This window comes from Amblyomma mixtum, chromosome 6 (assembly GCF_055824585.1).
Source record: "Amblyomma mixtum isolate Tamu chromosome 6, ASM5582458v1, whole genome shotgun sequence".
Classification (NCBI taxonomy): Eukaryota; Metazoa; Arthropoda; class Arachnida; order Ixodida; family Ixodidae; genus Amblyomma; species Amblyomma mixtum.
The window spans coordinates 41678271-41785937 of NC_143017.1; the positions used below are offsets into that span (position 1 = coordinate 41678271).

At 48.3% G+C, this 107667-nt stretch overlaps 2 protein-coding genes across 2 annotated transcripts; one reads left to right on the plus strand and one right to left on the minus strand.

Moving 5' to 3' along the window:
• Positions 1 to 29296: 29296 nt before the first annotated feature.
• LOC149338825 (uncharacterized) lies at positions 29297 to 87972 on the minus strand. Its single transcript, XM_089550809.1, has 8 exons — positions 87799 to 87972; positions 60107 to 60127; positions 57866 to 58049; positions 57023 to 57316; positions 51996 to 52096; positions 38335 to 38587; positions 34003 to 34191; positions 29297 to 29429 (listed from the first exon to the last, which is right to left on the minus strand). Exons 1-8 carry the CDS (start codon positions 87970 to 87972, stop codon positions 29326 to 29328), a joined length of 1320 nt encoding a protein of 439 aa, XP_089406935.1. The 3' UTR covers positions 29297 to 29325.
• Positions 87973 to 95648: 7676 nt separating this feature from the next.
• Positions 95649 to 101380, plus strand: LOC149338826 (uncharacterized). The gene is made up of 2 exons (XM_089550810.1): positions 95649 to 96528; positions 101262 to 101380. The coding sequence occupies exons 1-2, from the start codon at positions 95649 to 95651 to the stop codon at positions 101378 to 101380; spliced, it is 999 nt and encodes a 332-aa protein (XP_089406936.1).
• Positions 101381 to 107667: the final 6287 nt, after the last annotated feature.

Below are 107667 nucleotides of genomic sequence, written 5' to 3' on the forward strand. Positions count from 1 at the left end.
CGGTCGACGCTGGTCGCACCCTCATCGGCTTTAAATAAACGAAGTCTTAAAGTACCGTGTGCGTCTTTCGCTGCATTCAACACAGCGACCGGACACGACAGTGGCGACGAGAAAGTGGATTCGACCCGCGCTACGCAACGCTATTGACAAGCCATGGCTACGCGAGGGTTTCCCCATCAGATACCAGAATTCAACGGCTCATCGTGGTCATCGTGGGTTGGACGTCTTCAGTTCTACTTTGAAGCTAACAACATCACAGACCCAGCCTTGAAGAGGGCCAACCTGCTGACGCTGTGCGGGGAGCAGACCTACGATACTGTCTGCGCCCTTATTCAGCCAAGCACACCAGCGGCAGTGTCTTACGACGACATCGTAAAAGCGCTGCAAAAGCACTACGACCCAAGGCCATCCGAGGTCTACAGCCGGGCTCGCTTCCAACGACGAGATCAACTGGGAGGTGGTGGTGAAAATATTTTAATGAAATGGTTTAGGAGGTTGTAGCCGTGGTTGGAGCTCTCAGTCCGGAACCCCATTGGCGTAGGCTGCTGTCCGGGCTCTTTCGATGAGTTGCTTTTGACTCTTTCCGTCCGAGCTGGACAGAGCTGCCTCCCACCCCTCCTGCGTTGGCTGGTTATTAACAGTGATCGCCTGATTTCGTTGGCAGGCCCATACCATATGGTACAGGTCCGCCTTCTCCCCGCAGAATTTGCATTGTGAGTCAAATGACTCCGGGTCTATGGCATGCAGTCTTCGTGGGTTGTTGTAAGTGTTGGTTTGTAGCTTTCGGAGGTGTTGTTCCTCCCCTTTATCTAGTGTCTTAGCCGGCGGAGGGTAGACCCGACGGGATAATCTTAAGTGCTGAAGTATGTCATTGTAAGTTAGTAGTGGGGTAGGAGGTTCCACGGCATCCGCACTGGGTGCCCGGGGGAGAAATGCTCGGGCTGAGGCATGTGCGCTCTCGTTCCCTGGGATGCCCTGGTGACCTGGTACCCATATTAAGTGTTTGTGTGTGGGTTGGTAGCCACGGATGTAGCTATCTTGCAGGATTTTAGCTGCTCGCGGTGCGACCCTGCCCCTGAGGTAATTGCGATACGCTGTCTGTGAATCTGTGAGAATGTATATTGAGCTAGTGTGTGTTGCAGCTAGAGCAATCGCCACTTCTTCCGCAGCCAGTATGTCCTGGCTAGCCAGTACTAGTCCGTCGACTGTTGTATTTTGGTGCACTACCGCGACGGCCGTCATTCCCTGCTCGGGACCCGCAGCATCGACATAGAACACGCCCTCGCGCCCGCCGTAGTGTCTTTTCATGGCTTCGGCTCGTGCTTGTCGTCTTGACTGGTGAAAATCAGGGTGCATATTCCTGGGTAGTGGAGCTGCCTTGAGTTGTCCTCTCCATGAGGCTGGGATGTCGGTTTTGGTGTCTAGCTGTCGGGGGCAATTGATGTTTAAATCACTCAGGACTTGTCGGCCAGTTCGAGTTGTGGAGAGCCGTACCACCTGCGCCGTAAGGTGTGCCTCTATCAGCTCATCGATCGTGTTGTGCACACCCAGTCGCAAGAGCCGGTCCGTCGATGTCGCAAGAGGGAGTCCCAGGGCCTTCTTGTAGGCAGTTCTGATTATGATGTCGAGGTTTTTGATGTCACGCTTCTTAAGGCGGAGGTAGGGCGCTACGTAGACGACGCGGCTTACAACGAAAGCCTGCACCAGTCGCAGAGTATCGTCTTCTCGCATCCCCGATTTACGCGTCGTTATCCTGGCGATCATCCTGGCGACTTGCTCGCTCACGAGCCGTAGTTTCTGGAGGGCAAGAAGGTTGTTGCCGTTGTTATTTATGTACAGACCCAGTATCTTCATGGTCTGAACTTCCTTGATGGGTGAGTTGTCTACGCGGATATTGATGGTGTCTTGATTCTTGCGTTGACGGAAGACTATCAGTTCGGATTTTTCGGGTGAGCACGTTAGTCCACACGCCCGGGCATAATTTTGAACTGTTGTCGCCGCGGTTTGTAGTTGTTCTTCAATCATTCCCATACTTCCCGTGGTTGTCCAGATGGTTATATCATCAGCGTACAGGGCGTGGCGTATGCCCTGTACCTGATTGAGAAGAGGTGGGAGATTTAGGAGTGCAATGTTGAAGAGAAGTGGGGATAGTACTGCCCCTTGCGGAGTGCCTCTCGTGCCCATCTTCACTTGCGTTGTGTGTTTTGAGCCGGTGCTGATGTTGACGGTTCTGTCCGTAAGGAAATCGCAGATGTACGAGTAGGCTCGCTGTCCGCAGTTCATGCTGTGGAGGTTGTTGAGGATTGTGGAGTGTTTGACATTGTCAAACGCTCCCTTGAGGTCAAGTGTTAGAAGCGCTCGGTTACTGTTTGTGCGTGCGGGATCAATGACTTCACGTTTGATTTGCAGAAGCACATCATGGGTGGACAAGTGTGCCCGAAATCCAAACATCGTGTGTGGCAGTAGCTCATTGTCCTCAAGATAATTGGAGAGACGAGTGTGGACTGCCTTTTCCATGAGTTTGCCTGCACACGACGTGAGGGATATGGGGCGCAGGTTTTCAATGCTGATTTTCTTGCCGGGTTTGGGAATAAAGTGTACATTGGCTGTTTTCCATGCTTGTGGAATGGTGCCGGTACGCCAACATTCGTTTATGTAATCCGTGAGTTGCTGCAGAGCCTCCGTGCCGAGGTTGGCCAGAAGTCCGACAGTAATTTTGTCTTGTCCCGGGGCTGTGCCTCGGCGCATATCTGCTAGTGCTGCAATGATTTCCTCTGAAGTGAAATCTCTGTCTAGGTCTTCGTTCGGTTCCCCACGGTACTCCTTATTGTAGGGTTGTGGGTCTCGCGCGGTGCAGATATAGCGACGCTTGAGTTCATCCACGAGTTCATGATCCGTGCCTTGAAAGCTGTGTAGGGCTCGATGCAAATTTCTGTGTTGTTCACTCTTCGCTTTCGGAGGGTCAATTAGGCATCGCAGAAGGTTCCATGTAGCCTTGGTGTCTAGGCGGCCTTTGAGGAATTCGCACTTCGTTAGCCAATTGGTGCGAGCGAGGTCCCATGCGTATTGGTCTGCTTGAATAGTAAGCTTGGCTATTCGAAGTCTTAGTTTCCGATTGTGTCTTTGTTTTTTCCACCGTTTTATAAGACTACGTCTTGCTTCCCAAAGGTGTAGGAGGTGGTTGTCAACAGCTGGGTGGTCCTCCGTGGTGGCAAGAGACTTTGTGAGCTTTTCTTTAAGGTCGAGAATGGAAGCCGCCCAATCTTCGTAGCTGGTTATTTGTTCGGATGTGGTTAGTTTGGTGTCCTTTCTGAATGTCTCCCAGTCTGTAATTCTGGCTTGCCCTCGTGGTTTGCTGTGCTTGTTGCTTTCGAAGATGGTCTGCAGCACGTAGTGATCGCTGCCTAGGGTCTCTCCTGTATTGAGCCACTCATAGTTGCGGGCATTGCGGACGAGCGTGAGGTCGGGAGAAGTATCCCGCGTTACGCTGGTGCCGACTCGCGTCGGGTGCTGCGGGTCCGTGAGTAGGGTCAGGGCCATGTCAGCGATGGCGGATGCTAGTTTTCTGCCTTTCGTGTCTTCCCTGGGGTATCCCCATAGGGGGCTAGAAGCATTAAAGTCGCCAACTATAGCTAGGGGAGCTTTTTGGGCTTCTCTTAGGGCTTTAAGAAAGATCACGTCGAAGGCTACGCGGTTCTGTTTGGGGCGACTATATATATTGAGTATATAGGTGCCCTTGCTGTTTCTGTGCTGTGGCAGTATTTTTATGAAGGTATATTCAATGTCGCTGTCTAGATTAAGGTCTACAGTTATTGCCGTGCATGATTTGTGGACCAAGATGCATGTCGAGGGATTTGTTTGATGTGTTGAGTATCCTCTGATCTTAGCCTCCATATTCACTTCTTGCAGGGCTATTATTTGCGGCGTATCGGGATGACAGTCTATGTATTGCTGTAATGTTTCCCTCTTCCGTTTTAGTCCCCTGCAGTTCCACTGTAGGATAGTAAGTTTATGTCTACGTTGTGGAGCCATGCTGAACACTAGAAACTTGTGCCTCATCATGTGGTGCGCCCTCAGGTTGTAGATCTGGCTGAGTGCTTGGCAGACGACGAGTTCCCATTTTACCCTGCAGCTTTGTGCCTCTGTTGTGAGAACCATCTGATAATTCCTGAAGTTTGCGGTCAATTCTGATCTCCTGCGATTGCATCCTTATTAAAACTGGTTCGAGGTTTTCCATCATGGGTTTAATAACTGATTCGAACATACTTTTGATTGTCGTCTCGATCATAATTTGTAATTTATTTTCAATGAGGTCTTGAATTGTTTTTTCCAAGCGAGTGATGCGTTCCTGGGTTTGGGGGTGCTCTGTATATTGCTGCTTTAGTGCCTGCGATGGTGGTGCCTGCGGAGTTGGTGCCTGGTGGGGTGCGTCTGGTGTAGTTGCTTGCCTCTCGGGGGTGCTAGCATCTAACTGGTGTGGAGACGGAGGGTGTAGCTCTGCCCTATCTTCTTCCATCGGACATGCCTGTTGCGTCGATGGAGGTAATGTGTTGTTTGGATTGACTGCGATGACTAACTGCTGTTTCAATGTGCTATTTTCTGATTTTAGTTGTTCAATCTCTGCTTTAAGTCGTTTGTAAGCCAACGCTTCGGGGGAGGAGGCAGCTACATCTGCCCAGCTCACCTTGCTGCCGTTGCGCTGCTCCTTGTTATGGGGTCCTGTTGTCTTCTCGGCTGGACGACTGCCGTTGTTGTGCGACACATTATCGGTAGTCCCAGGTCCATTGCTTGAAGAGCGTGAGCCGGGTGGTGCTGAGTTGTTGCTGGACTGGTCCTGGTGGGTCAGTCGGTCCCCGCTGCTCGATGGACCTCTGCTGCCGGACCGGTTTCGAAGCCTGGATCTTGACCGGTGGTTGAATTCTCCTGTCTTGGGCTTGGTTTTTTGTGATGTTCGGTACTTGTACTTGCACTGATTCGACCCCATGGGATGTGGACCTTCGCAGACCGTGCACTTGGGTTGGCAGTCGTGGGATTCTGGAACATCTTGCTGACCGCACTGCGGACATCTTGACTTCGAAGGGCAAGGGCAAACATCCGCCCGGTGTCCAAGTTTCCCGCACAGTGCGCAGGCTGGCGTTGTTTTCTTGTATAGGCGTACTGGAACCGCTTCACCGTAGTAGAAGACGTGAAACGGAACCTTTCTTCCTTCAAACGTGATGGCCGCCACGTTGGAGGAACCTAATTTTCTCACGCTCACCACTGGTGCGTCCGGGGAGCGAAGCGCGTTCGTGATGTCTTCGTTGGAAACCCTCGGGTCCACTTGTATTACTCCTTTGCAAGTGTCGTCGGAGGGGCGGAGGTAGGAGTACACTGCCTGTGCCTTGTCCCCAAGCTGAATTTCGTGAATTTCCAGGATCTTTCTGATTATTTGGGCGTCTCGCACCCCGACGACGATGATGTTCTGTTCCCATATGGGCCAAACGCTGAGCTCGGCTGAGCCCTTGTCGACGCCAGCAGCAATGTGCAAGGCGTTTCCGACCGCGTTGCTTCCCCTGAATTTGCTGAGATCCAGCGTTCCTTTAGGTTTGATTATGATCACTGCATCTTGCTTGTCCAGACGCGGCTGCGGAGGAGGCTTCCAACGCTTGACTTGCGTGCGGGGCGTCTGCTGCAGCGGCGTATCCCCTGACGCGGTGACGCGTCCATCTGGCGTTCGACCTTTTTGCCGTGCCGAGTGGTTGTCACGGGCTGATGCGCGTTCCCACTCTTCTATCTTGCGTTGGATAATCGCCTCCGTAACCTTGTCGAAAACTGGGGTTTTCGCCTGCGGCATGGTGACAATCTGCATCCCCTCCGGGTCGTATCCCATCAGGGTCGTCATGGTTTGCGGCAGAATTTGCCCGCGGAGCCGCGGCGGGCAGCTGAGTCGTGGCCTAACTGTTAGGCTTAGCAACTCGCGCGATCCGCTTGGTCTTCAAATTCTCGAAGGATTTGAGAAAACGGTCCCACCTGAACAAGGGTGGGTGGTCTCCTCGTTGTTCTGGAAGTGTAGCCAGATGGTGTCGCAGCGCTTCGGCAAATGCTTCGGGAAAGGACCATAAAATTCGGCGGAGCCGACGTGAGACACGTCCGCTCTTCCCGACTGCTGAGGCCATCAACTGGGAGGAGAAACTGTGAGCGCCTACGTAGCCGCGCTCAAGAAGCTCGCTGCCGACTGCAATTTTGGAACGCTGTCGACAACAGCTACCGGGCAGGAGGGAGACGCAGCTTCTTCTGCTAACACCACCATGCTTCCCTTGGACGTGATGTTACGCGACAGATTTGTGTGCGGACTGAGTGACGAGTCACTGCAGCAGCGCCTGTTCGCTGAGAAGGACCTCACATTCAGCAAAGCTTACGACATCGCCGTTCGAGCGGAGAGCGCCGGTCACCAGCAGAGAGGGATTCGCCGGAACACCGAGCCGGTACACCAGACAAGCAACCAGGTGCGCAAGCCTTCTGTTGTTGTAAAATCGGTCAAAAAGGCACAACGCTGCTGGCGGTGTGACGACCAACACAACCCCCAGGGATGTCGATTCCAGTCAGCCACGTGTAATTTTTGCCACAAGCGAGGGCATATCGAAAGAGCATGCATTACGAAACGGAGACTTGCCAAGATAAAGTCACCTTCCCAGCCTAATCACAGCGTCAACGCCTCAGAGAATACGCCGCTATCTGATCTCCATGGAACAACATCAGCAACACCATCTGTGTTGTACGACCTGAACACCATGAATCTCGGCACGCGACCGAAGATTTTTACAGAAGTAAGCGTACATCACCAGCTGATTAAGTTCGAGGTGGACTCCGGCGCAGCCTGTACTCTGATCAGTGAGGACACGTTCCGAACTTCATGGCCATCTGACGCACCCGCCCTGCAACAAGACGACACGCACCTGCGAACGTGGTCAGGACAGAATCTGCCACTATTGGGCTCTGCCAACGTGCAGGTTAACTACAACGGCCAGACCCATACGCTACCTCTGCTTGTTGTGAAGGGCACAGGATCAAGCCTTCTAGGGAGAAATTGGTTTTCTCCACTAGGCGTGATGATATGCGGCATACACCAGACGCCGAGCCAGAACATGGTTGAGCAACTGCAAGAGAAATACGAGAGAGTATTCTCGGAAGAGATTCCAGGAAACGAAGGGCCCCCGGTCACACTGGAGTTGTTGGACAACGCGCAACCCAAATTTCTGAAGGCCAGGCCGGTGCCGTTTGCTCTCCGAGATTCAGTTGAAAAAGAGTTGGACAAACTGGAGCAGCAAGGTGTCATCGAGCCGACGCAGCATTCAGAATGGGCCACACCACTTGTCGTAGTTCGCAAGAAGAACGGAACCATACGCCTCTGCGGAGACTACCGGAGCACCGTCAATCTTGCGACTAAAGCGTCCTCTTACCCGCTACCGACACCTGAAGAAGTATTCAGTGTACTACGTGGCGCAAGAGTCTTCAGCACATTGGACCTCACCCAGGCGTATCAGCAGCTGAAGGTGAGCGAGTCAACTGCTGAATTATTGGCAATTAACACACTGAAAGGCTTGTACAAAGTCAAGCGACTGCCTTTTGGCGTAGCTGCAGCCCCGGCCATATTTCAAAAATTCATGGAGACAGTGCTTCAGGGCATCCCAGGAGTTTGTGTCTACCTTGACGATGTCATCATCAGTGGCACTTCCACTGAAGAGCATGCAGTGCGCCTAGAGCTCGTTCTCGAAAGGCTAGCAAACGCTAATTTGTGCATAAGCAAATCGAAGTGCTGTTTTGCGGTGCCAGAGGTGCAATTTCTGGGACACCGAATTGATGCGGAAGGCATTCACCCTACCGAGGACAAAGTGCGAGCGATCACAGAAGCACGAGCTCCAACAAACAAGCAGGAGCTACAGGCTTTTCTCGGACTCTTGACGTTCTACGACCGGTTCTTGGAACAAACAGCTACCGTGGCCAACGACTTATACCAACTCCTTCGGAAAGATGTGACATGGACATGGTCGCCACGCCATCAGCAGTCATTCGATGCCCTGAAAGACCTGATTCGAAGATGTACAGTCCTCCGCCACTACGACGAAAGGAAGCCTCTGCTTTTGGCTTGCGACGCATCACCGTACGGAGTCGGCGCGCTTCTATCGCAAACTGACGAGCAAGGAAGGGAAGCTCCCATCGCCTTCGCCTCACGTACGTTGTCGCAAGCAGAACGCAACTACGCGCAACTTGACAAAGAAGGGCTAGCCATCGTCTACGCGGCGACACATTTTCACCAGTACATTGCCGGCCGGAAGGTGACCTTTATAACCGATCACCGACCACTATTGGGCATTCTGGGACCACAAAGGCCTATGCCACCAACTTTGTCTCCGCGAATGACACGTTGGTGCATCAAACTCTCAGCGTACGACTACGCTCTGGTCTACCGCAATGGGAGTAAACATCAAAACGCCGATGCGCTAAGCCGTCTGCCACTAGACGCAACTGTTGACGAACCATTTCCACCAGGAGACGTTCTGATGTTCGAAGCACTGCCAGAACCTCCGCTTACAGCAGGCACAGTTGCAGCATCTACGCAGAAGTGCGCAGCTCTCCGGCTAGTTTACACAGCTGTTCAACAAGGCAACGTGCATAAACTCAAAGGGGACAACTTCGACGCTTACCGCAGGCGAGCTACAGAGTTGAGCACCCATCGCGGCTGCATCATATTTGGGTCCCGAGTTGTGATGCCGAGAGAACTACGCGCACAAGCTATGTCTCTCATCCACGCCGGACATCGGGGCATCGTTGCAATGAAAAAGTGTGCCAGAAGCTACATGTGGTGGCCTGGCATTGACAACGACATCGAAACAGTGGTGCGAGAATGCAAGCCTTGCCAGAGCAGCCGGAGCGCCCCGCCGAAAGCTCCTGTCCCAGAATGGGAAAAGCCAGACACACCATGGCACACACTGCACATTGATTTTGCAGGACCAATTGAGGGCTGCACTTTCCTTGTGGTCGTAGATGCCTACACAAAGTGGCTTGAGATAAGACAAATGGGACAGACGACTTCGGCAGCAGTCATTGACAACCTCCGATCACTATTTGCAACGTTCGGCCTGCCGCGCAAGGTAGTGTCGGACAACGGAACACCGTTTGTGTCTGCGGAGATCCTCAAGTTTTATCGCGACAACGGGATCTCATCAGTTACATCGGCCCCCTACCACCCAGCGACAAACGGACAAGCCGAGCGCTACGTAGCCGAGCTAAAACGCGCCCTTGAAAGAGATCAGACAGGCTCGCTGCAGCGCCGCCTTGCGCGCTTTCTCTTCAAGCAGCACACGACGGTTCAGAGCACAACAGGCGAGACCCCCTCGAAAATGATGTTCGAGCGTGAAATGCGAACCCAGCTCACAGCCATCCTCCCCGAGCCAAAGGCAGAGACGTTCCGGGAAGAAAAAGCAATTCCGCGCTGCGGCACGCTTAATGAGGGGCAGCGCGTCCTCGCCCGACAGTTTCTGAAAAAGCCACGCTGGGAGGAAGCTACAATTGTCAGACGCATAGGCCTGCGCTCTTGGCTCGTCAACATACATGGCACAGTAGCACGCCGACATCTCAACCAGCTGCGTAGATTTACGACGCCGTCTGAGAGCTGTCCGCCAGCGGAGAGAACACGTGCACCATTTTCCCACATAGCCTGGCACCTCTTCCCGGAAGAAGAGACTTCGCCCAGGACAGACCTAGGAGACACAGCGAACAACAGCCAGCCTACAAGTGTTTCTCCCCCGAGCGCACAAAGCCAGCGCGCCTCCACGCGTGAGCGCCGACCCCCTGCACGATACCAGGCAACTTTCTAAGGGGGAAGGAAGTGTTGTGTCCCCTTATTGCTTTTGTGTGTGTGCGCCCCCGCGTCCTCCTCCTAACGACCACTCAATCCTCCTCCTAACGACCACTCAATCCTCCTCCTAACGACCACTCGCATCCTCCTCCTAACGACCACTCAATCCTCCTCCTAACGACCGCTTGCCCCTCGTCGCACGCTGTCGCCGGATGCCCCCCCACGGTGCGCCCCCGCACCCTCCTCCTGTTCTGGGAAGCCACTCCCTGCCGTGGACGCTTCTCCACTCCCTCCTTTCTTCGGGCGGCCAGTTCGGCTCCTGCCTCGGTCGACGCTGGTCGCACCCTCATCGGCTTTAAATAAACGAAGTCTTAAAGTACCGTGTGCGTCTTTCGCTGCATTCAACACAGCGACCGGACACGACAGTTACTAAGTGAGATGTGCAAGTAATGTAAGCAGCAGAAGAAAGATAAAACACAGGCCTACGTCCTCTATCTCAAGGGTGAAATATTTTGCAAATCGTTTTGCTAAGGTGGTGTTAGGACGGCGTTGTCGGTGGACAAGCCGCTCCCGGTCGATGCATCAGACAGCGTAGCCAGGCCGGAGAATGACGCTTTATTCTCGGATCAAGGGATATTATATAGCCAGAGGGGCGAGGGAAAGAGGGGCGAGGGAGAGAGAGAAACGAATGAAAGATCGGTGTCGGCACGGGTTCAGTTGGTGGCTTATCGCTTCTGCTATCAGCAGCAGATGGATATTAAGAGTTTATCACGCAGCCACATAACAACGTTTGTTAGATTTTTAATATGTTGTTGAGGTTCAAGAAGACATTATCAGATCAAAATATTGTAGTGTCGTCCGCACAGAGATTAAATTTATATTTCTAAGGCTTTGAGGAATCTTAATACAATATATTATAAAAATAAGGTGTTGCTAGTGAAGCTGAATATGAATATTACGTGTCTTTTCTGCACAGCGCCCTCATTCTGTCCAGATCTACGAGAAACGATGCAAGGGCAGAAAGGCATTTTAACCTAAAGACATTAACGGGCGTTGTGTGCAACACAGACGAAGAGCTACCTCCTGTATTCGAAATTTATTAAAGGGCAGAAGCCAGAAGAGGGGTTGGATGGGGCGTTAACAAATTTGGACACTTCGTTTTTATTTTGGAGAATGATGAAAAGTTTTCTGAGTTTTTGTTCTCCTAAGCAAGCGCTTTGAACTTTTGGGCTCTTTATGACGCAACCCAAAACATGTTGCGCGAACTTATTGTGTAAAGCTGGAAAACAACTAGAGAGGAAAGGCATGCTCTGAGACGCCACACTACAATAATGAAGCTTCGCTGCACACTTTCCGGAGTTTTAATAAGTCGTGATGAGTGAGAGACTGAGAGATCCTAAGCCTGATGGGATATCAGTGAGGGAGTTTGAAGCCGGTGGCCTCATTTGAGATATGCATGGAGCGCAAGCTGTCTTCTCCGCTCTGTGGATCATGAAACCGCTAATATCCTCCCTGGCCAAGCTCTGCGGGTTGTCGAAGCCTCCCTGTGAAAATGCCAGCGCGGCGGTTCTTGCACATTAATCCGGTATGAAAATCACCGTGTAAGAAGCAGGTATAGTTTGTGCGCTCATAGGGGCAGTGCTGGTAGCCAGGTGAAAAAAAAAAGTATCGCACGCCGCAGCAAAAAAAAAACCGCTTCACCTGGGTAGTTTTAGAGTTTCGGGCAAAAGCCAGCTGCCGGCTGGAAGTGCAGGCGTCAGCGCCGGCGTAATGACTATCGATGAGGGTAATTGCCTCCCTCCCTCCCATTCCCAGAAGCCGCCGGCCGATCAGTGTGCTCGTACGTGTTAGCGTCACGCACCTTCTTTAAGCCGGTATATTCTTACGCTCGAGAAGCTCTGAGCTTGTTTTCGCAGAATGGTGTCATGGAGCAGAAGTATCTGGGATGATTTTATTTTCTTCAAGAAAGGAAAGTTTCAGCTTCGCTGTGACAACCATCGCTGCGCACGCCTTCGATGCAGGCTAGCCGTCCTGATTTCCGAGCTTGAACGACTGAAATTCGGTGCACCAGGCATCAAAGTGTCAGTAAATATTTTTGCCTTCGGTGGCAATTTTTTCAGCGACAACGGTTTGGCTTTCGAAGATACCTGTATTGAGCACATAGAAATCATGTACTATTAACCCCTTGCAGTTAAAGAACTATGCAAGATAAGCATATCGTCATGAGTTTCGTTGTCGATAACATATTATGTAACGCGAGTACAACGCCATCGCTTAGAACAAGAGGGGAAAAAGGGACGCCAAAAGAGGAAAAGCGCCATTTTTTGGTACAACAAGGCAGCATACACAATCACTGGAAAATTTTTCTCAGCCTCTCCAGTATGCGACATCAAAACAAACTGGCAACAAAATTTTCCCAGACTCATCACATCCCAGTATGAGGCAAGTGTTTTCCTGCTTAACACATGTTCCCACATCATTGCGGTCCGCCACCGTGCGCGGAAGGAAGGATTCCTTCAACATGTAATCCTCGCCGCGCAGTTCCATTGCAAGGATATTTGTTTTGAGCATCCCGAAAGTAATGTCATTCATTTGCTTTTGTTTCTTTTTGAGTGCCTCTTAATTAGCATAAACATAAAAGTAAAACAAGAAATGTTAGGTCTCACCGTGTTTAATCAGAATAACATACACGAGGCATGGTTGTTTACTATACATTGCTGGCTTTATTTGAGGCAGTTTCAGTTATTGTCTATTAACGCCTTTAAACAGGTGTTAAACGGCAGTGATTCACTGAGCATCAGGCACAATGAGGGATATTTCAGGTGTGTTAGCCAAATGTATCCAAGGTTTACAATGAGGCGGAATGTCGTAGCTGAGCGGAACTTCATCAGTGCTGCGGAGGGTTTTGCGGCCTAGTCTGTAAAGTTCTTTTGTTCTCTAATGTTTGTTGATTAGTGCATGTTAATAATCTGGCTTCTTGAATACTGGCTTCGGAAAAAAGTCAAATTATAAACTAAAGTTTGCGCTAAAAGAAACAATGAAGTGTGAATTGTTTAGAACAAGAAACGATTCGCGTAGATTTTTTCCCGCTCTAAAAAGAATTTTTACCAACGGGTTAGCAGTTGCTCCCGCACATCTCAAGGCCACTGCAGATACACAGCCGTGCCAGGGATAACTCTCCGGAGTTTAGAAAATTTTGTTCTTCGAGGGCGCGTCTTTGGGACGCTGAGATAGCACTGCTGTCATCTGAAACATTTTTGTATTTTGTGAGCTTTCTGCTTTGTACGGTAAAAGGATGTGCTTAAATCGGAAGGCGTTGTAAACATTCCAGATTGCTATTTTTCAACATGCTGGGCAACTTCTGAATCGACAGTTTTTTTCCGCATGCAATATTTGTGAATTAATGAAATTAGTCTTTAACAGTTAATTAACCACGCAGAGCGAGCAATAAAAACAATGCAGACAAGATCACTAGATTCTCAACAGAACTAATTTAGTGTCCGTCTCCTAAGGCACTTCGTCTTTTTTAAGAACTTGGTTTCATTTAGCTGGGAAACACGCCATAGGCAAGGAACTATGAGCTAATATTAAAAATATAACTAATAATAATATAGTTTATTTAGTCAATGTACACAGTTATTTTCCAGGCTGCGGAAGCTAGCAAGGTTGGCTTGTGAGCGGCGGGACTGGTCAGTCAAGCGAAAGACTGTGCTCACAATTTATGCTAACCACTATAAAGTGAAAAAATAAATACAAATCGAAATGTCATTTTTTCACAAATAAACCAAGAGCATTTTGATGACTTGAATACACTCATCATGTTATTCATATTAATTATATTTATTCGCTTGCCACATTAGTCTCAATTCCTAAAACTGAACTGATCTAAAGGCCAAGGCAGAAGCTCGGTCAAGTTAGTATAAGATTCTAAAGAAAGGTTAACCAGCGCTAAACACGGGACGAAGTTCCTACTTTCGCTGCTTCATAGTGGATTTCAGCAACCAGTGCTATGTGCAGAAAGAAGGAATATGTATAGGATTTGTTTGGCACCCATCCTGAGGGATCCTTTTGCATAGCACGACAGACAACTGGTAAAAGACCTGCAGCCACACGGTGTCGTCAAAGTCTTTCGCTATGTTGACGATATCTTGATCCTTTTTAATGTCATTAAGGAGACGCGGAGAGATGATCCACGAGCATCACTGAGGTGTTTACGTCTCAGCCAGTCTGCAGCCCACCTCCCTCGCTTCATGGGCAGTAAGTTCATGGAGCATAACATCCTCAATCGCCTAATAGATTCATGGAGGAAAATAACCTCTTCCCTACAACGATGTTTTAATTCAGGGCACGGCTCTCCGCCCAGGATGTAATACTTCAACTCAAACAGGAAGTCCTAAATCGCGAATTCCAAGATATCGCCAAAGCAATATTGACACTTGACCTAAGTTTGACAATCTGCGACACACAGCCATCCTCCGAAATATCAGTCGGCTCAACTTGGGTTCAAACATTCATAAAATTGTGATTGCCGTTTTAACCAACAAAGCCATGCAGATACACCTTGGATACGTTAAATCGCTGAATTTCACGCTCTGCAGTATGGGCGCCATGCAAGGAGCCGTCTTATCCCCTGTCCTCTTCAATAACACTTTGATCCCCCTCGCGCAAAAATTATCCGCCCTACCGTCCTTGCAGGACACCCTATGTGTCGATGACATCACTCCCTGGGCCACCACAGGCAACTGTCGCACAATCGAATACGCCCTTCAAAGTGCAACAGAAACGGCCCTGGAACATGCGCGGAGCAAGGGCCTCAGCTGCTAAGCTTTTCTCCTTGCCATCAATGCTGCCATCCGAAACCTTGACGATGCCTCCATATCTCATCTAGTCACCCACTTTAACGACTGCTGGAAGTCAGGTACAATCCCTGCCACCTGGAAGCACGGAAAAATCATATTTATTACTAAACCCCACAAACCCATCAACATAGAGAATATCCGACCAATTTCTCTGACATCTTGTCTCGGCAAGGCATTCGAACACATAATTCTTGCCCGACTAACCACGTACATGGAAGACAACCACCCTTTTCCGCACAGCATGGTGGGCTTTCGTGCGCATCTATCCGCACAGGATGCCCTACTACAAATTACACATGACGTGCTTGATGACACGATCCCCCACCTCACTAAAGCTATTCTGGCGGTTGACCTCACAAAGGCATTTGACAGGATTCGACACGATGCCATTTTGCGAGAACTACAGGCACTACAGGTAGGCTCAAATACCTACAACTACGTTCGCGCCTTTCTCTCGGGCCGCACTGCCTCCCTGCACATAGCTGAGCTGAGCACACCACCTTATACACTCGGCGAGCTTGGAACACCCCAAGGCGCGGTCCTCTCCCCCTTCTATTTAATATTGCTCTCATCCCCCTAGCTCATAAACTCGCTCTCATCCCACACCTAAGGCATACCTTGTACGCAGATGATATTACGGCATGGACCACTCACGGATCTGATGGAGAAATTGAGGAAACTCTTCAATTAGCAGCTGACACCATCTCCGCTCATGCGTCATCTATTGGGCTCGAATGCTCCCCCTCTAAATCCGCGCTTCGCCTCATAAGACCGAAATCTGCAGCTAATTCGCCCATTCAAATCACTTTACAAGGAACCCCTATCCCCGTCACCCCCACCCTCCGTATCCTTGGCCTTTACTTGCAGGATTCCGGACGCAACGATCATACCCTTAAAACACTCAAGGCCTCCACGCAATCCGTGTTGCAACTTCTACGCCGCGTATCCTCCCTGCACAAAGGTTTAGACGAAGCGGATAGCATGAAAGTAGTGCATGCTTTTACACTTAGCCGCATTTTATACGCCACCCCATATCTTAAGCTGAACCGCATAGAAACAGAGCGAGTGAACGCCATGATTCGTCTAGCAACCAAGGCAGCCTTAAACCTACCCCGCAGCACTAGCACAGCCAAGCTCCTTGAATTAGGCATGCATAACACCATTCAGGAACTAGTAGACGCACACCTTCAGACACAGTATCTAAGACTTGCCGCGAGCGCAACTGGCAGGCATATTCTCGCGTCCCTTCGCATCAACATTCCCGCTAATCAGACATCCCTTATAGCCATTCCTCGACACATTCATACCCCCCTCGTTGTGAAAACCCTTCCCCGGAACATTCATCCCCAGTACCACATCCCTCGCCGCATGGCTCGCGCTAAGGCCCTGCACAAGTATTACGGACAAGCCCAGGACGCCATTTGGGTAGACGCCGCGTGCACAATTCATGAAGCTGTAGCAGTTGGTTACAATCCAGCCCTAGCACAGCCCCTCACACACCGCCTTCCCTCGGTCTGTACGTCTGAGGAGGCAGAGGAAACCGCCATCGCCCTAGCCCTTGTACATTCCAATGCAAACTACATCTTTTGCGACTCCAAAACGGCTCTGTTCAACTTCGCGAGAGGCAGGATTCACGCCCCTGCTTGGAAGTTGTTGAACACCCCCTCCAAAAACTTACCACGCAGGGTAGAGCTCCAGTGGGTGCCGGCTCACTCTGGGAATCTAGGAAACGAGGCTGCCGATAAATTGGTCCGAGGTTTGATTTGCCGGGCTCAGGACGGCCTCGGTCCAGGTTTCTCGAGAGAGCGGGCGCACACCTTTGCAGAGCTCACGCAAATGCCCCGCTTGGACCGTCGGACTTACCCTCCTCCACACCCCTCCCTTACCCATTCCCAACAGATCCTCTGGAGACGCCTCCAGACCCGCTCTCTCTCATCCCCTCAGCTGCTATCTCTCTACTGTGGCACCTCCCCTGCATGCACCCTGTGCGGCGACCCTCACGCCACACTCTCCCACATCCTTTTCGGCTGCCCTGCTGATCCTCCCCCGCAGGGACAGCCCGCGTTATCAAGTTGGGAGGACTGGGAGGTCGTGCTCTCGTCTCCGGACCCGCCATCGCAGCTTGCTGCGGTGCTTCGGGGTGCCGACGTCATGGACAAACACCGCATGAACGTTACGACATAGAGTGGGACCGTGCGGTGGTCCAGGGACCCAAGGGGGGTCTAAACACACTTGCCATGATAAAGTTTTTCTCTCTCTCTCTCTCCTTGCAAAATTTTACCGCGAAAAACACGGACAGAATGAGTAGACGACACGAGCGCTGACTAACAACTGCAAGTTTAGTCAGCGCTCGTGACGACTACTCTTCCTGTCCGTGTTTTTCACGCTAAAATTTTGGAAGATGTATGTCGACCAACTCGCCCAATATGCAGTACTGCTAAGCTCTTAAATCAGAACTTCTCATTCCCCATATCATCCCCTTCTCATTCCCCCGTTCTCATGATAAGCTTATTCCAGAGGTAAGCAACACAAGAATTCTCGGCCTCCACATTTCCAATAACGGTTCCAATGCCGTCGCTGTTGTTGTCATACGGAGGTCAGTGAAGAATACCTCTGGCCTCATATAGAGGATTCCTAACCGCCAAAGGGACATGTGCCAAGCAGGCACACGGCGCCTGGTTCAGGCATCCTGCCTCTGTAAAGTCACTTTCTCCTTCCCCTACTTGCACCTATCACATCTTGATAGGGACCAGGTTAATCACCTCCTTCGCACACCATATAAAATTGCCCTGCACTTTTTAAAAATACCGCTACGGGCAAACTTCTCCATAAGGGGGTCCACAACACGCTTGACGAACTGGTCGAAGCCCATCTCATTATCCAGTATAACCGTCTTTCCCGGTCACAGCCACAAAGGCAGCCCCTTCAACGCCTCAAAATTAACCTCATAGCACCGACCACCCCCCCGACGTCAACCCCAGACAGCATCAGAGACAGTTTGTACACCCCACTGTTACCAAAAAATACCCATCCCACCCACAATTACGACCGTCGAGTGGCCACAGCAAAGGCGCTTCATAAGCTCTACCTACCTTCGACCAGTGCCGCTTATGTAAATGCAGCAGAATACTCTAACCTCCCTGCCTTTGCCGTGGCAGTCTAGAATAATGCCCACAACCTCCGTTGTTGCGGCACCCTCAGCTCAGCCAAAAGAGGCGGAAGAAGTGGCCAGTGATCTGACAATTGCTCACACTCAGAGTGAATATATATTCTCAGACTCAAAAACGGCGTTTCGTAACTTCTATATGCGCCGAATCCGTCCGCCCGCTTACCGTATCCTCCACTTCATCCTGCCTCCCCAACGCATAATCACCATCCTATAGGTTCCAGCGCACTGTGGATACCCTGTGAACACCGCTGCCCATGAACACGCTCTGAGCACTCGTCAACTGGACAGTGCATGGTGTACCTCCCTTTCGCCGCGCGCGTGAATGCCTACTCGTCTACGAAGAAATCACTTTACACTACCACAAATCCCGCCTCAGCTATTCTCGCTCTCACAAATCCCTGTCGAAGGCCGGGCAAGCTGCTTGGCGTCCATTAGAAACGAGCGCTATGCACTCCCATTACTTTAATTCCCTATTGCATCCAGGTGGCGCCCCATTGTCGTCTCTTCTCGAGCCCGCGAGCAGACTTTATTCATATATATATTGAAATTGACCCAACAACTCTACTACTACCTTTGAGCGGGCTGTCACAGGAGCGACGAGAGCCTGCCCTGTGGAACTCATGGCCGGAAGATCAAATCCTGATTGTGTGCTGGGCCATGGGGGTCGTAGAAATCCAAGGACTTTCGGCCACTAGAGCGGCCTGGGAGCCCACCATCTTCCTCTTCCCCAACCCGACCGCCCCCTTCCTTAACCATGTTCTTGGAGTTAGTAAAGTTGTTTCCTCCTCCTCCTCCTGCCAATACTGGAATTTTTTTGCTATATTCCTTGGCGCTGTCCTTACCTGGTTAATCAGAAGTCAACTGAGCAACATTAGATACATTTCCGTAACCTGAGTTAATCTTTGACACGAGACCTGGTACAACCCTCAAGTTAGGATATTGTCACTAGCTGTGACGCCACTCCGGCAGTCAGGATGACAACCACAGGGCTTCCAAAAGAAACTGTTTGTTGGGGCTGGATTTGCCCACAAAGAACTGAATGACTTGGCGACGGTGATATCAACAAGCGTGCTGGCGGTCGTCGAACAGAATGTCTGCGGCTCTCGGCCGCAGACAAGGATCCTTTGAGATAAAAAGCAAAAGCAACTACGACTATCTGGAACAAAGTGGAAGCAGCTTCGCGTGGCTACGATCATTCGAGATCAGCGTAGTCGTATCTCGGGTTCCAAGAAATTGATAAAGCCAAGTTTTAGTGCTTTGAGCGTGAACGAACAGTACAAAGGTTCGTGGCAATATATAGAGGATTCAGCAAAACAGTACAGCCACTCATCCTTTGACGAGCTGTCTTCCAGAACTAATATCGTATGAAAGCATGAAAGAACGGCCGAAGCAAAGAGACGGCAATGCGCCTAAATTTTTCTGCAAATTTTTCTGTGAGGTGCTGTTCTGCGACAGGAGAAATGAAATGAATCGGACTGCATTGAATATGAAATCTCCCTTCAGCATAATGAAGTTTATTCAGCGCCTACGTTCACAAACAAAGTCCGCTCGTCATCGAACTCCCCCGGTCCCGCACAATAGACCTGGTCTTTCGAGTCGGCCGCTACCCGAGAAAGACAAGAACGTTCGCCTCCGCACGTGGCCTGAATAGAGCGCTTGAATTTCCAGTTCGGCGTCCAAGTATATCCACCTTCTCTGTTCCCTGTTTCATCGCCCGGTCACGTTTTCCCGGACCTACACCGAGAATCGCGTTCAGCCCATGGCCTCGGGGAGAGCGGCGTGAATCGGGGTTCCTGTTTTCCTTTCTCTATAGTTTGCCTCCCTTCCTTCGCCGGAAGAAACTTTTCCTGCAAACAGAAGAAGCGTTCTCAAGAAAAACAAATATTGGTTCCTGCACTTTAACGAGAGCTGACGCTGGACAAGAAGAGAAATTACTTACTCGGAGGTATCGCATACCCGGAGGCATACTCGATTTAATGACCCGAAGCGCCACGAAGGCTCAGAAAAGTGGAACCGTGGAGCTTCCGATAACATTTCGGCGCTTAGGGTTTTGTAACGCGTACTAAAATCGCTTAGCATACAGGCGCTTTTCTCGAACCCTGATGCTTGATTTGTTACCAACAAGATGTGTAGGGGCTCGCTTGACATTGTCCCCTTGGTTTTAGTGTAAAAGCACTAATTCAAAGGTTCAGAGCCTAGAAAAATCCTCTCTCGCCAGTTGGATCTCCAAAAAGCGCGAGTGTTTCATCCCTCCGCACTGCCTGCTCACCGCCTTCTTCTATGTTGCACTAATATAGAGGCTCAATCAAAATCGTCTCTGGCCGGTTGGATGTCGATAAGCGCGAGCGCTCCGTCCCGCGGCACCGCCTTTACATCGTTCTCTGCTGCGTGGCCCTGAAGCGTGCTTTCCCACTGATTCGAATGTAGCAAACATTCTTTTTCGATTTTCTTTTTCCGCGATGTCGCTTCCTCCCTAGGTACCTTAAAACTCTTGTAGGGCAGTGGAACACATGTGTCCCATTTTCTTCAAGAGCCGGCAAGCTGAAGACGATGCACGTACGCGTGATTGTTTTGCGTACCGAATCACCATCACCATATGCCGACTTCATCCACTGCAGGGCAAAGGCGTCACCAATATCTCACTATTAGCCCCGTTCTATGAAACGAACTATCAAACAAACGATTCAGAGTGCTTAATCTTTGCCTAATGGGCCTGTTTGGTATCCTGCGTATTTTTGTAGACGTACGTGTTTCTGGTAAAAGGCAACAGAATCAGACTGAATTTGTTTAAGAATGGTTAATGCTAATCTATTTCTGATAACATTAGAAATAGTTAACACTCGATACTTGTCGAACATTAGAGCAGAGTGACACTGATAATATGCGTTGTCCATAAGGAGCAGAGATTTCTTTTGTTGGATGTGTATATTTTCTATATTTGTTTTGTGGTTCCCGAAACAAGAACGGTACAGTGAATGCTAGAATAGACCACAGTGCAGTAGAGTACTGTACTGTGGTACAGTACTCCCCTAACCCATAACGAGATATAAAGCGCTCCTGAGATGCTTAAGGGACTCGGGGTTATATTCCTGTCTATAATCTTTAAGTTTTCAGTGCGCGCCCTCTGTCCCCGTGACATGGTGGTCGCTGGACACTTAGAAAACTCATTTCTTTGCCGCTCTTTTTCTTTTTTTTCTCCTTTGTTCCCCTCCCCAAGCGTAGGGTAGCTAACTGGGCATCGCCTGGGTAACCTCCCTGCCTTTCCATTCATTTCTCTCTCTCTCTCTCTCTCTCAGCTCCGAAATTGGGCCTATCATCTGGGACCCTGACAGAACAACTCCAATCTAGTGCGTGGCAATGAACACCTACTGCTGCTTTTTTTCCATGTTCAGAGGCAGCTGTGAAAACGACTGCGTGGCTTGCACACTGGAACAGACATTCTACCAGGGGACCGTTTATCACACTGGCAGCCAAGTTCTTTCCATAGTGCGGCATCGTCTCGTTAAAGCAAGCAGCTGGTGCAGGGGCGCATTGTTAACGAATTGCACGGATGTAAGCGAAGCAGCAATTCTATTTTACAGGTACACTATAAACACAGATTGAGGCAGTTTCCATTGCGGCCAATATTTATCTTATCTATAAACTAAGCTCATGGAGCTACTCCAGGCATAGGCTCAAGTCCCTGCAAGAAAGTGCGCACTGTGAGAAGCTGGAAGTGAGAGCACAAGTCCATACGCGGGATTCCAGATTACATGCGCTGCCGAGAAGCTTGTAGGCAAAGCAACCTCTCCGGTGCACACAAGTGGTCGAAATAGACAATTTGTTGGGCCACAGCGCCGAAGGTAACCATGTTTTTAGAATTAGAAGAAATATACGAATATTAATTAATTATGGTGGGCTAGACGTTTCTCAACAATTAAGGAGCCTAACAGTAATAGTTCAAACTTAATTACTCAATATCAGTTAACCTCTCTGCTAGTTGGCACGTCTTAGCTGTTCCCTGATGCGCTGGACCACTGAGATTGCTTTGCAGGAAAAGGTGCTCTCCTAACTCACAAAGCCTATTTTTAAAAGTCTTAGGTGAAGCTTGTTGTATAGCTTTCACTGAGCACACGCAGGTGTCTCGTCATTTGTAACATGTCTAACTTCATGCTACAACCAACTAGCTCAAAGCAATGTATTGCTATAACTTCCCCTTACCCCGTCTTGCGGGGCATGCAAATGCGCAGATAATTAAGTTATTTCGCTGCCAACGCCAGGGAAGGGCTGCTAACACACACGTCGCCCACTCGGGAATTTGACAGGCTTCAATAATTTATTTGGTGTACTGATAACGTATGGACATGTTTTAAACACTGCATTTTCATGTATCGCTTATCAGCCACGCAAGCAGTCGTCGGCAGATCACATGTCCATCGGCCTATAAAAAGGCACTGTATCAATAAACGTTTGTTCAGTTCCAGCCTGGCGTCCGACTGATACACAACAGTTGGCGACGAGGCAGCGACGGCGATGGCCGTCGGCAGGATCGGCAAGTATCGTCTCGGCACGAACGCGTCATGGGACGAATACGTCGAGCGCCTGGAAATGTTCTGCGAAGCGAACCAGATGACGAAAGATGAGCAGAAAAAAGCAGTCCTGTTGAGCAGCTGCGGCGAAGAAGTGTCCGGGCTCATCGTAACTTTGGTGAAGCCAGAAAGACCGACAGCAGCAACCTACGAAGAAATCAAGACTGCCGTTCGCAAGCACCTGCATCCAAAGCCTTCGGAGCTGTATGCAAGGTTTTTGTTCTACAGGCAAAACCAGGCTGCCGAGGAATCGGTTCCGGACTACGTCACGGCGCTTCGGAAGCTAGCCGAAGACTGAGGTTTTGGCAGCGCCCAGCTCCCGTTGGACGTCATGATGCGGGATCGTTTCGTATGCGGACTCCGGAACGAAGGGGTTCAACAGCGACTTCTCGCAAAACACAGCCTTACGTTTAAGGTTGCGTATGACTTGGCCACAACTGCAGAAGCAACCGCTAAGCAACAGCGAGACATACGCAAGCACGGTCGATACGAGACGGACTGCCAGGACATGGTACAAGCAACCCGTGCGAAGCAAGACACCCCAACGGAGGGGTCCAGCTGTTACCGGTGCAACGGTAAGCACGCTCCACATTTGTGCCGTTTTAGAAAGGCGACATGCTTCAACTGCAAAAGGGTTGGACATTTAGCTAAGGGTTGTCGGTCGAAAGACGATAGTAGAACTGCTCGGAAGACAGCGTATGAGCAAAAGAAGAAAGGAGCTAAGCGCAAGGGCTTGTACGAAATGAGTGCGTTGTTTTCCCTCTGCGAAGTGAATGAGCAAGAACAGAAGTTCATGGTTCAAGTAGTAATTGAAGGGCAAGAAGTTCCGATGGAGGTTGATTCTGGCGCATCGTGCTCATTTGTGGGTGAAGGTACGTTCAGGGTTATTGAAAGCAATCACGGTAAAATACCACTGCAAGATTCTGGAACTATCGTAACCTGGTCAAAGGAGGCGTTACCCGTGCTGGGCCAAGCAAGTGTCTTGGTGGAATTCAAAGGCCGGAAGGCAAAGCTACCTTTGCTCGTAGTACAGAAGCAAGGTAACAGCCTGATTGGGCGAAACTGGTTTAACTCGTTAGGTGTTGGATTGCGGGGAATACAGTAAGTAAACGTGGAGGACGCGCCTTCGCGATTTCCCGAAGTGTTTCGCAGGGACCTTCCTAGCTTCAACGGACCGCCAGTTCACATCGAACTGAAAGATGACGCCCAACCGGTGTTCCTCAAAAGTCGACCAGTTCCACTGGCCCTCAAGGATGCCGTGGCCAACGAAGTGGACCGCTTGGAGCAACAAGGTGTATGGGAGCCCGTCGGCTACTCCAGCTGGGCAACACCACTGGTAGTGGTAAGAAAAAAAGAAAGAACTTTACGTCTTTGCGGCGAACTAACGCAGTACCGTAAACAAAGCTATCAAGAGCAGTGGATACCCCTTGCCCACTACAGCGGAAATGCTCACAGCTCTAAGCTCAAGCAAGTTTTTTACCAAGTTGGATCTAGCCCAAGCTTATTAGCAGCTTACGCTAGACGACGAGACGGCTGAGGTGCTCACAGTTAACACGATAAAGGGACTGTACAAGGTTAAGCGGCTGCCGTTTGGCATTTCGGTCGCACCTTGGGTTTTTCAAAGAGTCATCGACACGCTGTTAGCGGGCATTCCCGGAGTGAAAGCTTATCTGGATGACATATTAATTTCTGGATGTAACGCCGAAGAACACGCCGAGAGATTAGAGACTGTGCTATCGCGTCTGCAGAAGGCACAGCTACGAGTAAACAAGGACAAGTGTGAATTTAACCAGACGAGCATCGAATTCTTGGGACACATGATTGATGACTCAGGAGTACATCCCAGCCGAAGCAAGACTGACGCAATCCAGCAAGCGCCTGCGCCCGCAAGCATAAAGGAGCTGCAAGCTTTTTTGGGATTGCTGAATTTCTACAGCAGTTTCCTCATGGGCAGGACGGAAGCGGCCGCACCGCTTTATCGACTGCTCGACCGTGACCACGAATGGAAGTGGACAGGTGAGCATCAGCGGGCTTTTGAGACTGAAAAATTTACTCAGCTCATACTCCGTACTTGTGCCCTACGATTGCAAGCGTCCTTTAATTTTGTGCTTCGACGCATCGCCTGTGGGGGTGGGGGCAGTGCTAGCCCATCGTGCGGATGACGGGAAGGAGCAGCCCACAGCTTATGCTTCTCGCACTCTTGGCGTCAGTGAACGCAACTATGCTCAGATTGATAGAGAGGGTTTGGCTGTGGTCTTTGCCGTAAAAAAGTTCCACCAGCACCTAGCTGGGCGAGAATTTACAGTGATAACAGACCACAAGCCGTTACTCGGCCTGTTTAACACGGACAAGCGAGTGCCCGAAGTTGTGTTGCCCAGAATGCTTCGTTGGATTCTACTGTTGTCTGCGTATAACTACCACCTTGAGTACAGACGAGGCCAAGACAACTCCAACGCCGATGCACTCAGTCGTCTACCAGCCCCGGGAGACGAGGACGACCCAAGACCGCCTGGGTCGTGCTCTTGTTAGAAGCGGTCGACTGCGCACCGCTGCAAGCGGCGGACATTGCTGCGCTGATAAAAAAAGGACTCGGTTCTATCCCGGGTAATGGCTACTCAGTGGCTGGCCGTCAACACAATTGGACAGCAAGTTTGCGCCTTATGAGGTGAGACGGCCGGAGTTGTCATTGAATCGTGATTGCATACTGTGGGGGAATCGCGTCATAATTCCAACCGCAGCAAGAGAGAATGTGCTGCAACTCCTGCATACAATTCATCCAGGGATGAGTGCCATGAAAGCATCAGCTAGAGGGCTCATGTGGTGGCCGAAGATGGACCACGAAATTCAGGAGTTTGGTCTGCACTGTCATCCATGCCCGAGTAGCCGGCAAAGTGATCCCAAGGATCCAGTGCATTTTTGGATGAAGCCAGATCAGCCTTGGAGTCGATATCACATTGATTTCGCTGGCTCAGTTAAAGGAGAAGTTTTCTTAGTCGTGGTAGACGCGTACAGCAATTGGGCTGAAGTCAAAATCATGCCATCTATGAAAGCTACGGCTGTCGTCAACAGCTTAAGGAAGATGCTTTCAACACATGGTGTATCAGACGTTATCGTTTCAGATAACGGCAGTTTTCACTAGCACTGAGCTGCAAATGTTTTTGAAGCGTAATGGCGTGCGTGCTATTTTCACTGCACCTTATCATCCAGCCAGCAATGGTAGGGCGGAGAGGATGGTAAGAGAAGTTAAACATGCATTGAAGAAGCAGCAGGAAGTTTCGACGCAGTGCAAGATTTCCCGGTTTCTGTTTAAGCAACACACGACGCCACATTCAGTCACGGGAAAACCGTCAGCAGAGTTAATGTTCGGACGAAGACTGAGGTCAGAGTTAGACAGACTCCATCCGGACCGGCAAAACGCGCCTGAGCTACAACGACCGGAGACTAAGAAGTTTCGTGTCGATGACGCGGTCTACGCTAAAAGCTTTTGTCCAGGTCCAAGGTGGAAGGCTGCCAGGGTTGTGGCAGTCAGAGGTCCGGTGTCGTACGTGGTACAGCTAAACAACGGCGAGCGTCATCACAGGCACCGCAACCAAATGAGGAGCGCCTGGACGCGGCTCGAAGTTGACCCAGTGACAAGTGAGGACTACCACGTCAGGCTTCCTCCTACAGCTAGGCAGCCACCGCCGCTGTCTAACCCAGAAGCAAACCCTGGGGCGAGTCCAGGCCAAGTCACCCAAGTACCGGTCGAGCCGCGAAGATCAACGCGTGTTCGACGACCTGTCCTGCGTTACGACATTTATGTCTAGCTAGTCAGTTTTGGATTGTGCAAATAATCTTAGGAGAAAGGAGTGTGGTGTACTGATAACGCATGCACATGTTTTAAACACTGCATTTTCATGTATCGCTTATCAGCCACGCAAGCAGTCGTCGGCAGATCAGATGTCCGTCGGCCTATAAAAAGGCACTGTATCAATAAACGTTTGTTCAGTTCCAGCCTGGCGTGCGACTGATACACAACAATTTACTTTCCGTTTTTCGGAACCCTCACATGCATCACAGACGTGGCGTAATATAGCTGGAAACATTCCTCTCAACTTTTGCAATGCTTCACCAATCCTGCTCCTGCGGCCAGTGATGAAACATCTCTTCGGTGCTCTCTTATGCGGTCGCTCACGCACCTTCCAGTTTGTCCTATACACCTATACTTTGCCACAGGCAAGTGGTATGGTTTGCACAACTTTCCTTCTGCACGTTACAAACTTAGTCTGATGATTGTTGCTGCAGCATGACGTCTTCGTTTTCTTAGATTTTGCGGTCCAGTCGCTCTTGCCGGCCGTTGCAGTTTATAAGCGTACTGTGACCCGTTACCTTCCTTTCAACTTTGATTCGCAATCCATTATCATGTTGTCGCATCAGCTCTGTTCTGCTGGGTTTGTTACACTTTCTTCCAGCTGTTGCTACCTTTGCTGCAGCTATTTTTTCACTTACTGCATTCCTTGTTGCACCTGTTGTTGTATTTGTTGTGCCATACATTTCGACATTAGTATGGTGTGGCCTGTATAGAACGTGGGAGATACAAAGCCCACGTTGTAAGCACCACTGACAACTTGCAACGAGGCAGGTGGAAGGTACGGTATAACCGCTTTCTTGAATTCTCCACGTAGGTCAGGCTGGGCAGGAGACTTCTGACCCTGTCAAGCAGAAATTGCCCATTTCTCCTTGATAAAGCAATATGCCCCTCGATACCTGCACACTGCTCGTCTTGAACTCGAGTAAACGCTTCTTTCAGTTGCCTCCAATATGATTCTCTAATATGGTTACTACTATCCCCAAAGCACAGCATAAAATAGTAAAAAAAGCGCCAAGAATACTTGGTATGCCAGTACACGTAACGCCTTCGTATCGCAATTCTAAAGCCTCCTTAGAAAAGCTAGCCATCCTTTCATCAGTAAACGAGCTACGAGATGGCTGAGCATTAATAAATTTCTGTTTCCGAGGTGTAATTAATGAGGCCGGATTTTTTTCTATGCTAAATTGTTGTCCCTGTGCATTCGACAGCCGAGGAACATTCGTTCGACTCCCTTTTTCCAGTAAGGCCCACTACTCATCACAGATCCACCCTTCAATTTCTGCCCTGAGACTAAATTGTTTTTTGCTGATAGAGCTCGCCAGGCTTGTCAAAAACGTTATCGTATACCTTTATTATCGCTTTCGACGCCGATCCGTCAGTGCACACGACTCTGACTGCGTTAATGACTGTGAATGGTATCATGCACGTGTTTCTGCCACCACCAGCATCATATCATCCGGCCTGGCATATGTCACCTGGATTCGAATCGAAATACACAGGACTAAATGAAAGATAAGCGAGCCTGAATATTCAAAATACGGCAGCAGATGTTGTTTTCGGCTTGCTTCCTTCATAAGTTATTGCGGTGCTGCGAGCGTACAAACCCAGCTGCAGCAACGGTCTGCATGTTTGAAGCATGAGAGATTCAGTTTTACAGCGAGTGCCGTTATACACAGCCAGCAATTGGAATTTGTGTGGTCGAAGTCTGTAGAACTTGGAAGATGTCAGGAGGTGCATCGACCGGATGGGCACTCCTGGAGGAGGCACCTACCGGGCTGAGTAGGTCCGGAAGCTGCCTCAGGCCGCCGCTATCTGTTGGAGGAGGGGGGGGGGGGGGTCGGTTGGAGGCGCGCACGCACACACATGCGCACACGCACACGTACACACACGCACGCACGCACGCACACACACACACACACACACACACACACATACGCGCACACAAACGCACCCACGCACTCACGCACACGCACGCACAGCTTGAAGAAAATGGTGGACTTTGAACTGCCGTCTCGGACGAGGCTCGTACTAGGCTGCAGCAGTCAGAGTGAAGGAATAGTCAGCACTATGTAGCTGTCACGTACGAGTAAAATTTGTGAAGAATTACGGCTGTCGCTGAATCTTTAACTCAGAAGAAGCCTAGCTCACCCGATAATTTTGTGTTTCGTTTGGTTTTCAGTGAAAAAAGAGCTGGTTGGAGCTGGTTGAATGAAAAAAGGAACTCTGAGCCGAAGGGAAAATGCAATGCAATATATAGCAAAGTGCTTTCATGCATGTGAGCACTCATAAACCCACACATTGCGCTATTTTATTTTGGCCCACTTAAAACAACAGAGTGCGTTCGACAACACGAACCCATGCAGATAGCCAGAATGGTTTTCTTCAAACCAGCAATTCAGTTTTGCGTAACTCTGCCGTCGTCAGGCCAGTCCAATAATTATTAACAATCTCCTATGCGCATTTCTTAGGCATCATGGAAGTCACTGACACTTTTTCGACGTAAGCTCACACAGTTCGAAGAAGACTACCAGCCCTGCACGACTGCATTGTTGTTAATACATAAGGCTGTTATTTTGAAGGGATCAGGTCGTTCTCATAATTTTTTTTATTTTTTTGTGGGGTTAACGTTCTTCCTTTCTAATACTCTCTCGAGCGCACGACGGTGCCAATAAGAAGGCTTGAATTCTGTGAACTAAGAGAAAAGCTCGATTGCGGTAAACATATATAATTGAAAAGCGGAGTACCCTGCGCAAATATCGATGACCAAAACAACGCGAGCTCTGAATATTTCAAAACATATTTTCTATATAAATAAAGAAAGAGACATTCGCTTTCTTTTCTTCATGAGCTCGTGTACCTATAAAATGAGACTTATTATGGAAGCTCTCCTGGCTCTAATAAAAATCAGAATTCCGTAACGACATGCATAGCAGAAGCAAGTTTTATTCTTCTTGTCTTGTTAGTAACACAACATACGAAAGCAAGATATAGGCGCAGTAAAGAGAGCATGGGGTCAGTGAGCTATTGTGCCACCTGAGCATTTATACTGGAGTGGCTCTCACAGGCAAGCTGTAATATGTTCTTTGCTTTCCGTCTCTGTACGCCGAGATGTAGAACTCGCAGTGTTGTGCGGATGAAGGCAGTCCTGCGAAGGGAGTAGAAAATTTGTAGGCAATGGCATCTATTAGCAGCAATTTCGTGCCAGACACAGGTAGAGGGTTTGGAGTACCGTTCCAATATAATGCAATTAGACGACTTGAAAAGGCACGGCATAAGGTAGTAATCTTGCCTTCATGCCTCATGCTCAAAACAAGGCACTTTTTTTATTGGGGCGTAAAATTGCTCAAAAACCGTTTGGTCAAAAGTTGCCTAGTTAAGAACGTCTTAGTGCGCGCTACAAAAGCGGAGATAAGGAAGGAGATTAAGTAGACGAGACCTGGTTTGCTGCCTTACCACTGGCAGGGTAATGAAGGAACAAGAAGACAAATGAAATTCAGTTCATTTTATTGTTTGCAAACTGTCCGGGTTGTACTGTGGTCGGAAACAAGAAAGTACTACCCCAGTGAGCATACAGTCTTGGCGCTCAAGCCAATGTTCCTAAAATTTTTCAGGCTCGCCTTAGTGGCTTTCGTGGAAGACAAAGGATGGTGCAAGGGGCCAGAATGTTGGCCTCCGTTAGGGGATGGGAATCTAGGCGGCATAGAGCTGCCGCCATAATAGTGCGTGTTATAGTGATCTCCAATTGTAGTCCGCATGTTTGGCTGCCTGGAGCGCCAAGGTTGCCTTAAAGGGACACTGAGGAGAGCACTATTAATATATTTTTTATAGCAAAATCCGATAGTTCGGCAAGTCATGGCTTTGTTGCCACTTGGCCGGCAGCGAAAAATGCATTTATTTCTAAGAAATTTGGATTCGAAGTTGAAAAGGTTTTTCCCGCCGCTGTGATTCAAATTTGGGATTCGGCTATGACGACAGAGGACTAAGTGACGTGAAACATGACGTGACATGACGTGATGCAGACTCCGTGATTTCTGGCGGCCAGCAGTGCGGCCAGCAGTGCGGCCTAGCAGCAGCCGAAAAGAAAGCTACCGCCGGCCGCACGTTGAAGGCATCTATCGGCTATTGCGGCCGTCGCTACAGTCGCTTCGCTTACGTTTGCACCGGCGTTTTGCGAGCGTTACGATGGATCTCGTTCTCGAAGTCGTCAACGAAGTTCTCGCAGATAGACACCTTTAGCATACCGTGTACCTTGATACCGCTAGCGGAATACCGGGAGCCCGCCTAACGCCGGCGAGCAGGCGCTGATTGGTCCCGATGCTTCAGGCGAGCGCGTAGCTGCCCGGCACGTGGCGCCATCTGGCGACGTCAAGGAGATCTGCGCATGCATTGGCTGCGCTCAGTGATTTGTGCTTCTCGTGTCCTAGCGTTGGTTCTAGCAACACTGTTTTGTTATATGACGTCATGACGCTTGTACTTGCGAGTTTGGCCTGTGGCGGCGATACCTGTATTTTGGTTCTTGCTCTTTTCTACGTTACAAGAGCTTTGTTGTCAGTATGAGTGGCGTTTTTGTAATCAGGAGCTGGTATTCTGTCGATACAAGCCAACTTCAATTTCTCCTCATTGTCCCTTTAAGGAGTATAGGAGGTGGAAAATGAAATTGAAAATATGTTTTTTTTTTTGAGGAGAGAAAATGGCGCATTAATTGTCTCGCATATCTCGGTGGACACCGGAACCGCGCGGTAAGGGAAGGTAGGAAGGTGGAAGTGAAAGAAGGAAGGAATAAAGAGTGGCACAGTGAAGGGCTCAGGAGTAAATTCGACCCCCTGGGGATCTTCAGCGTGCGCTGAAATCGCACAGCACACGGGCGCCTCTTACGTTTCACCTCCGCGTAACGCGGCCGCGTTTCGATGTAGGTGAAACGCAACCTAAGCACAATCAGGAAAACTGAATGGTGAGAATGTCTGCTTCGGACACGCTGAAGTGATTTACGAAGCGTCGGCAGCTGTGGATTACTACTGTAGTGCAGTGTCAAAACGGGGACACTGACCAAGCGAGTGCGAAAGAGTCTCCTGGCGTCGTCAGTGATCAAACTCTGCATGGTATGCCATTGAAACTAGATGGCATTGACAGCTAGATGGCAGGACAGCGGGTGCAGTGGTTACCGACGGCTATCAGTCTGTGTCGGTTCTGCTTGCGACTCAGATATCAATGCCTGATATTTTCTTCTCTCTTGAGAATATATCGCGCAAAAGGTGTCACAAGGCGGCAAAATAAATTTGTTTGGAGCCCAGCTCGGCCGTCTAACATGCGTGATCGTCACATTGATTTTCTTTCGGAGGTTCTGCGAGTTCTGGATGCCGAGCAGGTGCTTTTGCTAGAGAAAGTACAGAATTTGGATTTGCTTGTACTCATAATATTTCGTTGTTCGTCTTCTAAAGCTATCAAGTCAGTTCATTATCACTTAAGTGCTTCTTAATGGCGAATTCTATTCTTGCGAATAAATAAAAAGACAAATCCACAAAAAACACAAAGAACAATCCAGAAAAAATCCTCAAGAGGGCAACCGAGGACGCAGGTAGGCGGCCTAGAACATGTAACATTGGGCGTCATCATAACCTGCCCTTCAGATTGTCAGCTCATTGTGCACATTGGCATGTGGTAGTTAAATAAATTATTGGTCGTAAGTGGTTGCTCGGGAAGTGAAACGCTTGTCCCACAAAGCCCACAGGTGGCAGCACCGGCCATCGCAGGGCAGTGGCGCTTCATTTAACCGCTGTGCCACTGCGCCAGGAGTAGAATGAGCGGTCTATGAATGCTAATTAGGGAATGACCAATTCTGCATATATGGGCATTAAACCGTTAAAGCCATCGCTTCGTACCGTTAATGCGGAGTTTCAGTGTCCCCACCAATTTTTCAAGCATCTTTGTTTGCTTTTCCACTGAAAACATTCGAATATAGATGTGTACTGCTACCAAGCAAATTGTTTTCTGTTTTTGTGTGTGCGCGTGGTGCCGAAACCAAGCACTTATTTATAAACACAGACGGTTTCCCTCTTATCTCGGATTTTTTTAATGGAGGGTTTTTTGACTGATATCTATAAGCTTGCAGACCTGCACTTCCTCCTCGTAAACATATAACTGAACATTCAATAGAGTCTCCAAGTTTGCGTTAGGGTAATCTTTGGGTACTGCCATAAAATATCGACCTGTTGAACCTCTGATTAAATTCCGGTCTCTTAGAGGCTGCCACCCTCCATTGGTAATAGTAGCGTTGTTGAGGTGTGAGGCCAGGCTCGTAGTTTCTACCCCCTCTCTACCAATTCTCGGTCTGCTTGTCTCCAATATTTTCGAAGATGTACCGCTCCGAACCACCGAAACACTTGATCCATTGCAGTGGCTCAGTAGTTACGGCCTTCAGCTGCTGTGACATGCAGCTGAGCTTGAATCCCGACCGCGGGATTAGTGTTTCGGAGGAGACGAGATGAAAGAACGCCCGTCTGCGGTACGATGTTAGAAGAGAAACAGACGAGACAGCACAGCTGCGGCCAAGCGACCGCGAAACCCGCTCACATTGCTGTGAAGATACCAAACTTTCAGCACGTGCAGCCACGCTACCAACTCTTGGCGATTCTCATAGCGCAGAGCATGATTTATTTCTCCGCGGCGGAATTTTGTGCACCTACGGTACTCACTTACTCACTGAGCATCTGCGGGCCTTGATGTGTATGATGGCCCTCGGCATTGTTTTGGTCAAAAGAAAAAAAGCGAACGTTTGTAAAACGAGTGATTCCGAGCTCCTGGATTAGGTAGGTTTTCTGAAGCTATAGGTGTCGAATGGAGTGTACGAGGTGGAGGGGATAAGCTCAGTCTGGAACACTGACCTGGACGCTGAGGAGTTTTCTGCCGACATGCTGCAGTGAGTTGTAGTGTGTGGGCTGCAGCAATATGTGTTACTGTTATCAAGGGAAGCGCCGCAAACCTGTCACGGGGTAAGGATGAATCGTTCTAAACACTTTGTTTGTAGAGGTCATTTGCTAGCTGCCGTCGCCAATTTGGCCTGCAATAGTGGTTTTTTTTAATCCACCGGCCAATGAAAAGGACCCGGTTTTGATCATGCGCGCAACAGTTGATATGTCCCTGAAGCGTCTCTTTCTACCATTGACTAAGCTTTCTAACATCACTGAGAGCCTCTGTTCAAGTGTCTGAGGAAAATTAAAGTCTGGAAGTTTATACCACATTCATGCAAGTCTTACCCTCCCTTATCGTCTTCGTGTGCTTTAATAAAGAAATGCTTGCTCTCATTCTTTTCTACCCTTTGCAAAATGTTATTCCCGCTGGCCACGGTGGGTAGGCTCCTCATCATTAGGTGGCCAGTTTGCCACCTGCCATAGTAGGCAGGTTGTGATGACGTCACAAAGTAACGTGACCTCTCTTGACCGCTAAAACAGGTGTATCATGGCACATTATAATGAGGTTACAAGGTTGCATGACCCCTTTGGAGAAGTTAGCAGGGCACAGGCGGTGTTTGGTGTGACAGCTGTAAAGCTATCGCGAATATATATTTGAGACACCCTCGGGCAGGCGAAAATGCGCTAGCCATGGTGGTATTTGCCTAAACTAGACTAGCACCATTAAAGGAAAATTTTCACCACTTTTACCAGCGTAAACACATATACATTGATGTCATGAGAGAAAAATTATATTTCGCAGCGTCTCACCGTCTAGCAATATCTCCCTGGTGTTGCCATTGTGAAAGCTGCTCAGATGACTAGCAGTGTCGTTTCCGTTACAGTTCCACGTCACCTCTACTCCATCGTATCCGCTCTGGTCTGGATAGTTCCATCGTAGCACTGCAGTATTTCCTCTCGGAATAACAGTCACTCCCGGCAGCGAGGGTAGACCTGGAACTATGAAATGTGCAACGCGTGAATTCTCACGTATAGGCCAGCAATAAAGTTAACCACTGCATTCTGCAACACCGAACTGCAATAAGGTATACTTCAACTTGATGATGATAAGGCTTTGCAAAATTACTTACGCCTCCAGGGTATTTGGGCTACGGTTTTCAGTTAAAAAAAATGGATTTAAACTGTTGCTGCGGTTCTAAGCAGTGTGCTGACAAAAGTATGACAACAGGAAAACAGCAAATATTCTTGCGTTTCATCAACAGTACCGCAGCATGGAAGCTTTGATGAAATGGTTGCTATATCAGTGCACAACTGACCGTGTATTATCACGCATTTTCAAAGGAATAAAACCACGTCCGTGAACGCGCAGCCCCCGAGATCGCCGGCCTTGTGGTAGCCGCTACATGATTTTGAAAAGTGTACTGCTTTTGTCTGCCTTACTTGACACTGAACAACGTACGATACAAGACAAGAGAAGTTCAAAGAAGAAGCATTTAGCAACCACCTCTTTAACCCAGCTGAGACGGCATTACGACGTAATAGATATCTTATTTCATATTGAGAGTCTTCTGCTGGTTCCGCTAAGTCCACGAACACAGTCCGCGCCTTGCGTGGACTGTGTTCAGTTTCATTTTAAACTGTGCACTTATGTGCCCGTAATTCAGACGCAGGAATGGCTTGTAATGCGAAGAACCGATAACTGGCTTTCGAGAAGAGTGACATAGACTATTTCAATCGAAAGTGAATGCAGCAGAAGGCTGCAGACTCAGCTCCGTTGATTATAAAATTACCTTTCTGTGATTAGTGGGGTCGGTAGCAGGCATCAGTCTTTTATAATCGTATCAATGACAGAGGACTTTTTATGGTAGCATACTCCGATAAGTTCATTGCCATGATGATATTCAGCTCTTAAGTGGCCTTTCCACCTGTCTCATCCTCTGCGCTCTTTCCTGGGAAATATTCTAGAAAAACTGGGCCAAGTCAGCGCCCTTGTGCCATATACATATCATTCCAATTCCGTCTAGTTCTCTGGGTATAGCTGATTTTGTGGTAGCCAACTCTGAAATCTCTGTACGATAATCGGAACTGCAGTCCTCAGGCAGCAATGATTAAGCGTGGTATTAGAGTCCTAAAACCAGGTCCTCTTGTAGCGTCTGTGGCTTGAATTACGTATCTTTAAAATACCCGCACGTGCTTTGAGAGGTTCTTCTACTAGCCATATGGCAATAGGGAAATTCATGCCAGTGCTATTTGCATCGCACTCACCCTTTCTTAAGCCACCGAACGTGGTAAATCTTCACGCACACAAAAACACAGTGCTACCAGCAATATAGACAACAATTTGGTTTATCGGATTCCTATCGCGATCAAGAACACGCGAGCGTTTTTCAACTTGTTATCCCTGTTATATCTGAAAATGAGGACGAATATGAAGGCGGCTGAGAATATGCATGAGGCCCATAACTTTCCAGCACACTTTTAAAGTCACTCCGATCGAAGATGTAACGAGCAGAGACCTGCAACTAAATTCTGCCCACACGCACCGCTAGTAACAGGCCAATATATGTACACATGCAAAAGGTCATGCTAGCAAACTTACCCTTCGGGTCGCAAAACCTTAGAAAGGCTGTAACACAGATATTCAGAACACTTTTATCCGTACTTCTGCATTTTTTTAATGAAACAGGACTCTCGTTTGGAGCCTGCGTGCAGAGGCGGTTCCTGTACTTTGCAGGTGATCGGAGATCGCACTCATACGGAACTGTTCTGCGCGCATTCTCTTCATATTATGAGTAGTTAATGATAGCCTTCTACACGTATAGCTGTTGAATAATATCCGATGAATGAGGTCGCAGCACGACACGTGGGACAAGTTCATCTTTCTTAACGCGACTGTAGAACGCACCAGATAAAAACAAGTATAGAAAATTAAGGCGACACAGAAGGGAGGCATCACGGTAAGACGGTTCGCTAGGAATGAAATGCGGGTGGCACGTTTTTCTCCCAGGAGAGCATCCCTATATACATTGTTAAATAATTCGGCTTTACAACGATCTGCTCAAATGCTTTACGATGATAGACTTCCTGCTCAGCTAGGCACAATATAACACTTTAAAGTAGTTGCTGCTAACAATTCATAAAGGAATGGCTGTGGTGAGAACACGTGCTAGAGTGTGCAGAATTAAAACTACTTTGTTTATCCAGGAGGAAAGAGCAATACTATGTGACGCTATATCCTACTGGGCGACCCAATAGACTATAAGATATAAGGAGAATACATGCCAAGATCTGACGGTTTAGTATAGGCTCCTTTTGTAGAGGACTCCGGATTGATTTAGACCCGCCGTGCTTCTCTGCTGCGGTCTGACCTGGCACAGCACACTAATGTGGTGGCATTTCATCTCCCCTAAATGCTCGTGCCGCAGCCGGGATTCAATTAGGCGAGCTTTCGCTACACAGAATAGTGGTGTACAAACAGCGCGACTCCACCGGTTAGTTCTGAACATAGTTTGCTCGAGATGGCATGTTAGAACGGCTACTTGGCCTAGTTGGTTTAGACTCATTGCTGCGAGGCAGCGCACAGAGACGACGAAGAAGAAAATGCACACAGCAAGGCGTTAACTATCAAGTGGATTTTATTGGAAAAAACATCCCTTAAATATCACTTTTCTGCGCGGCAAGCGGTTACACATCACGTGGAAATGGTCAATCAGCAAGCCTGTCAATGAACGTGAATTCTTTATCATGCCCAGTCAAGGCGGTACTACTAAAGCCTGACTCTCCTTTCCTTATGTGATGCGCTTCTGCCAGCTCTCGGGTCACTTTATCTCGGTGCCTGAACAGCACCACCGCCCTTTCACCCTGGAGACCCGCAAGGCAATGGCCTACGATTTCTGGACCTTCGGTCGAGTTTCCTTAAGGTCATGTGTGCTGGGCGTACAAACCGCGGACAGCAAAACCCCTGCTAGACTACCGGTCTGCTCACTCGAAACTTGTGATAAGAGGCATTGCGGTTACATGCTTAGGCTGAGCAATTTCTAAGTCATGCTACCACAGCGTTGAAAGTAGCTTTCAAACCAGGTGGCGAGATATAAGTGCACCGTGTTTCCGCTCCCTGTCTTGATATCGGTGAGCGAGAGTTTGCTGAAACGTGCTGGAAGAGATCAGGCAAGCACCCCTGAACAAGAACCAAAAGAAAAGCGAAAGTATGCACGGGTGCGCTATGTCCATGGAATGACGCATTCTCTGAAAAAAGTAGGGTCACGATACGGAGTGCAAGTAGTGTTTTCCGTTCCAAGGAAGCTTGGCCAGATCTGCGCATGGGCCCATAGAAGGGCTGAGTCACAAAACAATACAGGCTGTAGCGTCCGGCCCCAGTTTCGACATGTTACATGTGTCATTGGCGTAGTACACAGCATTCCGCGGACGTGCTGAAGAACGTGCATAGACCAAACGGGCAGGTGTCTCAATACGCGATTACGGGAGCATTTTTGTTCGCTCTCAAGTCGGCCTTTCAGAAACATAGCCGTGCATTGCAATTCATGCCTAGGAGGTTCGCCTCTCTTTGACTGTTGTGCTGCTCAGGCACCGAGAAAAAGTGACCCGAGAGCTCCCAGAAGCGTATCACATAAGGAAAGGAGGAGACTCATGCGTTAGTGGTATCAGTTTGACTCTGCATGATAAAGAATTCACGTTTATTGACAGGTTTGCTTATTGTCCATTTCCACGTGATGTGTAGCCGCTTTGCGTGCAGAACAACAATATTTAAGAGATGTTTTTTCCGAATAAAATTCAGTCGATCGCACCTTGCTGTGCCTCTTATCTTGTCCGTCGTCTCTGCGCGCTGCCTCGTAGCAATGGAGATGAGATGTAGTCAGCCTGCGAATACAAGCACAATAAGAACATGTTGTTTTCTTTTCCACATGTCACTTACTAAAATTAATATCATACACGCTATAATTGCAATGATTAAGGAGACAGCGCGTACAAAAACACCGACGAAGGAAGAGAGAACGATACCGCAGCGCTTGCGGTGTGCGTCCTTTTTCCTTGTTCTCTGATCGGAGCGCGATGCTCCGTTCATCAAGAGACAAAAAAGCCCCGCAGACCATACTGAAGAACTATAAATGTAAGGCATCAAACCTTTTTTCAGTGAGTAGGCTCTGACGAAATTTTCACGTCCGCATCCATAGCTGTTGCAGCCGCGAATAGAACCCGGTTCGGGGCGCGTGTGGAGAAATACAACCCTAGCTTGTTTTGACTCGACATGGAGTCGGCGGTGCGTCAGTCTTAGGTATCCACTTCTCAGCGTCTCATTCCGGTCATAGTTGAAGGTGAAATCGCACTCAGCCGAGTCGTTGCAGGCTCTCCACTCGTCGTACTCTTTTATCCGGTACTGCGCAAAAATAACAGAGGTTACGCAGAAGTGGTCGCATGCACTGCATGTATGAAAAACAGCACGTGCTACATAGCACCTGCAAAGACATTGGCGAAGACATATGACGAGTACATAGAGATTTCCACGAAAGCTGCGCTACAGTGTTCACACAGTCTCTACGTACATAGACTCAGAATAATGTGTTTCAGGAAATGTGACTAGGTAAGTAAAAAAACATTACTATAAACAACAAAAGATCTGATGGCGTTGATGGTGGTGGCGTTAGGGTGGAGGTTAGAATAGCCACAAAATAGAAATTTTGGTTATAACGCCGCCCACACGTCACAGTACAAACAAACCACATATGCAACAACACGCCCAGCTAGAAGTACTTCTGAGTGTACGGTGCTGGTAGAACTTGCACGCGAGCGGAGCCGCTCTCCACGTTTGTGGTCATCATACAGCGGTCATGAACCCACCAGAGATTACTCGCCCTTGGCGACAAAATGTGAAACAGCCACTAGTTTTGTCCTGGAGCCGTTTGCTTTTACCTTATAACATATACCGTAAGGCTCGGCTGGACCGCTAACAAAATTAGAAATAATATATAAAGCAAAGCATGAAATCACGAGCAAAGCAGCAGGGAGCAGGAGCAAAACCGGTCAGAAAGCGCACCGAGCCACAGCTTTTACAGCAACCTCCGGGTGACCTCCCCAACCACGTGTTCTGAGAATGCCTTTAGGGATATCTACCTTCGGTTTTATATGGACAAGCTTGAGGTGTACGCCGATTTGGATAAACGATCCGCGGTAGCCTATTCGGTCCCTTATTTGACTCAAAGGGCTGCTCTAGCTGTAGTGCTTTTACAGGTGGCTTTACTTTTGAGGATGCCATAAGCATACGCGTTCAGAATCCTTAAAAATCAACCCAAAAGGTGTTCCTAGAGCCGAACCTGTTGGATGCGTTCAGCCATCTGTCCCACTCATCTTACGACACGCGACGGGCGGATTTCAGCATTATTCCTGAGCAGGGGCACAGCGTTATTTGGCTTGGGAGAGGCGGTGAGTGGCAAGAGACCGTAGACGGAGACGCGAGGCATCACGCGTAAATCATAGATTTTCGATCCAGATCGGCGGCGGCTAAATACGTGCTGGCTGCCTCTGTGCGTCCGCAAAACATAGGGAAGCAATATGGCCAGCCGGTACGGGATCGCCTATCGTGCCGTTGTCTAAAGAGCAAAAATATACAGGGAGGTTATTATCGAACTAAACAGCACTGAGTGCCTAGCAGTTCTGGCTCTGCTGTTCGCTGCGTTTGTTGCGTGGACATTCGGTAAAGGAAGCTTTATATACAAGCTCCTCAGATTTCAGCTGCGATGGAATTTTTGATGGAACCCGCCGGCGGGAGCTCCTTAAGTGGTAATATTCGTATTAAGAACGTATTCAAAATCACTTAGTTTTTTTCATATTGCACTGATAAATAGCAAAATATTCGGAGCATATTACTTATTGCTACGGAAAACAGCGCCGACGAAGAACGAGAAAACGACAAAACACAACGCTAATAGAAAAAGAAACGACGAGGAACGCTATAACCGGTGACAGAGCATGCTAATAGCGCTGTAGTGTCATTGATCATTTAACATTGGTCCGTATTCGTTTCTCTCTACCACTATGAAGTACCGAGTGTGAAACGCTTGTATAGAGCGCGTTCAGGGCGTTTTTTGGTGCGAACACACGATATGTAGTGATAACATGTTTTCTTGCGAATGCAATAGTTCTCTTTTTCATATCCCGTGTTCCTGCTTGCAGCCTCATCTTGAGGCTAGCAGTACTGAACAAACAAAAACAAACACATAAGTAAAGTGGTCTGGATGTAAACATGCGCAGTTACAATGTTAAGATTTCATTGTCAATTTTTGCCTTCGTGGTCGCAGCTGTTTTGGGAACCGACGAACACGCAGTTCGGTCGTTCTACACTGGTGCTTTTCCTCGTGTACCTTGCCCAAGAAAAAAAAAATGCCTAACTTACCATTTTTCCAATACCTTGGGAAGAGCTGAACAACAATAAACGTAAAAAAATTAAGCATCTGGCTACACTCAATAAAGAAATTAGACTCTAATCGTTTGCTCCTTCCGGAGGTTTTCTTGTCATTGCCCTGATTCCGTTTCATGCGGGTACCTCTACAGCCAACTTCAGACATTAGGTGCCTCCATCACCTGTCTTGCCTGCCTCATGTAAAGCGGGTGCAATTGTTCTCTTCTGATGAGGAAACAACTGCTGAATTTTTTTTTTAAATTTCGAAAATTCACTTGCGATAGTTCCCTTCTTATTCTGTGCAACAAACGGTAAAGATTAAGTGGTATTTATCGGCTAGATTGTTGTTGTGACTGAGAGGAGGATGAAAATAAAAAATCAGGGTCACTTTGACTGTCTAAAGTGCGTAGAGGCGAAAGCGTTTTCCGAACCACTTTCGCTGCTTCTGTGGAACTGGTGGCGTCACATATAATTGAGTACTAATTACTAAGTGATGACAAATCACTAATTAATGGTTAATTACCGATTAATGCCTGAATACTAATTCACTGCTGATTAATGACGCTTAAGCTTCGCCTTTAGGAGTGGAACGCGACAGCGTGTTGTAGCGCTGCCAGGGAGTCCACGGAACGCCACCACACGTTCGGCGCGATGCCTTGCCCTTTGAACGCAACGCTTTTTGAGGAAAGGAAATGGCGCTGTAATTCTCAGTCATCTCGGTGGACACCTAAACCGCACCGTAGAGGAAGGGAGGAAATGGGAGTGAAAGAAGAGAAAGAAGGCCCGTAATGAAGAAATTGAAAATTGTATTTGAGGAAAGGAAATTACGCAGTAACTGTCTCACATATCTCGGTGAACACCCGTCAAAATTCAGGGGGCACTTTTTTGACCTAAAGTGTGGTCACTGATGTGTGGTTTAGATGTTAAGCTTCGCCTCTAAGAGTGGAGCGCGACAGCATCTTGCAACGCTGCCAGGGAGTCCATAGAACGCCATTGCCCATTCGGTTGTACGCCACGCTCGTCGGTAAATTGGTTTTTGAGGAAAGGAAATGTATCTGTCTCTCATATCTCTGTGGAACCTAAACCTCGCCGGAAGTGAAGGGAGGAGGATGGGAGTGAGCGGACACACCGCATTCATTAGACGTGCCTTTGTTCATTCCAAACCATCGAGCTGGCATGGCAGAGTGGATAGCATGCTCGTCTCGCACGCCGAAGACCGATGTTCGATTCCTGAGCTCGACCAATTTCTTACTCGGTTTTATTTATTTATATGGCCTGACTAGAAAAGTTAATTAGGCTAATTTGGTAATTAAGCAATTAACTAAGCTCAGTCCCACTTACTTGGAGCATAACTATACGATCCCTTCAATTCGTTGCATGGTGACTAGCCAAAGTACAATTGGCCCCGTTTGAAATTCGCGCACTGTGACGTCGCGGCCGTTTCGACCAATTGAAAAGGGTGACATTTTCTGTCGACAAATGCTGCTTACAACGATGAGACATTAAAGGCTTTCGCCTTAAAATTGCATGGACCTGCCTACTGGCTCGAGCCGAGCCACCACCGCTGCCACGTGCTGATAGAGGAGAGTTGAAAGATCAGAGGAAAGAGAAAAAGGAAAGAAAAGACGCGCGCCGCAGCAACAACTGCGTCCGCCGGAGCGGACGCTGCTGAAACCAACAGATCAGCGGCTGAAGCCACGCTCGCCGAAGCGAGGACAGATGGATATTCACTTCGATCTGAACACAGATGGGCGCTGCCCGCACTGTGGAGGAGGACAGATGGATATTCACTTCGATCTGAACACAGATGGGCGCTGCCCGCACTGTGGAGAGATCTGCGATATCTTTCACATGGTGTGGGCATGTACTCAGAATCCTCACCTTCCCCCCTCCCCCACCCCCACCCGAGAGGCATGGGAGACTGCCCTCCTCAACTGCTCCACACTGGAGTCCCAAAGGGCTCTGGTCAAGCGGGCGCGAGACGGGGCCTCGTCATGCGGTGTCCCGGACTAAGGATACCGACCATGCAGCAGGGTTTTTTTTTACCCTCAAGCTCTCTTTGATTAAAGTTTTTCACCACCACCACCACATCTCTTATGGGCTCGAGGAAAGATTATACATCTACATTTCAGTGAACATAAGTGCACTCCTCTGGTCTGCTATTTGTTCTCTGCTGTTTAGCGACTCGATACAAGTTCATATACTTTCTGTGCGCCATGCCTCAGGGACTTTGCATTTTAAGGCGGAAGCCTTTAATGCCTCATCGTTGTAAGCAGGAGTTTCCGACAGAAATGTCACGCTCGAAACGTTAGTGACGTCAGAGTGCGCGAATTTCAAACGGAGCCAATTCTACATTGACTAGTAACACCATGCAACCAATTAAAGAGATCGTATAGTGATGCTCCAAGTGAGTGAGACTGAGTTTAGTTATTTGTCTAATTACCCAATTAACCTAATTAACCTTTATAATCAGGCAAGGTAAATAAATAAAACCGAGTAGGAAATTGGTCCAGTTCGGGAATCGAAGCCCGGTCTCCAGACTGCGAGACGAGCATGCTAACCACTCCGCCATGCCAGCTTTTTTTTCTTTATTTTCGAGATTGACATGAAAATAATAAGAACACTTCAACTACACTTGAGCTGATACGGGTGAAGTTAAAATTTCTTAAGTTTCACGAGATCATCTAGTAGTGTTACCCACTGGGGTGGGTCACGCTGCGCCTGGTAACATTCCCGCAGATAAACAGCACTTTCAACAAAGTTCTCACGTGTACTACGAGTGTTTATATCCGCATGCCTTACTTGCAATCGCGTTTTACACAAGCTGTGGAGGCCAAGAAGCATTAATAAGTCATAGGGTACCTCTTTGCGATCAACTGGTAGAAATCTGATACCATAAGGGTGCAGTGGTAGTTTTTTCTTGATGGTTCTCTGCAGGACTTCTCAGAAAAATACGGCGTCCCAGCATTCTAGGAAAACATGTCTCCGGCTGCTTACATAACAGGCAATTTGTTGTCCATGGGACAAAGATTCCTTTTTCATGGAGCCAGGTTTTAACGGGTAGTGTATTAGAGTGCAATTTGAAAAAGAATGTTTTCACTGTCGGCCGGAGCGGCATCTTTTTCACCCGTTTTAAAGTATCCTGGCCTGGGCCTTCACGGTAAGGTGCACGATACAAAGGTGGTGGCATCATAATATCAACCAGATCCTTATACTCGGCTGCTGACCCGAAAGACGCGGGTTCGATCCCGGCCGCGGCGGCTAGAATTTCTTTGGAGGAGAAATTCTAGAGGCCCGTGTACTGTGCGATGTCACTGCACGTTAAAGAACCCCAGGTGGTCGAAATTTCCGGAGCCCTTCACTACGGCGTTCTTCATAGCCTCAGTTGCTTTGGGACGTTAAACCCCAATAAACCAAACTTATACAGCTTCTTTTTGGGAACGTTATACAGGTATTCTAGTGAAAAACGAACTTCCAACAACCTGAAGGACTCCGACATGCCAGCTCGATGGTTTGCGATGAGCAAAGACGCGTCTAGTGAATACGGTGTGTTCGTTCAGTCCCATCCTCCTTCCCGTTACGGCGAGGTTCAGGTGTCCACCGAGATATGAGAGACAGATACATTTCCTTTCCTCAAAATCCAATTTACCGACGAGCAAGGCGTAGAACCGAACGGGCGATGGCGTTCTGTGGACTCCCTGACAGCGCTGCAAGACGCTGTCGCGTTTCACTCTTAAAGGCGAAGCGCAACATCTTTACAACGCATCAGTGAAACAAGCAGCAACACCGCGCTTAAGGCTTTCGCCTCACCGCACTTTAGGTTAACAAAGTGCCCCCCTGAATTTTTTGTTTCAGGCACAGGGGACGCTACACGGCGGTTCAAGCAAGCGGACGCGCGTCGCATCGGTTCCGCACATTTTGACCAAATTCGACCGGACCGAATCATTCTCGCCACCGGATTTTCTTCGGAACGGAAAGATATCAAGTGCTAGATCCCCAGGATAGAAATTTCAAGCGGTAGGACCAGTTTTCGGCTTTCTACCGGACTTGAAAGTTATAAAGCAGGCGCCGGCCCGCTAACCCTAACGGGCCACACAGCTCGACATCGTGAGAGCATGGGCCGCTAACCTTGTCGACGACGCCGACGCCTAGCATCGACGCCGTTTCAACGACAGACCAAATGGCGGGGCCCAGCCAAGACAACGATGTGCCACTACAATCACCAAACGTCCTTCTCAACAAATTCCAAGAGATGGATGAAGACTACTTCGGAGACGCCGACTTGGGAAGTGAGGACGAGATCCCGTACGACTCAGCGTCGAAGCCAGCCGGGTACAACAACGATGCCAGCTGGGAGCTTTCACAATCCAAGCGCCAAAGAAAACTTCAAAGGCGAAAAGAACGCAAAGGCACTGGAACCGGCCCGGCCGCCAAACCTCACGATGGAAAATTACCGGGTGATGTGACCGGCTGCAACAACAATGGATCAAGGGAGCATACCAGGCCTAGGCGAAGAATGCCGCCACTCCCCAGAAGCGACTACAAGATCATTATGCGACCAAAGAAAGGACTCATGGTGAAGTCCCTCACCACCCACCGAGTAGCGCGCGCCATTGTCATGGCGTGCGGCCAGCAATGCAAGGACGAGGACCTACTTGTAAGGCTTCGCACCGGATCCAGTATCATTATCGTTAGCACCCCGCACGAGCAATCGGCTCAGCTAGTGCGGCACATTACCCGTCTCAAATTCGACGGAAAGACTTATGATGTAAACGCTTAAGTGGCAGCACCGGAAGACGTCCTGCGCGGCGTGATCCACAGTGTAGACCCAGGTACCCCTCCTGAAGAACTCAAAGCACACTCACGAGTCAGAACTCAAGGAGTGACCATACTTCAGGCAAGGATGCTCGGAAAATCCAAGACGGCAGTGCTCACGTTCGACGGCCCGGTCTTGCCGAAATTCGTCGTATATTACGGAGGAGAAGTACCATGCTACCAGTACCGCCCCACTAGGCAAGTGTGTTACGTCTGCTTCCAGCAAGGACACCGCTCCGACGTCTGCCCCACACCGAACATTATTGTGTGCGGACTGTGCGGAGTTTCAAACCCGCCCGACGACCACGAGTGCGCGCCCAAGTGCATAATCTGTGGCGAGGCACACCGGGCCGGATCTAAGGAGTGCCGAGAGAGTTTGAAAAAAGCGAGGCCAAAACCCACAGGAGGAAGAGGACGGAGCGACCAACGCGGGCGACCACTCAAGCGATGGCTCAGCTCAGAGGGAGAGACACCGAGGAGCCGATCGAGGTCCAACTCCTTCCCGCCTCTACCACCAGCGGGCCCACAGGAGGGGGAGCAGCAAGAGAAAAAGAAAACGAAGAAGCTTTCCCAGACAAGCGGCGGCAAGGTGAGCTGGGATTCTACCACTGCTTCGCACTCGGTAGGAAAGGGTAGTGACATAAACAACACAAACAACAAAGACAGTCGCGTCACAGAACCGAAAGACGCGAAGAGCGATGCGCACAGACGCGAGCTAGAACTCGCTCGAATCAAACAAAACGAGCTCGAACGCAAAGTTGAGGAACTCACAAAAGCACTAAAGGAACAACAGCGGGAACTCGACACGACTAGAGCCCTTCCAAAACGACAACCAGAGGCATCGAACGAAGGAGGCCTTGAAACACGAATGCAACAGATGATGCAGCAGATGGTGCAGGATATGATGCAGCAGATCTAATCGCAAATGCAACAGATGCAAGTACAATTCCAAGGGCAGATCTCAGAGATCAGAAGCGCTTTTCGAAAACAAAAACATACCGAAAACATTAGGGAAAGGACGTACAACCGTCCAGCGCTAACAGCTTTCGCAAGCGAACAAGGCAACAGCAGTAACGCGTAAACATGATCAATACGTATCCGCAAGAACAAGAATACTTAGATATTTGGCAATGGAAGTGCAGAGGCTACCGCAAAAAGCAGGCCCTCTTAAAACAATATATAAACACACAACTCACACCTCCTGATGTAATTGCGCTCCAAGAGACTGGAATCAAGCCGACCTTACAAGGGTACGAGGTTTACGAGAGTCAAAACGAAGGCAAAGCGGCCGTCCTAGTCAGCAAAACTATTACCGCCATCAGGCACGATACCATCGCCGACACCGACATTGAACACGCGCTTGTTAAACGTATTCCGAAAAAGCGAAAGGGACGCAGCACGTTCTTACTGAACGTGTACAGCCCGCCGAGACAAAGAAAAGCCAAACTCTTCGAACTCTTTTATGGAGCGCACAAGCTGGCCAAAGAAAATGCACTCATCATCGTAGGAGATTTCAACGTCATGGACAGGAGTTGGGGATACCAGAAACAAGACATCAAGGGAAGAACATTAGTGGAAGTAGCGGAATACTTTGGCTGCAGTCTAATCACAGATCCTGCGACCCCCACGTGAATCGGGAATAGTGTGAGCACGGACACATGCCCAGACCTCACCTTCGTAAGGGACAGCAGGGAGTCACAGTAGGAAAACATGATGGAAAATCTAGGCAGCGATCACTTTATCCTCCGGACACGAATAGCATCCGACACCATAAAACGCCAGATAGAACAGGCGAAAATCACTGACTGGAACGCGTTTCGCGGGGCTTGCAACAAATCTGAAGGCGGTATCCAATCACTGGAGGAATGGAGCGGCATGCTGAGAGAAACGCGACAACGATGCACAAAAAGTCTAAGGAGAACGACAGCAACGCCCGAAGTAGACGCCCACCTCTTCAGACTATGGGAAGCGAGACACAGTCTCACCAAAAGATGACGGAAGCAAAAGCACAACAGGAAACTAAAACTAAAGATAGCAGAAATTACGGCAAAGGCGGAAGAATACGCGATGCAACTCGCGAAACAAAATTGGGAACAACTTAGCTACTCACTTAGGGGAACTCTAGGCACGGCCAGAACCTGGAATCTCTTAAGAGCACTAATCGATCCGACCAAAATAAAATCAGAAAACAATAAAGCCATCCACAGGTTCATCCACTCCTTTGAGGGATCAGACATCGCCCTACTGGAGAAGGCACGAGAAAAATGTTTCGGCGATAACAACCCCTCGCGATAACAAGGAACGTATCGAGGAGCCGAAAACGAGAAACTCGACCGCCCCATAACTGTGGAAGAGGTTTACGCGGCCATAAGAAACACCACCAGAAACACGGCAGCCGGAGCGGACAGAATCGACAACGCCCTAATCCACAACCTGAGCGACGACCTCATACAAGAGCTCGTCACCTTTCTTAACAAACATTGGGAGGCGGAGACGGTTCCCGAAGATTGGAAACACGCCGAATTAATAATGATACCTAAACCTGGTAAAAAGCTACAAATTGAAAACCTCAGGCCCATATCACTCACGTCGTGCCTTGGCAAGATTTACGAACGGGTTGTAACTTTCAGACTGCAAAATTACATGGAAGACAACGACGGTGTACCACATACCATTTTCGGCTTCAGAGCGAAGCTCTCGACGCAGGACTTTCTCCTCCAAATACAAGAAGATGTCCTGCGAAACGTACCTCGGACGGGAGAAAATGTCATAATGGCCCTGGACATCAAGGGGGCATTCGATAACGTCAGCCACGAAGGGATCCTTACGGGCCTAGACAACCTGGATTGTGGACGCAGAATCCACGGCTTCGTCAAAGCCTTCCTGTCCGATAGAACTGCCACCATCGGCATAGGAGACCTTCGATCGGACAAAATTCGCACTCCAAACAAGGGAACACCCCAAGGGTCAGTTATCTCACCCCTACTCTTCAACATAGCTATGATAGGCCTAGCTCGAAAACTAGAGAACATCGAAGACATCAGGCATGCAATGTATGCTGACGATATAATAGTCTGGACAAACACGGGCTGTTTCGGAGAGAAGGAAGAAAGGCTACAGCAAGCGGCCTCTTGTGTAGAGCAATACCTCGCAGAAAGAGGACTCGCATGCTCGACCGAGAAATCGGAACTGCTGAAAGTCTGGAGAGGCAAGCAAAACCGGACCGTCCCAACCAACGAGGACCTAAAACTCAACGTCTACTAGAAGGGACGGCCATACCCGAAAAGACAACAATAAGACTTCTGGGCATGTGGGTTCAATCCAACCAGCGCAGTACTCACACTTTTACCCTACTGAAAGCAACAACGCTACAAGTCGCACGCATGATCACCCGCATCACCAACAGGCGACATGGCATGCGTGAAGAGGACACACTAAAACTAGTCAGAAGCCTAGTAGTTAGTCGAATCACGTACAGCCTACCCTACCAGTGCCTCAACAAAAATGAAATACAATAAGCGGATGCCCTGCTACGCAAAACGTATAAGACAGCGCTCCAACTACCACGCAACACGTCTACAGAAAAACTCATGGCCCTGGGATTACATAACACCTTTGAGGAGCTACGAGAGGCGCAGATTGAGTCGCAAAAACTCAGGCTGTTGCAAACAACGACAGGAAGAGCGCTCCTGCAGAGGCTCGGATACCGCGAGCAGATGCGAGAAATGTCGAGGACGGCAACGATCCCCGACGAGCTTCGCAAGACCCTCAAGGTAGCGCCAATACCAAAAAACATGGATCCCAACCTCCATCGAGGCAGAAGAGAAGCGAGGGCCGAATTCATCGAGAAAACATACGCTCCTCAAGCCACGACCGTGTATACAGACGCGTCTTGGAGAGGAGGAGATACCAAAATTGCTGTAGCGGCGGCGGTCGATTCGTCTTTACGCGAAATGACCAGTGCGTCTCTGGAGTCCGAGGAATGACCAGTGCGTCTGCAGAGTCCGAGGAAGTAGCCGTTGCTCTAGCGGTGGCGGAGGGCTACAGAACCGGGCGGTCACTAACAATACTCACGGACTCTCAAACAGCCTGCCGAAATTACATGAATGCAGGATAGGTCGTCACGCGCTCCGTATACTCCTCGCAGCGAGCGACAGAATTAAAAACCAGGAAGAACAAAACGACAAGATCCGACACAAAATTTTGTGGGTACCGGGGCACACGGGGGTGCCAGGGAACCGAGAGGCCGACAGGATAGCTCGAGGATACATTACATTCCGAGCTTCCGACGAGACCGCGGAACTTGCGCCAGCACCAAGGGAATACTCGGCCATACTACAAAACTATAGAGGCAGAAGAATGCGATATTCCCCACCGCAAAAATCTCTCAGCAGAGAGGAAGCTGTCACTTGGAGACAATTACAAACAGGCTCTTTCCCAAACCTACATATACTAAACAAAATGCACCCTACGCTATATATCAACAAATGTCTCTGGTGCGACGAAAAACCTACTCTATACCACATCACATGGGCCTTCCAAAACATAGACGTGGTCCCCAAAATACAAAACCCGAGTGCGGAGCAGTGGGCGACCCTGCTCTCCAGCGACCGCTGTGAAGACCAACAAGGTCTGGTACAGCGAGCTCAGCGGGCGGCAGTGGCCAGCGGAGCCCTGCACTGAGGGCAACCGACCACTGATTAGAGGCGGACGACTTCGACAGAGAAGGCTCCTGGGGGTAGAACCAAGACGTCTCTGAAGATTCCCCAAACCGCAGGAAAAACCATTAGTGTAAATAAAGTTTTCCCTTCCTTCCTTCCTTACTTCAGGCACAGGTTACTTCTAAGAAATAAAATTGTATTCCGGTGAGCAAACGGAGTTGTTTTCAGATACAAAATGTGCCAACTGCTTCTTTCCAAGCCAGCGCACGATCACCTCGAATGACGCTGTCTTCTAATAGCAGCAGAATTCTCACCCCTACTTTGGCTCTTTGTGGAAGCATTCGGCGATTTAAAAGCAACGTTTTGAAGCCCTCCCTGCCATACCCTGGGTAATTCCGCAATGCTGCACGAGGGCGATATCAGAGACTCCAGCACTTGCGTTCTCACCTTTAATATCCTGTGGGGTGCACATTAATCTGCATGCTGGAGTCGGAAGAGTGTAAAGTCGAGAGTAGTCTCTCCAGTTGAGAGCGAGAGAGAGAAAGATATGGAGAATTGCGAATTCTTCAAATTCGAACCGGATTCCAGTCGTCACATTCACCGTTCCAAGCGGAGCTTCTTCGTTGGTTGGAATGTGCTGCAAATCCAGGAATTTTAACCTCCCCATCTTCAGGGTGTCGTTTGAACATTGCCCACAATTTTCATAGTCTGTTCTCAACGGTTACCTTTTTCGACTTCATGACACTGGCCTCAACAAAGGCAGATTTCATTAGTAATGCCCGCCCAATGCATACTTAGATTCCGTCTAGGCTGGGCTGTAGATCGGAGCAAAGCTTGAATATTGTAGGCTATGAAACAGGATTTCAGGCGCAAGATACTTTCATGCTTTATTTGAGTGTTTAGTATGGTGAGATCATTCCCCCATAGGATGTGGGCTTATGTCCAAAATAATGTTGTTTTCATGGTTTTTATTTTTTCCTTCTCCGCTTTGGAACATATTTAATCGGTTATTTTTTACTTGAGCGTAATAACCGGAGCCTGAGCACCGCCCATTCATTTTTTTCTTTGTAAAAATCAAATTAAGGCTATTGTTGTCTGTTGATGTTTCTTCGGTAACGAAACACGCGTTAATTCTTCAGAAAATTGAACCGGAAACCTGCCTCCGCGATGGCTCAATGGTTATGGCGCTCGACTGCTGCCCGAAAGACGCGAGTTCGATCCCGGTTGCAGCAGTCGAATTTCGATGTAGGCGAAATTCTAGAGGCCGGTGTACTGTGCGATGTCAGCGGACATTACAGAACCCAGGCGGTCGAAATTTCCGGAGTCCTTCACTACGGCTTCCCATAGCCTGTGTCGCTTTGGTGCGTTAAACCCCATAAGCCAGACCAAACCATTTAAAAATCTACCATTTTTTTCTGCCGCTCAGTTCAAATAAGAGACATGACTGAAAAAAATAATAAACTGTGCTGAAGCTGAGACTCACCGATTCGCGACAATAAAAGCACCGCCGACATTGTGACTTCCTTCAGACAACGGCCACTGGCTGTTTACCACACGTGTGTACCACCTTTTATTATTTTTTATTTTCATTTTTGTGTTTTATTGAAATCAGGCTCGAAATAAGTAGTAATAATTAGGCCTGCTTTTTTATTGTGTCTATTTAAAAATCAACTTTTCGGGAACCAAACTTTAATGACGACGCATAGAAAAACACTTGAAAAAACAGATGCTAGAGCCACACATGATGCCTACTTCTAAAAGGAAGCCTTCCGCGTAAACAAATAGGCTTGCAAACAAAGAGCAAGTCGGTGTAAATACTTCACAGTGTAAGTGGGATCCAGCTCGCACTTCTTAAAACACATCTCATATACGGAAGGTGGTACCTGTTCCTCAGTCTCCCCATTTGGTCTTACCTGGAAGTAATCCACACTGCTATTAATGCATCTCCAGGACACCAGGTTGGTTCCAATGTCGTCAGGAATGTCGATTTCATACTCGATTTCAACAACCGGAACTGCATGCAATGAGAGAGTTGTTCTTACTACAACTACAGTGAGAACCCATTTTTAAAAATTTCCTCTTCTCTATTCTCTGCAGTCAAAATATCAACAGCAAGTCCAAACTTGCTAATAGGATCTTTCAGCATACCACATCAGTACAAGAGTAGGCGAGAAACCATTAAGGCGATAACGACACCAAAACATATACGGTGGCTAAGGAATGTCTGGCTTTGGCTTTGCTTAAAGTTTTGGGAGCCGAGTCCTCGCCTCTGATACAGTATGCAGGGAGCCGCAATTCTTAGCTACGCGGAGAGAGCGGAGTCCGTATCCTTATTGCGAATAAGTCTACTCTGAGAAAAAGTACAGAGTTGGTCTCCTCTATTTGCGCACTCCGACGCTCCCATCCCCACAGTTCATCCGGCGTCGCAGCTTCCAAGGGGTTAAGTGTGCGTGGTGTGCATGTTCATACGCCCGGAGTGCTGCCACCGGGGCTTCCCTAACTTACGTGCGTATGTGTTAAAGCGAGAAATGGCGGGCGCGCGCGAAAACGAGAGTCAATGATATCCCCCAAAAAGGATGTGACCGCCTCAGTAGGCCAGTGTCCAGACCTTCTAAGTTTTTATTTTTGGAAAAGTCCTTCCATTCCCCCCTCCCTACACACACACACACACATACAGTTCTCCTCCAGTCGTGACATGGTTCTACGGAGTCCACAACCGCGCCGCATATGTGATAGTATGAATATCTAACAGTGGTCGCACGTAAAGAGGTAGTGTGTCTTCGCGCGGAGACATGAAGCAAGAGAAACCAAGTTATGACGCCTATGATGCCCTCCAAAAGTTCACGGAGTGGAAAGTTCTTGAGAGCATTCGAAAGAAAAAAATTCCAGGGTCTATAGCGATTCTGTAGATATTCCAGACCTGGGCGGACAATGTTCTGAAGGCGTCTTATCCCCGTACCTCTCCGAAGATTACGAGGCACTTTACATGGCAAGCAAAGTAAGAGGAAGCGCAGGCAACGAGGGTAGCTGTCTGCGTTCAAAGCCTCTGGGCAGGAATGCTGCCGCCGCCCTCTCACTCAGTGGCGGTAGCTAGAGCTGAATGGTATTTGTCCTTTAGGTAACTAGACACCATGGCGCCGTCTTGAAATGCACTGGCGAAGAACTAACTGTAGGCGGTGATTTTTCCGCCGGGGCGCGTAAAATATCGCATACACGTTCCCTTCGTAAGCAGCCGTGTTTAAAACATGAGATTGCCATGGTGATGCGTGCGCTGCTTTTGGCCGAGTGTGTAATAGCCGAGACCTACTGCCTTTCTTTCGTGACGCCTTGGGCGCGGGGTAATTCGCAGGACAGGTAAAATGACTTATGCAGTGTCGTGGATGAGAACGGCATACATGTTATCAAATTTGCCCATTACTCTGAGGACCCTCTAGGCTATATTAAATTCCAATATTTTCAAATAGGCGGGCAGAGTGGGTGACTGAACAAACGCGCGTTCATGACATCCTAGTTGAAATCAAGAGGAAAAAATGGGCTTGGGCAGGGCATGTAGAGCGAAGGCAAGATAACTGATGTTCCTTAAGGGTAGCGGTGTGGGTTCCAAGAGAAGTCAAATGTAGCAGGGCGTTGAAGAAAGATAGGCGGGCGGATGAGGTTAAGAAGCTTGCGGGAATATGGTGGCCGCAGCTTTCAATAAACAGGGTTAATTAGAGAGGCATGAGAGGGGCCTTTGCCATACAGCCGGTGTAGTCAGGCGGAAGATGATAATTTTTAATGCTCTTCAGGGAACCTAATTTTCTACTGAAATACAGCATGGATTTGGGAATAGATGTTTTGCTTCGGGTTTACAGCACATAACACCCTCTTTTTGTGTTTAACAATTTCTTGATTCACATCCTCAGCCGCTCGTGGTACTGCTATTCCAATTTGCGAAGAACAACTGAGCGGAATTAGGATCATGTTGTGGCCGTTTTCAAATCCGGCAATATGAAATTCTTTAGAAGTTACCTCTTAATTTTAATAATTTCTATAAGCTGCATATTCCTCAAGGTATTTCATAAGGAAACTCTTCCATACAAGACCACCAACAATTTAGTTTTGCGTGAACAGCGTTTCCTCGTGGGTTTGAAAACTGGAACTTCATCGAATTCACACCTGCTGTCGCACCACCTCTAAATAAGAATGGCCAGCTTGGTGATGTGATATTTGATCAGTCTAAAGCTTTGAATGTAGTCCTTCATAAAAATCTTTGCGTCAGTTTGAGTGTGAACCATAAATCGCTACGTAAAAGAAGATGAAGCGGGCTGCGGCGCGGGACGAAGCGCTTGCGCTTGGCCCGCAGCCAATAAATAATATTTTATTACAGCTTCACACCGTCTAATCCTTTCGCTTGCCGCCGAGTAATAATATTAATTAATAGCAGGCGGCTAACTCCTCCAATCTTAGGTAATCTGTAGGAACGCACTCCGTAAGCATGGCTCTGAAGGTACGCTAACCAATGAACAGAAACAGCATGCACGACTTCTTTTATGTCCATATTCGAGTACGCCTCATTGCAGTAGGACCACCACGTTCTACACTCATGATTGAAGATTAAAAATTTAGGGTACGGCAAGTAGGGAGCCTGTTGGAAGTTGCGCATCAAACTCTTAATTTTGTTGAGGGCAAGTGTTCGGGACACGAACATAGCGCAAAGCCAGGTCCCGCGCGAGTCAGGCTGACTACTGGCATGGCAGCGGTGAAATCGCGTACTCACTTTGCCGTGTACAGAAACTGAATATTGCAGAAGACAGTCGTCGACAACCTCTGCGTGAGCCACTTTATGAGCAGCTACTATTGAGTCCCGATTAACATTCAGGACGAGGTTGAATTTCACGTGACATTAAATACCAGTCGACACATGCTCGGCTTCGAGCACTAGACTGGGACTGAGTGCCCTTTTTCCCCGCTGCCACCCTATGCAGACATTCCTAAGTCTTTTAGGAATCTCAAATCTTAACAAGAAAGAGTAACCTGATTTCCGGCAAGCTGCACTCTCGATCTATGCTGCATTTCTTCGCCGGCATTGCTTTTCTATCTGAATTTTCGCTTTTATTTTTTCGATTATAGACCTCTCGTTTATCATCATTTATGAAAGTAATTATTCAGCACTCATTGTAATAGTAAAATGTCAGGTAGCGTTTCACTCAAGGTTTTCAAAAAGAAACGAAGTTCTATCAGGAGTGGTACAACAAATTGCAACTCCTGTAAGCAGAAAGATGATCGGCAGCTGAGAGAGGGAGAAGCGTTTTTTCCATAGAGTAGTTGCGTGGGCCCTCATTCCAGGAGCCCATTGTATTTGTCGCCGCTCTTGCCCGGTTCACCAGCAAAAGCTCTTCTTTCGAATATTGGCTGGACTGCATCGCCTCCCAGTCCTCAGTAGTTGGGTTGGATTATTCTACCGAATGCGCCCCTTCCTATTCTGCTTCCAAACATCTGTATCCTATGCGATATCGAAAGGCCTTCAGTAATTTCATCTGCCGTAATGTGAAAGCCTATGTGTAGTAACGTGTCTGTTAATTCTTGCGCTGACCGAGCCCTCAAGTGCTCTTTTATGTTTGCGTATTATGACATCTAGCTGCTTCATCGCACTTTTCTTCCATTTCAGATATGATGTTGCGTAAGCGATCCTGCTCACAATAAAAGTCATTATTAACTTTATGGTTTCGTTCTGTCAAGTCCATTCTTTAAGTGGTTTGACACCCTGCTAATCAATTTCGCCACTTGCTCAGTTGTTGCCTGGAATCGCCTAATTACATCCGCGTTGTTGCCCTTGAATTTGCGCTCCCCCAACAAATACTATAACATGATCACAGTTTTCTGTAGCGGCACAACCGACATGCGGTGTGAGACCGAATAGCGCCACCTTTTGGAGCCCGGAATGGTGCTCCGCCAAGATAAAACGTGGTTTATTGTTAGTAAAATATCGGTTGCTAACGCCGGATAGAGCAAGCAAGCGCCGTTCAGGGTTCGAATAGTTTGCACTTTTTCTTATCGCACCGCGTGTCGGCTCTGCCGCTCCAGCTGCCGATTATCTTACGCTTTACACTCGCTGCACTGAAACGAACAGCATTACTAGAGATACGGCTAAACAGTAGCCTTTAATCTGCCTGATAACGTTTGCGTCCAGATTTGTATTCTGTTTTAATATCTGTCCTATGAAAGAACAGTTTGCACCTATGCCCTGCACTATAAAGGAGGATTCAGTTCTTAGTAGTACATAAGTGGGTTCAGTTGCTCTTTCCGCTAACACCGCACTAGTGGATCCGTTGCCGAACTAGGAGCCGTTGCTACTTAACCATATACCCAAGCACTACTGCGAGACAGGCTTTGTCGCAAGGTTCTGGAATATGAGGTTGTCGAACATACATTTTCATAGCAGACGAAGTTGAAACTCTTCTGCTTTGAGCCTCGGTCACAAAGAAATAAATAGAAGGACACCTGTTATTTACAAAATCAATTTGGCGTGTATCTTCTGTGTGCACACTGACGTTTCGTGAAGACAATCGCGCTTTGCTTCGAGACACTTTGGTGATTTATTAAGAGTGATCGTGCCTTTCATCAATCGATTTGAAGCGCACAAAGCACTAGACTGAGACGCAGTTCAGCAGCAGTTCAATTGGGGCAAAAGAACAGAATGTGCGCAGCGCCCCCATTTAAAACTCAACATAACGCTGCAACTCCCCAGAACACATCGTTCAATAACTCGTTGGCACTCTTTTACGGATAGTCTAATACATAGTGCTGAGCTTGCTTCTTCTGATAAACCATGAACTCGTCAAAATACGGTGACCATTAAAATCGTAGCCAAAGCCACCCCTGGGGCATGCTTGTTACGTGCCTGACCGAGTGTCGCGCTGTAAAGAGAGCGGGTTTTGAAGCAACGTGACACAGAACTCACGCTTAGTCCACGTAGTGGCGGACGCTGTTCCTTTCTGCCCCAGCACTGGTCTTCCGTCGGTGTCCTTGTACTGAGCTGCCACCTCAAATTCGAATTTGGTTTCAGGAGTGAGGCTGTGCAGCGTCAGGTTGTTTTCCTTCGTGTAAACAATGAACCATGAGGCGTTGTTTTCTGCACCGTACACTATCCGAAAGCCATCCAAGAGACGGAGGTCATGTTGAGGGAACTCCCATGCCACTTTGATTGAGTTTGGTCCTGTGCCTTTTACACTTGTGAACAAGGGAGCTGGAACAGCTTTGTAGAATAGAAGGGTTGGGTGGAAAAGGGATACCGAGATGAAGGTGATTTTAAGAGCTGGTAATAAAAAGCAAGTTTCCAAAGAACGAAGTATTGACTGTGCATAGACTTCTAAGGTACCCGGCTAAATAAAACGGCAATTCCCATTGACTTGAGCGCCTAAACATTATAATTTTATTTTGTTGATATGTGCGCCTCATGCGGATATTGCAGTTTTTATTTACAAATTCATAGTCTCCAAAAAAAAAAACAAGCCTAACAGAAATGGTGTTTCATGAGCAAGCTAAAACGGTGAAACTTTTTTGGCTCTATAGTTCAAGAAATTAGGCGCACTACATCGAAATTTCATCTATACCACGCGCCCATATTTTCAACTTGTTGGATGTGCAACAAGTGCTATTCCGCCTAGTGGCGCTTTGGCGGAGAGCCGGATTTGGTTTTAAAAATTTAAGAAACATGGAGACTGACCGCTTCCATATAAGTATGTCGCATAGAAGGACTTTCCAGGTTCTTCTAACCTGCAAAGGGTATACTGGACGTGCTTACTATCTGGCGGCGTGCTGAACGTTGTATTCCCAGCATCACAGCAGTATTCTTCTGTACAACTTGCGAGGTTTACCACGTAGTACTTCCATGGCTCTAAGTTAGGTATGAGAACGCTGTGCCTCGAGGTCACCCTGTTATTTCCTTGAAAACACAGAGTAGTATGGGCACGTTGAGGTTCGACGCCCTAAACAAAAGTAGAAGAAACCCACAACACTGTAAGAGTTTTGACGCAACCGCGCATACTGTCGCCCTCTTATGTTTGACGCGTTGAGACTACTGTTCCATACTTAGATCTCATATTTGCTTGCGTTCTCAATTCTTTGGACCAATTTTGGACAAGCTACTGAGCCACAAAACTCTGCATGCATTGCGTTTACTTCGAAAATAAAAAAAAGAATCTAAGACTTGGGTTTTTAGTATCTCTTCGCTTTGGCTGCTGCAGATCATGCCACCTACATAGAGTGTGAACGTAGGACTTTCACTTTACTATGCAAAATGACGCAGGCACCGACACCAATAGATCAAGAGAAAGTTTGAGGCACAGCGTACGGCCCAACAAACTTAACTGTAAAAGTGGTTCACGCAGCTAAAAGCATGAAAAGTTGTACGCAAATCGCGCATCGAGAACTCCTGTGTCTATGCGCTGTTTCACGTTCATTTGAGGAGAGTGATTTAGATTATTTTTTGCTCTTTGTAATTCGGTATAAGTTTTCTTTCACCAAGAACACACTCATAGAAGTATTTCACACTCTGACATTGATGTGTATCCGGTACTCCGAATTGTTATAAGGCAGGAGTATCAATGCAGCGTGCTTTTTTCGTTCCCTTGGGTGTCTGAACGACTGCTTGTCGTCATGTTCTTACGTGCGCACAGTATGCACATTTATCTTGCCCTATGTCTTGTCCTCTGAGTTATGAAATGTCTTTTCCCTGAGACCATGGCGCTGTAATTATCATGGTTTCTTAGTGTGAACCATAGCTGTAATTCAATCAGCGGGTTGCTCCTTTCCAGGCTAGACCATTCTCTAATAGAGGCTCGCCCTTGCCGTTTTCTTGCAAGGCCATGGTGTGCATTCGCAAGGACGGCACACAGTGGGCGCGCCGCCGCCGTCGCTGCGCGGGTGACTCAGAGGTGCCGCCGCCGCGCTCACCAGTTGAGCATGCACAGTAGCGGAGCATAGCTAGCTAGCCGGGGCCGCCGCCGCTCCCACGCGCTCTCCATCGCCTCTCTCTCTCGCTCCCCTCGTTGCTTTCGCTATCCTCCACGTTTAACCAGAGCTAAACCACTGCCAACTTTCATATATTCGCTCAAACAACCGATTAGCGCATTTGGCCGGGAGTTCGTGTGGCTGATGTTTCTCAAAAAGGCAAACTGGTTTTGTGCTTCCTCGAAGGCTGTTTATTGCTCTCTGCATAGTTCCTAAACCACAACAATAAAAAAACAACTCTCTTTGTGAGCTTGAGCGCGTGCTAATTATTTGCTACTTCACTTACAAAACTGTGTATTGAAACGAGGCTAGTTTGCAGGACCAACCTCCACAGGCGAACACTCGTTGGCACCGCCATTAGTTGTGCAGTTAGCGGTAAAAGTGTCTTCATTGAAGTTGCTTTTTTTTTTCACCAGTTCTGACCAGTTGTCTTTAGGGTCGAAAATTGAGTGACAGTCAAAATTAAGCGAGAGTATCATGTCTCTATCATCGCCGAGATAGCCTCTGTACTTTGATACATGAGCATATTCGGCATTTCCTCTTTTCGGATGGTCAAATGTCTGGAATTGGCAATATGGTAGTGCTTTTTCTCTCCGTGATGAGCTTTGTTTATTGATAGGGTTTTCTTTGCGTGTAATAAAATCGTCGTGTAAACAATGAAGGAAGCCATAAGTGTTCAAAAACTGTGTCAAAATATTTTAAACCTCCTGTTTATATATGGTCGTGGAAAGCTTACGTTTGATGCATATAGCTTTTGTTATGTTATCTAATTACTCTTCGAATCTATCGTATTAACACAGACTATTCAGTGCGTTCATAATGAGCTCGTACTTTTGCTGGCATGCGCGCGTTCATGCTATATCAGGTACGTTAGTGTTGCGATAATGTATGAAGCACACGAAGTAAAAAAGAAAAGAAAACTTTATGGTGCAACCAGTACTCAACGTCGAAGTTCTCTTTGTTGTAAATGGCAGTTGTAGCATCACTGCTTGCAACCTCGCCGTGTATTAGAGAATGCTCATGAAGTACTTACATCATCTACGAAGACTGTCACCTGAAAAAGAAGAGAAGGTGAATATGCATTAAACCATCTTCAAAATCCCTCGTTTTCGCCCCAGACTAAGTGCGCATAGTATAATTGTTCAGTTCTGGAAAAGAAACACCTTATTTTCAGTTCAAGTGCTAAAATTTCTGCATATAAACTGTGTAGTAGTTTGGCTGGCAATACAGACTGCCGTTGAAAGCATGCTCATGCCGTCTTAAAACCTCAAGCGGCTTTATATGATTGCAACATTCCTGCTGTACCAAGTACATTATCGCTCAGTTCATGTTGCCGCTGAGGTTGACCAGTGATACAACTAAGCATAAAGTGATGATCTAGGGAACACAAATTTCGCCTCAGTAGTACAAACAAGCTACCATTTTTTGTTAGTTTCGCAGAACTTCATTTCATATTACTTATTCCTTTCTTTCTCTTTATTTCTTTCTGCATATAAATTTGAACAGAAGCCAGAGGCTCAAGGCCTAGCTGGGGCTCCTGCCCCGGGTAGCAAACTGGACGCACAGTGTAAAGCGTACATAACAAAACTAGAGAAATATTCGGCAGAAGTCTGCCGGCGCATCGGATAATAAATCTGGGCACATGAGACGTAGAATAAGACGTCTTTCTCATTTCTCTGATTTTTCTCATTTTCAATTTCTGAGTGACTTATTTATTATATAAATGTGAAAAAATGAGTCATCCACGTATATTCTTTGCACACTTGAAGCGTACGTAGTGGTATGTATGCACGTGCAGACGTGCATACATACGCGACGACCGAATATCACAGCTTCCACAGCATATATGAATTAATGATTGTACAAAATAATACTGGATATTCACCGTTCCCGAAAGAAACTAGGCGTAACAAATACAAAATGTATTTTAGTGAATATCCAGTCTGTATACTAATATCGAAGAAGTGCGGATGCGAAAATGTAATCTATGTCGGCCGTAGTGCTTGCATTGAGCATTCTTGCGAGCTGTTTACACAGCTAGTACCTTGATGCAAGCTGCTGTATATATTATAGGTTACGTATATACTATGCAGGCGATCTACATATTTTTGTTAGTAAAAGCTTGTAATATTCTATCGGAGTGGCTGAAAATATTGGACGTCATTGAAATAAATTTATTCTACGCAGATGACATGGTTTGCCGTGGAATAACCTAGAAGTGTTTTCTCTGACACAATCAATTTTCGTAGTTATGAACAGCAGTTGTTATCCACACTAGAGCATCGTAAATTGATTCGCAGTTGATCAGTGGGTTTCCTGCTCGACTGCTGATTCCAAAGTCGTGTGTTCGCTGCCGCCGGCGGCAGTCCTATCTCATTGGAGGCCAAGTACAAAAAGTGTACGATATCAACTCTCGTGAGGGAACTCCAGGCGGTCTGTATTAATCCGAAGCTCTCGTCTACAGCGTCCTTGATAGCCGGTATCTCGCTTTCGGACGATAAACCACACAGTTCGCAGTTTAGAGAAAAAAAGTGCGTTATACAAAACTCTGTATTCATCACAAAGATGTAGCTTTACTATTTTCTGATATATTTTCTTAATTGCTTTCTAATTTTCTTGCGAATATACGGGCATCTGTAGTCAATAATATAACACTTTCGGAACGAACGCCAAGAATTATTGCGCTTTTAGCACTTGTAATCTTTGCTTAGAAAAAATAATTTGTAGTGAATTACAATTAACGCGCCTGAACTATTATGAATGCGCCTCAGGTTGCCTCGATGGCAGACGAAGAAGTTGACGACGAAGTGTGCCGGCGCGCGCGGCTCCAGCTCTCTGGCTGTGTAGACTGACTGTGATTTTGCTGCCGTCCGCTCAGCTGTTTGGTGAACTGTATAGCTGAGGTCACTAGTACGCGAACCCCCTTTCATTTGGTGGAGGTTGCGGTCGTCTGACGCCCTGGACCTTCGCAGCCGTCTTCTCCCGCCGCTCACAATGCCTAAGGACTCCGTGCTTAGTCCTGCACCACCCACCCCGACCGTTCTGTGCGCTGGAGCGCTGCGGCAGCGTGACCCCGCTTTCTTCAGTGGCACCGGCGACGATGACGTCGAGGATTGGCTGGCATCGTACGAACGGGTGAGCACCCATAACAAGTGGGACGATGCACTCAAACTCAACAACGTCATCTTCTACCTTTCGGACGTTGCGAACCTGTGGTTCAGAAACCACGAATCCGACATCCCCACGTGGTCAGCTTTCAAGTCCAATTTTTCTGATGTATTTGGCAGGCCTGCGGTGCGCAAGCTGCGCGCGGAACAACGCCTGCGAAGTCGGGCGCAGCTGCCTGGTGAAAATTTCACCAGCTACATAGAGGACGTTGTGAACCTGTGCACACGAGTTGATGCCTCTATGTCTGAGCGCGCCAAGATTGAGAACATTTTGAAAGGAATCGACGACGATGCGTTCCAGATGCTTCTGGCACGCAATCCCACCACAGTCGCCGACGTCATTACTCATTGCCAGAACTTTGACGAACTTCGGAAGCGACGCATCCTCACCCGTTCTCCGCTCTCGCAGCAGGAATCGCTTGCTTCCCTCACATCTGACACCGACCCGGCGCAACTGTCACCGCAGATAAAGCAGTTTGTTCGGGAGGAAGTCGCGCGTCAGCTCTCGTTGATGCCCTCCAGTCACGACGCTGCGACTCCTCTGGTGGCGCCATTGCAGGAGGTCATCCGCCATGAAGTTGCCGAGGCTATTCCTACTGCACATCCAGTCCCTTCGGTTGCTCCCTTAACCTACGCCGAGGCTCAGTTTTCCCAACCATCTCCTATACCCGCCCGGATGACCTACGCAGAAGCAGCGGCGCGCTCCGTGCCCCTGACTGTTCCACCTCGTCAGCCCGTCCTGCGCCCCGCCCCGTCTCTACGACCAGCCCCGGTTTCTTCGCCGTCTCCGCAGCGGCTTTACAACCCTTGGCGTACATCCGATAACCGACCCATCTGTTACTCCTGTGGGTACGCGGGACATGTCGCCCGCCACTATCGCCGTCGCATGGTGGCATCGCCAACCATCTCAACCCCTGTGCATCCATCCCAGATGTTTTATTCGGCTTCTCCATCCTCGCCGCTAGACGCGTACGCCCCCGACCGTCGTGCTTACGAGACCCGACGTTCTCCATCACCGCGCCGTCGCTCACTGTCACCAATGCGCCGTCGCCCTCCCTCCGCTGAAGAGGGAAACTAAGATCCGCAGTTCCGGAGGCAAGAACTGCGCGCTGTTCGAAAAGCTCAAGGCCTCCGTTTTCCCCACGCCACGTTCTTTAGGTCATCGTTGACGGACTGCCGGTACATGCGCTTATCGACACGGGTGCCTCAGTATCAGTGATTCACGAAAAACTCTGCCGCCGCTTGCGCAAAGTCACGACGCCATTTACGGGTCTCTCGCTCCGCACCGCTAGTGAACAGTGCATTGCCCCTCTCGCCTCGTGCACAGCGCGAGTCATCATTGACGATATATTGTATTCAGTCGAATTGTTGGTGCTGTCCTCATGCTCACATGACATAATTCTCGGGTGGGACTTTCTGTCACACAACAACGCCGTCATCGATTGCGCCCGCGCTGAAGTTGAATTTTCCCCTTTGTTTGACGAGCTTACTACTGAAACCTCTGCCCCCTTGCCTCTCAAGGTCACTATCGCTGAAGATGTTGAAGTAGCGCCGGGAGCATCTGCCCTTGTTTCCCTGTCGTGCCGTGCCGCGTCGGATGACACCGTTTTATTTACGCCGTCTGCTTCCTTTGTACGCCGGAAGAACCTGCCGCTACCTTCTGCTGTCCTCGATGTTCGGCGGGGTGTTACGAAGATGCTGCTCTACAATCCATCCTCGTGTGCCCTTACCCTGCTACCTGGTGAGTCCCCTGGCTGCATTCAACCTGTCTGCCTTCTCTTTGCCCTTAATGTCCACGAGGCAGCCAGCGGTCCCTCTCTAAACGCCATGCATTCCGAGCTCGCTACTGAACCTGAGCCTGACGAACTTTTCCGCGCCGCCATCGACGATACTCTTCCGTCCACCTACCGTCAGCAGCTTTCAGCCCTTCTCCACACTTTCCGCTTCGCTTTCGATTCAGCCCATCAGCCTTTAGGCCGTACATCAACCGTGGCTCATCGCATTGAGACCGGCTCCCAGCCGCCTTTTCGGCAGCGCCCCTATCGCGTGTCTGCGGCTGAGCGTCAAGTGATAAGTGAGCACGTTGAAGACATGCTGCACCGTGGCGTCATCCGTCCCTCTCACAGCCCTTGGTCTTCTCCGGTGGTGCTGGTCAAGAAGAAAGACGGTTCTATCAGATTTTGTGTCGATTACCGGCGACTGAACAAAATTACCCACAAAGACAATTATCCGCTTCCCCGCATCGATGACGCTCTTGACTGTCTCCAAGGCGCCGAATACTTCTCCTCTCTTGACTTGCGTTCGGGCTACTGGCAGGTCCCGATGGCTGCCGCTGACCGTGAGAAGACCGCATTCGTTACCCCCGACGGCCTTTACGAGTTCACCGTTATGCCATTCGGCCTGTGCAACGCGCCAGCTACATTCGAAAGAATGATGGATAACGTCTTACGGAAGCTGAAGTGGCATACGTGCCTCTGTTACTTGGAAGATATCGTTGTCTTTTCGGTAGATTTTTCCACTCACCTCACGCGCCTGCAGCAGGTTCTGACTTGCCTCACCGACGCCGGCCTACAGCTTAATCTGAAGAAGTGCCACTTCGGCGCCCGGCAGCTAACCATCTTGGGTCACATTGTATCTAAGGAAGGCGTTCTCCCCGACCCGGCCAAACTTCGCGCTGTTGCGGAGTTTCCCAAGCCGACAACAATGAAGCAGCTTCGGAGCTTTATCGGTCTGTGCTCCTATTTTCGGCGCTTCGCCCGCAATTTTGCGTCGATCATTGCGCCACTCACGAAACTGCTTGGAACAGACAACCACCTGTCCGCTTGGTCCCCCGAATGCGAAGACGCGTTCACCACACTGCGCCGTCTTCTTACCTCGCCGCCCATACTTCGCCACTACGATCCGAGAGCCCCTACCGAGGTGCATACTGATGCAAGTGGCGTCGGCCTCGGAGCTGTCCTGACTGAGCGGAAAGATGGTTATGAGGAATACGTCGTGGCGTATGCGAGTCGGGTGCTCAGCAAGGCTGAATGCAACTATTCCGTTACGGAGAAGGAATGTTTAGCGATCGCCTGGGCACTCATGCAATTTCGACCCTATCTGTACGGCCGCCAGTTTGATGTCGTCACGGACCATCACGCGCTTTGCTGGTTGTCGTCTCTTAAAGACCCGGCCGGCCGCCTCGCCAGGTGGGCTCTCCGCCTTCAGGAGTTCGACATCCGCGTTGTATGTCGCTCTGGCCGTAGGCACATGGACGCCGACGCTCTCTCTCGATCTCCTCTGCCCACCGCCGCTGCATGCTCATCCTTGCCTGAACCCGTCCTCTCGCCTCTTACCGCCTCTGATATGCTTGCGGAACAGCGCAAAGACCCGTGGCTTGCGTCGATCATCGACGTCGTGACCAACGCTCACACTGCTGTGCCTTCGCGCACTCTACGCCGCCAGGCACCACATTTTGCGTTCCGTGATGGCCTGCTCTACCGCCGTAACTACACGCAAGATGGTCGACGGTGGCTCCTCGCGATACTTCGCCATTTACGTTCTGAGATCTGTGCCTCGTTTCACGCTGACCCACAATGTGCCCACGCCGGTGTGTTGAAGACGTTTCAAAGAATATCTCAGCGTTATTATTGGCGGGGCATGTAAGGGTACATTCGCCAAATCGTCCGCTCCTGCATCGCCTGTCAGCGACGCAAGTCTCCCGCGCCACGTACGAGCGGCCCCTTCCAGCCATTGCCGTGCCCGGCTCGCCCATTCGATCGTGTTGGCGTCAACCTCTACGGCCCGCTGCCCTACACGTTATCTGGGAACCGCTGGATAATTGTTGGCGCCGACCACCTAACCCGATATGCAGAGACCGCCGCACTACCCGCTGCCACTGCTCGTGACGTTGCCCACTTCCTGCTGCACAATTTTGTTCTCCGCCATGGTGCGCCGCGCGAGTTGCTCAGTGATCGAGGCCGTGTCTTTCTTTCGGACGTGGTGGAAGCCCTCCTCAGAGAGTGTCGCATCATTCATCGGACCACCACTGCCTACCACCCACAAACTAACGGGCTGACTGAGCGCTTTAATCGCACTCTCGGCGATATGCTCACCATGTACGTCTCGTCAGATCAGTCTAACTGGGACTCTGTGCTGCCTTTTGTGACGTACGCATACAATACCGCCACCCAGTCAACCACCGGATTTTCCCCTTTCTACCTGTTGTATGGCCGTGAGCCGTCCTCCACAATGGACACGGTTTTGCCGTACACTCCGGACGCCTCCGAATGCACGCCCCTTTCCGAACTCGCCAAGCACGCCGAGGAATGTCGCCAACTGGCCCGTTCTTTCACCTCGGACTCCCAAGGTCGCCGAAAGCATGAACACGATGCCCATCAAACCGCGCACGCTTTCTCTCCAGGTTCATTAGTTTGGCTTTGGGTCCCCTCCACTACACCAGGACAGTCTTCGAAATTTCGCAGAGAACATCATGGCCCTTACCGCGTCGTCGAATCAACATCCCCTGTTAATTATATTGTAGAGCCGCTTACACCCTCTTCGGACTTGCGTCGTCGCGGCCGTGAGCTTGTCCATGTCAGTCGCCTCAAGACTTATTACGACCCGCTCCTCTTGCCAGCACCATAGGTCGCCAGGATGGCTCCTCTTCCATCCCGGGGCCATTGTAGTGAATTACAATTAACGCGCCTGAACTATTATGAATGCGGCTCAGGTTGCCTCGATGGCAGACGAAGAAGTTGACGACGAAGTGTGCCGGCGCGCGCGGCTCCAGCTCTCTGGCTGTGTAGACTGACTGATTTTGCAGCCGTCCGCTCAGCTGTTTGGTGAACTGTATAGCTGAGGTCACTAGTACGCGAACCCCCTTTCAAACTGAAGATTATTACAGAGTAGTTTCCTTAACGGCTAAAATATAGCATGCTTTGTTTGTCTGAGGCTTAGCTGCAACACATTTAGGTGTTAATAATTAGAGTGGCGGTTGAAGTAGTCTTTGACAATTCATTCTGGAGCCAGTATATTAAGTTGTATAGCATCGCCCAGCATATGATCTATGCAGCTAAATTATCGAGATAAGCACTCTCTCTCTGAAGATTACTCTGAAGATTTACTCTGAAGATTTTTACTTACTCTGAAGATTTCCACAGGCTTTGAGGGCTGCCAAGAAAGAAAAGCTCTAAAAGGGTTCACAGCGTAGGCCGATATGTTGTGAGGACCTGTAATATGCGCAATTGATGTCATTGCACGCAGACACATGAGTGTTGATCACCGAAACAACAACTAAACCTATAGTAGTAATGACGCACTTACCGTAACCTTTGTTTTTACACCTAACGCTGAGAAGCTGGGACATAAACAGGAAACTCTGGAGAAAACCGTTTGTTCTGGTTTTTACCACAGGCATTGAAGATTAAAAAAAAACGACATGATCTAGCAGCTCTAATAAACACCCAAACACCGAATAAACAACTGCTTAACGCGGTAAATGTCATAGACGACGGGGGTTTGTTTCAAAATACAGAAAATCATGCGCTTCATTTAGTATAAGGTCAAGTTCGATATTTTATTGTGCATTTTCTTATCATGTTTAGTTGTCAGTTTTTAAGAGAGGCGTAAACTTCGGCTGCACGAAATATTGGCTTACTGTGCTCTGGTTTTCGTCGTTTTGCTTTCCACGCTAACCAAGTTGGAGCCAAGACAGTATTACAGATGTGGTGCGATCCGGCTCCGCATGACATCGCAGACACATTTGGCAAAATTTTACAAAAAGGTTTTAAACAAATACGCCACTTTTTCCTAGCGAACTTTACTTTGTGTATAAGTATTTGCTTATGAAAAAACAGCTTGTAGCTCCTTCTGAGCTAAGGAACAATAAAACAGTACGGTAGTTCTGGTTCTCATTTCTGAAAGAATTCACGTGTGCCAAGCGTGGGATTGTCAGTGAAACAAACGGCCATTCGATTCGATCACACCTCTTGCTTCGGTGCAAAATGAACCAAAGTTCGTGTTCTTTGTCTACATATTACACATTCCTACTGTTTGGCACCTTCCGGCGTATTCTGCTTCATTACTTCAGTCAAAGGTAACTTAGGCGCTTGGTCACACCAACCTATGGTTGTTACCAAAGATAATGTTTGTTTGTGAACGATCACATTCAGCTTTCAAGTCACTTACGTTGCCTGTGCATTTGAAATTTTCGTAGGCATATATATTGCCGCGTTTGCCTGTGTTCATCTGTTACATCAGTTTCTACGCAGATGTAAAGGACTAGCCCTCAAGTAGCCATAGCAAAAGTTCATCGCGCACTCGCCGCGCACCTCGGTCCTGCACAAGGTAGTTAGTAAGCGATGTTCAAAGCAGAACGGTTTTGTCGGCTTGGCTTATCACCGTGCATATTCAACCTCTAGGAGTCGTTCGCCTACCACAAAATTTGTTCCGCTGCATGCTGCTAAGCGTAGGTTGTAGAACTTCATTGCCCTCGAAAATAGAAATTGCAGGGTTCTGCCCAGACTTAGGGCCTTCTTTACCAATCTTCGTTGGGCGGCTGCTTGTCAGGTGCTGCAGCAAAGCAGCCTTCCTGCTTTCAATAATTTATGAAGACTGTTGACTCCATCCGTCGTTCGATCGAGAACATTTTTCCGCTTAAGTAAGTTATGTTGTTATCATTTCCTGCATGAAGATCCAATCACCCGGTTCAAAGGGAAGTTATCTGTCTTTACCACCCACTATGCTCTCCGAAATAGCTCACCCCGAGCAAAATAATCACAAACAGAGATGGGGCGGGTTGGATCTATGGCCATGACGATACAGAGTCCAAAATTGCACATTAATGTATACCTTTCAAATATCACGCCTATGTTAGGAGAACAACTTATAGGACGCTGTCTCTTTTTTGTTTACTTTTCCAGCTTTTGCGCGCACTATTGGCGAGCTCCGAACCCCTCTACTGCGGCAATCATTACAGCACGTGCGTCGCAGTACGGGCGTTGAAATCCCCCATGATACTTATCCTATCAATGGTCGCTGCTACCTAAGGCAAGTCCCATTGGTAATCTAGGTCGAACGGTTCTGCGTGCCATCGCCCGCATCACGTGAGAATCATTTAGGAATCCAGAGAATCGCAGGAGTCTTTTGTTTTTGCTTGCGCACAAGGCAGTGATATTCTGTACAGATAATTATTCCTCTTTCACTGAATTCAAGCATGGAACGTTCCTGAAGTGGGAATATTCCAGAAAATCTTAGTAACCTGGATAGTGTCTTTTTTTTCCAAAGTTTCTCGGTTATTCATACCCCTGTAGATGACCAGGGCGTTAGAGAGGTTTGGGTCTATTTGAAGGAATACTTGTTCAGGGAATGGAACATCAGTGGCAGGTATCAATTTCAAGATTGTTTTCAGTGCGCAGTTTTTTGTTGTGCTGACGAAGGAAACTACGGAGCAGTGAAAAGAACGCACTTGTGTAGCAAAGCAAAGAGTATCAAGCGAAAGGCACAGCTAGAAGTGTTTCATAAGAATTCCAAATGCTTTTCAGGCTTGTTGCGTGATTATGAGCTTCTTCTTACTCAGCAGAGGGGTCTGTCAGTAAAACTGCCGGAATCGCTCTGCAGAGCTTGTACGCCCCAATAATGCTGCCAGCCTCACAGCAGGACGGCCTGAATAATACCGTGCAGGTGGTCTATACCTTCGACCAATGCAACCGGTTTGAATGCCGGCTTGCAAGAACTATATTGTTCAATTAATGCGAACTAATCAGGTAGCCTGACTAAGGGGCTGACCAGCCATGTACTTGCAATCTTCGTGCAGGACAAGTTTTCTTACGGGTTTGTCATGTTACGCAGCTAGAAAGCAATCTCTTTCGCAAAGTAAATTAATGGGGACGGGAAAATTATGTCACTACTTTCTTGCTGGTGTCCGTTACACTAAATGTCAAGCACCGCTGACCGATCTGATCACAATACTATCTGGTTTTAAAACAGGAGAAACACACAGTGCATGGAGGCAAATTCATTTTATCCCCTTCTAAGATTAAGCCGACGCGGTGGCTCAGTGGCTGTGGTGCTCGGCTGCTGTCCCGAAAGACGCGGGTTTGATCCCGGCCGCGGCGGTTGAATTTCTTTGGAGGAGAAATTCGAGGCCCGTGTACTGTGCGATGTCAGTGCACGTTAAAGAACCCCAGGTGGTCGAAATTTCCGGAGCCCTCCACTACGGCGTCTCTCATAGCCTTAGTCGCTTTGGGACGTTAAACTCCATAAACCAACCAAGCAACCTTCTAAGACTGCACGGGAATATGCAGTTATCCCAACAGCACATCTCACCACAAATCTCACGATTCGAAGCAGCAGCCCCATGACGATCCACATGATGGCAGTTGAAGTCCCTTTCCTGGTGAGTGGACCCTGTACGGCGTAAATGGAAAATTCAGTGCGTTGCTTTACTGACCGTCGAGCGTAAGCATGCGTACAAAAACAAATTTGAATCTTACCCTAAATGGAAATGCGTCGTTTCTAGAGTAATTGCGACGGCTTCGAGGTAAAAGTTTTGCTAAGAAACTCTGTATCAGTCTGTGCTTTCGTACGGCGAATTGATTATAATCTCGAGCTGATTCATGTGCAAAGCGAAAAGGACCTGCCACTGCACGTAGAAATGAAGCTCGAATATTTTTCACTAGGAGAAATTTTGGCGGAAATATGAAAATACTCAAAGAAGGCAGAAAAATTAAAGGACAAGTGTAAAACAGTGTGGTTGGAGTTCAACGGACTTTGCCTTTCAACGAGTAATTTTTCCTCGATAAACCACTGTCACCTCCTTTTAAAATCAAATATCTGAAAATCGGACCACCCTCCTCTAAAACTGCATCGCAATAACGTGCACTTAAATTGTCCGCCACCCAGCGCAAAAAAGTACAGCGCACAATAAGCCGGGCAAAACTTTGAGAGGCAAGAGCTTACCTAGCGTGTTTAGAAGGAGCAGAAGAAATGCCACGCAAGCTGCACGCATTATTTTTTCAGAGGGAAAATGTGCTCTTCTTTCCGCTCGCAGGAGTGTGCCAAGACTACGGAGGCTCCAGCAGCATGCCAGCACCAAAACTCAGACTGCGACAACACGTGCCCGAGGCAGCAGCCAAGATAAGTAAGCCGCCTATGTGCAAGGTGACACTGGTCACTGCTCTCTTTAACCGCCCTAGAAAATGGAGATATGTTAAATATATTCTATTTCGCGCATTCAGTTAGACGATAAAAGTACGCAGAGCAGTCGGCTTTTGGCCGATAAGGCCTTAGGAGAGTCAGAAGCGACGCAAATACGTTTATTGCAAGAGAACAAAACGAATTTTGAGGAAAAAATATGCCTAGCACTGCAGCAGAACGCCGAAAAAAATAAAATGCAAAAATATTGAATTCATAGCCGAATGTTCATGTGTGACATCGAATAATCAGTAATCTGTTTTAAATTGGCCAGTGATGCGCAGTAAAGAAAACCCTCTCTAAGCTAGGGGCGGACTCAGCGGATTGCGCTTGGATCCCAGTGTTCAGGGCGCTCTCGACTGAAGTTTTAACCCGAGAAAGAAATTTCTTACACGAAGAAATCGCTTCCGAGGGAAGTTTTTTAACGCTTATCGTCTTCCATACATGAACGCTCTCCGCCGCAAGTGGCCGCTGAGGACAGGAGATAAGCCATGGACTTGTAAAGGCATCCGCCGTGTTCCAGCATCCATCCTAGTAAAGTTCTGCACCCGCCGTAGCTGCTTAATAAAACCGGAAGCTGCGGAACGAACTTTATGACGGACGGCCCGACAAGGTCTGTCGGTTATTGCCTTCCTTTACTCGTTTCGGTTATTGCTTTACTTCTTTGTAGGTGCAACTTTCGCAATGAACAGCGTGTTCAGCTTTCCTAGAAGCAATGCGAAATGCGCGCGCAAAACTCCAGTCAAGATATAAGCAAGCCTCAAGCATTTGTGTTCAGACCTCGTACTGTAGTTAAGTACAAGCAAGCAGAGGGTCTTCTGATCTCTCCAGATAGTTCTTCGTTGTCCTTACCACCCTTTCCGCAACCACGCTTGTTTCAAGGTAAAAAGGGATGCCTGTTAGGTGATGTAATCCAAATAGGCATTGGTGCAACAAGCCCTGCTGCGGTGTACTCACGACCAATCTCCGTGAATGTAACTCCTGCTACTCCGTGATGCGAAAAGGTACTTTTCAAACTTACAGTTGCTATATTTTACGAGGTCGATCCGGAGAGCGGAGCCATTTAGGAGATTTGGACCGGTAGACCACGCACAGTAGAGAGCCTTCGCTCTCCACAGGAAAAGGCACAGAGACCCTCAAGTTTTTTCCAGCTCTGCACTGCTTTCCTTGGCTTATCTATGTGCATGGTACAATTCTCTCATTTCACTAAAAGTTCATCAATAACAACGTTAATACATGGCCAATATTCTAATCACATAGCTCTCGGACTGCACCATCCGTACCTCGATGCCCTCAGTGAGTCCTGCTAAATATTTATAGCTGAGCATTTCGCAATTACTAGCTTAGAGAGAGAGAGACTGATGAAATACAAAGAATTTAGCCAGCGTTTCAAAATCGCTGGCATGCTACTCTGCGTAGGGAGGGGAATTTGGGAGATAAAGACAGAGGGAGCCAGTGTGGAAGAGGTAAAGAAAAAACGAAGACAAAATGCGGCCATGAAATGGGTACTAAGGATGCAATGCCGAGTATTGATGTAACCTATGGAATGATGGAGTGATGGAATGATGGAATGATGGAGTCTGACAAATGGGCTGACGAAGTTCACTGCATGAAGAATGCATGAAGGTAACGTGCAAGGGAATTTAAAGCTTATCGAGATGTCCAATGACTTTTAAATATGTAAATAGAAAGTTCATTGCAAGTCTCTGTTGCCTAAGGCAGGCTAAAGGACCTAAAACTTTGTCCATTGTTAGGGGCACTGGGCAGAGCTTCTGCATGCAATGTTCATAGTACGCACGCTCGTTAGCATACGCAGGGCACTCAAGCAAGATATGTTCCACAGTTTCTATAGAGGCACAGTGGTCACAATGCGGACTGTCCACTTGTCCAAAACGGTATCGCAAGCCGTTTGTATATGCAGCATTCAGACGAAGTCGATGATAAAGTGTTTCCAGATGTCGAGGATTACTGGGTGAGAGTCTTGATCTAAGATGTGGGTCGATTGAGTGAAGAAATTGGTACTGATGTGTCGGCAAACTCCAAAGCCGATACGTTTCTTTGGAAGCAAAACTTTTAGCCATTTGGGACGCATCAGATTTCGTGAAAAAAGTTCGAATGTATCTCCGTTGTTGATGGCCCTTACGGGCCGCTTCATCTGCTTTTTCATTAGCTTAGAGCCCCTCAAAGAAGCTCACTGCATGCTCTTAAAATACCTCGTTATCGGTTGAAGAGACGCAGCTTCTACGGAATCTGGTGCTTCTTCGTCAAACCTGTTTGGCTGTATAGCACCTCTATGTTTCCGGCACTAGGCCCAATGAGCGCTTCGCCTGGCCTGATGTCTTTGCGATTTCCATTAAAGTCCTCTCCGACCCCTGTGGGATGAGCTTATCAGTTAACTTTGGCATAAAGTCGTCACAATAATCAGCCTGACTTCGACGTCTGTTGTACAGTGGCCTTTGTCAAAATGTCCACGCACTGTGACAGCGGCCCCCTTGTCCTACTCTCATCCGCCTACGTAACTTTCTTCCGCCTCCTGGTGCACTTGCCTTCTCTCAGAAACACAACCGTTACCTTTACCCATAATGGATTATCTTGCCACTGCGTTACATGCCCTGTCGTTGCCTGTTTCTTCTTGATTTTGACTAGGATGTTATCAGCTTGCGATTTTTCCACGAGCCACTGTGCTCTGTTCCCGTTTTTTAATGCCAAACCTATCGATTTCGTTGCCATGGCTGGCTGTGTTGCCTTTAGTAGAAGTTCAACTGTTTATATATTTATTTACTTATTGATACCCTTAATGTAAGAACATTACAGAGGAGAGTGGGTTAAATAGGACAATATATAGAAACGCAGCAAAAATTTAACATCAGAAGTACAGACAATGAGGGTGTATATAGGTAATACTCTTAAGCGCGCGTAAGCATGCATTACGTAGAGGGAGGGTGCATGATCAGTCTAATACGGAATTTTGTTGCGTGGTCAATTGTCAGAGTAAACAGACTGGCAAAAGTACGTATGAAAGAGAGAAAGAAAATGATTCTATGCACAGGGTAATTAACATTGCTAGGATACTATACATTGCGTGCGGCCGACTGAAATAATAAACTAGGGTGGTCATTCAGCCAGAGAACGGAAGGCTATTCCGGTCTAATTACGTGAAGGGAATGAAATAATAAGAGAATGTTTTAGTAATACATGTAAATGTGCCAACTTTGTGAGTGTGATCTAAGCCTGTTGACGCATATTCAGGTGGAATCAGCAATTCATCGCTCAAAATATACTGGTAAAAATCAATTAAAATGGAGGTAGCCGTGCGAACTTACGACCGGGTGGAAGTGGTAAGAGGTTTAGGTAAGATTTCAGTGCAGATATGAAGGAACTCTGATGACAGATGGAGTAGATGAAGCGAGCAGCATTGTTCTCAATCATTTCTATCCAATTAATGAAATCATTGATACTTGGGTCCCAAATTCACGATACATACTCGAGTTGAGAGTGAAAAAGTGTTTTGTGGAAGAGAAGCTCAGTGTCAGCAGGGGCCGAATGAAAGTTGCGTTTTATGTATCCTAGCATGCGGTTAGCTTTGCGGACGATCTATTCGACAAGAGTTTTCCAGCTGAAGTTAGAAGCGATATGACTGCCCAGGTACTTGAATGTCGTGACAGATTCGAGAGCGATATTGTTCCGATGGAAGGTAGTAAATTGCTAGTCGTTCAGGATATGTTCATGAATTATCATTTCTTTACGTTAAGCGTCATTTGCGGTTCCTGGCACCAGGAACAGGTAACGTTAATATCAGTTTGAATTGCGTGAGCGTCGGCGTGGGTTTTTATTTCGCGGGAAAGAACACAGCTCAAATAAGTGATGGCTTAGGTAAAGTGTTTAGCTAGATGAATAATGAAGATTAATAAAAATAAAGTCCCAAGGACGTTCCATTGCGGAACTCCGGAAACAACGGGAAGGAGACACGAGTTAATGCTATTGGCTGTTAAAAATTGTTTACGTTCCGTTATATAAACGAAAGAAAATTTAGAAGAGGGGCTGTCACGTGACATTTTTTTAAGCAGGAGATAAGTTCGGCGCCATGCTGTCTTGCCGCGCTCCTGTTTCGTTTAATCCGCGCGCGCATTTTAAACCCAATGAAATAGCTGGCCTAAATAGGCTCCAGTGCGAGTGGCGATTGGTTTCTAGCCGTTGTTCATGCACGAGCGACTTCGGAAGTATTCGTGCGAGACATTTGGCTGCTTCCAGTTATTTCTCTTTGCCACATCGCTCCGCGTCATCCCTGTTCTCTTTTTCGAACGAAACAGTTTGGCCTTGCATGGTGATAATCAAGTAGCATTCGGCGAAGGCGCTTATCGCTACTGCTCTAACCGCAGGAAGGAAATTTTGCTTTCACTTATTGCGGTGGCCCACTATGGTACGCAGTGTCCTTCGCCGCTTTTGCCTGCGTCGTTTTGCGACGGCAGGGTTACGTGCGTCTCGATTCATCGCAGGCGGCACTGGGCAAAATAAACTGGCACACTTACATCCGGTTCATCGTAGTCTCGTGTTAATCGCAGGGCTAGTAGGTTAAGTTCAAGAGATGAGGAGAAGGGCACAAAATTTTAGGTCAGTGAAATTGTGTACAACAAAAATTGGCTGTGGTTTAGATCTGGTTAAACGTGGAGTGACCCTTCCTTAGTCAAATTGCAAAGCCTTTCACCGCTCCGCTTTGCTGCGCGTCCCTTCTTCATCTTCGTCCCTAGAAGTGGATTCACTCTCTCCCCCTCTCCACTCCTCCCCCACTCGGTTTCGTCGGCACGCCGCACCACCGGCAGCAGCTGCGCACCAGGTGACAAGCCACGGCGCCGCCACGCTGAAGGCTTGAAATGCTAGCGTAATGTACGCTCGCGGCGCGCACACCAGCTGCAGGCTATGACGTCACTCCGCGCATGCACACAACTGGCGGAGCGGTGGTGCAACGGTTCAGCGCGCAGCCACGCTGACTTCGCGAATCTGCTGGCGTAGTGTAGCTATCGCTAAAATGCGCAGCCGCTGCCAAACTATAGAAGAAAAGAAAACCAAATCTAACATACACTGTGAACAGTATGCTTGTTTATGTGGGGAGAGACGAGCACGTGCAGAGGAGTGCAGAGTTTTCTTGGTGCCCAGCTTGAATTTTAAAGACGGTGGTTGGGGACGGGAAGAGCACGTATTTATCTATTCGTCACATTGACGTCATGTATTGAAACCGCTGGCGATAAAGAGTTCATTTATTTACCCTGATAGCAGTACGAAAACAAGGTAACAAAAGCTAGTACAGCTTCTTATGTTACCGAGTAGCAGTTGGAAAATTACCTGGAGCACTTAGGGAACTTACGTGCAAGTAATGTCAAAGTGTTGAGGTTCTATGGCAATTCTGTTCTAATTCTACTCAGTTATTTTGCAGTTTGTGCAATTGTAATTACTAGTGCTTACTGTTATGGAGCACTTAGGGAACTTACGCGCAAGTAATGTCAGTGTTGAGGTTCTATGGCAATTCTATTCTAATTCTACTCAGTTATTTTGCACTTGGTGCAATTGTAATTACTAGCGCTTACTGTTACTGGTGAACATGCATTTTCCCGCCTTTGATGATGTCACACCGCTTCGACCAGTCGCGATTTTTGTAACACTGCCACTATTTGGGTGACGCTGGGTTGTCTGCCAATGGGCCATCTAATTCTTTCTCATTAATGCTTTTTATAGTAATGAATGCAGACTCAATAAAACCGTGTAATTTCCTTCAGCAAGTCTTGCACACAAAATTTACCTACGGAATTTTGCCTGTTTTATTCTACATTCCACGCGCCAACTAAGAAAACTTGGCTATATGATGCAAAAAGAAGGGACACTTTTTTTTGGAGACAAGTTTGGGGCCGGAATTGCAAACAGAGGACAATCACCATCGCTAAGTCATTCACGGGGAGAGATATGCCAGTCCGGCTTACGCAGACTCTTATGTGCACATTACCGTGCTTTGTCTACCAAAAGAATCCCCTTAGTATAAGTAGTTCATGAATCACTGTCATTTGTAGAAAGAAAAACACCAATTTCAGCTGCATTGACGCCAGCGCTCGTGCAGACGAAAGCGCCAATCAAGAAGAGGAGGAAGTGTGTGTGTATGTTGAAGTGTTCTGGTAGTCCCGGTTCAGCCTAAACCCTATTAATACTACCTTTCCTCGATAAATGCTCCTCTTACAGCAGTTCACCGCCTGTGTCTTGGCCACTTCCACGTAGTGGGTATGTGCTATTTTATTTGAGGCCAACCAACCAACCAAGTCCTGGGCTACGCCGCTGTTGAGCCTCGGGCGCTTACTACAAACATTACACCTGGTGGAGGTGCTGGGTGCATCGTTAATGCACCGTACGCCCCCTTCAAGCCGCTATTCAAGCCCCGGACAAATACCAAAGGTAGACACGCCAGTCCCCCAGGGCAGTCGCCGATTGCAGGGCTTACCTCCCGAATTTAGACTGCTCCCTGTTTCGCATTCTTCACGGAGGGCAAGAGGTAAAACAATGAATCCTCCAGCTACAGTCCCGCCGGTCCTTCTCCATCACCAGCGAGAGCCAGCCAATTTCCACGGTCAACCACACGAGGACACCGAAGACTGGGTGGACTAGTATGACCGAGTGGCCATCTACAATGGTTGGAGCGCTCACTGTAAGATGCGGCTTGTTTACTTCACCCTTGAAGACTACGCGAGGACATGGTTTCTAAACAATGAATCTGGCCTTCGAACGTGGGGTACGTTCAAAATAGAGTTCCTCCAAGTCTTCAAGGACAACACGTTGCGAAAGGAGAACGTTGACCTGCTTTTAAAGGCCCGAAATCAACTCACAACGAGAGTGTGACAGTGTATCTTGAGGAAATGAAAAGACTCTTCCGATGTGCGGACCCAAGCGTGTCGGAGGTGAGGAAGGTGAGCTTCCTGATGAAAGGGGTTACAGAGCAGCTGTTCGCCGGCCTGGTTCGAAGTCCTCCAGCGACTGTAGCTGACTTCGTAAAGAAGGCGAGCACCATCGAATAGACTCAAGACATGAGGGCCCGGCAGTACGACCGTACAACAGCATCGATGCTCACGCCACTGTGGAGGACGTCACGGTGAATTCGGAAAAATCTCTACGTGAGATTATTCGATGCATCTGGAGGGAAGAACTAGCGAAGCTCTTTCCGGTCAAGGAACAGTCTCAGGTTAGCACACTTACTAACATCGTCGGTGAGGAGGTGCAACAAGCTGTAGGTACTTGTACACCACTACATGTTCGCGGTCCTGTGCAGCCTCAGCCCCGGAGTCTCAGCTACGCCGCACTCACACGCCGTTTTATTCTATCCCTTCCGAGTAGCGTCGCCCTCGAAGTAGCCGAGTTCTTTGTGCATCATATCATCTTACGTCATGGTGCTCCACATGTTTTGACCACGGACAGAGGGGCTGCCTTCTCCTCTGAGCTCCTGCACCATATTCTAGTTTTAAATCACACCAGTCACCGTAGGACGACTTCTTATCATCCCCAAACTAACGGACTGACGAAACCTGTAAACAAGACGCTTGCAGACATGCTTTCCATGTACGTGGACTTGGAACTTAAGACCTTTGACGACGTCCTGCCCTATGTTACGTTCGCGTATAATACAGCAGTACCAGAAACTACCAACATGACGCCGTTTTGCCGCATTTATCGCGGTCAGGTGACGACAGCACTCGATGCCATGCTGCCTCACGACGACGACCACCCAAATGACGACATTGCATCCTTCTTAGAACGCGCCGAAGCTGCCCGCCAACTCGCCCGGCTTCGCATTCAGGACCAACAGGGCCAGGACGCGCAGCGCAGAGCCTACGGAGGCGGCTTGTTGAATACCTTCCTGGTGATCTTGTCTGGGTTTGGTCCCCAATCCGACGACGCAGCCTAAGTGTGAAAGCTCTTGCGCCCCTTTTCGGTCCTTACCGAATTGTGCGACGCCTTGGAGCCCTGAATTATGAAGTGGTCCATCACGAGACTCAACAATATCGACGCCACCCCCGCCCCAGGGTGATCCACGTGGTTCGCCTGAAGCCCTACTACGAAAGGGCGCACTAACTCTTCTCGAGACCACTCCTGCGTTCGTGGCGGCATCGGGTTGATGCCTTCGGAGGAGGGGGGCTGATGACGCCAGCGCTCGTGCAGACGAAAGCGCCAATCAAGAAGAGGAGGAAGTGTGCGTGTTGAAGTGTTCTTGGAGCGCACGTCCTGGGCTACGCCGCTGTTGACCCTCAGCCGCTTAATACCAACGTGACAATACTTCAATTCGTGGAGATTTTGCGAAAGCCGCACCGAGCGCAAATAGTAATGCATCCCGCATATATCTGTCGTCGTAACTTTTTGCGTGAGCACTTATGACTTTCATCCTAAATTTTTACAGTTTTTCTTCAGGAAAATAGCGGGCCTGCAGGAGCAACATACGCTGCGAGCTTAACCAAAGCGCCCAGACAGGGACATGAAACTTCCAATCATGCACCAGCTCCCTGCCAGAGCAATGACGGCGCCCCATAAGAGACGGCTGTATTTTGCACTATTCTGCCCCCGCAAGGAGACCACTCTGCTCAAGGGGAGTGCGCTATACTTCTCACGCCTGCCCTTCTAGCCGCCCAGCCTTGGAAGGCGCCTGTGTTCCCTCAGGCGAACTGAAGCCAAGCAACTGTACGAAACTAACGGTAATGACCGATAAAGCTTGCCCTCGGAAGACTGCGTAAAAGCGCCTGCGCAGGCAGCGTCAGCGCCAGGCGCCCACCCCCACCGGTGGTGCTAACCCGTGACGATGAACTACTGTCACCGCAGCCAATGTAAGTCATAACCACGGTCTTGTCATAATCTTGAGGCTGGCCTTGGCTCCCACCACCTGCTGCTCGTTAACTCTGTCGCGCACTTTATGCTTGTCGTCGGCTACGCGTGGCAGGATACTCGAAGCCAAACCGAAAAACACGAGAAAAATTTCTGTAGTCATAGGGGATTTCTTGTAATGTTTCTGACCTGGAACTTAAAAAAACAAAAGAAATTTTGGTAGGAAGAACAGAATTTTGAGTCCCTACAGAAAGGGGCTGCAGAAGTACAGACTATATAAATGTACGGCAGCAAAACTACAGTAATAGAGTTTAAAAAATACTACAAAACATCAAAACACTCTGTCATTATGACAAAAATACAAATCCTTTCCTATCAATATTGAGATAGTTCTCTCAATTTTTTCGACTGAGAGGGCTCTTAAAACAGCATTCGATGTGAAAGAAAATCTTCTGCAACAGGCTTCTAATATGTGAATGGGACATTTACAGATACTGCTCTTAAACCCAAGCGGGCAAGTTAAAATAGCGCTCGAGAACCTCGACTGATTTCATTAGTAAGGTGCGCCTCACTCGCATCACGCAGTTAGCTAACAAACTTTAATTATATTAGGACGAGAAATCGCTTCCTGCACGCTTCTTTCAGGGTGGCTGTCTGTGAAGAATATGAAGCCGGTGCGAAGACTGCCTGTATGTGCTTACGTAGCTGCGACTCAGCTGTGGAAGCATATCAACCCTAAGTGCAATTCGTATTCCATTAAGTTCGCTCATTTTCTAGCAAAGTGCTTGGAATGATGATTTGCTTTAATGCACGCACTGAGCCATACCAGTCTGCTGTTGCATACTGTAAATGGCAGTAGCGTTTACAAGAGCAACCAGACAAGGACAAAAAATGGGACTCGATGGAGGAAAAAAATGTGGCAGAACTACAACAAATCTGTGGAAGTGCCACACTGGTTCAGAAGATTACAAACACGAATGTAACTTAACAAAATTAAGAGTGTTAGAGCAAAATGGGTGTATGATGAAAACTAAAGTACTGTTCAACTGTCTCTGAAGGGAAAAGTATTTTTCGATAGGCAGGAAGGATTGAGAGTGCTAAGGCAATTTGTCATCTACTTACGGGAGGTAGTTACGGCAGACCAGGATGATGCAATTCATAGAGCTAAACGAATAAGAATGTGTTGGAGTGCACAATGGAGGTTCCCTGACGTGATTATTAGCAGCTTAGAATATTCTTCAAGTGCAGAATGTATAATGCCTGCAATTTACCAGTATTGATGTAAGCGGAACCAACTTGCATGTTACTAAAAAAAATTTAATTTAAATTGGCGATAACGCAGTAAACTGTGGAAATAAAGAAAACGGTGCAAATTTAAGATCCAGGGAGCAAGCTGAATGGTCAGGGACACGGGTACTTATCTAAGCTGAAACGACTAAAAAAGAAAATGGGCACGACTATACGAATGGAACACGAGCGATGGTTCCTGAGGGTAGCGGAGTGGGTTCCAAGAAAATACAGATGTCACTGTGGGCAGCACAAAATCAAGTGGGCGAGTGAAATTCGAAAGTTTGTGGGGAAAAGATGCCTGCAGCTGGCGCAGCTTCGGTTACGTGGTGGGATAAGTAGAGGCAGCGACTTTTCCTGAGTCTACCCAACTTGGCTGCTGATGAAAATAATTATAACAAACGTTTTATTGAGAAAGCGCGTCGCATTTTGTCTCTTATGCGTCTGAATACAAATGTAAGCCACCAACTGTGAATAGTACACGGTACAAAAACGCAATGGAAGGGAAAAAAAGCGCATCAAATCTTTCACTTACTTTACAAAGCCTGAATCATTCACTGCAGCACTTCTGAAGAAAAAAAAATATCTTCTTTGAATCGCACAAACACGATACCCTTTGAAGGTATTTTGTAGTAAATTTAGCGAGTCCTATATAGAATAAAAGGAAAATCGGAACAAGCATCAAAAATAAAAGAAATTGAATGGAACCTTGTTGATTACCTACGTGAGCCGCCGTACGGGCATTTCCACAGTTACTACTTCTCCGTTGCGGTTTAATGATTAAAATGATATATACAGTTAGTCGAAAGCACCCTCACTGAGCACCTTGCTTCTTTTTGGTGTAGTGTTTGTCCATTCCTATACAACACAGTGTTGTTTCATCGAACTTTTGCGTGTTATTGTTTTTGTTTCATACGATTCCTCATGTCTTCTTCCGACCGAGGCAGCCTATAAGACAGCCTAAATTAATGCCCCTATGATAAGAAGAAATCGGTTTTAACGAATATGGTTGTGATGCCACCAGCGCCCTGCAGCACTAGCAGCGGCCTGACGCTTGCTCGGCAAAGAGAAGAAAAAAAAGAAGCTAGACACGGGGCGTCTCGAACGACGCGAGCAGACCAGCTCGGGCTACGAACAGGCAAAGTATCGGCTGAACGGCTTCTCTGGACTATTAGGATCTGTTGAGCGCAGTCGGGCCGGAGAAGGGACGAGGAAGGCGGGAGACGGGGTTACGAGTAGATAACAAGGAAAAGGAGAACTTTATGCAGGAATATTTACATTATTTACAAAAAAGCGTAACTGAGAGGGTCTCTCAGTGTAAGGAGAAAACTTCTTCAGGACTCAACAGGAGTGCTCTCAAGTCTCACAACTTCCCGTTAAATAACCCACGGATTCCCCAGAACCCTGTCTGCGGAATATAGTTCGAAGGATGACGTCCAATAGCATGAGCAGACGTGGACTCCGGGGGTACCACCCACGGCTGGGCGGTGCTGGCTGTCCCGCTCCCTCGCAGCTCGGTTGATGGGAGAGGGTAGAGGCTCAGTAATTAAACACTGCTGTCTTTCACTCAGCACACCACCACTCTGTTCGTTGACCCGAGGGTCGACTCGGCCACGGAACGCCGCCATCGTCGCCGCATCTTCGGCCTTCGGCGGTCTTTGACTTTCGCCGCTGCCATCGTGGTCCCACGGTCCTGGAAGGTCGCTGCCTTAATCCACTTAGACAGGAGGGGAGCGCGAGCTGCCTTAATCCACACAGGCAGAGGGGGGGGGGGGCGGGGGCATCCCAAACCCAACAGCACCCCCGCCACCAGACAATGCGTCGGGAAGATGAGCCGCTCCCACGCAGCTCGGCTGACAGGACGTGCAAGAAGGGGCTCTCGTTCCGCACTTCTCCAGGCCTCTCTTCATCGGCTGTCGATGTCCAGCTCTCGAAATTTCTCTGGAAGGCGAGTCAAACGGAACCACAAACGCCAAGCCACACACAACAAAAGCAAGTGCCGTCTGTAGCCCACTCGCCCCGCCAGACCAAAACCAAAGCAAAACTGCTTATGCCTAGCCATCCCTCTAAGTAAAATCTTAAATGAAGCAAAATTTTCCTAAACGAACACGAAGTGCGTAGCCGATGCATGGTTCAGGTGGTGGACCTCTTCAAAGTGTTGTCATAATGCATGACACTTAAAAAAAACGGAGGGAAATTTAGAATTGGTCTAGAATCGGTCGGACAAATTGAAACGATTCTCGATGTCACCCGGGCAGGCAGGAATCAGCCGAGAGGTCAGACAGAGGCTTTCAATTTTGCCCCTAAGCTATTCCCTATTCTCAAGTACGACAATTGCCCATGTCGTCTTCCTTTCGTTCTGCATGGCAGCAGACATAAAATAAATGTGCGAAACTTGCACAACAAACTTGCAGAAGTGGCATACTGCACAACTTCATACGGCCACACAAAGCAGCGCCTCTAGGAGCTCACATGAGCTACGTATGCTACAATGTCCAGGAGAGGATTCGCTCGCGCCTCTGCGCCAGCGAACACTAGCGTGTAACAAATATTGTAGGTAACCCTACTTGCAAAACCGCAGAACAAACGCTGTCGAAGCAATAACGTTCTGCAAAACTCAATTCGGCTAAAAGGGTAGCCTCTCTGGGAGCTCATGCCATCTGCCTAAGCTACAACGGCCAAGAATGGTCTCGTTCATGCTTGAGTGTCAGCGGACACTAGCAGCTCAAAATCAGCGCAGGAAAAGTCTGCGTGCGAAACCACAAAACAAAACTGACAAGGTTAAATCTCGAAGTAATCTCGTAGCGCCCACGCGAGGGACTATGCCACATTCGCCCATGAATTACTTCGCTGTACCTTCGTGCCTCAGCGGGCACTCTCACAATTCGCAGCGCAGCTAAACCTATATACAAGTGCCTGCTGCACGGCCATTCGCATCAAATCTCAACGAAGTGATGCCGTCAAATAACAAAACATAGATAATAGCGCGGGTGAGATTACAGCTCACAAAGGAAATCGTTCGCGCTGCAGTGAACTGCGCTATACAAAGGTTACGTAAAACAAGAGTATTCAAGGTAACATTACAACAATGAAAGCTAACGAAAAGTACAAAATTCACTCAGGTACAAAAGCTCAAAAGTTGGTTTGCTTTCATTTTTCTTTCTACAGTTGATTAAATGAAGAAAAGCAAACAGTAAATACAAAAGTGCCTAGTGCTGGAATGCACCTGGAAACCGTCATGTGACTCAAGGAATCCACTGCTTCCTGTTCTTCAGCCGCGCCCTGCGGGGTCGCGGTCGGGCGGCCGGCCTACCAGCTAAGGTTCCCAAAAACCGGCGGGGCTGATTAGTTCCGCCTGTGCTAGAGCGGCGCTTTCCCCTCTTACTCGCGGTTCCCCTGTGGCGCTCTTTTGTGCAGTGGCCTTGAACCCTTCTCCCTAGCACGCAGCCCGCGTCACATGCCTTATAATCCCTTCTGCGGTCTCTCGATGGAGCAGGTGGTTTGCATCTAGACTGCGCATGATTAGTCGGCCGGGTTTTTCTGCAACGCCTGCGAACTATTGAGCGCCGCGGGGGCAATTTCGAGAAATTACGCGGCCTCTTCAAATGCAGAAGCTTGACCCGCGCTTTTTGCTTTCTCGCAGAGGTGTTCCGATCAGCTGTCTTCACGCGTGGCCGTCTTCCGGAAACCTCGCCTGTTAACCTTCGCTGCCTGTCAAAAGCTCGCGCGCGGCCAACAGGTGCTAAGCTGCCGGCCCTCGCTTTAGTCGACTCATCACTTTTCAAAGGCTCATCGTTTTCGCCCTTTTTTTCGCGCAGCAAAGCCACTGGCGCTTTGCTCAGAGTGACGGGCGAAGGCTCACTTGCACAATCGCTCGCCCCCGTGACCTCTGCTGAACACAAAGGTTCGCACTCCTGCGGTCCGTATTTGGGCGGCGCGCCTTCACCTTTCTGGGTCGCAGCAACCATCCGTGTGGCATCGCTGTTTAAAGCTAATGCTGCGCTCTTGCCTGGCGCTTCAAAGTTGCTGTCAGGTGACGCACCGCCACGCTCGGTGCCGCAGATCATCGCCTCAACGTCCTGACTGCCACTGTTCGCTGGCTGCACCAGCGAAGGACCTTCTCTGGTTTCGTCATTGCGCTGACTCAAAACCTCACTGTAGACTTTCTGAAACGGAGCTCCTGCCTTTAAATCGACATTTCCTGCCACTGTCGCTGCCGAACTGGCAGTTCTTTCCGGGCTGGACCCTGCCCTGTCACTGCTCTTCTGAGCAACTATTTTGTGCGTAGCTGACCAAGCGGGGTTCGTTTGTTGGTCGCTGACGCACTGATGGGAGCGCTGCCCGCTGCCATCACTACGATCTGAGTCGGCCTCTACACGAATGCGAAGAAACGAAAGAGGGCACTTTTCGCTTTAGCGCAGTCGTCGGCATCCTCATCGGACAGCCGCGCTAATACGGCGCCGACGTCACTAGGGAGAACGATCACCAACATCATCGACCATTCGCCCTGATCGAGCTCCTCTTCTGTGCATACCTGCTCAAAATTTTCGAGGAACGTCCTGAAGCTCTCGCCTCTTCGGTAACTCCTCAGACGATCTCGGGCCCTTCGCCATCTGAGAAACTGAGTCTTACGCACTATCTCCTGCTGCTCTTGTTTACGCAGTTCGTCGAGTTCAGCGCGTCTCTTGCGACACTGCTCCTGCCATTCTCTTTCTTGCTCCTCTCGGAGCCTTCGCCGTTCCTGCTGCTGAAGCAGTTCTCTGTTCTCGTTTTCCTCACGGAGTTTTCGCTTTTCCTCCTCCTCTCGCTTCTCTCTCTCCTGGAGAAGCCTTCGCGTTTCTCGCTCCGATTTTCGCTCTGCAATTGTCTCCCACGTCTCCTCTGCCTCCTCGACTGTCACCTCCTCCGCCCGTATCACATCCAAAATCGCCTCTCTCGTTTTAGTGGGGTCCACTGAAATGCCCAGTTCTTCCAAAATTTCAAGGAGGTCCTCTACCTTGAACTTCTCCATCGCGGAACGCACCTCGTGCCGCTAATTCCCACTAAAACACAAGCCTCAGCTTGAAGCGAACAAAACACAAAACTGCCAAATTTTCATTTCCCAGAAATCCAAAATCCCACTACTAACATCTGCCTGTGCTAGTGCGGTCTGGCGAAACGAATGGCAAACATCGGGCACTCACCCTGCCGAGATACAGCTGACGCCGTCAGTCCCGTAGCTGCCGGGGTCCGTTGGAGCCGGTGACCTGACGCGTCCATTTCTCGGTCTTCGGAAGCGTAGCTGATGCCGTCAATAACGTAGCTGCCGGGGTCCGTTGGAGCCGGTGACTTGACTTGGGCATCTCAAGCAATTCAACTGTTGAGACGTAGCTTCCATCCCACCGCTGCTACCAGTTATTAGGATCGGGTGAGCGTAGTCGGGCCGGAGAAGGGACGAGGAAGGCGGGAGTCGGGGTTACGAGTAGATAACAAGGAAAAGGAGAACTTTATGCAGGAATATTTACATTATTTACAAAAAAGCGTAACTGAGAGGGTCTCTCAGTGTAAGGGGAAAACTTCTTCAGGACTCAGCAGGAGTGCTCTCAAGTCTCACAACTTCCCGTTAAATAACCCACGGATTCCCCAGATCCCTGTCTGGGGAATATAGTTCGAAGGATGACGTCCAATAGCATGAGCAGACTTGGACTCCGGGGGTACCACCCACGGCTGGGCGGTGCTGACTGTCCCGCTCCCTCGCAGCTCGGTTGATGGGAGAGGGTAGAGGCTCAGTAATTAAACACTGCTGTCTTTCACTCAGCACACCACCACTCTGTTCGTTGACCCGAGGGTCGACTCGGCCACGGAACGCCGCCATCGTCGCCGCATCTTCGGCCTTCGGCGGTCTTTGACTTTCGCCGCTGCCATCGTGGTCCCACGGTCCTGGCAGGTCGCTGCCTTAATCCACTTAGGCAGGAGGGGAGCGCGAGCTGCCTTAATCCACACAGGCAGAGGGGGGGGGGGGCATCCCAAACCCAACAGAACCCGTGCGACCAGGCCTGGGGAAGCCGCCTTCGCCCGGTTCAGCGCAACCTGGGGCCTGCTGTCTCCCGCCTGACTCTAGCTGCCTGGTAGAGTGGGCGCTGTGCTGGACACAGCCAGGTAATGCTCGTCCGGGGATCCTGCCGCCCCTGCAGATGGTTCATGCCTGCCGTCCCGTGGTTGGGGCCTGCTGCCATGAGAAAGTGCTTCTCTGGCCGTGCTCGGATGTACGTACCTGGGCGGCCGTCTCCTCCCTTTTGTGCGTCATTGAGGCCACTGCTGCGAGAGCTTTGCGCCCGATTTCCAGCCGCTGCGAGATGAGGCCTGCGGTGGTGCTTGGCCCCACCTCTTCTCTGGCGACGGACAGCGGATTCCCCCGCCGGGACCACTCCTTTACCATCGGCCGCATGGTTCTCTACTTAGTAGTGTCTGGTTTATTTTTAATTAGAACCATTTTGGTTCTTTCCACTGACGTGCTCGGTCTGGGACAGTTTTTCTGGATCCTCCGGGGCCTCACCTAGGAGGACGCTCTAATCTGCTTGGGGGACATTTCCCCTCACAATAGTACAGAAAACTAGCACACAGTATTCAGATCCTGTCAAAGGAAACAGTGCTGGCGCTAGAAATACTGGATGCAAGATCCGCTTTAGAAAAATAAACAAATAAGCACCAGTTTCGAGTTTATTTTGTTACGTTTTGTATCAGTAACGAGCAGAATTAGCGAGAACGCATTCAATATGTACTAATACTTTAAGAGATCAGCTTTCAATGAAGAAAAGCTGGAAATGGCACAAATTTCTTTATTTGAAATGAAACTTCAAAGCCAAACAAGTGCGCTGCGAGCAATGACCGCAGTAAGTTGTCACCGCTGTGTGATGGCAGGTACAGCACTTTCCGGAGTGGCTCGCACAGGTAAGCTGTAATATCTTCTTTGGTTTCGGACCGCATACGTTGAGACGTTGAACTCACAACGTTCCTCGTCGGCAGGTAAACCTGCAAATGTAGTGGAATATTTTCGAGCAGTAATGCGCGCTGAAGCAATTTCAATCGGGGCGCTCGTAAAGCGCTCAATGCAAGCGGTTGGGGCAAACGAGACCAGCTCTAAGACCACGAATCAAGGCTTCTGGTTTCTCTGGGACAAACACAATGATCTCCTCTTGTTCCACCACAAGTACAGCGCATGGTCACTGCAGTTTGTTCAAACCTCCTGAGTTGAGGAATGGTGTTTAAACTGCCACTATGGGCCCATATACGAGTTTGCAACTTCGAGCTCGACTGGTCTCGCCAACAAGTATCTGACGGAACGTCGCATGCAGCTCGTCAATGCTTCTGCCGGTGTACTCGTCGATCCGGGTGTAGGGAAGCTGTACTCACTGCGCTGAGTTCAGCATTTTTACCTCCGGCAACTAATCTTTTTTTTTTCTATTCGTTATGCCTTCATGCTTTCAAGTCACTTTTATGTTGGCGAAATGCTTAGTTGCGCTCAGTGATTAAGTTGCGACACAAACCATCATTACCATGGGCTTAAAACATGCCCACTGCCGGATAAACGCCTCTCTCCTATTTCCACAATTAACCCTCTCCTGTGCCAAATGTGGCCGCCTTATTCCAGCGAGCTTCCCAATCTATACCACCAGCCATACTCTCTGCCACCCCTTTGCCACCCCTGAGCAACAATAAGTTATTTTGCTTTAGCATTACATGCCTTGCCCATCCCATATTTTGTTGATTTTTTAGGATGTTATTTGCTCGCGTGTGTTCCCTAAACCACCTTGCGCACTCCTTGTCTCTTAAAGCTACACCTATCACTTGCATTACATAACACGCTGTGTTCTGACTACAAGTTCAGGCCTCTCCGTTAGCTTCAACATTTCTGCCCCACAGGCAGAATAGGCCAGGTTAAATCTGTTCTATATGGTGTTTTATGTGATTAAGTGAACTATTTTAAAAAAGCGGGAAATCGGACATACTTTGGTATGGTTAGTAGGCTGTAACGTTCCAAAGCGACTGAGGCTATGAGAGACCCCGTTGTGAAGGGCTTCGGAAATTTAAACCACCTGATGTTCTTTAATGTGCACTTACATCGCACATTACACGGGCCTCTGGAATTTAACCTCCATCGAAATTCGACCGCCGCGGCCGGGATCGAACGCGCCTCTTTCGGGTCAGTAGCCGAGCACGATAACCACTGAGCCACGGCAGCGGCAAATCGCACACACGAGAAACCACCCACATCTGATCTGCAGTATCAACCGAGATATGATGTGGCACACTACATGATGGCAAATCAGATGTAAATCGCCCATACGTGAAACCATCCCCGTCTGATTTGCCGTCATGTAGTGGTCCACAGTACACATTTATTTTTATTTATTTCTTGGCTGATAATGCAGCCTTGTTTGCTAAAGCTTTGCACGGTACAACTTAAGATGTATAAGGTCACTCGCTACCTAAAAAAGTATGCAATAGCTCAGGTGCGAAACAACAGTGTGACATTGGGCAACTATCTAAACTGAAAATGCTCAATTTAGTGGCAAGTGCGTTTTGCTAAGTTGTGGAGGCGGTTCAGAAACAACCGATCCTATTTTTTTTTGTGTGCGCGTGTATGTTAACATGCGTGTTTTTTTGAGGCTTTTAAAGAAATTCCGCGAAATGTGAAAAAAGTTCACGTGTCTGAGCCCATGCGCTATGATACTGCAGCGCTCCAGACCGTGTTTTGAAAGAAAGAGATGTACACTGTGACCTTGGGAAATGTAGTGGCCGTGGCTGATTTCAATGGTTAACACACGGATACAACATAATGAGGGCTACCTCGAACTGCACGACTTGACTGCTTTGCCTTGTTATTTTTTTCTGCGTATAAACTAAATAAAGCTCCCTCTGAATGGCCTCTCGGTGACCGGCTATTCACATAACGCAAATCAAGCAACGACTTTCCATGTTACGGATGTATACGCTCACGCACTTTGAAGGCAATGCTGACAGCGGCGTCGGCCCATCCCTTCCACTTGGTGAGCGGACAAGCTTCGTTCATTCATAGCTCATTTGGGGCCGATACAACGCGGTAGTGTGCAAGGCCACATAAGGTTTCTCATACATCTCGTGCTCTCCTTAAAGGAATCATATTCTTAGCGGTAAGAAACAGACACAACACCAAGAGACACACACACAGGACAACCGCTAGACTTCAACTATCTTTACTGGACACTTGTACGACATAAATATGTATCACTGAGAAACAGACACAACACCAAGAGACACACACACAGGACAACCGCTAGACTTCAACTATCTTTACTGGACACTTGTACGACATAAATATGTATCACTGAGCTCAGTGATACATATTTATGTCGTACAAGTGTCCAGTAAAGATAGTTTAAGTCTAGCGGTTGTCCTGTGTGTGTGTCTCTTGGTGTTGTGTCTGTTTCTTACCGCTAAGAATATGATTCCTTCAAGCCATTACCAACTAGCTCAACTTAATGTTTTAACGAAGTTTCTCCTTAAAACCTGGAAGAAAAGCATCACTTATGGGATGCGTTGGTACAAAAAACTGGATCGATTATTTTGAAGCGAAAACCTGCACTACGAGGGTCGGAGCCGAGCTTCGCGTGAGCCGTATGCCGCGACCGAGTGACGTCACGCGCAGCGCAGGTGGCGACGCAGCCCCGCGCTGCAGCGCATGTGCGCCGCCTTCTCACCGCCCCTACTACTTCGCACCCCTCTCCTTCCTGCCGTTTGACCTCTCGTTGCAGCCGCGTGTTGCCCGTGTCGCAGCCGGGAACCCTTCTCTCCGCATCCCTGCGGGCAGCTTTAACCGTGCCGATTTCCGTCTCCTCCTCCGCCTCCGTACAGGCAGTGTGTGGACGGCCGAACGCCTCCACCGTTATCGCGGTGCTCCCAGTGCATTGTGCACGAACTGCGACAGCCATGACGTCAAACCAAACATAACTGAAGCTTTTCGCTTGTATATCCAGGCTGAACCAGAGCTAATCCACTGCCAAATTTTTTTAACTTCCTCTAGAACTTGCAGAAAAACACTCTATTATATAATCAATATCGACCATCAATATCGAAACTTAGCTTATTAACGAATTAAGCCGAATTTGATGGACGCGACGGACGAACGGACGGAAGGACGTTTGGACGGACGGATTGATATTGAAATAAAGAATATGTTTATGTGTATGTATGTATGTATGTATGTATGTATGTATGTATGTACGTACGTACGTACGTACGTACGTACGTATGTATGTATGTATGTATGTATGTATGTATGTATGTATGTATGTATGTATGTATGTATGTATGTATGTATGTATGTATGTATGTATGTATGTATGTATGTATGTACGTACGTACGTACGTACGTACGTACGTACGTACGTATGTATGTATGTATGTATGTATGTATGTATGTATGTATGTATGTATGTATGTATGTATGTATGTATGTATGTACGTATGTATGTATGTATGTATGTATGTATGTATGTATGTATGTATGTATGTATGTATGTATGTATGTACGGATGGACGGATGTGGAAAACAGCAGCGTCCCCTTCGAACGGGGTGGTGGCTGCTGCCACCGTGCTCGTTTCTTTGTTTGTTGAACTATGCTGCAAATTGGTCTTAAAATTTCCATGTTCTTTAGATACGTTTTCAGTCCTGCACTTGTAACCATACGTTACCTCTCTGGTTTTGAGCCACCAATCTTTTAATCGCGTTTTGCTAACTTCCGCCGCAGGTATATTTACCTGACCATTATTATCCCTAAACCCGTAGGGCTTCCGGGAGAGTAACAGTACCCGCATCGGCATCGGGACGGATAACATCGCATTCGAGTATGAGGTATTCAGTAGTTTCTACAGATTTACCACACACAGCACATCTGTCATCTCCGCAGTTAAATTTCTTTTTTTAGCTGCGCGCTCTAAGATACACTGATCTACCGTAAAACTGAGTTACCGGAAAACAATTCCTTACTGATCTGCCTTTTCTAGTATCGATATAGTTCCGCACTGTGCTTCTTTTTCGTTGAATTCATTGAGTTTCTACCTTCCACGTTTTTTGCCTGCTGTTTAATGCGCTTTTTTCCGCCCTTGCGTCTTGAATATCTACTGGCTAGTTCCATAGTTATTTTCGGCCATTGTGAGTGAACGCTCTTTCTGTATAAGTATTTAAATATCTTAGCTGCCCAGTTGTTAACGCCCAGTTTCCCCAGTAAATATAGAGTTACTGTATAGTACCTAGATTTGGGCGAAGGTACGCAATATTGCTCCCTAAATCATTCAAATTATCAGGGAAAGCCGCAACTTTGGCATGCAGGAGGCGGCCTTGGTGCAGTGGTTAGAGCGAGTGCAGGCTCAATCCGTTTGATTCTGGCTCCCGAACTTGCTTTATTGAAGGAAGATTAGTGGTGCATTGAATCACACACCTTGATGGCAAAGTGTCGGCTGCACCGAGGGCTATCTCAGTGAGTTACGTTATCTGTTGCAAACGCCACAAATTAAAAGCGTTTTCTTTGTTATAATCGACGAACCAATGAGATAAAATTGCGTGTTATGGATACAAGAACTTCGTTTTCAGTGAGCATGCACTGGAACGAAATAAAATGCCCCAAAGCACGAGGGCAGTAGGTTTAGGAATGAACTGTCAGCAAGGGTACATAGTGCGAATCGATGGAAAGGAGTTTGCTTGTCCGCAATGTATGGATGCTTTACAACTATGTGAGCGCGTTCAGCCAACAGAGGCGCGAAGGGCGAAGGGAAAGAAAACAGACGTGCAACTCTAAATGCTTATGCAGCAACTCTAAATAAATAGTGTAAGGTACGCCACCTGAAAGGAATGAATACGTCGTTTATTTCAAAACGCTGTGGTGCTCCCTTTTTTTTATTCTGTGCCTCAAGTAACGCGAAACACCCTGCATGTTATCCTCTCCAGGTATACTGGGAAACTGCCATTCGCAATGTAAGAACACTTGCTAAATGCTCTGCACGCCGTTAATATCCGCCTGACAGTTTCACTCCCGTGGTCTCTATCTCGTCTTGTTACCTGCCCCTAAGCAGTTGTATTCGCTTACGACTTCGTTCACATTATATCTTAAAATCTGTTGCGAAGAATACAAAGGGGAGGCCTCTCTACAGAAGGCACTTTTACCCAGATCTTCTCTGCATGTGTTTCGCTCGCGTGATCTTGCTCCGACTAGCCGGGCGACAAACTCTCGGCATTACTGCCGGTGAAAAACGAGACGCGGAGCTTCACCAGCCATCTCGCTAACCGCATTGCGTTATAAGCTCTTAAATGCATGGCAGCACCATCCTCATGTTTCGAGATACGGGGTTTGATCTCCAGTGCTACAGTGTGCCCACCAATTTTTTTAACCGTACATGCTCTTCACTCTGGTATGCTGCTGGGTGTCTGGGCCGAAACACTTGACAAAGACCCCAGCTGGTAAAGAAGAAAAACAAGTTAGCCACGGTACTCTTGCTCACAACCTGGGCTTGTGCCATTGCAAGGAACTCATTATCATGCTAAGAAGCACACACACTTCAATGGTTGGCCGGAAAAAGAAAATGATCCAAAACCTCACCTGTCATTATTTCCTTCCTGGTGTTACCAAACAAAAGGTCAGTGCGGAACCTGGTGACGTGGTTTACAGTTTCGTTACCGTCACAGTTCCAAGTGACTTCAATTCCCTCGTATCCAACCTCGACAGGAGGGTTCCAACGAAGGATTGCCCTGTTTTCCTGCGTGGTAACAGTCAGCCCCGAAAGCGAGGACGGACCTGGAACTGCGAAATGTTTATCGTGTAAATATATACCTAGCTGCAAAATACGAAAATAAACTTTGCACTGGAACACTGAGCGGTCTTCACACACTGGACTATGGTATGACTACACTAGGCGACGACAACAACCCTTTCCTTGAGCACATCGCTAACGCCTGCAAGTAATTTAGTTCAAGCGCTTCTATAACTCCTTCGCCGTACACACTGTGCGACACCAAACAATCTTTTGGTGGAAAGGCTAGATTTGAAAAGGCGTTAATTTATTTCAGAGCAGAGTAATTAAAAGTTTGCCACTTCGACGCCGCCCAGCACGCGCCCGCCTTGAGTGCATGAGTCCACACCTCTTGTGATATTGCTGCCATGCCAGAAACGAATGAAATCCTTTCATACGAGTGCCAAAACTGCGCTAGATGCGGCTACGCTGGCTAGATGAGGAAGTGTGCCAACTGCAGGGATTAAGTGTAGTTCCCAGCTTTCCCGCTAATTGCATCAAAAGTGGCGTTACAGTCAGATGTATGTAGCTAAGCGCCGCAATGCGTCCGCTACTTATACTACCTCATCTCGCTATCATGCGCCTTGTTTATTATCAAATGCGACCAAGATATGTCCCTGATTAAAACTTCTTTCTGGGGCAGTTGGTGCATTCTAAATCCAAGAAAAATAACAACGCTAATACGTGCAACCCCAGAACCGACAAGATTTACGAGACGCAAGCTGTTGTGAACGTTATGTTTCGTAGAACACAGTTTTCCGTGCGTCGACCTCGAGGACCGATTCCCCGCTTTTGCGGAAACACTTGGACTAATTTACGAGCGTCTGCGTCCTTCAAGGAGGGTGTCCTCGTCCCACTGCGCCACGCCAGTCGCCTCTCCCTGGAGAGGGTCCCTCAACCCCGGAGCTCTCGAGAGGTGAGAGTGAAGGTGTCTGGCGGCTGAGACCGGGGGAGCGACGAGACGACCACGAAAGCGTCAGTCGCAAAACGAACCTTTCACTCATCGAAACTTTGTGTAAGCTCTCTTTTACCCAGTATTAAATTCAGTTACGCTTTGTTCACCCATTGCTTATTTTTCGCCGAACGTCAGCGTATTAACGACAAAAATATACTTGGTGCCGAAACCCGGGAACGGGAAGTGAAGAGACGAGATTATGAACAACGAACCGTAGATATTCGTCTTATTGCGGCCTTTCATCGCAACTGACAAGTAGTCTACCCAACGCTGCTGCATGAAGTCTGCTTATCCTGTGGTTATCTCAAGTACTTCTGGTGATTCCCAACGATACTGGTTCAACGATGGAGCACCTCTGCAAAAAACGCAAGGTATTGCGCACTCAAATAAAGAAACTTTCCAACGAATGCCTCGAGCGACTAGAACAGCTAACGCAGAGCGATGCTAGTGTCTTGCACGCTCGAATAACGCCTCTCCATGCTGAGCTCGAGGCTGAAAACAGTCAATTCGAAGAGTCACTGGATGATGAACAGGCCAAGACGTATTACGAACAGATTTTTGAATACAACGATCGCATCGTGACCGTTTTGGCAAAGCTACAACAGTGTACCTCCACTGAAAATCCACCGACAGGATCTCCACCAACGACTCAGCGCGAGAATAACGGCGCCCAGAAAAAGACGACCTCGAAGATCAGGTTCAAACTGCCAAAGCTGGAGCTCACGAGATTCAGCGGACGACGACACGACTGGCAACCCTTCTGGGAAGTATTCGAACAAGTCGTCGACAAGAACGAAGAACTGTCATCTGTCGAGAAGTTATACTACCTGAGGGCTTCGGTCGCAGGCGACGCTGCCGCTGCACTCCCCGGACTTCCACCCACCGCCCGATGCTACAGCGATGCTGTAGAGCTCCTCAAGAAGCGCTTCGGCAACGAAGAGCTCCTGATTGAAGAGCACATGAAGAAGCTAATCGAAGTACAACCAGTTCGCTCTTCGGACGACGTACGCGGACTTCGCAGCCTGTACTACACGCTGACTGCGCACATCAAGGGCTTGGAGACACTGGGCCAAAAGCAGGATTCATACAGCTCACTTCTGATGCCAATCGTGCAACCAGCATTACCAACGTACATCCTTCTCGACTACAGCCGTCAATGCGTCATCGAAACAACAACTGCCTTGGACGAAAGCAAGGATTCAACGACCGACGACGCTTCGGAAAGTTGGAACGAAACTGAAAATGGTATTGTGACATCCTTTACACGCCTTATTTCCTTTCTGAGAATCGAAGTGGAAAGTCGAGAAAGTCTGTTGGCATTAAGGAGTATGGATATAACGAAAAGCTGTAAACAGAGCCGAAAAGATCAAACGAAGCCGTCTTCCAAAAAATTGAATAAGCCCTTTTCAACCGCTGCAGCCTTGCACCAAAATGTAACGAAGGAAAGTTGTTTTTTCTGTAAGGCTGAGGAGCATCGACGCAAGAATGTGATGCACAAAAAGGCATAGAAGAAAGAAGCAACTTCTACAGTCGGCAGGAAGATGCTTTAAATGTACACGAAAAGGGCATCGTTCAAGACATTGTAATGTGTACATAAAATGCAGGAAATGCGGGAAGAGACACGCTACCGCAACATGCGACCCATCGTACTCGGTGGCTCGCAGAAAAGAAGCAGCTAATTGAGTCACAAACGCACAGGCTAGCCTCGAAACGCTGACATCAGGATCCGAATTCGCTCCCATGAGAACCACCTTACTTTAAACGGCGACAGTGAACTGTGGTGGCAAAAACACCTAGATGCAACTGCGAGTCCTTTTCGACGGGAAAGCCAGCGCTCGTACATAATATCTGAAGCGTCGAAAAGACTAGGATGCAGATTTCTCGGAGAAGAAATGCTAACCGTCGGTGTCTTTGGCGGTCACCATGAAGAAAAACTGTTTAAGCGAGCAATGGTGAAGGTAAAAACCAAGAAGGGGAAAACTTGCGAACAGGAGGCTCTGGAGACAGATATCTGCGATTAGCATATCCCAACACCACCCATGACACTGACGGACAGGCTAAGCACGCTCGGCTATGAACCAGCCGATTTTAGCAACCGCGGAGTGCCTAAAGATATCGGGCTTCTCATAGGATCCGATCACATTTGAGAGCTAACGGCCGGCCGATCCACAAAGATCGACATAAAACAGAGCAATTGAAACCGCTGTTGGTTCGACCATTGAAGGACCAGTTCAAGGCATAGACGAAGGGCCACATTGCATGCAAACGGTCACCCTGTGAACATCGGTCACAGAAAGAAGCACAACTGACATACTGACAAAATTCTGGACATTAGAATCTATTGGGATAAACAACAATGAGCAAAAGAATTAAACAATTGCTGTTGTGGGAAGACACGGTACAGCTGAAGGAAGGTCGTTATGAGGTAGCCCTTCCAAGGAAGCCTGTTACGGCTTTAGAGGATAAAGAAAAGGTTGCTCTTAGACGACTACACCAGCTGACAAGATGCCTACTCAAATCTCAAGCTCTACCAGTGATTATGAAGCGGCTATAAGTCAGAACAGCGCACTGAATATAATGGAACCCGTCGAAACGAATGATAGTGGTACAAACAATGTATATCACATGCCGCATCAGGCTCTAATTCACGACGTTCACAAGCTGCGTGTTGTGTTTGACGCCTCGTCTCACGACAGATCAGCAAAATCTCTGATTGGCAACCTGGAAAGTGGTCCAAATTTAACGGCTGACCTTGTGGGCATGTTACTTAACTTCCGCAGACATAAAATAGCTCTTGTAGCGGATATCGAGCAGGCGTTCTTACAAGTCTCAGTAAGACCCGAGGACAGAGATGCCCTAAGTTTCTTGTGGTATGAAACCACGCCTGAGCTAGGTGGCCCAATTCCAAAAATCCTGACGCGGCGCATGAAAAGAGTTCCATTTGGGACAACTGCCAGTCCGTTCTTGCTCTCTGCCACTCTCCAACATCACTTAAAGAACATAGAGCAACAGTTCCCGATCTCTGCAAATCGGCTGCAACGTAGCCTTTATCTCGACGACATACTACTGGGAGCCGTAAACGACCAGGCCGCATTAAATCTGTACAATGAGTCAAACGAAAATTTCGGAGCGGCCTCGATGCAGGTGCACAAATGGGCATCGAGTAGTGAACAGCTGTGTCAGAGATTTGAACAAGTCTCGAAGGGAGCCAAGCAGCTGGGTTATCTATCAGGAGTATTGAAGGTGCTAGGACTCACGTGGAAACCAAGTACCGACATTTTAACATTCTGCCCCTACTCCGATAGAATCTCCACGACAGAAGCACCCACCAAACGATCCGTCCTACAAACTACCACACGGATTTACGATCCCCTAGGGTGGCTATCCCCTTTCATCTTACGAGCGGAGGTACTATTTCAACAGCTTTGGCGCCTGAATATCGAATGGGATGAAGCCTTGCCCGAAGGAATTGCAGCGGAGCGGTCAAACTGGGTTGACGAACTGTCTTACGTCCCGGAGGTAAAAGTGCCGCGATACTACAAGGCAAAGGCAGGCATAGATGGAGCGACCAGTCTGCACATTTTTGCTGATGCGAGCCCAGTCGCCTATGGAGCCGTCGCCTACCTGACGACAGATGGCGAGGATGGCAGTACGACAATACTAATTAGCAAATCTAAGGTCGCTCCAATTAAGGAGCTTACCCTAGCCAGACTGGAGCTAATGGCATACCTTCTGGCTGCGGCGATTGGGCCGCTACGTTCTCGACCAGTTAGAAGAACCTCCCCAGAATGCCTATTTGTGGACACACGCAACCATCGCATTACATTAGATTTACGGGAACGCCGATTGCTGGCAGCAGTTTGTACGCAAGCGCGTGGTCGATATTCAGAAAATGACTGGACAATTGGCTTGGAGGCATTGCCCAGGAAGGGAGAATCCTGCAGATCTCCTTACTCGCGGTCTACCCGCACAGAAGCTGTCGAAGAACGAGCTTTGGGGGACGGGTCCACGATGGATCTGCATGGAGGAATGCCGCTGGCCTCAGGGCAGAATCGCGCCTACATTCACCGACGCGGAGCTGAAGCGAAGAAGGGAAATGAAGGCACTAACCGCTGCCGCAACTGCGCCGGTTGAGGATGAATTGGCGGAAATACAACGTGTCAGTTCCTTCTCACGGTTGACTAGAGTTGCCGCCTGGGTGCTGCGATTTGTCGCCAAAGCAAGGCGCGGAAGAAGTGAATCCGGACCACTGACAGCGGAGGAGCTGAATAGGACAGAGGAATACTGGATACTTCATGATCAAGACACTAGATTTGCCAATGAAGTAGAGTGCGTACGGCACAGCCGGAGAATCGCATCAGACTTACCGCTAAAGAATGTGTCGTCACAGCTCGACAGTCACGCTCTTCTTATAGTGCACAGAAGGCTTCAACCGAGCCAACTGACTTATGACAGCAAGCGCCCTATCATTCTGCCTAACCACAGTGACTTGTCCAAGCTTATTGCTGAACAATTCCACCGACAAGTGCTGCATGGAGGCATCGCAATACTCTGACTCAACTCAGAGAATAATTCTGGTTTAACGGCGCATGGCAGCTGGTAAAGAAAATACTCAAGGACTGCGTTATCTGTCAGCGCTACCACGCACAACCAGCCAACGAGGTCTGCGCACCACTTCCAAGGGACAGAATATCAGAATCTCATCCGTTTCAGGTGGCTGGAGTTGACTTCTCCGGTCCTTTACTCATCAAGGGGAACGGTGCGTCAAAGTGTCACATCGCTTTGTTCACATGTGGCGTCACCCGAGCTCTCCACCTTGAATTGGTGAGTGACATGTCTACACTCTCCTTTCTTTTCGCTTTTCGCCGATTTATCGTCCGACGAGGTATACCTCATACTGTCTACAGTGATAATGCACTTACCTTTAAGAAGGCAAGCAAGGACCTGGTTACTCTTTGGAGCATTATCAGAAGTGACGAAGTCAAAAACGACTTCGCGAAAATCCGAGTTGAGTGGAAGTTCATAGTGGAACGCACGCCATGGTGGGGCGGAATCTACGAACAACTCGTCGGCCTGACAAATAAAACCTTAAAGAAAACGCTGGGAACAAGCTGTCTTAGTTTCAAACAGCTCACCACAACGCTCACAGAGGAGGAAGCCATCCTCAACTCTAGTCCACTCACGCAAGTACACATCCAAGCGAACGAACCTCATCCACTGTGCCCAGCCTCGTTTTTCACCGGCAGGATGCTCACCTGACTGTCAGATGTTCCGCATGTCGAACTGAATGCCATTACTGGTGCGACCCTACGGCAAATGGTCACAAACAGAGCTCGACTCCTTCGCGGATTCTGCCGGCAGTGGATGAATGAGCATTTGAAGAAATTTCAAATATCACAGCTTCACCAAAAGAACCCCACCGGGAGTCTACAGTCAGGCGATCTTGTGCTGCTCAAAGAATCTCTTCACCTAAGACAGCTCTGTAAGATGGCAATCGTTGACGCGACCTTTCCTGGGCGTGACGGGGGAGTTAGGTCGTGCACCGTGCGTTTTCCCGGAGGAGCAACCCTGCGTCGTCCGATTCAACTGCTCTATCTGATATAGTTTGTGAAGTGAATGGTTGGTTGGTTTATTGGGGTTTAACGTCCCAAAGCGACTGGGGCTATGAGAGACGCCGTAGTGAAGGGCTCCGGAAATTTCGACCACCTGGGGTTCTTTAACGTGCACTGACGTTCGCAACACATTCCCGCCCGAAATGGCTCTGGCATTGTACAGGCACATTCACTTTAACGTGCACTGAAGTGAATGTGTCTGTGCAATGCCAGTGCCATTTCGGGCGTGAATGTGTTGCGAACGTTATGTTTCGTAGAACACAGTTTTCCGTGCGTCGACCTCGAGGACCGATTCTTTGCGGAAACATTTGGACTAATTTATGACCGTCTGTGGCCTTCGAGGAGGGTGCCCCCGTCCCCCTGCGCCACGCCAGCCGCCTGTCCCTGGAAAGCGTCGCTCAACACCGAAGCCCTCGAGTGGCGAGAGGGAAGCTGTCTGGCGGCTGAGACCGTGGGAGCGATGAGACAACCAAGAAAGCGTTAGTCCCAAACTAACCTTGCACTCATCGAACCTTTGTGTAAGGTCTTTTTTACCCAGTATTAAATTCAGTTACTCTTTGTTCACCGGTTGGTTATTCTTCGCTGAACGTCAGCGTATTAACGACGCAGGCGCTTGCGACTGGTAAATCTTGCTTGATCTGTTGCTGCATGATTTAGTGCTGTTATTTTTCTTGGATTCAGTATGCCCTTACACGTAGATGTAAGCAGACATAAATGATTTTCTTTGAAGTCCTCTGAAATTCGGAAGTCAGTAGATCTATGCCATCGAGAAATGTTTTGTTCGCAGGTACACACAGGCCAAAATTTAGTGTTCGCTAGGTTTGGAATCACACAGAGTTAAGACCGTTTAACTGTGCAGTGAAGGATTAGAAGAAAACCAGCCAGAAATATCACAAGCTAAGAACATAAACTCCAAAAAGGTTGAAGAGGCTACACTCATGATATACTCCAGATATACTTATGATAGACACTCAAATTAAGCTAGAGGAAGCGCGGTTTTTTAGTTCTTTAGCAATAATGACCCCCCCCCCCCTCCCCTCTATTACCGATTTTAGCGATCTTTACCTGAAGCTCGCTTGACTCTGTCACGTGGAAACCTGCCCACCTTGAAAACCGCGCCTGGCACCAAAATCAGAAACCGCAGTGAAAACCGAAGTGCTCGCTTACCCAATTCACATTTGGTGTACACAGGCTAAATTTTCCTTAATTACTTTCTTCAAAAATACTGACACGCTGAAGCAGTAATTTCGTTTTGTGGAGTGCGAAATGCCTCCGATAAAGCTCAGCTCCAGATCACTCGCAACTTACGGCTTTTTAGCCGTGGTGGAGGGCGTTCTAAGGAACGAGTTGTTTGCGAAAACTCTATCCCGCAGTCGGGATATTGCGACTCAGTAAGTAGCCTTGCGGACGAATGAAGAACGAAAGCCGAAAACTTAAGCACCGCAGTGGTCAGCAAGAACGGCGGAGGAGAGAGCACGAGCCGCACACTTCTTCCTCCGCAAATCTTCGTTGCCGTCTTTTGCGCTGGTGGTATTATGAAACATTTCTTTGCATGAATTTCAATAAGCGGTCGGTTTGTAAAAATTATTTCAGGCAGTTTCTTTGAGCTCTCGCAGTTTCCTATAAGACCGCATTGAGTAGAAAGTGACATGCGCCACTGCACCGGAGTTATGACCACAGTGCCAAATGGGACGTCAGGAAGCGGAGAAGCAGTGAACTTCTAATGTGTGCAAAGTACACATCCAGCCACCGTAATGCTGCACTCTAAGGACATGTACAGCCCTCGAAGAATGTATAGCTTCCTTGGTTAAGAGGAAAGAGCGCTGGAGGCCGGAAAAAATCAGTGAAAAACGCACGTACTCGCAAATCCAACGTCTTCCCCTCGGTTAAAATACATCAGACAGAGAGGTGCGGTCTACATCAGTACCGGTCTGCTACATATTAAAAATACGTTATCTTTCGTAATTCTGAGTAAATGGCGCTGGCATATTATACAAAAAGCACAAAACTAACGTTCCCATGTATCGTGGAATGAATTTAAAGACATAAAAACTTTGCTGGGAGCGGCAGGGAATGACGTAAAGGGATCAGATTAGGAAATTTGCTGGATTATATCACCTGCTTTTGGCAGCATTCCTTTTGATTGACTATATTCCTCCTCTGGTATTTTATACACAGGAGTCTTGTAGTCGTGACGTTTTACATATACAATCAATTAATGCCACATCTTTCTCTACGTCTTCTACAGTAATGGGTTCGGTAGGCATACGGAGTATATTTCAGTCCCAAACTCTCTGTTCGGGCTCTTAGGTCTCTACGTAATGGTAGTGGCATTGTGTGTCAGGGCCCCTGACTGCGGATACTGTTTTGGTTACTCGTGTATTTTTGTCCCAATCCATGGCATAGTAACAGTTCGCTTCTGGTGGTTTTGAAATCTATGTACTACTTCACTTTGATTGCCTTCTGCACTATTTTGAACGCAGCTTTGAAAGAGGCCGATGCTCGCCTTGTCTTACATGAGAAGGCACCACGCCCTGCGAGGTCACTGCAATGAGCCTTGCGGGTATTTTAGTACCATTACCGTCACCAAAATCAGAAATCAGACGAAAACACAGGAAGTGATGGCGGAAGAGTGCTGGGTTATGGTAACTCTGTGATACCTCTAAAATTCTTCTTAGGAATAGCGCACTGCTGCACTCATACAGTCCTTTTTCGGCGAAAATGCAGTGGTTTGCATCTCTAAGTGAAGCATCGATCCCCAGCACTCCTAACAGATTCGAAGAAGTCGGGCCCCTTTCCAGCCGGACAGTGCCTTCTGCGGAGCTCCCTCCGCCAGACGTACCTCCGGGCACAGAGAAATAAAATTTGGGAGTCACTTGAGCTCTGCCTTAAGGGCTATGAGGGGACAGCGGTTCCTCGTGCCCACGCAGGCTCGGACACTGTTCCTTCTTTCACACTCACGATCACTATATGAAAGGCCATGCGGCACGCATATAAAGCCCCACTTTAACCGAACCGTACGAACCTGCCTGCGTGGCGTTGCGGTAGCATGACTCACTAGCAACCAGATCGAAGGTCAGGGGTCTGCGGGGCACTGCTGGTGTCGCTGGCGCCATCTATGTGAGTATCTTGTAACGGCCACCTTTTCGACCATTCCGGATTTTCTGTCCAGCCGACGGCAACGCCGACACCGACACCGGCTCTTCTGCGACCCGGGGCCTTTGGGTTTTCGTGGAAAAAACATCTCCCAACTATGAGCTCCACTCGCCCACCTCCATACTGCCGAAGCATCACCGAATAGCGGGCTATGCGCCTCCACCCTCGAGAAGCCTCTGCTCACCAGAAGACCACGCAGCAGCGAAACGAAAATCAATGCATAAATGAAATTAAAAGACGAAATCTAGCAGAAGTCCAGTCTACAACCCATGCTGCTGACGCAGATTGGTTTCCTCCCATCCTCCCATCGCGTGATTGCCTGCTCATTTTTAAACCTGTGCCGTGAAGAGAATACACCTACTCCTTATTACTGCATTATCCTTATTACGGCATAATAGTATATCGCCAGCGCTGAAATAGTTGCGCTGTCGCCGGACTAGTATTTGGTGAGCCTTTGCTCGACAGCAGAGTAAGTTCTTGATGAATGGCGCCACAGCAGCTTGTAATTCGACACATGTACTTAACTAACGTGTGGACGTATCTCGTCATCAGCTTCGCTCACATCATTAACATATTCTATACTGATATTAGGAGGGTGGCAAAAATATGCTTCATGCATGCTGTAAAAGGAAGATGTCGAACCTTGCCTGTACGTGTTCACTAGGACTGCAATCTCTTTTCCGCATCCATTACTGTTGCAGCCGCGAACCCAAAGCAGCTTGGCGCGGTTGTGGCTAAATTCTGCGGGAACTGATCTCAGGTCGACTTGGACTTCTCGGTGTTGGGTCAGGCGGTGGGTCAGCCTTAGGTATCCACTTGTCAACGTCTCATTGCGGCCGTAGTTCATGGTGACATCGCAGTCGGCCGACTCGTTGCACGTTGTCCATTCACCATGCCCCTGCGTTCTGTACTGTGCCAAAATGTAAGGAAAAGGGAACTTGTTACGTTTACCACATATTTTGTATATTCCGGTGCACAGACCGCAAGACATGTTTATTTATTTTACTTGTTTAGTTACATGTACTGCAGTCCCGTCGGGCTATTGCAGTAGTGGTGGAGAAAAAACACAGAAATAGCATAATCAATAGTTAAGAGTATAAAAACAGTATAATCAGATTTACAGACATGAACAAAATTGTTCTGATTGCAGTGAGCGTGCATCGCCAAGCAGAGCATTCCAGTTAGCAACTACGCGAGGCAAGAAAGCAAATTTGAACACATCTGCGTACGCGTAAATAAGTGGCACGTTCAAGGAATGGTATCTCCAAGCAGAAAATGCACAGCAAATTGTACGTGCTAAGGCAGTAGATCAAAACGGAACAAATGAACGACGGTCTAGAATTATTTTTAATATTCCTTGTCGTTACGAGTACAAAGCAGGGAAAGAGCCAGGCTGCTCTTTCCTAGCTCCCGTAAGGCTAATCTATGCACTGATAGTTGTTCTGGAGGCTACCTCTCTAACAATAAGCTAATGCGTAGTAGCACATTGGGTAGGTAACAACTGCACTGAATATGTTTGAATTAATTTAATTGCCACCTACCATGTCGGTGGGCAGATTGCTAGCACCTTACCGTAACAGGCGGCCACCTGGTTTTTTCTTGCATGGACGGACGCCGGCTAGTTTGGAGATCAAGACCTGAAATGCTATCGCATGAAAATGTGTCCCTGTCTCGTGACGTAACCCATCAGAATAATGTTCCAGTTATCAATACTAACACTACAGATCATTGTCGCATTTATACATACGATCGCCCGCATATTTGCCTCATCACTTCACACGGACATCGGTTATACCTTAGCTTTTGTCTGGCAGCCCTGCATTCTACCATGGAACCTTTCTGTGGAGCCATTGCCGTAGAACCATTCTAGCGTACAGTCTTTAGTGAGCACAGCGAGGAGTGCTTTCTTAAGAGATGTGTTCACCTTGCTTATTGCAAGAACGAGGACGCTACGCAGCATAAGTAGCTTCTATTTTGGAAGCTTTTGTTCTGACGCTCCGTGCAGAATAACGCAAGAATTTGCGAATGGGATTTGTAAACACAATATTTTTGGACATGACAAAGCAGCCAGCGGTGGTAGTAACGGTCTTAAGGGTCACGCGAGATTAGCGTTTACATTGAACGTAGCGACAATTTCCCCGCCTTACCACGTTGCGAAAACAAAGCAGTTCTCATTGCACGCATGTGGCAATAATTGCCCTCAAGGCCCACATTACTAACCACCAAAGTTCGAAGCGCGTCGACTTATGGGATCTGAGAAACAGTTGTTTTTGTTTGACAGAGCTCGCTCGAAAGACTCTACTCTGAATGCAATGAAAGTCTGACATTGCTCCATAGCGCCCCATTTTGCGAATTGATACAAGCGCAGGTTCTTGGTGATAGCACTGTGGCGGTGGTCGTGTAAGGCCTTCCGCATCATAGTCGTCAACGTCAGCACAGTAGGCGTAGTTGTCCTAACGCGTCATCTTACAGGTGGCATGTGTAGGCAGATGACAGGTGACGTGTTGGCAGGTAGTGGCAGACCGAGAGCAGAGGGATGGACAACGGGAAGTTGGCTGCCTAAACAAGATTGCGGAGGGTTGCTCTAAGCATCAAACGTCACCTTCAAACGGTGGCAGATGGCGTGTGATGAGCTGCGCTCAAATTTCGCATTAGCGACGTATGCAATCATATGAAACTTGTTTTTTTTTTGCTTAGCGCTGGCGACACATCGTGAAGCAGCAACGAGACCTTTCCCTTTGATGTGTGCATTCTCTATAATATCTGCAGTAAGGATGAATAGGTGAGCCTAGCAAAGTACAAAACAATTGTAAGCGAATCCCGATCCGATGGCAGTAGCGCATCGCGAATTCAGCGGTTTTCGCGAAGGGCAGAGATCCGAAATTTATACCTTCCCTATCTTTCTGAGCAGCAATTTTCTCGACGAGAAGAAAAAGATAGGAAGGTTTAAACGAGGAAAACAATGGATTAAACATTAGGTTTGATTTTTCACTGCTTTCATTTTTTCTGCGGTTTATACCACTCATTGCTTCGGCATTTTATAATGAGTGAGAATGCAATAGTCCAGATTGTTTGGGTTTAATCGTGAGACATTTTGAAGTGCATAACCCTGCCGTTTGAAAGTTTGAAAGTTGTTTTTGTAGACAACGTCTTAATAAAAACATGTATGAAAGGGTTAAAGTTTTAATTCCGTGATTACTGGCCATCTAAAAGCAGATCTAATAGTTTTATTGCACATAACAGGGCTTCATAAACATGCTAATATAGGAAACCTGTGCACTTTCTCCATAATTTCTGGCGATGATTTCATAAGGATGTTAATTGTAATTACATAGGAGCAATACCAGCTAGTCTAAAGTAAAATCTTGTTATTAAATCAGCGTAACACGCTCTATATCTTGCAAACTTTGGTGAAATTTCGTAACGAAGACGGTGAAATTTCATAACGACAAATACCGAAGACAGATTTAATTGTCGCGTTTTTCTCTAACCATCCTGACTTGCACAAGTGTAATGCTCAGACGCGGGCCACTATTGCTGATTGCCGAAATGGAGCTAATTTTCTCAGTCCTATTAAGCATAGGGCAGCACTCTT

Coding starts and splice junctions, on each gene's coding strand:
- LOC149338825 (XM_089550809.1), bottom strand. CDS start 87,972: ATGCGGCCGATGGTAAAGGAGTGGTCCCGGCGGGGGAATCCGCTGTCC. Junction 60,128..87,798: donor GGGAGGAGACGGCCGCCCAG/GTACGTACATCC, acceptor CTTCTTTTTCAG/GTGACAGTCTTCGTAGATGA. Junction 29,430..34,002: donor CAGGGAGATATTGCTAGACG/GTGAGACGCTGC, acceptor CTCCCTTCGCAG/GACTGCCTTCATCCGCACAA.
- LOC149338826 (XM_089550810.1), top strand. CDS start 95,649: ATGGAGCACCTCTGCAAAAAACGCAAGGTATTGCGCACTCAAATAAAG. Junction 96,529..101,261: donor GACCGACGACGCTTCGGAAA/GTTGGAACGAAA, acceptor GCCTTCGAGGAG/GGTGCCCCCGTCCCCCTGCG.